At 43.6% G+C, this 114,344-nt stretch overlaps 5 protein-coding genes and 1 pseudogene across 8 annotated transcripts in view; 2 read left to right on the top strand and 4 right to left on the bottom strand.

Moving 5' to 3' along the window:
* Window positions 1-10,405: 10,405 nt before the first annotated feature.
* Window positions 10,406-27,967, bottom strand: LOC139422833 (tricarboxylate transport protein B, mitochondrial). Of its 3 annotated transcripts, XM_071174229.1 has the most exons (10): window positions 21,438-21,460; window positions 20,606-20,712; window positions 15,469-15,576; window positions 14,336-14,435; window positions 14,101-14,239; window positions 13,894-13,978; window positions 12,966-13,070; window positions 12,729-12,844; window positions 12,542-12,615; window positions 10,406-12,409 (listed from the first exon to the last, which is right to left on the bottom strand). In XM_071174229.1, exons 5-10 carry the CDS (start codon window positions 14,230-14,232, stop codon window positions 12,295-12,297), a joined length of 627 nt encoding a protein of 208 aa, XP_071030330.1. In that variant the 5' UTR covers window positions 14,233-14,239; window positions 14,336-14,435; window positions 15,469-15,576; window positions 20,606-20,712; window positions 21,438-21,460; the 3' UTR covers window positions 10,406-12,294. The 3 variants fall into 3 exon arrangements, with proteins under 3 accessions (XP_071030330.1, XP_071030328.1, XP_071030329.1); XM_071174227.1 differs by lacking the exons at window positions 20,606-20,712; window positions 21,438-21,460 and adding an exon at window positions 27,586-27,967; XM_071174228.1 differs by lacking the exon at window positions 20,606-20,712 and having other exon boundaries at window positions 21,438-21,528.
* Window positions 27,968-29,943: 1,976 nt separating this feature from the next.
* LOC139422832 (voltage-dependent anion-selective channel protein 2-like) lies at window positions 29,944-53,721 on the top strand. The gene is made up of 8 exons (XM_071174226.1): window positions 29,944-30,032; window positions 33,121-33,192; window positions 41,617-41,666; window positions 50,476-50,681; window positions 50,867-51,088; window positions 51,391-51,541; window positions 51,645-51,702; window positions 51,813-53,721. Exons 2-8 carry the CDS (start codon window positions 33,126-33,128, stop codon window positions 51,902-51,904), a joined length of 846 nt encoding a protein of 281 aa, XP_071030327.1. The 5' UTR covers window positions 29,944-30,032; window positions 33,121-33,125; the 3' UTR covers window positions 51,905-53,721.
* Window positions 53,722-53,907: 186 nt separating this feature from the next.
* Window positions 53,908-66,836, bottom strand: LOC139421893 (torsin-4A-like). Of its 2 annotated transcripts, XM_071173027.1 has the most exons (3): window positions 66,602-66,836; window positions 55,422-55,889; window positions 53,908-55,319 (listed from the first exon to the last, which is right to left on the bottom strand). In XM_071173027.1, the coding sequence occupies exons 1-3, from the start codon at window positions 66,719-66,721 to the stop codon at window positions 54,465-54,467; spliced, it is 1,443 nt and encodes a 480-aa protein (XP_071029128.1). In that variant the 5' UTR covers window positions 66,722-66,836; the 3' UTR covers window positions 53,908-54,464. The 2 variants fall into 2 exon arrangements, with proteins under 2 accessions (XP_071029128.1, XP_071029127.1); XM_071173026.1 differs by having other exon boundaries at window positions 54,288-55,889; window positions 66,602-66,747.
* Window positions 66,837-71,342: 4,506 nt separating this feature from the next.
* LOC139422388 (BRCA1-associated protein-like) lies at window positions 71,343-78,609 on the bottom strand (annotated as a pseudogene).
* Window positions 78,610-83,712: 5,103 nt separating this feature from the next.
* Window positions 83,713-107,442, top strand: LOC139422830 (N-alpha-acetyltransferase 25, NatB auxiliary subunit-like). Its single transcript, XM_071174224.1, has 23 exons — window positions 83,713-83,794; window positions 85,502-85,587; window positions 85,761-85,899; window positions 87,019-87,137; window positions 91,478-91,552; window positions 91,645-91,831; window positions 91,962-92,073; window positions 92,250-92,339; window positions 94,615-94,787; window positions 95,605-95,717; window positions 95,843-96,050; window positions 96,213-96,302; window positions 96,493-96,673; window positions 98,677-98,776; window positions 98,880-99,031; window positions 99,125-99,250; window positions 99,322-99,565; window positions 99,735-99,858; window positions 100,041-100,106; window positions 100,272-100,369; window positions 104,552-104,662; window positions 104,767-104,916; window positions 105,041-107,442. Exons 1-23 carry the CDS (start codon window positions 83,737-83,739, stop codon window positions 105,161-105,163), a joined length of 2,925 nt encoding a protein of 974 aa, XP_071030325.1. The 5' UTR covers window positions 83,713-83,736; the 3' UTR covers window positions 105,164-107,442.
* Window positions 107,443-109,641: 2,199 nt separating this feature from the next.
* Window positions 109,642-114,344, bottom strand: part of LOC139422831 (phosphatidylinositol transfer protein, beta) — a 31,549-nt gene continuing 26,846 nt past the window's right edge. Inside the window, exons 7-10 of the mRNA XM_071174225.1 lie at window positions 111,615-111,692; window positions 111,322-111,432; window positions 111,061-111,183; window positions 109,642-109,934 (exon numbers count right to left, since the gene is read on the bottom strand). Coding sequence (XP_071030326.1) covers window positions 109,884-109,934; window positions 111,061-111,183; window positions 111,322-111,432; window positions 111,615-111,692 — 363 coding nt within the window. The 3' untranslated portion in view covers window positions 109,642-109,883. The remainder of the gene's footprint in view (window positions 109,935-111,060; window positions 111,184-111,321; window positions 111,433-111,614; window positions 111,693-114,344) is intronic.

Genomic DNA, 114,344 nt, shown 5'->3' with positions numbered 1-114,344 from the left:
CTAGAATAACAACAAAGTAGCTGCATTTGCATTTACTCAAGCTGTATTCTCGTGACATTTATTTGAATACATCCATAACAATGAGTTAATGATGTGCGATTTCACCTGGCATAGAAAATGTGCTCTCTCATCAGGACACTTGTTCAGAGGAAAGAGCCAACAACACAGCTAACACCATCACTTCAAACTGAAGCTGGAAAGACTGCAAACTATCTGCCCTTCGTTTTGTTTTACCTGTTTGCTATTGATATTTCTTCATATAGAAATACAACTTATGCTGATTCATGATTTTGACTGGCTGAGAAAAGCTGCCTGCCTGTCTGTCTCATCCCGACTCCCGGCATGTTCATTGCTAGGTGACATCTGGAGATCGAATTTGAATATTGAAACAATGTTGGAGAGACAGACAGCAAGGTTTATACAAATCTCCGCTGTTGAAAACTAAATGTTAGTCTAAAAGAAATGTGAGATAATGTCTAGATGCTTTTTATAGTGGAGAACAAGTTTATAAATTGCCTGGCTGGGCTGATGAGACAGGGGATTGCGGTGGTAATTTGTGGATTAGACACCGGCTGGAATGCATCAGCATCAAGGATTAGACCTACCCGTTGTATAATCAATAATAAATAATTCATTCTAAAATGAATGCATTTTTATGTTAAAATAAATTATAACAGACCTCCCCGGTGGCGCAGTGGTCTAAGGCACTAGCAGCTAGCTGTGCCACCAGAGATTCTGGGTTCGAGCCCAGGCTCTGTCGCAGCCGGCCGCGACCGGGAGGCCCATGGGGCTCCTGTGGCGGACAGGGCGCAGTGCACGCTGACCGGGTCGCTAGGTGTACGGTGTTTCCTCCGACACATTTGTGTGACTGGCTTCCGGGTTGGATGTGTGTTGTGTCAAGAAGCAGTGCGGCTTGTGTTTCGGAGGACGCATGGCTCTCGACCTTCGCCTCTCCCGAGTCCGTACGGGAGTTGCAGTGATGAGACAAGACAGTAACTACTACCAATTGGATACCATGAAAAAGGGGGTAAAATAATAATTAAAAATATATGTAATTTTAAAAAATCATAAACTTCAGGACACCAAATGTAAATTGTCATCATTCAGAAAATGTATTGATTGATCTGGAATTGTTCTCCTAGAATAATGCAGCACAACCCATTCCTCACTGAGTATGGCTATATGGGCTGCAATGCAGGTAGGGAATAGCCTTTCAATTTTTTTTGGGGGGGTTATATTATTCTAACAATTGGTAGTAGTTACTGTCTTGTCTCATCGCTGCAACTCCCGTATGTGTTTACTGTGGTAGGGCAGGGGATATATGTGTTTGATGTCTTCTATATGAACATGTTGATTTCATTGGCATGGAGCAGCAAATAGCCTGGCTAAGCAGCACATATGCTATCATGTTCTTTTGAAATACATTTTCTTAATATAATACTGTTTTTATGACACTCCTAAACAAAATATGAATGTATTTCTTTGGGACTACATACAAAACAAGATTAAATTAGCCTACCTGAATACATTTTTATTTCATGTATTTTATTTAACCTTTATGCTATGTTATGAACAAATTCTTATTTACAATGACGGCCTACCAAAAGGCAAAAGGCCTCTGCAGGGACGGGGGCTGGGATTAAAAAAATAAAAATGAAATGTAAATATAGGACAAAACACACATCACGGCAAGAGAGATAACACTACATAAAGATAGACCTAAGACAACAACATAGCAAGGCAGCAACACATGACAACACAGCATGGTAGCAACACAACATGACAATAACATGGTAGCAACACAACATGGTAGTAGCACAAAACACGGTACAAACATTATTGGGCACAGACAACAGCACAAAGGCGAGGAGGTAGAGACAACAATACATCACGCAAATCAGAAATCAGACAGCTGTCAGTAAGAGTGTCCATGACTGAGTCTTTGAATGAAAAGATTGAGATAAAACTGTCCAGTTTGAGTGTTTGTTGCAGCTCGTTCCAGTCGTTAGCGGCAGCGAACTGAAAAGACGAGCGACCCAGGGATGTGTGCGCTTTTGGGACATTTAACAGAATGTGGCTGGCAGAACGGGTGTTGTATGTGGAAGATGAGGGCTTCAATAGATATCTCAGATAGGGGGGAGTGAGGCCTAAGAGGGTTTTATAAATAAGCATCAACCAGTGGGTCTTGCGACGGGTATACAGATATAGAGTGCAGTGATGTGTCCTATAAGGAGCATTGGTGGCAAATCTGATGGCCGAGTGGTAAGGAACATCTAGCTGCTCGAGAGCATCCTTACCTGCCGATCTATAAATTATGTTTCCGTAATCTAGCATGGGTAGGATGGTCATCTGAATTAGGGTTAGTTTGGCAGCTGGGGTGAAAGAGGAGCGATTACGATAGAGGCAACCATGTCTAGATTTAACTTTAGCCTGCAGCTTTGATATTTTTATTTATTTAACCAGGTAGGCCAGTTGAGAACAAGTTCTCATTTACAACTGTGACTTGGCCAAGACAGAGTAAAGCAGTGCGACACAAACAACAGAGTTACAGAAGGGATAAAAAAAACATACAGTCAAAGACACAATAGAAAAGTCTATATACAGTGTGTGCAAACATAGTAAGATTAGGGAGATAAGGCAAAAAATAGGCCATAGTGGCAAAATAATTACAATTTAGCAATTAAACACTGGAGTGATATATGTGCAAGTAGAGGTACTGGGGTGCAAAGGAGCAAAAAAATAAATAACAATATGGGTATGAGGTAGTTGGGTGGACTATTTACAGATGTGCTATGTTCAGGTGCAATGATTGGTGAGCTGCTCTGACAGCTGATGCTTAAAGTTAGTGAGGGAGATATAAGTCTCCAGCTTCAGTGATTTGTGCAATTCGTTCCAGTCATTGGCAGCAGAGAACTGGAAGGAAAAGCGGACAAAGGAGGAGTTGGCTTTGGGGGTGACCAGTGAAATATACCTGCTGGAGAGCGTGCTATGGGTGGGTGCTGCTATGGTGACCAGTGAGCTGAGATAATGCAGGGCTTTACCTAGCAAAGACTTATAGATGACCTGGAGCCAGTGGGTTTGGCGACGAATATGAAGCGAGGGCCAGCTGTCACGGTTGGTCTAAGAACGCGACCATGGCGGAGCGGAGGTTGAGTTCCACATATTTATTTCAAAAGTGAAACTTAAAGCAAAAACAATAAATCAATAAACGAACAACGAAACGTGACTACGTGGTGCACAGGCACAAACACAAAATAATATCCCACAAACACAGGTGGGAGAAATATCTACTTAAATATGATCCCCAATTAGAGACAATGATTACCAGCTGCCTCTAATTGGGAATCATACAAAACACCAACATAGAAAATAATATACTAGAATACCCCTAGTCACGCCCTGACACCATAGAGAAACAAGGGCTCTCTATGGTCAAGGGCGTGACAGTACCCCCCTGTTGAAGGATTTTTATAAATAATGACTAAATGATGTATACATTTAACATAGAATTATAACTAATAGAATTCTATCCTCTCTGATGAAGAATATTTGTACATAGGCCAAGAGGAAGGGTTAACAGACAACTTGTGATCACAGTGAAACTAACAACAGGAAGGATGTCTGGTCCCCAACCAGGGACGGGAGAAACCGTTGGGCTTGCAGTAGATTGTGTAACATGTGGTAGCATATGATAAGCAATATGTATGTGTTGGAATGGAATTGAAAAGCAGCTTTGCTATTGTCTTAGAGGAGGAGGGACATTTATGACGAAATGAGAGGTATATAAACCAATGTACATGAAATGATGGGTAGAGCTCTCGAGAATAAACGCTATTGGCTAATTTTGATGGCTGGTCTCTGTCCATTTTATGCAAATATTAACCTTACAAATTCTTAGAGATGGACAGTGTTTTAATCAAATTGGTTAATGAACACATAAGAACTAAATTGATCTAACACCCCCCCCCCCCCCCCCCCCCCCCAAAGGTGCAGACTCCGGCCGCAAAACCTGAAATCAAATGGGGGGGTTGGGGGGGTGACTAGTGTCGGTGGTGGCTGGGCACCGGTGCAGAGGAAGGCTCCTGCCATGGAGCGGAACTGGGCGCCGTGCCTGGACTGGGCACCGGCGCAGAGGAAGGCTCCGGCCATAGAGCGGAACTGGACACCGTCGCTGGACTCTCTGGACCGTTGACCCTCGCTGGAGGTTCCGGACCGTTGACCGTTGCAGGAGGTTCCGGACTGTGGACCGTCGCAGGAGGTTCCGGACTGTGGACCGTCGCAGGAGGTTCCGGACTGTGGACCGTCGCAGGAGGTTCCGGACTGTGAAACGTCACTGGAAGCTCTGGACTGTGAACCGTCGGCGGAAGCTCTGGACTGTGAATGCGCACTGGAGGCCTACTGCGTGGAGCCGGTACAGGTGGCACCGGACTGGTGACATGCACATCAGGGCGGTTCCGAGGAGGAGGCAAAGGACGTACCCGGACTGGGGAGGCCTGATGCGTGGAGCCGGCACAGTTGGCACCGGACACCATAGAGAAACAAGGACTCTCTATGGTCAGGGCGTGACACCAGCCAATGAGAGCATACAGTTCGCAGTGGTGGGTAGTATATGGGGCTTTGATGACAAAAAGGATGGCATTGTGATAGACTACATCCAATTAGCTGAGTAGAGTGTTGGAGGCTATTTTGTAAATTACATCGCCGAAGTCAAGGATCGGTAGGATAGTCAGTTTTACGAGGGTATGTTTGGCAGCATGAGTGAAGTAGGCTTTGTTGCGAAATAGGAAGCCGATTCTAGATTTAATTTTGGATTGGAGATGCTTAATGTGAGTCTGGAAGAAGAGTTTACAGTTGAACCAGACACCTAGGTATTTGTAGTTGTCCACATATTCTAAGTCAGAACTGTCCAGAGTAGTGATGCTAGACGGGCGGGTGTGTGCAGGCAGCGATGGGTTGAAGAGCATGTATTTAGTTTTGCTTGCATTTAAGAGCAGTTGGAGGCCACGGAAGGAGAGTTGTATGGCATTTAAGCTTGTCTGGACTCTTGTTAACACAGTGTCCAAAGAAGGGTCAGAAGTATACAGAATGGTGTCATCTGGGTAGAGGTGGATCAGAGAATCACCAGCAGCAAGAGCAACATCATTGATGTATACAGAGAAAAGAATCGGCCCGTGAATTGAACCCTGTGGTACCCCAATAGACTGCCAGAGGTCCGGACAACAGGCCTTCCGATTTGACACACTAACCTCTATCTGAGAAGTAGTTGATGAACCAGGCGAGGCAATCATTTAAGAAACCAAGGCTGTTGAGTCTGCTGATAAGAATGCGGTGATTGACCTAGTCGAAAGCCTTGGACAGGTCGATGAAGACGACTGCACAGTATTGTCTTTTATCGATGGCGGCTATGATATAATTTAGGACCTTGAGCGTAGCTGAGGTGCACTCATGACCAGCTCGGAAACCAGATTGCATAGCGGAGAAGGTACGGTGGGATTCGAAATGGTCGGTGATCTGTTTGTTAACTTGGCTTTCAAAGACTTTAGAAAGGCAGGGTAGAATAGATATAGGTCTGTAACAGTTTTGGTCTAGATATTTAAAAAAAAATGTATGACCCTCCTAAACAAAATAATAATGGATTTATTTGGAATTGTGTACTGTATATTAAGCTACATGGCTTTACAGACAGACGGCTGCTGCAAATCAATACGGTCTATTCCACTGTTAAATATGCATACGGTGACCGTCATGACGGTCAAAGTAGTGCTAGACTGTAAAATACATATATGTAGCAAAAGTCAAGGACAGGTGGGTTCAAGGCAATATGATGAAACTTCCACCTAGCGATCAGAGTTCAAAACTGAGCTATTATGTGTGTTGAGTCACTAGGGGCAGGGAGGAGACATCCACCCTAGAGAGCCTGTTATGCTGCATGCAAGTAAAGTGAGCTCTGAAATAATGAGTGTAATACTATCAGATAGGCCTATGTGGAGGCTGTGCTATTGCTGTGTTAATTAATTCATATGGTTATGTTGTTACTTGTGTTTGTTTTCTGTTATTGTTACGTTCCTCTAAAACTGCTAGTGAAATGATTACATAAAAATGCAGGTTGAAATGTACATTGGTCTGTTTAATATATTTTTCTTCCTCCCACAAAGAAACACTTTATTGACAATACATTCTTAGATTAAAAAAAATATTCAGCTAACATTAGCTAGCATTTACATCTGCCAAAAACGTAACGTTACATGCATGGCTACCTGTTGGTAGACTTTTTTTTTGCATAACTGAAATTCCTTTCTGTCATCTCTGCAGACCATGACTAACGTCCGATAATTCAAACGACGTCTTGAGTGGCACCTTTCGAAACCCCCACTTCTTCTTATATGGTAATTTCCAAAAAACCCACTTATCCTTATATGGTTCCTTTCGAAACCCCTACTTTTCCTGAGAGATGTAATTTGTGCAACCCATATGTGTCAGCATAGAAAACCCGAGGGATGCCTGCTCTGAAAGAAGATGGAGCCCTCTCCCCATTTCTACAGTTTATCTTCTTAAAATCTGATTTTAAATATTATCCTAGTCTTAACTCTGCTAACCTTAAATTAAGATTAAGATTTAATAATTGTTTGTCTTTGTGGCTGTGGTAATTAGTGACGACCCTAGCAGACACCAACATCTACAGCGAGCACGTGAGTTCAAGGTCAACATAAAAATGTGTTGGAAATGGTATGTCAACATTGTAAAGGTTTTGACTTCAAACAATTTGAGAACTCAACTGAATGGCAGATCATGTCTGTTCAGAACCAGAAGTTTTAAAATGTAGGAATCACTTAAAAAAAAGATTGTTTGTTGACCATGAATATTTTTCAGTTTGTTGACGATGAGGGATTATTATAAGCTTTTAGCAAAGCTAGTATTTACACACTAGCATTGCTTGGAATTAGCTGGCAAAAAAAACCAGAATAGTTTGCTGAAGCTAGATCCTTGTGCAGCAGAGAATTTGAGAAAACATCTAATGGAATGTATAATTAAACAGATTTTCCAAACGTGGGTCTGTTGTAGACCCATGCTATCAGAACTCAGGATAAGACCCAGGGGCAGGCAAAAGACAGGTCAAAGGCAGGCTGAGGTCTGTAATCCAGGGCAGAGTCAATAAGGTACAGAACAGTAGGCAGGCTCGGGGCGCCTACACTGGGGATAATTGGGAAGATAGGCAGCAGCAGGATGGGGGTGGAGACAAGCACAAAGACAGGTGAAACAGATCAGGGTGTGACACATGCAGTTTCTCAGTGAGGTCAGTTCCTCTCTGCTTACCTTATGTGAAAATATCAATATCAAATCAAATGGCAACCCGGACTATTTGCATTGCATTGCCCCCACCCCCCTCCCCCTGCTGCTACTACTCTGTTATTATCTATGCATAGTCACTTTAATAACTCTACCTACATGTACATATTACCTCAATTACCTCGACACCAGTACCCCGTGTATATAGCCCCGCTATTGTTATTTACTGCTGCTCTTTAATTATTTGTTATTCTTATCTCATACTTTTTTTTGTTGGTATTTAAAACTGCATTGCTGGTTAAGGGCTTATAAGTAAGCATTTTACTGTAAGGTCTACCTACACCTGTTGTATTCGGCACAAAATGTGATTTGATTTGAGTGACTGTCAGTGACTGACATAAGAGATAAATTGCTGATGTACAACCAAACTTAGAATAGTAGAATACAGTAGGTGTAAGTCTAACTCAACAGTAAATTGAGACCTCGACTGAGTAAAAAAAACTTTTAAAAAACATGGTGCAGTTTGAAAGTTTTCAGTTCTACATATTTTGCCATAGAGCGGAGAGAAAATGTTACAATTTCATAAAACATTTCATGCAATTCTACTCATTTTGCAATGGGACAGAGAGAAATAAATTGCAATTTCACAGCAAATTTCCAGCAATTCTACCAATTTTGCCATGGGGTGGAGAATTTTTTTTTGACAGATTAAAGCAAATTTACTTTAATTCTACAGGGGGAGGAGGGTGGCCTGGAGGTCAGGGACCCTGGGTAGGGTCGGTATTCGGACATGATTATTAAAAGTTCAGATAGCTGGTTAGACTAATTTACCAACCTGACAATTGTTATCTGACATGGCTAATTGAGTGACTGTCATCAACCATGTTTCAATCCACAGTTTTCAAGCGAGTAAAGTCTTATCATATAAAAAATTTACACGACAGCTGGAAACGGGAAGTGTCGGTGTAATTTTATAAATGCCGACACATAATTTGTTCGTTCGACATAGTGGGATCTTTTTGTGTCTGTAAAATGTATTCTACTCGAAATGTCAATGGAACGCCTTCATGCCCAAATATTGATATAATAACCATCATATCGAAGTAAATTTAGAGTCACGCTCCCACTATGACTCGGGAAACTATGCAGTTTATTAGGCTACAGATGACATTAGTCAAGATGAACTTCACAGGGTGGTGAAAGTGCAAGGTGATGAGCTTGTTGCTCCTTTCCATTAAATGTCGAGGGTCTAATTCTGGTGATACGATGATCGATGCTTGACTGCCGTTTGACAAATACAAATATTCTCGCTCTTATCCATAATAATCTCATCATGTAGACTATACTAGATATATACACTGCTCAAAAAAATAAAGGGAACACTTAAACAACACAATGTAACTCCAAGTCAATCACACTTCTGTGAAATCAAACTGTCCACTTAGGAAGCAACACTGATTGACAATACATTTCACATGCTGTTGTGCAAATGGAATAGACAACAGGTGGAAATTATTGGCAATTAGCAAGACACCCCCAATAAAGGAGTGGTTCTGCAGGTGGTGACCACAGACCACTTCTCAGTTCCTATGCTTCCTGGCTGATGTTTTGGTCACTTTTGAATGCTGGCGGTGCTTTCACTCTAGTAGTAGCATGAGACGGAGTCTACAACCCACACAAGTGGCTCAGGTAGTGCAGCTTATCCAGGGTGGCACATCAATGCGAGCTGTGGCAAGAAGGTTTGCTGTCTGTCAGCGTAGTGTCCAGAGCATGGAGGCGCTACCAGGAGTCAGGCCGGTACATCAGGAGACGTGGAGGAGGCCGTAGGAGGGCAACAACCCAGCAGCAGGACCGCTACCTCCGCCTTTGTGCAATGAGGAGCAGGAGGAGCACTGCCAGAGCCCTGCAAAATGACCTCCAGCAGGCCACAAATGTGCATGTGTCTGCTCAAACGGTCAGAAACAGACTCCATGAGGGTGGTATGAGGGCCTGATGTCCACAGGTGGGGGTTGTGCTTACAGCCCAACACCGTGCAGGACGTTTGGCATTTGCCAGAAAACACAGAGATTGGCAAATTCGTCACTGGCGCCCTGTGCTCTTCACAGATGAAAGCAGGTTCACACTGAGCACATTTGACAGACATGACAGAGTCTGGAGACGCCGTGGAGAATGTTCTGCTGCCTGCAACATCCTCCAGCATGACCGGTTTGGCGGTGGGTCAGTCATGGTGTGGGGTGGCATTTCTTTGGGGGGCCGCACAGCCCTCCATGTGCTCGCCAGAGGTAGCCTGACTGCCATTAGGTACCGAGATGAGATCCTCAGACCCCTTGCGAGACCATATGCTGGTGCGGTTGGCCCTGGGTTCCTACTAATGCAAGACAATGCTAGACCTCATGTGGCTGGAGTGTGTCAGCAGTTCCTGCAAGAGGAAGGCATTGATGCTATGGACTGGCCCGCCCGTTCTCCAGACCTGAATCCAATTGAGCACATCTGGGACATCATGTCTCGCTCCATCCACCAACGCCACGTTGCACCACAGACTGTCCAGGAGTTGGCGGATGCTTTAGTCCAGGTCTGGGAGGAGATCACTCAGGAGACCATCCACCACCTCATCAGGAGCATGCCCAGGCGTTGTAGGGAGGCCATACACATACACAGATACACACCTCATTTTGACTTGTTTTAAGGACATTACATCAAAGTTGGATCAGCCTGTAGTGTGGTTTTCCACTTTAATTTTGAGTGTCACTCCAAATCCAGACCTCCATGGGTTGATACATTTGATTTCCATTGAAAATTTGTGTGTGATTTTGTTGTCAGCACATTCAACTATGTAAAGAAAAAAGTATTTAATAAGAATATTTAATTCATTCAGATCTAGGATGTGTTATTTTAGTGTTCCCTTTATTTTTATGAGCAGTGTAATATATATAGAGTATACAACAGAAATACTATCTTATTACATTAAATTAAAACTAAATATCTCGTTGTTTTTGTCTATTACTGTTCTGTCGCATTTGTACGTTTTATGTGGATCCCAGGAAGAGTAGCTGCGAGCTGGCACATTCGCTATTTAATGCAACAGTTTTTGTGATAAACCTATCGGTAGAGTTATAAATGCTATGGAAACAAAACGTTTTATTCGGTACACGAAAACTTAAGTGAAAAGGTACATTGTGTGCACTACGTCCAAAATGACCATATTTTATTTATGCAGATTCTAGAATATTCACATGAAAATCTGTCGCCAATTGGATGGAAACATAGCTAGTGACTGACATAATAGAAAAATTGTTGATGCACAAGCAAATTTGGAACTTGCAAATTGACAGCTGGACTGAGTTTATGCTGCTTGTGCCTGGAGCCGCCCTGAAGATAAATCTAGTCATTTTAAATAAAAATCAGTGTCCCCACCCCCTCCACACTACCAAGGAAATTTGTAATCATAAATTGTAAATCAAAGACATTTATACATACTCTATAACTGACAGGGAACATTACGAGACAACATCTCATCACATTGAATTACTCAAGGCTGCATTATGATAGTGTCTGGTGAGCTATACTGTCAACCAGTACCAGTAGATCTAATCATATTTGCCAATAAAAACATCTCAGCAAGGCCTCATTGCACTGTGTTACTGTCTATATTAAATAAAAACAAATCAGTTATTGTATCATATGACAGTAATGAAGAACTGACCCAGATAAGACATTCAACTATAGACATTAGTAACACTAGACATCTTATACCAGATTTCTAAAACAATCATGAGATACACTTGCAGGCACTTCCCCCCCCCCCCCCCCCCCCCAATAAACAATCATTATGTAAATATATTTCTGATGTTTCACATTTGCAATTGCAAAGTTCATCACCCTCACCAGCATCATCTCAATCTTGGTCATTGTTTTTATGGAATTAACTTTAAAAAGTGTTGGTGCATTCTGCAGAATGTCTGAGTATACTGTATGACATGTACATCTCTGTATTTGACTGACACCAAAAACAGGCTATTCACCACTACAGAATTAGTAGAATGAATAGCAATTAAACACAGAGTTCTAATTCTATGGTCACCACAATTATGGTTACTACATATAGGGTGCGTTTGTAAATTCACTGACTGTCTACTCCGATTTCAGAGCACTCTGGTCTGAATGTGCCACAGAACAGAATAACTGACACATTTACGAACGCACCCATAATAGCATTCTACCATAAAGATATCTCTGAATATAACAATCTATAAGGCATTGTGATGTAATAGCACTCAGGTATGTTAAGCAGATAAAACATTTCAGACCTGCATTAAACCTGGACAATAAGACTCATATGACCCGTGAACAAACAGACATGTCTGTTATACTGCTATTAGGGGAAAACGATGGTCTCTACCAGACCCATTTCACCGGGTAATACCATTTCCTGTTAAATGTTAAATGCCCTTGGAGTTAAAAGCCTCTGAGATCCTCCTCTGTCATTTCAAGTGTTTTCTGTTGATCTACATCACATTATTTGGGGTTTTATAAGTATCATTTCATTTTTGATTAAGTCAAGTATGTTAACGTATAACATAAGATGATAACAATAGCCATTAGTGAACTGAAGCACTGTCCGTCTACTACACTTCTCTGGAATGACAGTGTTCCCATATTTCAGTCACATAGGCCCAATCCCTCACCCTACCCCCTGTGACCTTGCTAAATCCCCCCCTAAATCCCCCTACAGTAGGTATAACCAATATGATAGTAGTGTCCCTGATAGGATCCTATAGCACCCTAGGTGAAGTGCACTCAACCATCAAAGTAAACAAGGGTAGGGGACAGAGAACAACTTTCTGGAATGAAATACAGAGAGTCGTGTCAGATCTGTGAGGAGGTTGCTAGTCATGGTAAACCTAAGGAAAGGGCAAAGGGATTGGGTTTGGAATCAGGCCATAGTTATGATGTCAACAGGCCTTCCCGGCCGTTCCCTGCTCCGCAGGTCGTCACAGAAATGTGGTCTTAGTCCGTCTTCCAGACTTTGTTGAGGACTTTCACCACCTCCTCATAGATGATGAAGACGATAGCTACGTCCATACACACCCTACCCAGCCTGGGGACTGTACCCTTATAGAACCTGGGGAGAAAGGGAGGAAATAATGAAGGAAGGAAGGAGGCGAAGGGCAGAGTCAATACCATTATCAGTCTGATAAAAATAGATGAAAATGAGACAGGAGGTCACAAAGTTAGTGTGTACAGAGATACTTACGCTTTAGGTCCCTCATGCTTCATGATCTTGACGGCACAGTCCAGGGTACTTTTGTACTTGTGAGCCTCCAGACCCTGTTAGAGGAGAGACTGACGCGGTTCACTTAACAATATGATGCAATACATGTATAGAGAAATATCTACAATTCACTGCATGTGACCAGGTCATTAATCATGGAAGTGTCTACCTGCATCCTGGTTTTGATGACATCAAGAGGAGTGTTTCCAAACACACTGACAGCTCCAGCGAAGGCTCCGAATGCTCCCGTGACCAGAGGGTTAATGGCCTTGTTAGGGTCATCACCTAGGAAACGGACACGGAGAGACAGAGCAGTAAGACTCTCTGGATACACACACACACAGGTAAACAACACACACATACACACAGGAGACAAGGATTCAAACTAAGTCGGTCACACACACACCTTTGTACCAGTTCCTTAGAGAGGTCATAACGTAGAAGCGGATGGCCTGGTTGGATCCCTGTTTCAGTACCGTAGCTGTCAGACCCTGGTACGTCCCCCTCAGGCCTGGAAGAGATATTGACAGCACAACACCATAACACATCAACACACAGCCAATAACCATCCCACAATCTTCCGTCCAATTACCATAAAATAACCATCCAACGGCCATTTCAGTTATGGTGAGACCAGAACAAATAACTGTCCAGCAGATGGCAGTAACTACTCCCTCTTCCGTTCACTAGTCTCTTTCAACCAGTGGAGAATGACTCCCCTTGAAGCCACGGAAGTTCAAGGCCAAACTCAGTACCACAGATAGAACAATGAGTCATATTTCACCTGATGTATAAGTGTGAAGCATCCGCTTGGTGTTTCCACTCATTACCAAATATGGTGATGAGAGGAAGGCCAGTGGCCGGCAGTGGGAGAAGACATAGCGAGATGGATTTTGGCTGACATAAAATGTTTCCTCAATGAGAAAATTAGCATTATCTCAATACAGTTTTTCGTTCCCTAAACCAGAATCTGTTACGAAAAGACTGGACAAAGTTGTGTAGATTTTACCATTTGCCAAAGGAAAAAAATGCAGTTGTTTAGAAAGAGTGCAAGGGCTAATTGAGTTACTGCACATGCACATCAGAGTAGACGTTCCTTGATGGAAATATGCAAATACATGCTAGAACGCGCCAATAGGATCTCGCTAGCTCGTTCTTGGCTCTGCACCCCTCCTTGCTTGCTCTGCCCACTATGACTAATTTGTTCCCATTGGAAACGACAGGCTGTGGTGTATCTTGGATTAGTTATAAAAATTGGTGGTACTGCAGGCATTGTTAGCAGAAAACAGGATCCCCCTATTAGGTGAATGGAAAAATGTCAATCATCCTGTTACCTTCGGTTCTGATGATCTCCCCGACTCCATGGAAAAATCCCCGGTACTTTGGGTTGGCTGATGACTGGTCATGGATGAACTTTACCTGAAATGACACAAGTGGACGACACGGATTCAAATTATATGCAGATCTTTATTGATATCGACACCAACACACATGCAAATAACGGTTTTAAGATTTCCTAAAACATTTTAAGACACACATACCTTGACCGTCTCCATGGGGCAGACCACCACCACAGCCTCAGCCATTCCTGCCCCCAGACCACAGAAAAGACCCCGGGTACTGTCCAGCTTCCCATTCTCATCACGCATCTTATTACTGAGGAACTCAAACATACCAAACCTGATAGAGAGAGCGGTTGTCAGGGACATAGAAAAGATATACAGAGACAAATAAACAGTGTGTGGTGTAGTGTGGTTGTATGTCTGTGTGTAGTACCTGACAGCTGCTTTGGGTATGGAGCCATAGAGCAGTGAGCTGAGCCCTCTGTACAGACCCCTCACCCCATGACCATCTACCGTCTGCTTCACACAGTCAACTACAGGGAGGGAAAGAAAAAGGGACAGAGAGAATCAGGCTGAGAAATGACAAACATACACAGTCAACTGCAGATATTTCAACTCGGCTTAAGGTATTTTGTGCATAGTGTTTTGTGCACGTTACATGTGGAACATTCAATAGTATCACCAAAAAGTAATGCATGGATATAGAAAAGTGTTAGTGACAGTCCTGGTGCTTGCATCTATGTAGGTTGGCATTTGTTGTCATGACTCATGTCCTGGAGGCAGCTCTGCAGAGTGGTCACTACCTGGCACAGCCACAAAGTCAGCAGCTCTGATGTTATCCCGAGTGGCACAGAGGTCTAAGACAATATATCTCAGTGCTAGACGCGTCACTACAGAACCTGGTTCGATTCCAGGCTGAGTCCGCATAGGGCGACGCACAATTGGATCAGCTTCGTCCGGGTTAGGGGTTGACCGGGGTAGTCATTGTAAATAAGAATTTGTTCTTAACTGACTTGCCTAACTAAATAAAAGGTTCAATAAAATACATTTTAAAAAAATGGTTTTGCCACACTGCTAACCTAACTTTAAATTAAGACAGAACTTTAGTCTTCATAAATGTTTACAATTTAAACAATTTTGACTTTGAAGCCGGCCCATCTAGCAGAGGTCGATGAGTTTTACCCTGAAGGCAGAACTGATGACAAACATCAACTTGCAGCTTCTACAGTTAACAGTTCATGAGTATGAACTCAGAACTGACTGACAAACATGTTGCTCAGGAGCGACTCCAACCAAAGTCCACTGACTCTAAACACACAGATAACACAGCTAGGCACACACACACACACCCCTCAGGAAAGTGTAGACCCATTTAGTACAGATCCCTGGTTCAAGGCTTTTCATTAATCTGCCATGTAAGGTCTACTGCAAACAGCTATCTCTGTTTCAATGTGTGCCAATGATGGACTGTTACTGCTATTACTGGTAACAATATAGGAAATCATGTAAAAGTAACAAAATAATTCCCTTTCCTGTTTGGGAGAAACTGTTGGAACAGATACCCACCAATGCCTTTATATCTGGGAGGGTTGGCCTTCTCATCCAGCTGCAGCTGAGTCTTCACATACTCTGTAGGGAATGTAATACAGATCTCTATTCCTCCAGCAATACCACCTAGAGAGAGCGAGAGACAGAGAAAGTGTTAAAGTTGGGCTGATCACTATACCCCCTGGACAATCTGAAACAGTCACAAGTTCTCAGTTAAAGGTACAGTGCCTCCCAAAAAGTATTCATATCCTTTGACTTATTCCACATTTTGTGTTACAGCCTGAATTCAAAATTGATTAAATAAAATAAAAGTCTCACCCATCTACAAACACTCCATAATGACAAAGTGAAAACATGTTTTTAGACATTTTTGCAAATGTTTTGAAAATGAAATACAGAAATATTTAATTTACATAAGTATTCACACCCCCAAGTCAATACTTTGTAGAAGCACCTTTGGCAGCGATTACAGCGGTTTTCCTGGGTAAGTCTCGAAGAGCTTTCCACACCTGGATTGTGCAACATTTGCCCATTATTCTTTTCAAAATTCTACAAGCTCTGTCAAACTGGTTGTTGATCATTGCAAGACAACAATTTTCAGGTCTTGCCATAGTTTTACTTAAATCTACTTGAAAATCTAACTAGACCACTCAGGAACATTCACTATCTTCTTGGTAAGAAAATCCAGTGTAGATTTGGCCTTGTGTTTTAGGTTATTGTCCTGCTGAAAAGGTGAAGTCAACTCAGTGTCCGGTGGAAAGCAGACTGAACCAGCTTTTCCTCTAGGATTATGCCTGGGCTTTGCTCCATTCAGTTTATTTTTTATCCTGAAAAACTCCTCCGTCCTTAACGATTACAAGCATACCCAGATCACGATGCAGCCACCACTATGCTTGAAAATATTGAGAGTAGTATTCAGTAATTTGTTGTATTGGATTTAACGCTTTGTATTCAGGGTAAACGTGAATTGCTTTGCCTCATTTACAGTTTTACTTCAGTGCCTTGTTGCAAACAGGATACATGTTTTTGAATATTTTTTATTCTGTACAGGCTTCACCTCTTTTCACTCTGTCAATTAGGTTAGTATTGTAGAGTAAGTATCATGTTGTTGAACCATCCTCAGTTCTCTCCTATCACAGCCATTAAACTCTAACTATTTTAAAGTCACCATTGGCCTCATAGTGAAATCCCTGAGCAGTTTTCCTTCCTCTCCGGCAACTGAGTCAGGAAGAACGCCTGTATCTTTGTAGTGACTGGGTGTATTGATACACCATCCAAAGTGTAATTAATAACTTCACCATACTAAAAAGGGTATTCAATGTTTTTTTTTTAGGTACCCTTCTTTGCAAGGCATTGCAAAACTTCCTTGGTCTTTGTGGTTGAATCTGTGTTTGAAATCCCCTGCTCGACTGAGGGACCTTACAGATAGATAATTATATGTGTGGGGTACAGAGATGAGGTAGTCAATCAAAAATCATGTTAAACACCATTATTGCGCACAGAGTGAGTCCATGCAACTTATTATGTAACTTGTTAAGACATCCCCCCCCCCCACGAACTTAAGGCTTGACACAACAAAGGGGTTGAATACTTATTGACTCTAGACATTCCAGCTTTACATTATTCTACTTCGACATTATTGGGTATTGTGTGTAGGGCAGACACAAACAAATCTATATTTAATCTATTTTAAATTCAGGCTGTAACAACAAAACATGGAAAAAGTCAAGGGGTGTGAATACTTTCTGAAGGCACTGTAGATGGGTCTTCTCTGCTAGCTGAATGATGTCATCCTTTTATGTATAGCATGTGTTATTACCGCATTCACAAATAAAATATGTAATAATATTATAAAGAATCAAAGTGTTTCAATAACTTAACAATTCAAAAATATCAACGGTGTAGGACTTTTCTCTGTAACTGTAGTTTTATTGGTAACCTCATAGTTCCACCTTAACAGCAGTAGCTCCACACATCTGCAGTTGAACAGCAAACAGAAAGAAGGTCTCTGATTGGTTCAACTGGGATTCTGCCCACAGGATACTCCTCTCTGTGCTGTTCCTGATCAGTGGAGGTGTGACTAGTCGTCTCTAGTTACCACAGCCACAGTCATATACCTGCCTATTTCTACAATGCATCTTCTTTAAATGTAATTTTAAACCTAACAATAACCTTAACCACACTGCTAACCTTATGTCGAAGCCTAACCTTAAATTAAGACCAAAAATCTTACGATAAATCCAATTTTGACTTTGTGGCTGTGGTAACCGGTGTTTTCCACTGGAACAGAGAAAGTAGTACACACATTGGGTGCGTTCCTCTGCCTGGGCATTAGTGACGCATGCCAGATCTTACAATGCCGGATAGGTATTTTACATATCAGCTAACCACATCATGATGTATGTTATAGCAATCTGGCGCCCGCGGCACAGGCAATGATGTGGCACACAACCAGCAACAGAGCTTCATCAACCTCAGGAGGCTGAAGAAATTCGTCTTTGCCCCCGAGCCACAGCCTGTTCCCCCGCTATCATCTAGAAGGCGGAGACAGTACAAATGCATCAAAGCTGGGACCGAGAGACAGCTCCTATCTCCAGGCCATCAGACTGTTAAATAGTCACTACTAGCCAGCTTCCACCCAGTACACTGACCTGAACTTTAGTCACTGTTACTAGCCAGCTACCACCCAGTACTCTACCCTGCACCTTAGAGATGCCTGCTCTGTGTATATAGTCCTTGAACTGCATTCTAGTCAAGGCTTATCCTGTATAACTACTGCTGTAAACAACTTTTCTATTCATATACTGTCTATACAAACCATCATATACATAATACAGTTGAAGTTTACAAGCCAAATACATTTAAACTCAGTTTCACAATTCCTGACATTTAATCCTAGTAAAAATTCCCAGTCTTAGGTCAGTTAGGATCACCACTTTATTTTAAGAATGTGAAATGTCAGAGTAATAGTGGAGTGATTTATTTCAGCTTTTATTTATTTCATCACATTCCCAGTGGGTCAGAAGTTTACATACACTCAATTAGTATTTGGTAGCATTGCCTTTAAATTGTTTAACTTGGGTCAAACGTTTTGGGTAGGCTTCCCACAATAAGTTGGGTGAATTTTGGCCCATTCCTCCTGACAGAGCTGGTGTAACTGAGTCAGGTTTGTAGGCTTCTTTGCTCACACACGCTTTTTCTGTTCTGCCCACAAATTTTCTATAGGTTTGAGGTCAGGGCTTTGTGATGGCCACTCCAATACCTTGACTTAGTTGTCTTTTAGCCATTTTTCCACAACTTTGGAAGTATGCTTGGGGTCATTGTCCATTTGTGACCAAGCTTTAACTTCCTGACTGATGTCTTGAGATGTTACTTCAATATATCCACATAATTTTCCTTCCTCATGACGGCATCTATTTTGCGAAATGCACCAGTCCCTCTTGCAGCAAAGCACCCCCACAACATGATGCTGCCACCCCCGTGCTTCACGTTTGGGATGGTGTTCTTCGGCTTGCAAGCCTCCCCCTTTTTCCTCCAAACATAACGATGATCATTATGGCCAAACAGTTCTATTTTTGTTTTATCATCCCAGAGGACATTTCTCCAAAAAGTACGATCTTTGTCCCCATATGCAGTTGGAGCAGTGGCTTCTTCCTTGCTGAGCGGCCTTTCAGGTTATGTCGATATAGGACTCGTTTTACTGTGGATATAGATACTTTTGTACCGGTTTCCTCCAGCATCTTCACAAGGTCCTTTGCTGTTGTTCTGGGATTGATTTGCACTTTTCGCACCAAAGTACGTTCATCTCAAGGAGACAGAACGCGTCTCCTTCCTGAGCGGTATTACAGCTGCGTGGTGTTTATACTTGGGTACTATTGTTTGTACAGATGAACGTGGTACCTTCTGGCATTTGGAAATTGCTCCCAAGGATGAACCAGACTTGTGGAGGTCTACAATTTTTTCTCTGAGGTCTTGGCTGATTTCTATTGATTTTCCCCATGATGTCAAGCAAAGAGGCACTGAGTTTGAAGGTAGGCCTTGAAATACAGCAACAGGTACACCTTCAATTGACTCAAATGATGTCAATTAGCCTATCAGAAGCTTCTTAAGCCATGACATTTTCTGGAAAATTACCAAGCTGTTTAAAGTCAACTTAGTGAATGTAAACTTCTGACCCACTGGAATTGTGATACAGTGAATTATAAGTGAAATAATATGTCTAAACAATTGTTGGAAAAATTACTGGTGTCATGCACAAAGTTGATGTCCTAAACGACTTGCCAAAACTGTAGTTTAACAATGAATTTGTGGAGTGGTTGAAAAACAAGTGACTCCAACCTAAGTGTATGTAAACTTCCGACTTCAACTGTACATGTATATATTTTTATTCCGGACTCTGACATTGCTCTTTCTAATAATTTGACATTTCTTTATTCTTTTTGGGGGGGGGGGTTGCTTATATCGTCAGGCATTTTCTTTTAAATAGCCTAGTTGTTAGAGCGTTGGGCCAGTAACCGAAAGGTTGCTGAATCGAATCCCCAAACTGACAAGATAGAAATCTGTTGTTCTGCCCCTGAAGAAGGCGGTTATCCCAAGGTTCCCCAGTAGGCCCTCATTGTAAATAAGAATTTGTTATTAACTGTCTTGCCTAGTTAAATAAAAGGTTAAATGTATTACATTTATTAAACCTTTATTTAACTAGGAAAGTCAGTTAAGAACAAATTCTTATTTACAATGACGGCTTACCCTGGCCAAACCCGGACGATGCTGAGCCAATTGTGCGCCGTCCTATGGGACTCCCAATCACGGCCAGATGTGATACAGCCTGGATTCGAACCAGGGACTGTAGTGATGCCTTAGACCACTGCGCCACTCGGCAGCCCAGTGGCACTGCACTGTTGGGCTAGGAACATAAGCATTTCGCTACACCTGCGATAAAATCTGCTAAATATGTGTACGCGACCAATAGAATTTGATTTGATGCATGCAACGTCTTAGCAGGGGACTGCGAGCTAGAGCTACACACACACTCAGTGACACAGAGTCATCACAGACATATAGAGTTTGTTGCCGGTAGCAACCTAAAAGTTATTTGATAATTTAGCATTCTCAACCACTGATCTCTAACCAGTTGTAACTAGGCTAAAACACTCACCATGGAAAAAATCTGTTCGATTTGGAGTTGGGAAAGCTGACCCTAAACCTGTGTGTGTTTGGGAAACGTCCTGGTTGAACCTCAACTGCAACCCAATGCTGCGGCTTCTGAAAGAGACATTTGTTGAGGCTCTGAACTCCAAGCATGCATTTCACCTGAACACACAGACATGCTGGTCTGTCAGTCCCACACAGGAATGGACATGCAACAATCTCCACAAACGCTCACGCAAATGATCTTGTTATTACACAGTAGGCTCTAAATTCTGCCCAGTGCCCAGCGCCTTCCGTCATAAAGTTAGATATTTATAATTAGACATGTCTAACGGTTTCCTCATAACAGGACAGGAGAAAGACAACCAGTTTGTCAGGTCTGACTACTGAGATTGCAATCGTCTCTGGGCTAATAGACAGCTTTTCTGACTGGTCTCTGGTGGGAGGGAAACATTCAAGCACACACACACTTATTTTCTTGCAAAGGAAAGTGTGCAAGCAAAACACGCTGAAATAAGTGATCGTGCAACAATGATACTTCAATATGAGTTGACTTTTTAACTGACCTACTTCAACTCTCTATGTTGAGAAAGAAAGGCTCAGATTTAAAGATGAGGAGCAAGCCAAAATACTGCATAGCCAGATATAACGTAATCTGTGTAGATGAGGGTGTTGAAGACCATAGTTTATGCTCAACAACATTACCAATTAATTGATTTACATTTTACTGGGTCTCAGAGTACTTGCATTCTATGGGGGTAATCTAGTACAAAAATTGCACTAAAAAGTGAACAGTGAAGAAAGAAAATAAAAAATAAAAAATGAAAGGACAACCCTACCTTCTGCATGCGTCCCCTGGCCCTGGTCTGAGCTGGTCAGGTGAAAGGATGTTGTAATCCAGCTGCACGTGTGCATGTGTGTGTGTGTGTGCTCTCTGAACTGCAGAAGTGTGTGGATTTATGCTGTGTCATCATGGTTCATGGATTCAGTAACACAGCACTGCACCGCAGGCCCCAGCCCCCTGCCAAGCACTCACATTATTGGGTGAATCTCACTGTATTCCTTTCATCTCCTTTCCATTTCGGTTTGACTGTGAAAGCACTATCATATTGCTCTCATCTATTCTGTGAGTTAAAATGAGTGGGCCCCTATAACTCCCGTATCACTCCAGGTGAAAGCATAGTAGTTGACTAACACCGATAGACATAAAAAAATAAAAAATAAATAGTCCTGAAAAATGTGCCAGAGATCTGAGAGACAGACAAATTATTTCAAATCACCTAAAGTAGATAGTGATATTTCCAGTCAATCAGTGATATTTCCAGTCAATCAGTGATATTTCCAGTCAATCAGTGATATTTCCAGTCAATCAGGGCATTGGAATGGGTCTGTGTTCACTTGTTCTGAAATAGCTTCTGTAGTTAGAAACATAAGCATTCCGGAAACATTATTTTGTTGAAATATAATTTGATCTCTGAGAAATTAAGTTCCTTGATTGCACCCAAATTGGACATATTTAAAAGATTTACAGATGAAGTCAGAAGATTACCTTAGCCAAATACATTTAAACTCAGTTTTTGACAATTCCTAGCATTTTATCCTAGTAAAAATTCCCTGTCTTAGGTCAGTGAGGTTCATCACTTTATTTTAAGAATGTGAAATGTCAGAATAATTGTAGAGAGAATTATTTACTTCAGCTTTTACTTTCATCACAGTCACAGTGGGTCAGAAGTTTACATACACTCAATTAGTATTTGGTAGCGTTGACTTTTAATTGTTTAACTTGGGTCAAACGTTTTGGGTAGGCTTCCACAAGTTTCCCACAATAAGTTGGGTGAATTTTGGCCCATTCCTCCTGACAGAGCTGGTGTAACTGAGTCAGATTTGTGGGCCTCCTTGCTCGCACACGCCTTTTCAGTTCTGCCCACAAATGTTCTATAGGATTGAAGTCAGGGCTTTGTGATGGCCACTCCAATACCTTCACTTTGTTGTCCTTAAGCCATTTTGCCACAACTTTGGAAGTATGCTTGGGGTCATTGTCCATTTGGAAGACCCATTTGTGACCAAGCTTTAACTTCCTGACTGATGTCTTCAGATGTTGCTTCAATTTATCTAAATAATTTCCCTTCCTTATGAAGCCATCTATTTTGTGAAGTGCACCAGTCCCTCCTGCAGCAAAGCACCCCCACAACATGATGCTGCCACCCCCGTGCTTCACAGTTCGGATGGTCTTCTTCAGCTTGCAAGCCTCCCCCTTTTTCCTCCAAACATAACGATGATCATTATGGCCAAACAGTTCTATTTTTGTTTCATCAGACCAGAGGACATTTCTCCAAAAAGTACGATCTTTGTCCACATGTGCAGTTACAAACCGTAAACGGGTTTTTTTATGGCGGTTTTGGATCAGTGGCTTCTTCTTGCTTAGCGGCCTTTCAGGTTATGTCGATACAGTACTCCTTTTACTGTGGATATAGATACTTCTGTGGTGTTTATATTTGCGTACCATTGTTTGTACAGATGAAATTGGTACCTTCAGGCATTTGGAAATTGCTCCCAAGGATGTACCAGACTTGTGGAGGTCTACAATTTATTCTCTGAGGTCTTGGCTGATTTATTTTGATTTTCCCATGATGTCAAGCAAAGAGGCACTGAGTTTGAAGGTAGGCCTTGAAATACATCCACAGGTACATCTCCAATTGACTCAAATGATGACAATTAGCCTATCAGAAGCTTCTAAAGCCATGACATCATTTTATGGAATTTTCCAAGCTGTTTAAAAAGGCACAGTCAACTTAGTGTATGTAAACTTCTGACCCACTGGAACTGTAATACAGTGAATTATAAGTGAAATAATCTGTCTGTAAACAATTGTTGGAAAAATGACTTGTGTCATGCACAAAGTAGGATGTCCTTACCGACTTACCAAAACCATAGTTTGTTAACGAGAAATTTGTGGAGTGGTTGAAAAACGAGTTTTAATGACTCCAACCTAAGTGTATGTTAACTTCAACTGTATATAATTTTCAAGAATTATAGTACCTAACATCCAATTTGGACCAAATGTTTTGCTAACAATGAGTAAGACATGAGGAGTCCAAAGAAGTGGTCAAAAGCCCTACACCCCAAGCCAATCCCACCCCAACAATGAGTATATAGTATCATTACTTATCTTTGACAAGTAGTATGGAGCTGCGGTTTGGAGTATTGTTTCTTTATCCTATGTACTGTATTCTCAGCAACAACAACAAAAAATATGTTTTATTCATGTTTAGAGAAATTAGCCATTGAAGTTGTTGGGTTTATGTCCCAAATTACATATTGGTTTTCTTACAGGGTAAGTCTCTGAACCAGCTATGACAGCAACCCATTGTTTGGTTTTGTTTACCTGGCCACTGCTTCAAATGCTAACTTTAAATAATTTGTGGCACAAATCCAATGCAAGTCAATGGTACCTATGTTAGCATTTTTGCGCTTTATATCCAAATCATCTATAAGTTACACAATACATTTTTAGATAAGTTAGGTAGATTTGGACATGAAGCATCAACAACATAAATTATTTCACAATAATCTGAGATGGTGGGTGTCAAAATGTATATTTTTGGTGCTTTTTGAGGTTGAACAACACTCTTGCAAAAAGCAAGATACAGAAGCAATATAGGCAGTTAGGCACAAATGTATGCCCTCAGCTATCACCCATGTATGCCCTCAGCTATCACCCATGAATGCTCTTAGTTATTATGTAAAAGAGACAAAACAAGCAGTAGAACTGCATTCAAGGGTTCCTTGATTTTTTTTATCTGTTGCATGTGCTGCAATGTTTCCATCCAAGGACCTTCCTCCTCAGGCTGCATAAGAATACATAAGTATTTTGCTGCACCTGCAATTACACCTGCAAAATTATGTGTACAACCAATAAACTTTGACTTGATTTACATGTAAACTTAGATAAGCCTTACTATGACTACAAATATCTACACAGCCATGCAACACAAGGCAATAGCCAGGTTCAGCGTATACAGTCATGGCCAAAGGTTGAGGATGACACAAATATTAATTTCCAAAGTTTGCTGCTTCAGTGTCTTTAGATATTGTTGTCAGATGTTACTATGGAATACTGAAGTATAATTACAAGGATTTCATAAGTGTTTTAGGCTTTTATTGACAATTACATGAAGTTGATGCAAAGAGTCAATATTTGCAGTGTTGACCCTTCTTTTTCAAGACCTCTGCAATCCGCCCTGGCATGCTGTCAATTAACTTCTGGGCCACATTCTTACTGATGGCAGCCCATTCTTGCATAATCGATGCTTGGAGTTTGTCAGAATTTGTGGGTTTTTGTTTGTCCACCCGCCTCTTGAGGATTGACCACAAATTCTCAATGGGATTAAGGTCTGGGGAGTTTCCTGGCCATGGACCCAAAATATCGATGTTTTGTTTCCCAAACACTTAGTTATCACTTTTTCCTTATGACAAGGTGTTCCATCATGGTGGAAAAGGCATTGTTCATCACCAAACTGTTCCTGAATGGTTGGGAGACGTTGCTCTCGGAGGATGTGTTGGTACCATTCTTTATTCATGGCTGTGTTCGTAGGCAAAATTGTGAGTGAGCCCACTCCCTTGGCTGAGAAGCAACCCACACACATGAATGGGCTCAGGATACTTTACTGTTGGCATGACACAGGACTGATGGTAGCGCTCACCTTGTCTTCCCCGGACAAGCTTTTTTCCGGATGCCCCAAACAATCGGAAAAGGGATTCATCAGAGAAAATGACTTTACCCCAGTTCTCAGCAGTCCAATCCCTGTACTTTTTTGCAGAATATCAGTCTGTCCCTGATGTTTTTCCTGGAGAGAAGTGGCTTCTTTGCTGCTCTTCTTGACACCAAGCCATCATCCAAAAGTCTTCACCTCACTGTGAGTGCAGATGCACTCACACCTGCCTGCTGCAATTCCTGAGCAAGCTATATACTGGTGGTGCCCCGATCCTGCAGCTGAATCAACTTTAGGAGACGGTCCTGGCGCTTGCTGAATTTTTTTGGGTGCCCTGAAGCCTTCTTCACAACAATTGAACCGCTCTCCTTGAAGTTCTTGATGATCCGATAAATGGTTGGTTTAGGTGCAATCTTACTGCGAGCAATGTCCGTGCCTGTGAAGCCCTTTTTGTGCAAAGCAATGATGACGGCACGTGCTTCCTTGCAGGTAACCATGGATGACAGAGGAAGAACAATGATTCTAAGCACCACCCTCCTTTTGAAGCTTCCAGTCTGTTATTCGAAATCGATCGGCATGACAGAGTGATCTCCAGCCTTGTCCTCGTCAACACTCACACCTGTGTTAACAAGAGAATCACTGACATGATGTCAGCTGGTCCTTTTGTGGCAGGGCTGAAATGCAGTGGAAATGTTTTTTTGTGATTCAGTTCATTTGCATGGCAAAGAGGGATTTTGCAATTAATTGCTGATCACTCTTCATAACATTCTGGAGTATATGCAAATTGCCATCATACAAACTGAGGCAGCAGACGTCGAAAATTAATATTTGTGTCATTCTTGTGTCCCACCCACCCACCACCCGCCAACCCTTCTTTTACGCTACTGCTACTCTGTTCATCATATATGCATAGTCACTTTAACCATATCTACATGTACATACTACCTCAATCAGCCTGACTAACTGGTGTCTGTATGTAGCCTCGCTACATTTATAGTATCGCTACTGTATATAGCCTGTCTTTTTACTGTTGTTTTATTTCTTTACGTACCTATTGTTCACCTAATACCTTTTTTGTACTATTGGTTAGAGCCTGTAAGTAAGCATTTCACTCTAAGGTTGTATTCAGTGTATTCGGCGCACGTGACAAATAAACTTTGATTTGATGTGATTCTCAAAACTTTTGGCCACAACTGTACTCCGAGAAAGGGATAGAACAGCCAACCATTATCTGTGATGGCACCAAGTGTTCTATAAAATCCAAACAAACTCTTTCCTAGATTGGAACTTTGTAAATGTTTTGTGTCTGAAAGCAAGTTTGCCAGATTCTGTAACTTTAGTGTTACGGCACACTCCACTCAGCCCCCATTCCTGTGAGAGGAAAGCCTGCCTAACTTCCATTCATAAGCCATGTTAACCAAGCTCTGCTGGACTGAGGAGAGGGGGATTCAGTAGGATCATGGGGTCAGTAATTATCAGAGAAAAAGGACCACCACATGCATCTAATTAACTTTATACACCCTGGAACTTTCAGCCAGAGCATGTCCTTGATTAGAACAGACACACCACTCGCTCACACACACACACACACACATTGAAGTAAAGGCTCAAAGGGCAAATTGATAGTAGTAGTTCAACAGATGGAGACAGAACCATAGTCAAAGTGAGTAGGATTTTGCTGAACACTTCGAGGTTACTACAGTTTAAAGACAACCCAGGCTTAGACATGGTGGACTCTTATTTTAGGTTTAATTTCCAAACAATTCAATACGGTCTTGTATTCCTTAAGTCTCATATGCGTTCAATAATTATCATATTGCAGCACCCTGTCAAGAACAGCACATGATGTGGGTTGCTATATTGTAATCAAAGTCTGACTCTCGAAGATGCCGTCATGAACTGACGCTAAAGGTGGTTAGCGTCTATGAATGGGCTACTTACTCCCTAGCAACTGAATGACATGTAGTTCATGACTAAATTAAGAAAAAAATGACTGAATGGATTAGTACTCTCAAATAACTCACTACACTAACAAAGCTCACCTCATCACTCCCATAGCAAGCACTATAGGCAGGCAATCGTGTTTAAATATAGTGCAATTACAATATAACACTCGACAAAAGTAAAAAGAAACCCATGTAGAATACCCTGCATTGTCACTGTGACAATTACTTGCAGTGTTAGAGTGTAGCAAGGCGCTGGAATGAACACTGTATGAAAATGTGATACAAAGTCAGCAGCTTACACAAGGAAAGATGAATGACTTCATCCTTACCTGCTAGAATGGCTTTGCCCGGGTGGGTGAGTTTGGCTTTCCCTGCTGGCGCGGCTGCGGCCAAACAGCGGGGTCTGTGGAAGGGACTCACAAATGTGGGATTCCCGGACATATTGGCAACAATCGCGCCCCAAAAAACAAGCTAGAACTTGTTCTATTCTACGACGACACTCGTTCTCTCTCCCGATCGTCAGCCTCCGTGCACTCTACTGCCCTGTGCACGAATTGCTGTGCGATCTTTTACAAAGGCGGTGTTGATCATTGGACTTGGCACAGTACAAAAGATAATGTTGAATCTGCACTTTTGACAGGCGAAGTTTCCTCACTCCTCCATTGCCAGTAGGCTAGTGTATCGGCCCATCGTGGTCAGTGTTTTTAGGGCGGGGCGCGGTGTTTTCACCCTCATAAAAGCGCCATATTTTTCACAAACGCAAATCCGATTTAAGGTAGAACGGGACTTGGTTTTATATTCAGACATTCAACAGACATTCAACAGACATTCAACAGACATTCAACAGACATTCGCCAAAAGCCGAAAGCCATTTAAAAATGTACAAATCTATAACTAATTCACCGTTTGTCACAGAATCGTCAAACTAGATATGATTTATTCTATAAATGTCTAGCATACTTTTACAACCTTTGTTTTGAGTAGAAATTCCAGTTTTGACTTGATAGAAATACATAAAATATATAAATGGCATTTAAAGCAGTATAAATCAATAACTAATTCACTGCTTGTCACAGAATCGTCAAACTATGTATAATGTATTCTATAAATGTCTAGCATACTTTTACAACTTTTGTTTTGAGTAAAAAAATCCAGTTTTGATTTGATAAGAGGGCATGTAGTCCGTCTAAAGGGCGTGTGGTCAAAGTTCTAACCAGTCTGTTATACCCTATTAGAAGCGGCCTGGCATAAACTTCTGCATCTTCAGTCATATTAAAATAGATAACTGGAATAAACTACGGGATGAAGGGGTCAGGCCTGACTAACAAAGACAGGTGGATGGACCAAGAGGATCAACATGGACATTCCACAGGGCCACAGAAGGTACAGAAGGTCACAGTGGAGATAAGGAAAACTAAGATTGAACCATAACATACACTACCGTGCAAAAGTTTGGGGCCAATTAGAAATGTCCTTGTTTTTGAAAGAAAATACTATTTTTTGTCCATTAAAATAACATCAAATTGATCAGAAATACATTGTAGATATTGTTAATGTTGTAAATGACTATTGTAGCCGGAAACGGCTAATGGAATATCAACATAGATGTACAGAGGCCCATTATCAGCAACCATCACTCCTGTGTTCCAATGGCACGTTGTGTTAGCTAATCCAAGTTTATCATTTTAAAAGGCTAATTGATCATTAGAAAACCCTTTTGTAATTATGTTAGCACCGCTGAAAATTGTTGTTCTGATTAAAGAAGAAATAAAACTGGCCTTTAGACTAGTTGAGTATCTGAAACATCAGTATTTATGGGTTCGATTACAGGCTCAAAATGGCCAGAAATTAATTAAGGACTTACTTATGAAACTCGCCAGTCTTTTCTGGTTCTGAGAAATGAAGGCTATTTCACGTGTGAAATTGCCAAGAAACTGAAGATCTCGTGCAACTCCCTTCGTGTACTACTCCCTTCACAGAACAGCGCAAACTGGCCCTAACCAGAATAGAAAGAGGAGTGGGAGGCCCCGGTGCACAACTGAGCAAGAGAACAAGTACATTAGAGTGTCTGGTTTGAGAAACAGACACCTCACAAGTTCTCCCAACCACACTGTAAAAATAGCTCCCAATGCTGCCTCTCCAAATATCCTGCTGTAAACCTTATCAGGGTGGCCACTGGCCTAAAGTGCAGGTGTAAATGACAACAGCAATTGTGTTTTTCACCACTGTGGCCCTCACACAAATTATACTTTTGACCCTAACACAGCCATTGGGCCCTTTGTAAGCATTACATTCCCCATTTCCTATCCCAGTGAGCACAATACTATTTTCAACGTTTTTTCAACGTATTTTCGACGTATTTTGCTCATAGGGGGGCTACAGTGATGATGATTTATCTTTCTCATCTTATTATTTGGCACAAAAAAAATCAATTTTCGTCCGAATATAATGATGTTTCAAACTGTAAGCAGTAAAAAAGGCTGTAAATTGCTGACATTTCAGATGCACTTCGACTAATATAAATACAATAATTGAAACTACTACTGTTTTAGAAAATGCTGGAATTAATTGAAGAAATGTGGATTATGTACCGGCAGGTAAATTGCATATTTCTGCAGTCGTTCAAACAGTCGCCCCTGTGAATTGCGCATGCTCCCTGTGTATCCTTCACTGTGCCCTATCTTTGCCAGGCCGGCAGATGCTAGCTTTGACAGGGTGAAAAAGGACCAGACGCTTTGCAGATATCCATCTCTCCTTGCTTCACATCATAAAATCGGTAGCTATGAACATTTAACTGTTGATGTAGCTAATATAAAACATTAATGTTTTTTGATTTTTTTTTTAATAATGCCATTCATCGCATGAATGAATCATTGACAGTAAATGTCACTACACTAGTTAGCGCGGTTGTCCAAGGTTAGCCACTGCACCAACTGAGCAACTAGCTAATGTTAGGTAGCTAGCTACAAGGGCCTATTCTAATGTCCATCTGTTTTAGCTAATGTGGTTAACATGCTAACCTTTTAGCTAGAAAATATTACATAATGTTGTGCTGTATAATCCCAGGTAGAGTTGTGTTGCAATTAACGAGATGAAACTATTTAACGTTATTTTAACGTTTTAAAGGATTAACAGTTGGTTTTTTTAAAGAAATAAGGGGCGTGTACCTTGATTTTTCCACTATTAGCTACTGTTAGTTAACTAGCTAACGAGGCTAACTAGTTGCAATATTTATCAAATTAAGGACTTAACTTTTTATATATGATATTTTTTGTCGTTGTTGGCATATTTACTCTTACTGATTCCAGTCATCCCCAATGCACCATGCAGCTGTAACGTTATCTACGCTAGCCAACATTTCAGCTGGCTAATGTTAACCAGTTTGACTAGCCTGGCTAACCACCACAACTGACTCTCTTAAACGGTCCCATCTACAGTCCTTTGTCAGAAATAGACAGTGCACAAAATATGTTCGCCCGCCACTCGTCTTGCAAACAATAGAAAAATGAAAATGTAGCTGTGGAAATATATAAACTAGCGAGCCATCTAGGTACTTTCATTTGTGCTGGTGGCGTTCATTTACAGGAGGACCGTCACCTTGGTAACTGATAGCTATGACCCTCACCTTCAAGATGAACACACATTTTTCTGGTTGAGTCTATCTTGCTAAACTAAGTTGCGTAGCTGTCGTTGCGTGCTGAAATTAGAAGATAATCAGCCAAGTGAATTAACCAGTGCCTTACTGTTAGCTGGTTGGAAGGATGACATAACATTAAACTTTAAAAAAAAAATGTATTCATTATTAGATGCATCTAGCTAGTTATCTACAATTGGCTCATTCATCCCCCCCACCCTGTGTGTTCTGTCAATTTACCTGGTTAAATAAAAACAATATTTAAAAAATTACTAACCTGACATATATTTTGGCTTTGTGACAGATCAAGGTAACTCAAAATCCACCTGAAAATAAAATTCTAAGTAAAAATCAACTATCTATATGTTTGGTATTGTGATAACTGCAAATATTGTTACAATATGTGCCTATGCCCAGTCCTGTCAAAGCACAAGGGCCTAGATTTGTAAATACTGCAGCCTGTTCTGCAAGCTCCTGTTGTCCCCAGTCAAGAATATACATGCCACCTCTGACTTCAGTTTATCCTTGAGATGATAGGTTTGGAAACTTGCCTAGAATGGCATGTAAAAGCATCTCATTACGGTTATGTAGGTCAATCAAAGCTATAGGCTAATCCAGTGCTGTGTGTGTGGCCTGGGTGTGATGCTGGTGTCGGCCTAGCTAGCTTCCTGCCAGAAGAAACAATCTGTTCTCCAGCTGAGCTCACTCACTGGGAAACCAGTCACATGACCTAGGTACCCAGCCTCCCAGCACTCTGGTTGCCAAGGATATGTGACAGGGCATCTATACTACACTGATGATTCACTAGGAAAAAAATGTCTGCTGCAGGAAAGTCATGCTGCAGAATAGTCACTGGCACACTGCAGTCCTTCTGGACTGCTTTGCAAAATGGAGAGTCCTGAGATTTCTAGTGACAACTTCCAAATCAGTCCTGAAGGTATCATGTCAGCTGTATGCAACGTTCTAGAACATCACACACTGAGTCAAGTATTGCAGTGGGACATAGTTATGGCCAAATATATTGGCAGCCTTGCACTTTTCTTAAACATCTCTTATTGATCCATTCCAGGGTGCTTTTTGATTTGTGTTTGGTGTTGCTGTCCAGCTGGAAGAAGACCCACAACATTCAATGAAGACCCCGTTTTTGGACACTGGGTCGGTCCAACATTGGACTACAAAACACATAATAATCTTCTGATTTCATGATGCCTTTTGCACGTTCAAGGCAGTACCAGAGGCAGCAAGGAAACCCCACAGCATTATCAATCCTCCCCGTCTTTGATTGTTGGAGGGTGTCCTTTTCATTGACTGCTTAATTTGGTTGTCAGTAAACACAGTGCTGATCTGTATTGCCAAAGAGCATTGGTCCACAGAACATTTCCCCAGGATTTAGGCTTGTTTAGGGGAGTTTTTGAGAAGTTCAATTAGGCTTTCTTGTGTCTCCTTCGGCAGTGGGGTCTCATGTTTACCAACGACTAAATAAAGCATTCAAAGAAAAGAACACCCTCCCTAAAATCAAATGTGGGGCGGTTTGGTAATGCTGTTGGGTTGCTTTGCTGCCTCTGATACTGGGGGCATTGAATGTGTGCAAGACATAAAAATCAGCAGATTATCATTGTGTTTTGGAGTGTAATGTTCAACCCAGTGTCCAAAAACAGTGTCTCTGTTGATGGTTGTGGGTCTTCCAGCAAGTCAACAACCCCAAAAATACAGCAAAAGCACCCTGAAATGGTTCAAGAAGTATCACTAGACTGTTCTGGAGCGGCCAGCGATGATCTAGATCTGAATCACACCCATAACCTATGACGAGAGCTGAAAACAGCACTTGGAGGGCTCCCCTCAAACATAGAAGAATTAGAGCAGTTTGCTGCTAAAAAGTGGGACAAATTGCCAGTAGAAAAGTGCAGCAAGGTCATTGATGGCTACAATAAACATTTGTTGGCAGTTCTTTTGGCCAATGGCTGTGCAACCAAGTACCAGCTATGGGTTGCCAATAACTTTGTCCATGCCATTTGTCTTTATTTTCGAAAATCTAATTGTTAACTTAAGTTTACAAAAATAAAAATGGTTCTGCAATGTTAAATCGATTAGCAAGGTAAGGAGGCCATTTTCCCCCCCAACTTATTTTAGAAGAAATGGGGAATATATTGGCATGGGAGCCAATATATTTGGCCGCATCTGTATATGGCTTGCATGGGTTGACCTTCCTGACTTGTCTCCTCCTCTCCAGGTACAATGGCTGTTCCTCCTTCATACTCAGACCTGGGCAAGGCTGCCAAGGACATCTTCAGCAAGGGCTATGGTGAGTTACTAACTATCTTCAGCAAGGGCTATGGTGAGTTACTAACTATCTTCAGCAAGGGCTATGGTGAGTTACTAACTATCTTCAGCAAGGGCTATGGTGAGTTACTAACTATCTTCAGCAAGGGCTATGGTGAGTTACTAACTATCTTCAGCAAGGGCTATGGTAGGTCACTAAATAGTAAAACCATTTGCACACCTGAACAGTTAGCTTACCAAGGAGAAGCCACAATTCCACACATGACAATGAATGACAGTCAGAGGAGTTAGCTGAAGCATGAAATAACAGATAAAGTTACTGTTTATAGTCTGGTCGTGCTAGAATTTGATACACCAAAGTCACCTGGGAATCAGCCAATGTGATACATAAAAATTTTAAGTTGCACTTGGCTGGCGAGGTTATGGACTGTTAGAAAGCAAAGCAGATGTAAGGATTCACCAATATGCCTTGATCCCTGTTTTAAAATGTTTGATGCAGCTGCATTGGTCAGAAAATATATTCAAACGTTATGAATCACTAATTCACTCTTTGTGCTTACTTTCTACCTTCTGAAAATATATATTTTTTTGTAACACCTGATGCGTCTTCTCCTTCAGTGTGGAACTAAGCATGTAACTGCGTTGACAGTCATTGCTCTTCAAGTCCTTTTACCTGCTGAACGATCCCAGGGACTATCAGTAGCCTAGTCAAACTAGATACGGTGTCCGGCACCTTCAGCAGAATTATATCCCCAAATGACTAGCGCAATATAAGGTTTTATTAGTTAACTGACAACCAATGTAATTTTCTAGGTTATTATCTATGCATTGTTGACAAATGTATTTTACCAGACAAAAAGTAAGCTGCTGGAGACAACTCTCATCTGGCTATAGGCTCTACCTGCTACAATAGATTTTATTTTGATTATTCAGGTTCACCAACAGCAATAATTTTGTTAGTTTTGCAATTAGTGTAATAGTGTAATATGGTATTTTTTTTTATATACAGAGCAGTGGCGATATTAGCATGTAAATCTTGGTGGGACAAACTCAAAACATTTTAGATGCATGCCAGCAAAGCCACAACACGAAACAATACATTCATTGCACTATAACACTGACAAACGGTGGCCATAAACTGTTAGGTACTACAGTACATAAAACTGTGCCAACAGCAGAGCTTTCCTTTCAGCTTAATCGGAATGGCCGATTAATTAGGGCCGATTTCAAGTTTTCATAACAATCAGAAATCTGCATTTTTTTTTTTTTTTTTTACACCTTTATTTAACTAGGCAAGTCAGTTAAGAACACATTCTTATTTTCAATGACGGCCTAGGTACAGTGGGTTAACTGCCTTGTTCAGGGGCAGAATGACAGATGTTTACCTTGTCAGCTCGGGGATTCAATCTTGCAACCTTACAGTAGTCTAATGCTCTAACCACCTGCCTCACGAGGAGCCTGCCTGTTACGCGAATGCAGTAAGATTCCAAAGTAAGTTGCTAGCTAGCATTAAACTTATCTTATAAAAAACAATCAATCAATCATAATCACTAGTTATAACTACACATGGTTGATGATATTACTAGTTTATCTAGCGTGTCCTGCGTTGCATATAATCAATGCGGTGCGCATTCGCGAAAAAGGACTGTCGTTGCTCCAACGTGTACTTAACCATAAACATAACATTGAAGCCTTTCTTAAAATCAATACACAGAAGTATATATTTTTAAACCTGCATATTTAGCTAAAATAAATCCAGGTTAGCAGGCAATATTAACCAGGTGAAATTGTGTCACTTCTCTTGCGTTCATTGCACGCAGAGTCAGGGTATATGCAACAGTTTGGCCCGCCTGGCTCGTTGCGAACTAATTTGCCAGAATTTTACGTAATTATGACAACATTTAAGGTTGTGCAATGTAAAAGGAATATTTAGACTTAGGGATGCCACCCGTTAGATAAAATACTGAACGGTTCCGTTTTTCACTGAAAGAATAAACGGTTTGTTTTCTAGATGATAGTTTCTGGATTCGACTATATTAATGACCTAAGGCTCGTATTTCTGTGTGTTATTATGTTATAATTAAGTCTATGATTTGATAGAGCAGTCTGACTGAGCGATGGTAGGCACCAGCAGGCTTGTAAGCATTAATTCAATCAGCACTTTCATGCGTTTTGCCAGCAGCTTTTTGCTGTGCTTCAAGCATTGCGCTGTTTATGACTTCAAGCCTATCAACTCTCGAGATTGGTGTAACCAATGTGAAATGGCTAGCTAGTTAGCGGGGTGCGCGCTAATAGCATTTCAAACGGCACTCGCTCTGAGACTTGGAGTGGTTGTTCCCCTTGCTCTGCATGGGTAACGCTGCTTCGAGGGTGACTGTTGTCGATGTGTTCCTGGTACGAGCCCAGGTAGGAGAGAGGTAACATTATATAGTATCTGCTCCTCGTCAAGAAAAGCACACAAGCTAATTATAATACACAAAGTAAGCAAAACAGTTAAATCATTCCAACATTGCCTAACATTTGAATAAGATAATGAGATGGACCTACACTACATTCGGAAAGTATTCAGACCCCTTGACTTTTTCCACATTTTGTTACGTTACAGCCTTGTACTAAAATTGATTAAATTAGTTATTTTCTTCATCAATCTACACACAATACTGTTCCTAGGCCGTCATTGTAAATAAGAATTTATTCTTAACTGACTTGCCTAGTTAAATTTAAAAAATGTAGTGCCCCATAATGACAAAACAAAAACAGGTTTTTAGAAATGTTTGCAAATGTATAAAAAATAAAAACAGAGACCTTATTTAAATAAGTATTCAGACCCTTTGCAATGAGACTCGAAATTGAGCTCAGGTGCATCCTGTTTCCATTGATCATCCTTGATGTTTCTACAACTTGATTGGAGTTCACCTGTGGTAAATTCAATTGATTGGACATAATTTGGAAAGGCACACACCTGTCTATATAATGTCCCACAGTTGACAGTGCATGTCAGAGGAAAAACCAAGCAATGAGGTCGAATTAATTGTCCGTAGCGCACCAAGACAGGATTGTGTCTCGGCACAGATCTGGGGAAGGGTACGAATTTTTTTTTAAGGTCCCCAAGAACACAGTGGCCTCCATCATTCTTAAATGGAAGAAGTTTGGAACCACTAAGACTTTTCCTAGAGCTGGCCGCCCGGTCAAACTGAGCAATCGGGGGAGAAGGGCTTTGGTCAGGGAGGTGACCAAGAACCCAATGGTCACTCTGATAGAGCTCCATAGTTCCTCTGTGGAGATGGTAGTCCTTCTGGAAGGTCCTCCCGTCTCTGCAGTACTCCACCAATCAGGCCTTTATGGTAGAGTGGCTAGATGGAAGCCACTCCTCAGTAAAAGGCACATGACAGTCCGCTTGGAGTTTGCCAAAAGGCACCTAAAGGACTTGTGAGAAACAAGATTCTCTTGTCTGATGAAACCAATATTGAACTATTTGGCCTGAAAGCAAAGCATCACATCTGGATGAAACCTGGCACCATCCCTACAGTGAAGCATGGTGGTGGCAGCATCATGCTGTGGGAATGTTTTTCAGCGACAGGGACTGGGAGACTAGTCAGGATCGAGGGAAAGCTGAATGGAGCAAAGAACAGAGAGATCCATGATTAAAACCTGCTCTGGAGCAAAGGTTTACCTTCCAACAGGACAACGTCCCTAAGCACACAGCCAAGACAACGCAGGAGTGGCTTCGGGACAAGTCTCTGAATGTCATTGAGTGGCCCAGCCAGAGCCTGGACTTGAACCCGATCGAACATCTCTGGAGAGACCTGAAAATACCTGTGCAGCGACGCTCCCCTTCCAACCTGACAGAGTTTGAGGATCTGCAGAGAAGTATGGGAGAAACTCCCCAAATCCAGGTGTTCCAAACTTGTAGGGTCATAACCAAGGAGACTCGAGGCTGTAATCGCTGCCAAAGATGCTTCAACAAATACGGACTAAAAGGTCTGAATACTTAAGTAAATGTGATATTTCCGGTTTAAAAATAAATAAATTAGGAAAAATGTCTAAAAGGCACTGTACTTCATAGACATACCTTCATAGACATACCTTCATAGACCGACTTCATAGACATACCTTCATAGACCGACTTCATAGACATACCTTCATAGACCGACTTCATAGACATACCTTCATAGACCGACTTCATAGACATACCTTCATAGACCGACTTCATAGACACCTTCATAGACCGACTTCATAGACATACCTTCATAGACCGACTTCATAGACATACCTTCATAGACATACCTTCATAGACATACCTTCATAGACATACCTTCATAGACATACCTTCATAGACATACCTTCATAGACATACCTTCATAGACATACCTTCATAGACATACCTTCATAGACATACCTTCATAGACATGACTTCATAGACATGACTTCATAGACATACCTTCATAGACCGACTTCATAGACATACCTTCATAGACCGACTTCATAGACCGACTTCATATACATACCTTCATAGACCGACTTCATAGACATACCTTCATAGACAAGCATCATTTACACATACCCACAGAAGTTAGCTCAGACAGATTGCGCTCAGGGGTCTTATGAGCTCCATCAGCAGCAGATTATAATTTAGAATGGGTGAACACTATTTGAATGGTCCATAATGAACCATTTATAATGTATTTACAATCCAGTTGCTCTCAATTTATTTATTACTCACACATTTGTCAATGTTAGTAAGCTAGTTATTTACACATGTGTATGTGTGTATATGTATGTATATACACACACACACACACACAGTTGAAGTAGGAAGTTTACATACACTTAGGTTGGAGTCATTAAAACTACTCCACAAATTCTTGTTAACAAACTATAGTTTTGGCATGTCGGTTAGGACATCTACTTTGTGCATGACAAGTCATTTTTCCAACAGTTGTTTACAGACAGATTATTTCACTTATAATTCACTGTATCCAGTGGGTAAGAAGTTTACATACAGTAAGTTGGCTGTGCCTTTAAACAGTTTGGAAAGTTCCAGAAATTATGTCATGGCTTTAGAAGCTTCTGATAGACTAAATTACATAATTTGAGTCAATTGAAGGTGTACCTGTGGATGTATTTCAAGGCCTACCTTCAAACTCAGTGCCTCTTTGCTTGACATCATGGGAAAATCAAAAGAAATCAGCCAAGACCTCAGAAAAAAATATTGTAGACCTCCACATGTCTGGTTCATCCTTGGGAGCAATTTCCAAATGCCTGAAGATACCACTTTCATATGTACAAACAATAGTACGCAAGTATAAACACCATGGGACCACGCAGCCACCATACCGCTCAGGAAGGAGACGAGTTCTGTCTCCTAGAGATGAACGTACTTTGGTGCGAAAAGTGCAAATCAATCCCAGAACAACAGCAATGGACCTTGTGAAGATTCTGGAGGAAACGGGTACAAAAGTATCTATATCCACAGTAAAACAAGTCCTATATCGACATAACCTGAAAGGCCGCTCAGCAAGGAAGAAACCACTGCTCCAAAACCGCTATAAAAAAGCCAGGCTACGGTTTGCAACTGCACATGTGGACAAATATCGTACTTTTTGGAGAAATGTCCTCTGGTCTGATGAAACAAAAATAGAACTGTTTGGCCATAATGACCATCGTTATGTTTGGAGGAAAAGGGGGGATGCTTGCAGGCCGAAGAACACCATCCCAACCGTGAAGCAAGGGGGGTGGCAGCATCATGTTGTGGGGGGTGGCAGCATCATGTTGTGGGGGTGCTTTGCTGCAGGAGGGACTGGTGCACTTCACAAAATAGATGCCATCATGAGGCTGGAAAATGATGTGGATATATTGAAGCAACATTTGAAGACATCATTCAGGAAGTTAAAGCTTGGTCACAAATGGGCTTTCCAAATGGACAATGACCCCAAGCATACAAAATGGCTTAAGGACAACAAAGTGAAGGTATTGGAGTGGCCATCACAAAGCCCTGACCTCAATCCTATTAAACATTTGTGGGCAGAACTGAAAAAGTGTGTGCGAGCAAGGAGGCCTACAAACCTGACTCGGTTACATCAGCTCTGTCAGGAGGAATGGGCCAAAATTCACTTGTGGAAGGCTACCCGAAATGTTTAACCCAAGTTAAACAATTTGAAGGCAATGCTACCAAATACTAATTGAGTGTATGTAAACTTCTGACCCACTGGGAATGTGATGAAAGAAATAAAAGCTCTCTACTATTATTCTGACATGTCACATTTTTAAAATAACGTGGTGATCCTAAGACTTAAATGTCTGACCTAAGGGATTAAATGTCAGGAATTGTGAAAAACTGAGTTTAAATGTATTTGGCTAAGGTGTTTGTAAACTTCTGACTTCAACTGTGTGTGTGTGTGTGTGTGTGTGTACACAGTTGAAGTTTACATACGCCTTAGCCAAATGCATTTACGGTGAACTCAGTTTTTATATATATAGCAAAAAAAGAAACGTCCTCTCACTGTCAACTGCGTTTGTTTTCAGCAAACTTAACGTGTTAATATGTGTATGAACATAAGATTCAACAACCGAGACATAAACTGAACAAGTTCCACAGACATGTGACGAACAGAAATTGAATAATGTGTCCCTGAACAAAGGGGGGGTCAAAATCAAATGCAACAATCAGTATCTGGTGTGGACACCAGCTGCATTAAGTACAGCAGTCTCCTCATGGACTGCACCAGATTTGCCAGTTCCTGCTGTGAGATGTTACCCCACTCTTCCACCAAGGCACTTGCAAGTTCCCAGACATTTCTGGGGGGAATGGCCCTAGCCCTCACCCTCCGATCCAACAGGTCCTAGAGGTGCTCAATGGGATTGAGAACTGGGCTCTTCGCTGGCCATGGCAGAACACTGACATTCCTGTCTTGCAGGAAATCACGCACTGAACGAGCAGTATGGCTGGTGGCATTGTCATGCTGGAGGGTCATGTCAGGATGAGCCTGCAGGAAGGGTACCACATGAGGGAGGAGGATGTCTTCCCTGTAACGCACAGCGTTGAGATTGCCTGCAATAACAAGCTCAGTCTGATGATGCTGTGACACGCCTCCCAGTCCTTGACGGACCTCCACCTCCAAATCGATCCCGCTCCAGAGTACAGGCCTCGGTGTAACGCTAATTCCTTCGACGATAAACGCGAATCCGACCATCACCCCTGGTGAGATAAAACCATGACTCGTCAGTGAAGAGTACTTTTTGCCAGTCCTGTCTGGTCCAGCGACGGTGGGTTTGTGCCCATAGGTGACGTTTTTGCCGCTGATGTCTGGTGAGGACCTGCTTTACAGACAGACCTACAAGCCCTCAGTCCAGCCTGACTCAGCCTATTGCAGACAGTCTGAGCATTGATGGAGGGATTGTGCGTTCCTGGTGTAATTCGGGCAGTTGTTGTTGCCATCCTGTACCTGTCCCACTGGTGTGATGTACCGATCCCGTGCAAGTGTTGCTACACGGGGTCTGCCACTGCGAGGACGATCAGCTGTCCGTCCTGTCTCCCTGTAGCGCTGTCTTAGACGTCTCATAGTACGGACATAGCTATTTATTGCCCTGGCCACATCTGCAGGGATCCTGGGCATCTTTCTTTTGGTGTTTTTCAGAGTCAGTAGAAAGGCCTCTTTTAGTGTCCTAAGTTTTCATAACTGTGACCTTAATTGTCTACCGTCTGTACGCTGTTAGTGTCTTAGCGACCGTTCCGCAGGTACATGTTCATTAATTGTTTATGGGTCATTGAACAAGCATTGGAAACAGAGTCTAAACCCTTTACAATGAAGATTTGTGAAGTTAATTCGTAAAAATCCAAATATCTTTGAAAGACAGGGTCCTGAAAAAGGGACGTTTCTTTTTTTGCTGAGTTTACTTAAACATCCTGTGTTGTATAATTGTTCTTTTACCAGGTACAGCAAGAATGTCTACAATTGGCATGCCCATCTTTTTGTGAGAAGTTATACTGGTCACTCAAAACTTAGTAGTTTAAATTGCACTCACTCTAGATTAGGGACTGCAAAAATGCTTTACTATTGGTTAGTAAATGGTTTATTATTGTTTGAGTAGCGAGTTAATACATGGGGAATACCCAATGTATAAATGCCTTATATAATTGGTTTATTATGGACCCTTAAAGTAATGTTACCAATGTGAGGTAACTGGGTTTATGCAGCATATGTTAGTGCATCGAATCGCATGGAGCTGAAATGGCACCGAATCGATTCAAACTGAAGCATATCGTTCCTGTATCGTGTTGGAGCCCATGTATCTGGATACGAATCGAAACGTCTTGAAAGGGAAAGATGCACATCCCTAAATGCAAACCATGATGTAACTCAACACATCATAAACAAATTGTCATTGTTCTTCAAGTCTGCTCAAGTATACACTTAGCTCGTCAACCTCTTATTTAACCCTCAAGGCTTCGGCATCGTGAAGCTGGACTTGAAGACCAAGTCTCAGAGTGGAGTGGTGAGTCTTCTGTTTCTGTCCTCACTTTTCCACTTCTCTCTCTCTCCCCCCTCCACTGTACCAGCTGCGCTTCCTCGGCTGCTCTTTCTCTCTCTCCCCCCTCCACTGTACCAGCTGCGCTTCCTCGGCTGCTCTTTCTCTCTCTCCCCTCCACTGTACCACCTGCGCTTCCTCGGCTGCTCTTTCTCTCTCTCCCCCCTCCACTGTACCACCTGCGCTTCCTCGGCTGCTCTTTCTCTCTCTCCCCCCTCCACTGTACCAGCTGCGCTTCCTCGGCTGCTCTTTCTCTCTCTCCCCCCTCCACTGTACCACCTGCGCTTCCTCGGCTGCTCTTTCTCTCTCCCCCCTCCACTGTACCAGCTGCGCTTCCTCGGCTGCTCTTTCTCTCTCTCCCCCCTCCACTGTACCAGCTGCGCTTCCTCGGCTGCTCTTTCTCTCTCCCCCCTCCACTGTACCACCTGCGCTTCCTCGGCTGCTCTTTCTCTCTCCCCCCTCCACTGTACCAGCTGCGCTTCCTCGGCTGCTCTTTCTCTCTCTCCCCCCTCCACTGTACCACCTGCGCTTCCTCGGCTGCTCTTTCTCTCTCTCCCCTCCACTGTACCAGCTGCGCTTCCTCGGCTGCTCTTTCTCTCTCTCCCCCCTCCACTGTACCAGCTGCGCTTCCTCGGCTGCTCTTTCTCTCTCTCCCCTCCACTGTACCAGCTGCGCTTCCTCGGCTGCTCTTTCTCTCTCTCCCCTCCACTGTACCAGCTGCGCTTCCTCGGCTGCTCTTTCTCTCTCCCCCCTCCACTGTACCAGCTGCGCTTCCTCGGCTGCTCTTTCTCTCTCTCTCCCCTCCACTGTACCAGCTGCGCTTCCTCGGCTGCTCTTTCTCTCTCTCCCCCCTCCACTGTACCAGCTGCGCTTCCTCGGCTGCTCTTTCTCTCTCTCTCCCCTCCACTGTACCAGCTGCGCTTCCTCGGCTGCTCTTTCTCTCTCTCCCCCCTCCACTGTACCAGCTGCGCTTCCTCGGCTGCTCTTTCTCTCTCTCCCCCCTCCACTGTACCACCTGCGCTTCCTCGGCTGCTCTTTCTCTCTCTCCCCTCCACTGTACCACCTGCGCTTCCTCGGCTGCTCTTTCTCTCTCTCCCCTCCACTGTACCACCTGCGCTTCCTCGGCTGCTCTTTCTCTCTCTCCCCTCCACTGTACCACCTGCGCTTCCTCGGCTGCTCTTTCTCTCTCTCCCCCCTCCACTGTACCACCTGCGCTTCCTCGGCTGCTCTTTCTCTCTCTCCCCTCCACTGTACCAGCTGCGCTTCCTCGGCTGCTCTTTCTCTCTCCCCCCTCCACTGTACCACCTGCGCTTCCTCGGCTGCTCTTTCTCTCTCTCCCCCCTCCACTGTACCACCTGCGCTTCCTCGGCTGCTCTTTCTCTCTCTCCCCTCCACTGTACCAGCTGCGCTTCCTCGGCTGCTCTTTCTCTCTCTCCCCCCTCCACTGTACCAGCTGCGCTTCCTCGGCTGCTCTTTCTCTCTCTCCCCTCCACTGTACCACCTGCGCTTCCTCGGCTGCTCTTTCTCTCTCCCCCCTCCACTGTACCAGCTGCGCTTCCTCGGCTGCTCTTTCTCTCTCTCTCCCCTCCACTGTACCAGCTGCGCTTCCTCGGCTGCTCTTTCTCTCTCCCCCCTCCACTGTACCAGCTGCGCTTCCTCGGCTGCTCTTTCTCTCTCCCCCCTCCACTGTACCACCTGCGCTTCCTCGGCTGCTCTTTCTCTCTCCCCCCTCCACTGTACCACCTGCGCTTCCTCGGCTGCTCTTTCTCTCTCTCCCCCCTCCACTGTACCAGCTGCGCTTCCTCGGCTGCTCTTTCTCTCTCTCCCCTCCACTGTACCAGCTGCGCTTCCTCGGCTGCTCTTTCTCTCTCTCCCCCCTCCACTGTACCAGCTGCGCTTCCTCGGCTGCTCTTTCTCTCTCTCCCCTCCACTGTACCAGCTGCGCTTCCTCGGCTGCTCTTTCTCTCTCTCCCCTCCACTGTACCAGCTGCGCTTCCTCGGCTGCTCTTTCTCTCTCCCCCCTCCACTGTACCAGCTGCGCTTCCTCGGCTGCTCTTTCTCTCTCTCTCCCCTCCACTGTACCAGCTGCGCTTCCTCGGCTGCTCTTTCTCTCTCTCCCCCCTCCACTGTACCAGCTGCGCTTCCTCGGCTGCTCTTTCTCTCTCTCTCCCCTCCACTGTACCAGCTGCGCTTCCTCGGCTGCTCTTTCTCTCTCTCCCCCCTCCACTGTACCAGCTGCGCTTCCTCGGCTGCTCTTTCTCTCTCTCCCCCCTCCACTGTACCACCTGCGCTTCCTCGGCTGCTCTTTCTCTCTCTCCCCTCCACTGTACCACCTGCGCTTCCTCGGCTGCTCTTTCTCTCTCTCCCCTCCACTGTACCACCTGTACCAGCTGCGCTTCCTCGGCTGCTCTTTCTCTCTCTCCCCCCTCCACTGTACCACCTGCGCTTCCTCGGCTGCTCTTTCTCTCTCTCCCCTCCACTGTACCAGCTGCGCTTCCTCGGCTGCTCTCTCTCTCTCCCCCCTCCACTGTACCACCTGCGCTTCCTCGGCTGCTCTTTCTCTCTCTCCCCTCCACTGTACCAGCTGCGCTTCCTCGGCTGCTCTTTCTCTCTCCCCCCTCCACTGTACCACCTGCGCTTCCTCGGCTGCTCTTTCTCTCTCTCCCCCCGCCACTGTACCACCGGCGCTTCCTCGGCTGCTCTTTCTCTCTCTCCCCTCCACTGTACCAGCTGCGCTTCCTCGGCTGCTCTTTCTCTCTCTCCCCCCTCCACTGTACCACCTGCGCTTCCTCGGCTGCTCTTTCTCTCTCTCCCCTCCACTGTACCACCTGCGCTTCCTCGGCTGCTCTTTCTCTCTCCCCCCTCCACTGTACCTGCGCTTCCTGCGCTTCCTCGGCTGCGCTTCCTCGGCTGCTCTCTCTCCCCCCTCCACTGTACCAGCTGCGCTTCCTCGGCTGCTCTTTCTCTCTCCCCCCTCCACTGTACCAGCTGCGCTTCCTGCGCTTCCTCGGCTGCTCTTGCTCTCTCTCCCCCCTCCACTGTACCACCTGCGCTTCCTCGGCTGCTCTTTCTCTCTCTCCCCCCTCCACTGTACCAGCTGCGCTTCCTCGGCTGCTCTTTCTCTCTCTCCCCCCTCCACTGTACCAGCTGCGCTTCCTCGGCTGCTCTTTCTCTCTCCCCCCTCCACTGTACCAGCTGCGCTTCCTCGGCTGCTCTTTCTCTCTCCCCCCTCCACTGTACCACCTGCGCTTCCTCGGCTGCTCTTTCTCTCTCCCCCCTCCACTGTACCAGCTGCGCTTCCTCGGCTGCTCTTTCTCTCTCCCCCCTCCACTGTACCAGCTGCGCTTCCTCGGCTGCTCTTTCTCTCTCCCCCCTCCACTGTACCACCTGCGCTTCCTCGGCTGCGCTTCCTCTGGCTGCGCTTCCTCGGCTGCTCTCTCTCTCTCCCCCCTCCACTGTACCAGCTGCGCTTCCTCGGCTGCTCTTTCTCTCTCCCCCCTCCACTGTACCAGCTGCGCTTCCTCGGCTGCTCTTTCTCTCTCCCCCCTCCACTGTACCACCTGCGCTTCCTCGGCTGCTCTCGGCTGCTCTCTCTCTCCCCCCTCCACTGTACCACCTGCGCTTCCTCGGCTGCTCTTTCTCTCTCCCCCCTCCACTGTACCAGCTGCGCTTCCTCGGCTGCTCTCGGCTTTCTCTCTCCCCCCTCCACTGTACCACCTGCGCTTCCTCGGCTGCTCTTTTCTCTCTCCCCCCTCCACTGTACCACCTGCGCTTCCTCGGCTGCTCTTTCTCTCTCCCCCCTCCACTGTACCAGCTGCGCTTCCTCGGCTGCTTCCACTGTCTGCGCTTCCTGCTGCTTTCTCTCTCTCCCCCCTCCACTGTACCACCTGCGCTTCCTCGGCTGCTCTTTCTCTCTCTCCCCTCCACTGTACCAGCTGCGCTTCCTCGGCTGCTCTTTCTCTCTCTCCCCCCTCCACTGTACCAGCTGCGCTTCCTCGGCTGCTCTTTCTCTCTCTCCCCCCTCCACTGTACCACCTGCGCTTCCTCGGCTGCTCTTTCTCTCTCTCCCCCCTCCACTGTACCACCTGCGCTTCCTCGGCTGCTCTTTCTCTCTCTCCCCCTCCACTGTACCAGCTGCGCTTCCTCGGCTGCTCTTTCTCTCTCTCCCCCCTCCACTGTACCAGCTGCGCTTCCTCGGCTGCTCTTTCTCTCTCTCCCCCCTCCACTGTACCAGCTGCGCTTCCTCGGCTGCTCTTTTCTCTCTCCCCCCTCCACTGTACCAGCTGCGCTTCCTCGGCTGCTCTCGGCTGCTCTTTCTCTCTCCCCCCTCCACTGTACCAGCTGCGCTTCCTCGGCTGCTCTTTCTCTCTCTCCCCCCTCCACTGTACCACCTGCGCTTCCTCGGCTGCTCTTTCGGCTCTCTCTCTCCCCCCTCCACTGTACCACCTGCGCTTCCTCGGCTGCTCTTTCTCTCTCCCCCCTCCACTGTACCAGCTGCGCTTCCTCGGCTGCTCTTTCTCTCTCTCCCCCCTCCACTGTACCAGCTGCGCTTCCTCGGCTGCTCTTTCTCTCTCTCCCCCCTCCACTGTACCAGCTGCGCTTCCTCGGCTGCTCTTTCTCTCTCTCCCCCCTCCACTGTACCACCTGCGCTTCCTCGGCTGCTCTTTCTCTCTCTCTCCCCCCTCCACTGTACCAGCTGCGCTTCCTCGGCTGCTCTTTCTCTCTCTCTCCCCTCCACTGTACCACCTGCGCTTCCTCGGCTGCTCTTTCTCTCTCTCCCCCCTCCACTGTACCAGCTGCGCTTCCTCGGCTGCTCTTTCTCTCTCTCTCCCCCCTCCACTGTACCAGCTGCGCTTCCTCGGCTGCTCTTTCTCTCTCTGTTAATGTTAATCAGTCATTAACATTCCTTCTTGCTTAGTAGAACATCTTAGTAGAACATTTTTCTTTCTTTGAGGAAAAAGTAGATTGTGATTCTGTGACTGTAATTTTATAAATAACCCTTGTCTCTCTATGGTACTGTAATAACGACCCTTCTAACGGTTTGTAATTCTGTGCTCTAAGGTTCACAGGTTGCTAGGTGATGTTGCTGGCTCTGCTTGGCTTTATGCTTCAGGATAAAGAGATATGACAGGCCTTTGTGTGTGAGAGGCAGCTTGTGTTTAAGATTGTGTGTGGGGCCTGTTTGACTCCATCTGCTTATCCTAACCCCTGCTCTGTCCCCCTGCTTCCCCCTGCCTCCTGGACTGCGCTCTATTTTAGATGGTAAGACTCTCTCCCACAGTGTGCTGATGTCTCTATGTATGTACAACATGATACGTGCTGGAAGATGCATCGACAGACTGTCTGATTTCACTGTTAAGTCTTGTTTTAGCATCCTTGTGTCCAGCAGATGGTACTGTTAGTCTGTTTGCATCTACATCACTGTCCAGTGACTATTTTAATTCTGTCCAACTAATTTACATGTATTTCACATCCATTTCTTTGTCCATCTGGATTGACTGGTGTCAAGGTTTTAATTCTTGTCTCTTCAACTAATTTCATTTTGTCATCCATTTCTTTGTCCAGCTTCAACCACTGACTGCCATTCACTGCTTTGCTGCACCTACACTACATGAACAAAAGTATGTGGACACCTGCTTGTCGAACATCTCATTCCAAAATCATGGGCATTAATATGGAGTTGGTCCCCCCTTTGCTGCCTCCACTCTTCTGGGAAGGCTTTCCACTAGATGTTGGAACATTGCTGCGGGGACTTGCTTCCATTCAGCTACGAGCATTAGTGAGGTCGGGCACTGATGTTGGGTGATTAGGCCTGGCTCGCAGACGGCGTTCCAATTCATCCCAAAGGTGTTTGATGGGGTTGAGGTGAGGGCTCTGCAGGCCAGTCAAGTTTTTCTACACTGGTCTCGACAAATTATTTCTTTATGGACCTCACTTTGTGCACGGGAGCATTGTCATGCTGAAACAGGGAAGGGCCTTCCCCAAACTGTTGCCAAAAAGTTGGAAGCACAGAATATTCTAGAATGTCATTGTATGCTGTAGTGTTAAGGTTTCCCTTCACTGGAACTAAGGGGCCTAGCCCGAACCATGAAAAAACAGCCCCAGACCATTATTCCTCCTCCACCACCAAATTTTACAGTTGGGACTATGCATTGGGGCAGGTAGCGTTCTCCTGGCATCTGCCAAACACAGATTTGTCCGTTGGACTGCCAGATGGTGAAGCATGAGTCATCACTCCAGAGAATGCATTTCCACTGTTCCAGAGTCCAATGGTGGCGAGCCTTTGGTTCACTCCAGACCTGACTGCCCTTGACCAGCACGAAAACATCCTGTGGCGGACTGCAATAGCATCGAACAGTCCCCGCAAAATGCAACTGTTCAGCGACGATAAATCCATGATAATGGAAAATTTCAATAAGCATATATCTACGGCTGGCCATGCTTTCCTCCTGACTAGCCAAACCCCAGCCAACAGCTCCGCACCCCCCGCAGCTACTTGCCTGAGCCTCCCCAGCTTCTCCTTCACCCAAATCCAGATCGCAGATGTTCTGAAAGAGCTGCAAAACCTGGACCCGAACAAAACAGCTGGGCTAGACAATCTGGACCCTCTCTTTCTAAAATGATCCGCCGCCATTGTTGCAACCCCTATTGCCAGTCTGTTCAACCTCTTTCGTATCGTCCGAGATCCCTAAAGATTGGAAAGCTGCCGCGGTCATCCCCCTCTTCAAAGGGGGTGACACTGTAGACCCAAACTGTTATAGACCTGTATCCATCCTGCCTGCCTGCCTGCCTATCTAAAGTCTTCGAATTCCAAGTTAATAAACATATCACTGACCATTTCGAATCCCACCATACCTTCTCCGCTGTGCAATCCGGTTTCCGAACTGGTCATGGGTGCACCTCAGCCACACTCAAGGTAGTAAACAATATCATAACCGCCATCGATAGAAAACAGTACTGTGCAGCCGTCTTCATCGACCTGGCCGAGGCCTTCGACTCTGTCAATCACCATATTCTTATCGGCATACTCGATAGCCTTGGTTTCTCAAATGACTGCCTTGCCTGGTTCACCAACTACTTCGCATACAGAGTTCAGTGTGTCAAATCGGAGGGCCTGTTGTCCGGACCTCTGGCAGTCTCTATGGGAGTGCCACAGGGTTCAATTCTCGGGCCAACTATTTTCTCTGTATATATCAACGATGTCGCTCTTGCTGATTGTGATTCCCTGATCCACCTCTACACAGACGACACCATTCTGTATACTTCTGGCCCTTCTTTGGACACTGTGTTAACTAACCTCCAAACAAGCTTCAATGCCATACAACACTCCTTCCGTGGCCTCCAACTGCTCTTAAACGCTAGCAAAACCAAATGCATGCTTTTCATCCGTTCGCTGCCCGCACGACTAGCATCACTACTCTGGACGGTTCTGACCTAGAATACGTGGACAACTCCAAATACCTAGGTGTCTGGCTAGACTGTAAACTCTCCTTCCAGACTCATATCAAACATCTCCATTCCAAAATCAAATCTAGAATCGGCGTTCTATTTCGCAACAAACGCCGCCAAACTTACCCTAGTAAATCCTCGACTTCGTCGACGTCATCTACAAATAACTTCCAATACTCTACTCAGCAAACTGGATGTAGTCTATCAGTGCCATCCGTTTTGTTCCCGACGTGCCTTATACCACCCACCACTGCAACCTGCATGCTCTAGTCGGCTGGTCCTTGCTACATATTCGTCGCCAGACCCACTGGCTCCAGGTCATCTACAAGTCTATGCTAGGTAAAGCCCCGCCTTATCTCAGCTTACTGGTCACGATAACAACACCCACCCGTAGCACGTGCTCCAGCAGGTATATCTCACTGGTCATCCCCAAAGCCAACACCCCCTTTGGCCGCCTTTCCTTCCAGTTCTCTGCTGCCAGTGACTGGGGGGGCGAGAGACTCCAGACGATGCTTGTCATTGGGCATGGTGATCTTAGGCTTGTGTGCGGCTGCTCGGCCATGGAAACCCGTTTCATGATGCTCTCGACGAACAGTTATTGTGCTACTGTTGCTTCCAGAGGCAGTTTGGAACTCTGTAGTGAGTGTTGCAACCGAGGACACACTATTTTTGCATCCTACGCTCTTCAGCACTCTGCGGTCCTGTTCTGTGAGCTTGTGTGGCCTACCACTTCGCGGCTGAGCTGTTGTTGCGCATAGATGTTTCCACCTCACATTAACAGCACTTATTTGACCGGGGCAGCTCTATTAGGGCAGTAATCTGACAAACTGGCTTGTTGGAAAGGTGGCATCCTATGATGATGACATGTTGAAAGTAACTGAGCTCTTCAGTAAGGTAATTCTCTTGACAATTTTTGTCTATGGAGATTGCATGTCTGTGTGCTCGAAGTGAGGGATGCAACTGGTGTGTCTGAAATGGCCGAATCCACTAATTTGAAAGGGTATCCACATACTTTTGTGTATATATAGTGTTTCTGTCTATACTTCCTCCCACCCACCTATCCACCCTCCTTACCTTGCATCCCTCACTTTCTTGACCTTTATTTTCCTGGTGAACCTTTTCATGCTCTATTACCTGTAATCTGTTTTCTGTGTTTCTCCTTACATAGTTCATTAATCATACAGGGTGTCCTCTTTTGCTGTAAGCAAAACACTTCCCTTTTCAAAAATCTGCTTTTCTAGATCTCACTCACTCACTTTAAACTATTTGACCAACTCTCTCTCTACCATCTCTTGCCTCATACATTTTCCTCTTCTCTCCCCCTCAGGAGTTCAACACATCAGGTTCCAGTAACACAGACACAGGGAAGGCAGCTGGTAACCTGGAGACAAAGTACAAGATGAAGGAGCTGGGCCTGAGCTTTAACCAGAAGTGGAACACCGACAACACTCTGGCTACAGAGGTCACTGTGGAGGACCAGCTGGCTCAAGGTCTCAAGCTGGCTCTGGACACATCCTTCGTACCAAACACTGGGTGAGAGAGGGACATCAAACTGTTAATGACATACCACGTTATTCCTTTTGACAAAAAAATATGAAATGATTTAGGATTTATTAATGAAATATGTTATCGCCTTTCTTTTTTTGGAGTGTGAAGGGTCAGATATGAAAGGTTATTTGTTGGGTGTCTAATTTTGTCTCCTCTCCATCTGTCCTCAGTAAGAAGAGTGGCAAGCTGAAGACTGGCTACAAGCGTGACTTCCTTAATGTGGGCTGTGACGTCGACTTCGAGGGTCCCATCATCCACGCAGCCGCAGTGGTGGGCTATGAGGGCTGGCTGGCCGGGTACCAGATGGCCTTTGACACGGCCAAGTCCAAACTGGCCCAGAACAACTTCGCCCTGGGATACAAGGCTGGAGACTTCCAGCTCCACACCAACGTGTGAGTATCTCAATACAGTGGATCTTGCCTAGAAACACTGGTTTTGTTTTTGAGTGAGTCATCAGAAATGTGGAATGTGTTAGATGGTAAAGTTTTGGGAACCGTGGCTGCAGTTGCCCCGTGTCTTTCAGCAGTAATGGTATGGAGGTTAGAGTAGGAAGGAGTTTCTGTGTTACCTTCCCTCTCTTTCAGTAATGACGGAACAGAATTAAGAGGGTTCCACCCACCAAAAGGTGTCTAGGAGTATGACCTTGGGGTTGAGTTGGGCATGTCTGTTAACTGCTCTCTCTCTCCTCTCTCAGTAACGATGGGACTGAATTTGGGGGTTCTATCTACCAGAAGGTGGATGACCAGCTGGAGACGGCAGTCACTCTGGCCTGGACGGCCGGCAGCAACAACACACGCTTCGGCATCGCAGCCAAATACGCTCTAGACAAAGATGCTTCCCTGTCTGTGAGTAACACACACTTCCATTTACACGCTTTACCCTGGCGGGACTTCAGCCAGCTTTACAGACTAACACACATTCTCTGGCTGTCTCTGTCTCCCCCTGCAGGCCAAAGTGAATAACGCCAGCCTGATTGGAGTCGGTTACACCCAGAGCCTCAGGCCAGGTGAGTAACAATCACAACAGAGAAGGTTATGATCTAAGCACCACTGTCATGTTAGGTCTAGCTGTAGTGTTTAACACCTCCAGTAATATTATTCTCCTCTGTGCGTGTAGGTGTGAAGGTGACTCTGTCAGCCCTGATCGATGGGAAGAACTTCAACACCGGCGGTCACAAGGTTGGCCTGGGCTTCGAGTTGGAGGCATAAAGCAGGAACAAAACCCACCAACCAAGAGAAGAGCTCAGAACCAATCACACATCCATTCCCAACCACATGCAAACCCTACCACAGCCCTTATCCAAAACCATCTTCATGTAGCCTCTCCATTCCTACACCTCTGTCTCTCACACACACACACATTAAGTGTTTAGGCAGGAATAGTCAAACCCGTGGCAGCCATGTCCGTCATGACTGAAGTAGCTAAATAACCTGAATGAATACTGAGAGACATTCTGTAATGTCATGGCCATTATATATTCTAGTCCTTTGGTTTAGATAGTTAGCTACCACTACCGTTCATCTTGTTTTAAAGAAAGTGTTTCAGTCTTAGAGGGGAAAGGCAGGCACATAAGATGGATACCTCCCCTTTAACTGACGTTGTGCAGAAACGCAGGGGAGTTTTGTCATCTGACTGGTAACTGAAGAGTCACCTCTCAGTAGGGGTTTGGGGGAGTAGTCCTTGGGAAACTTGTAGCTCATGTATGCTTATGTACGTGTATATATTCCCCTTCGTCTTTCATTGTAAACATGTCTGAATGAATATCTGGAGTAGAACGGAAGGCTTGGTAAGAATGGAAGCCTCATGCATTTGAAGTCTAGTGTTCCCTTGGTAAAAAAAAGTGCTCCGTCTGTCTGTTTCTTTTGTATTGGTTTGAGTATCAAATGTTGTATTTTGGTTGTGCTGTTGTCAGTCGTGGACCATGGTATCAGTTAAACTAGGTGTGATCATAGGATGTTTTAGTGATGTTGGACATTATGTACGACTCAATTGTATGTTTTCATATCACGGATGTAAACCGTTGGTTTTGGTCGGGTTGGGTGGAAAGAGACCGGTTAAAGCCAGAAGAAACAGGGTTGGCGTAAGAACTATCTAATTTCAGACAATTTATGTTTTAATTCCTCATTTGACTGAAGTGAGATTTTAATTGAGTCCAACCTTGAGAATGAATCCACCATTTGACCACTGCTACCATCTGCTGTTACTGTAACCACTGAACAATAGGGGCGTCTGCAGGAGAGTTTCAGTAAGATTTTAGCGAAGGACCTGTCAGGAGTATCGTCCGCTGAATGCAGTTCTACATGTGTCCCGAAACACTCAAATATTTTCCTCTCCTTTGAAACACTCAAATATTTTCCTCTCCTTTGAAACACTCAAATATTTTCCTCTCCTTTGAAACACTCAAATATTTTCCTCTCCTTTGTTCAGTTGCCACACTTCTGTATATACCAGCTGGTAGGTGAAAATAATATGGTGGAATCTTCCAGTAGGTTAGAATAGGTGGCATTTCTACAGTGTTGCTTTCATCTATCTAGTTAAGATCTGTGGTCACGTGAAGAGGGACGTGGACATGGAGCTATTTGAGAGTATTTTGAGCGACTCATGAGTTAGAATTTCTGTTCAGGGATTTATTTAGTCTGTTCTAAAATGAGTGTCTTGGTGCCATTCTAGAATGTTGTTGTTGCTCATGCTACTTTGGACCGACACCCCTTCCTGGCTGCCATCGGTCCCATTGGGAGCCAGTCAACACTCCCTGTCATTCCCACTCTCTGTACATAGTATACATATACTCCTCTTAGTTTCACCACTCCTACAGTCAGAAAACACTTGAAGGGATCATGTCACAGGCTGTTGTGTGGAACTCAACTGTTTCCTTCACCAAGTCATAAACCAGTTATCCATTTATCTTTGTTTTCTTTCCATTTGTTGACATAATTGTGAATCACTTTGATTTTGTGTGTTTAGACACAGTACCACATTTTTTCCAACTTCAAGTAATGGAATTCTAATAAACACATTGACTTGATCATGTCTTTTGTTTCTCATTGTCCGTTAATGCTGAAGTGAGAATAGTAGTGATAATTTCAGTATTTGGTTCGGTTGTGATAGTTTCCATATGTATTTTGAATTTCTAATTGTGGGGGTTCCAGAGAAAGCTGCTTCTGCAGTCTGTCCCAAACCCTTGGTCACTGTTGACCAGACAGACTAATCATTTAGACAGATAGTTTAATCAATACATTATTTTTGTTAACAAAATGCATCAAATACTGCATCACATTTTCCTGATCTGCTGTTGTCAATGCCACAGCCAGACTCATTTGGTCCAATCACTTCTCTCGTCCTCTATCAGGAGTGGGTCTGTCTATTACCGTCAGTATTTTGACTAACAGCATCGTGGGAGAAGGGCACAGCCGTGTCTCACCATAACATCTGATTGTGACTTCACTCTGGATATTATCCCAACCTCACCTCTCTCTTTTCCCTCTCATACCAAAATGGTAATGATCTATTCGTCCAGTAATCAAGGGTCTTGTTTGGGAGGTTGTTACAGAACGTAGAAAACATGATTAGCCGTCATGGAGATACTCCTCATTCTCAGACACATACCTTTTTATTTAAAAATGTTTTTCAAGGATGGGTTCTGGCTTGTAACGTTGGTAATGTTTGCTTGGTGGATCATAAGAAACACCAAAAGGATATGGACCAGAACTGTCTTTTCTCAGTAGACATCTCATCTAATCACAACATTTCCCTGCAGTTCTAAGTCTCTCATAGCAGGTTGACCCTAGCAACCACCTGTTTACAACCTGTCCGGGCATACACGTGGCCCCCTACCACAGGGTAGTACTCTATCTCCCCCGCCAGCCTCTCAACGTTGGTACGGTCCGGGTAGAACCCCTCCCTTGTCATCTCATCCAGGAAGCACTCCATCACGTGACCTTTCTCCAGCAGGGTCATTGGTAAGAGTTCAGCTTCTGCCCACAGTGGGTGGAGCTTCACCAGAGTGTTGCGCAACAACGGATTCAGCTCCTTGACGAGTTTGCCGTGGTGTCCAGATGCGGTCATCATGGAGTCGCTGGAGGAGTTGTACAGCAGGTGCATGGTGATGTGGGTGTGTCCTTGGTTGCTCAGGAACAGGTAGACTGCGTTCAGGTATTCGTTGGAGCGGTTTGAGCGGACCAAGTCACTCAATGCATCAAGAAGCTCTGGGTAAAGGTGCTCTGCTTCGTCAAAGATGAAAAGAGGAATTTTCTCCTCCTCCTCTGCTCTCAGCACTGTCTCTGACACTAAGATCGACAGGGCTCGGGCGCAGCGCCAGGCTTCGTCCTCCAGGGGGCAGTGGTGCAACACAAAGTACTGTAGAACCAGGGGCGCGCCTACCACCGAGCGGAAGTGGCCAGCCAGGAGTCGCCCTACGTGGCTCTTCCCCACGCCACTGGGTCCGTGTAAGGAGAGGACCAGGGGTTTACTGTGGACGTAGGTAGAGAGGTAGTCTCTGAGCTGGGCTAACAGAGCATCCATCGCTCCCTGCTGACCAAACACCTCCCTACACAGAGTCTTCTCTAATCCCCCCAGGTCATACTTCAGGACGTGGTCATCAAGGTTCTCTATGGCATTATACACCTGGAGTGAAGGAGGGATGGAGGATAGAAAGTACAGAATGAGACAAACACAGGCAAAGAGGATGACGAAGATGAACCACACACACACACATTCACTCATTACCTGGAAGAAGAGGATGGTGCAGAGGAGGAAGAGGCAGATCTTTGCCCGGCTGTGTTCCTGTACGACGGGGGCCTTGCGCCCCCCTCCACTGGGGAACATGACCCGCCGCGACTTCTTCTTCTTCTTCATGTTTAGGAAGAGCGACGATAAGGCAGAGGGGGAGCTGGAGGGGGTCTCGAAGGTGAAGATTTTGGGGCTGCTGCGAACAGGGGCACCAGTGTGGAGACCAGCCCCTAACACTAGCCCTCCTCCCCCCAGCCCGGCCAACTCCAGACGTCGTTTCTTCATGGCCTGGTACTTCTGTTTGATGCGAACCACAGTACGCAGAGAGGACGAGAACTGGCAGAAACTCTGAGCGCCTTTCCCCGACCCCCTCGTTTCACTTTCTCCTTCTTCATCTTTCTCTTCGTCCATCTCTCCGTCTATCTGGGACCCAAACATTCTGTCATAAACATCCTGGTCGCCCATCTGAAGGAGGAAAAGAGAGGTCGAGAGAGGAGTAGAGGGGTTATTTATTGAATTACAGTCAGGATCACAATCTGTTGTTTTTTTTCCTCAAGAGAAAGAAAAATATGTTCTACTAAGCAAGAATGAATGTTAATGATTGATTATCTTCTCTTAGATGCATAGGTTATAATATGATTTATTATTATTATTCATATATTATTATTAAACATGCTATATGTGAATGCTAATGTTTAGCCGAGGTTATGATTTACTGTGGTGGTAAAGTTTAAATGGAAACCCAGAGGGTAACAGCTTGTCTGCTGCAACTTCCTTCTTAAACTCGACTTGCTAAACTAACTGCCTGTCACTGAACAGATAGACAGGTGGGAAATATCCAATAATACACAATGTTAGTCAAATATGTCAGCATCGCATAGTACCTGATAACGTGACCTGGGAATGTAATTGTGTAAATATCTTTGACAAATATCCTTTTCAGTTCAAGTTGTGACATTGCACTTAGTTGCGTAATCCTTTCATTGCTGCTCAAACAGTCATTATATGTAATCAGACTTGGTGTGTGTGTGGTTAATACTACCCTCAGCCATTTCCCCTAGTCAGATAAAGGGTCAGATACTGAGACATACCAGACTGTGAGAACTCAGTTCATGTAACGTTTGACTCAATACATTTCAATTGACCTACAAAGGTATCAGAGCATCTTCTCCCCTGATTGACAGATAATGATTACAGGAATACAAGTGAAGCTGTTGATCATGCCTTGTGGTTGCGACAAGAGTTCTGTGTGGTATGAAATTAATTAACACAGTTATTTCAGCACAGTTTTTAAACACAAAACACTACGTCACGGGAGACGATGCTTGGCCTGTGTCACGGGAGACGATGCTTGGTCTGTCACGGGAGACGATGCTTGGCCTGTGTCACGGGAGACGATGCTTGGCCTGTGTCACGGGAGACGATGCTTGGCCTGTGTCACGGGAGACGATGCTTGGCCTGTGTTACGGGAGACGATGCTTGGCCTGTGTCACGGGAGACGATGCTTGGCCTGTGCCACGGGAGACGATGCTTGGCCTGTGTCACGGGAGACAATGCTTGGCCTGTGTTACGGGAGACGATGCTTGGCCTGTGTCACGGGAGACGATGCTTGGCCTGTGTCACGGGAGACGATGCTTGGCCTGTGTCACGGGAGACGATGCTTGGCCTGTGTCACGGGAGACGATGCTTGGCCTGTGTTACGGGAGACGATGCTTGGCCTGTGTCGCGGAAGACGATGCTTGGGGGCCTATGGAGGTTCACTACCAGGTGTGCATCACTGTGGCTGATGAAGTCCATTCTTTGCCGCAATGACACAAAATAGTACTAGCCTGTACCGGTATGTTATCATTATAGTGCATTTATTTACAAAGTCTGATCAAGGTCTTACAGCTAATTACAGGAACGAACCCAATTACAACCCAAATAACACTATCAGTAATACAAATGCAATCTATGCGTATTGTTAGGTTCTAATTTTTCAGAGTAAATAACTCACGGACACTAGAGAAGCTTTAACCAAGTTGAATTCTTCCCAAAGGATCGACACAGCTGTAATTCAGACACAGACATGGCTTCCCTTGTGGTGGTATTCATACCCCACTTTGGGTGGAGTCTCCTCATCTCTAAACGTTGCATCCTTCCTGCTAAGCAGGGAACTAAGTGATATGAGCCTTCAACAGTTTCTCCCCTTATCAGTACTGTCACAAATGATTGTTTTCCCTGCACTCAGCCCCTCATTATGGCACCCCTCATGTCTCTTGTGTAACTAATGTTCCTATTCTCTGAGTATAACAATGTTCAAAGTTCACCCCAGAATCCAACAGTATACACAACAAAAATATATAGTAAAAAGTAGTTGGCAGTAGATATATTACAATGAGCGATGTCAAGAATCCAGTATATGAATACACAGTGTGAAAAGCAGTATAAAAGAAACAGGAAGTGTCCAGTGTTTAATGTCTCTATATACATGGGACAGCAGCGTTGTCTGTGTGTGTATGTGTTTTGTGTGAGTGAGTCTTACTACTGGAGATGGGGTGATGGCTGGAGATAGAGGCTGTTTTTCAGTCTCTCGGTCCCCGCTTTGATGCACCTGTACCGTCTCTGTCTGCTGGATGGTAGCAGAGTGAACAAACCATGGCTCAGGTGGCTGAGGTCCTTGATGATCTTCCTGGCCCTCTTTTGACACTGAGTGCTGTAAATGTCCTGGATGGCAGGCAGCGTTCCCCTGGTGATGCGTTGGGTTGACCGCACCACCCTCTGTAGAACCATTCGGTTGAGGGCGGTGCAGTTGCTAGACAGCATGTTCTCAATGGTGCATCTGTAGAAGTTAGTGAGGGTCTTAGGGGCCATGCCGTATTTCTTCACCCGCCTGATGTTGTAAAGATGCTGTTGTGCCTTCTTCACCACGGTGTCGGTGTGGAGGGACCATTTTAGGTCCTCAGTGATGTGCACGCCAAGGAACTTGAAGCTTTTGACCCTCTCCGCTGCAGCCCCGTCGATGTGGATGGGGGCTTGCTCCTTCTTCTGTCTCATGTAGTCTACGATAAACTCCTTAGTTTTTTTTTAAGTTGAGGGAGAGATTATTTTTCTGGCACCACTCTGCCAGGGTCCTCACCTCCTCCCTGTCGGCTATGACATCATTGTTGGTAAACAGGCTGTCGTGTCGTCAGCTATCTTGATGAATGAGTTGGAGTCATACATAGCCAAGCAGTCATAGGTGAACATGGAGTACAGGAGGGGGCTGAGCACACACCCCTTGGGGGCCCCCGTGTTAGAGTCCTGCACAGGAATGAATTTTAAACCCAAGCCCAACACATGCCCACGACGTTAGTAAATCCATTAGCTGCTCCTCTCTGTCTGTCATTCAATCCCTGCGCACATCTCGCTCTGCATGCACTCTGCTCATGGCAGCTTTGAGTCTGTGAGTATCCATAGCAACTGCTCTGCTTGGGCTGCTCTGCTCAATGAAGAGAAATTAAAGAGCAGTTAGCTGTTAGCTACTTTGTCACTGAAAACTGACAAAACTCAAGGAACATTATTACTGTTTTCTGTGAAATAATCTATCCTGTTTTAAATGACGAAGTTGAAGCACTTCTGACACCATGTTATAATCTTAGTCAGATATGACTGTGTTGTGCAGCAGAGCATGAGCAAATGGCTCAGCTTCAAAATGTTCCTGATCAATTTAGTAACTACCAAAACAAAGAAAGTCGCACACTCCATGTATTAACCCCCAGCAACCTAATGGGTATTTACCAATGTTTGGGCATCACTGTGCCTTCCTCAGGGTAATGTCATGAATACTTGAACCAGGTTATGTAGACAAACAGTGCAATTAGTGCAACCAATGACAATAGTGAGAGGTGTTTCATAATGATTAAGTTCATTAAAATTAATTAGTTAAACTGTTAAATATTATATGGCATATTAAATACATTACACTATTGCTATCATATAGAAATATAATGGAATATTGTACATCATATTAGCATCAACATGCATTATTGTTTCATTCAATTTCACATCATTTCATATTTGTTACATGTAATCTTTTGGTTCAACCTTAATGTATAATGAGCATCATCAACAAGGGGAACATATTAGTTGTACGCTAATAAGCTATAGAAATAATATATACATTTATAAGACTTGTTCATAAAGGAAAAATATGTTCATAAGAAGGGCCTGAGATCAAAGTCAATATTCAGGCAACTAGGGGTCAATGTTTTTAGATAGGATATCCAGTAAGCCTCCCTTTGTAGTAGTAGGATCTCAATGTAACCTCCTCTCCTTGGTAGAGCAACATGCTCAATGCCTGTGTATTTGAGGGAGGGGATTGGATGGTTAGCTTCAACAAAGTGAGCTGCTACTGGATAATCAATGTCGTTACACCTGATTGAGCTGCGGTGTTCAGCTATGCGTTGTTTTAATTGTCTTTTCGTTTGTCCTACGTAGGCTTTTCCACATGAACAGGTGATGAGATAGATTACTCCCTTGGTCTTGCATGAGATGATACCCCTAACAGGGATCTTTCGACCTGTATATGAATGTGTGAAGAAAGATGTTTTTATGGTGCTATTACACTGTGCGCATGAGCCACATTTGTAGTTCCCATTTGGGATAGGTGTCAAGAGTGTCTGAGTGGGCTCAGGGGGCATGTCAGATCTCACCAAACTATCTCCAAGAGTGTCTGAGTGGGCTCAGGGGGCATGTCAGATCTCACCAAACTATCTCCAAGAGTGTCTGAGTGGGCTCAGGGGGCATGTCAGATCTCACCAAACTATCTCCAAGAGTGTCTGAGTGGGCTCAGGGGGCATGTCAGATCTCACCAAACTATCTCCAAGAGTGTCTGAGTGGGCTCAGGGGGCATGTCAGATCTCACCAAACTATCTCCAGTATTGCGACCACGCTTATAGACCACCAGTGGCGGTTCCTTGAAGAGATGTGCATTTTTTGGTTGATTTTTAATTGTACCCATTAGGTCGCTGGGGGTTTATACATGGAGTGTGTGACTTTCTTTGTTTTGGTAGTTTGTTCGCCGTTGGTCAGCACCTCCACACAGGCTAGTTTTTCTGGGTGTGCGCCAGCTCATGTTTTTTAATCTACTAGTGATCAATTTAGTGACACCCAAGCCCTGCCTGTACCCTAGTTATTGATGAAAAAACAGTCCTTACCCGGCCCTAAAGGCTCGTCGGGCTCGGGTCGGGTAGCAGAGCTCTACCCCCTGTTGAGGATCAGTGTGGCGGAGGTGTTGTAGCCTACCCTCACCACCTCGGGTCAGCCGATCAGGAAGTCTGAGACCCAGTTGTACAGGGACGGGTTCAGACCCAGGGCCCTAGGCTTAGTGATGAGCCTGGAGGGCATTATTGTGTTGAAAGCAGAGCTGTAGTCAAAGAACAACACTCTCACATAAGTTGTCCTCTTCTTCAGGTTTTTCCACAGTGGATCACACAACGCACAATAAGGGAAGTGTGTCAGAGGAAGGCCCAAAAATGCTCAAAGACGCCAGTCACCCAAGTCATAGACTATTCTCTCTGCTACCGCACAGCAAGTGTTACCGGAGCGCCAAGTCTAGGTCCAAAAGGCTCCTTAACAGCTTCTACCCCCGAGCCACTGCTGAACAATTAACCAATTATCTGGACTATTTGCATAGATTCTTTTTCACTGCTGTACATACGACCGCAATTACCTTGACTAGCCTGTACCCCCGCACGTTGACTCAGTACAGGTACCCCCTGTATATAGCCTTGTTATTGTTATTTTATTGTGTTACTTTTTTAAAACTTTATTTAGTAAATATTATTTTCTTAACTGCATTGGTGGTTAAGAGCTTGTAAGTAAGCATTTCACGGTAAGGTACACCTGTTATATTCGGCGCATATGACAAATACAATTTGATTTGATGATTTGTATGTCCACTTAGAGTTAGTCATCATTGCTAGTCATCAGAGAGAGGGGAGAGAAAGAGAAAGGGGGGGGGGGGTTACAGTGTGTATAAGCTCTTATACAAAGTGTGGATCTAATGTGAAAGTTGATTGGTTAAAAGCATATTCCAGCCAGTGTCTATTCCCGCAAGTTACCATCAGCTAAATCTATGACCTTAAAATGCCAATTTGCTCTGTTCCACCTGACTGCGCAATCCACTGTCTCATCAGCCCAGCCAGGCAATTTATAAACTCACATTTCTTTTAGACATACAGGTAACGCGTGCAGATATTTTGCTGTCTTTCCATATTCAGTTTGAAGTGATTGTGTTAGTTGTGTTGTTGGCTTGCTCCTCTGAACAACAGTGTCCAGACGAGATAAAACATTTTCTATGCCAGGTGAAATTGTGCTTCATTTGCTCATTGTTGTGGAAGTATCCAAATAAATGTCACTAGAAAACAGCTTAAATTTACGCAATGCAGCTACGTTACTGTTATTCTGACTTTTTGATGTGACTGTAAGTTAGCTGTAGTTGGCTAGCTAGCAAGCAAGGGATAAGAACGTTGCCAGCCAGTAGGGCAAGGGAACATTTAGAACGGACAACTGGGTCGTGTCCATAGATACGGAACAAAAAGACTGAAGGACTGGGTCGCGTCTCTGGCAACCGAACGAATGAGCAACCAACCGGCTTGGGTAGCAACCCTAGATCTTGTGGAAGGATGAAATAGTATGAATAAATTCATCAAAATAAATTCATCAAAATAACTTTTGATCTCCTTTTTCTCCCCAATTTCGCGATTACGATCTTCTCATCGCTGCAACTCCACAACGGGCACGGGAGAGGCGTCCTCCGAAACATGACCAGCCAAGCCGCGCTTCTTAACACCTGCCCACATAACCCAGAAGTGAGCTGCACCAATGTGTGGGAGGAAACACCGTTCAACTGACAATCGTGTCAGCCTGCAGGCACCTGGCCTGACCAAAAGGTGTCGCTAGAGCACGATGAGCCAAACCCTCCCCTAACCCGGATGACACTGGGCCAATTGTGTGCTGCCCTATGGGACTCCCGGTCAAGGCTTGTTGTGACACAGCCTGGGTTCAATCCCTGTAGTGACGCCGCAACACTGCGATACAGTGCCTTAGACCCAAAATAACGTGTTTAATTAAAATATGTAAATCATTATTTGAATATGTTGGTAACTCGTTGTATAAAATTGATAATGCCCTCGATACCGGTGCTTGGAGAATATATTGGCAAGGCTTGCTGGCCCGAGGAGAAACAACACCCGTGCCAATATATCCTCCAAACACAGGCTTCTCGGGCATTATCACTTAAACATGATTCATGACACACCTGTTTGTTCCCAGATTAGAGAGTGTATGATCAAACACCTTTCCCAGGTGGGAGTGAGTGATGGCAGATTACAATTACATCATGGCCTTTCCAAGATATTAACAGCCTCTTATCACCATGTTAGTCATGCTCCACTCCAATATCAAACAGATACTCTAGATAGTGTTAATGACAGGATTTAGTCATGTTCTGAAAGTAGCGCTGACACCTCTGTGTTGCCATTCACACTGTATGTAATGTCACTCAGTTACTACTGATGAAACAGCTATACACATGGCACATTTATGGAAATATTGATTGGTCCTTGTAAAATACATTTTATAAAGCATGTGTGCTGGCACCAACTTCTCCCTATTCCTTGCAGCACTCCAACCCCTCACACAAGACTGCTCATCATAATGATTCACTGTGTAATAAATAAAGGAAACCTTTCCGATCTTTGCGGCCTTCGCTCAAAAACCATTGTGAGAACTACCAAAGTCAAAGACCTCCAATATGCCAAAGACTGTGCCATTGTTACACACTCCAAAGCAGACCTCCAAACTGCTCTCAAAAGCTCCTCTGAAACACACAAGAGCCTGAACATAAATAAACCAAACCACCAAATCCAACAGTGACCTATGATGAATGTGAACCACTTGACAACGTGGAACACTTTGCCTACCTCAGCAGCCATCTCGCCTAATGAGTCACCACTAAGGAAGAAATACAGCACACGATAGGCTGCACAAACACAGCCTTTGGAAAACTAATGGGTATTCAAAAACCACGATCTCAGGACGAGTACAAAGCTGTCATAATCCCAACCCTCTCTATGACTGTAAAACGTGTACAAGGCTGTCATAATCCCAACCCTCTCTATGGCTGTAAAACGTGTACAAGGCTGTCATAATCTCAACCATCTCTACGGCTGTAAAGCGTGTTCAAGGCTGTCATAATCTCAACCATCTCTACGGCTTTAAAGCGTGTACAAGGCTGTCATAATCCCAACCCTCTCTATGGCTGTAAAGCGTGTACAAGGCTGTCATAATCTCAACCATCTCTATGGCTGTAAAGCGTGTACAAGGCTGTCATAATCTCAACCATCTCTACGGCTGTAAAACGTGTACAGGGCTGTCATAATCCCAACCATCTCTACGGCTGTAAAACGTGTACAAGGCTGTCATAATCTCAACCATCTCTATGGCTGTAAAACGTGTACAAAGCTGTCATAATCCCAACCATCTCTACGGCTGTAAAACGTGTAGAGGGCTGTCATAATCTCAACCATCTCGAACGCCTGTAAAACGTGTACAGGGCTGTCATAATCGCAACCATCTCGAACGCCTGTAAAACGTGGACAGGGCTGTCATAATCCCAACCATCTCTATGGCTGTAAAACGTGTACAAAACTGTCATAATCCCAACCATCTCTATGGCTGTAAAACATGTACAAAGCTGTCATAATCTCAACCATCTCTACGGCTGTAAAACGTGTACAAAGCTGTCATAATCCCAACCATCTCTATGGCTGTAAAACGTGTACAAAACTGTCATAATCCCAACCATCTCTACGGCTGTAAAACATGTACAAAACTGTCATAATCCCAACCATCTCTACGGCTGTAAAACGTGTACAAAACTGTCATAATCTCAACCATCTCTACGACTGTAAAACGTGTACAGGGCTGTCATAATCTCAACCATCTCTACGGCTGTAAAACGTGTACATGGCTGTCATAACCCCAACCATCTCTACGGCTGTAAAACGTGTACAAAGCTGTCATAATCCCAACCATCTCTACGGCTGTAAAACATGTACAAAGCTGTCATAATCCCAACCATCTCTCTGGCTGTAAAACGTGTACAAAGCTGTCATAATCCCAACCATCTCTATGGCTGTAAAACGTGTACAAAACTGTCATAATCCCAACCATCTCTACGGCTGTAAAACATGTACAAAACTGTCATAATCCCAACCATCTCTACGGCTGTAAAACGTGTACAAAGCTGTCATAATCTCAACCATCTCTACGGCTGTAAAACGTGTACAGGGCTGTCATAATCCCAACCATCTCTATGGCTGTAAAACGTGTACAAAGCTGTCATAATCTCAACCATCTCTATGGCTGTAAAACGTGTACAAAGCTGTCATAATCTCAACCATCTCTACGGCTGTAAAACGTGTACAGGGCTGTCATAATCCCAACCATCTCTACGGCTGTAAAACGTGTACAAAGCTGTCATAATCTCAACCATCTCTATGGCTGTAAAACGTGTACAGGGCTGTCATAATCCCAACCCTCTCTATGGCTGTAAAACGTGTACAGGGCTGTCATAATCCCAACCCTCTCTATGGCTGTAAAACGTGTACAGGGCTGTCATAATCCCAACCCTCTCTATGGCTGTAAAACGTGTACAGGGCTGTCATAATCCCAACCCTCTCTATGGCTGTAAAACGTGTACAGGGCTGTCATAATCCCAACCCTCTCTATGGCTGTAAAACGTGTACAGGGCTGTCATAATCCCAACCCTCTCTATGGCTGTAAAACGTGTACAGGGCTGTCATAATCCCAACCCTCTCTATGGCTGTAAAACGTGTACAGGGCTGTCATAATCCCAACCATCTATACGGCTGTAAAACGTGTACAAAGCTGTCATAATCCCAACCATCTCTACGGCTGTAAAACGTGTACAGGGCTGTCATAATCCCAACCATCTCTACGGCTGTAAAACGTGTACAAGGCTGTCATAATCTCAACCATCTCTATGGCTGTAAAACGTGTACAAGGCTGTCATAATCCCAACCATCTCTACGGCAGTAAAACGTGTACAAGGCTGTCATAATCCCAACCATCTCTACGGCTGTAAAACGTGTACAGGGCTGTCATAATAAGATACTAAACATCAGGTGTGAGGATCGACGGACCAATGTCAGTGTCCTGACCCATGCCAACATCCCCAGTGTAGGATCCAAAATCATCTGGCACCAACTATGGGAAGCGTAAACCTTATCAGTAAACGTAAACCTTATCAGTAAACAATAGTCAATAAGCTCATTTTTGTGTTTTCACCTCTAATGGTTCAGGTCAGGATTTGGGGAGGGTAAACTGATCATAGATCTGTGCCTACTGCCTAAGGAAAAGAACACACAGCCACATACAGTCCCAGCTAACTATTTCATCTGGTTTCTCCCACGAAAGAGTGTGAAACAAACAAGATAACCCATAAACATATAGCTAACCTACTGTAACACCACTGTAATACCCCAGTATTTACCTTGGCACCAGTCTCACTCACCGGCCGTGTGCAGGCCTGGCACGCAGAGCTAAAAAAACGCACATCAAACATGCCACTGGAGATGAACCGAAGGCTGAATGTTGAGAGTAATTGCTTTCTAGCTAGTCTGGCGAGCTTGTTTACCTTGGCACTAATGTTAGCTCTGCTGCTGGGAAACCTTACTCACTTAGTGTCAGCCATTCTCTGACCAAGTGCAATAGAATTAGACTAACTACACCTTAGTGTGTCCTGCAGCCAGGTGAGTTGATATCATCTTAACCCCCTCCTTCACATGTTGTGTCCTGAGAGGGGCTGGCGGCATTCCACACATTCTACAGCCTTTCCAGGTGTCTTTCCCTGGCTGCATTCTCAAAGTTCTGTATCCCCCTCTCTCTCAGACCTCCACTGCTCTCTGCTGACTACATTTCCTTCCTGGAAGGGTCCTAGCTGCTAGGTACACACGTGAGCTTTTCTAACCCTGAGAGTGAGAGAAAGAGAGGGAGATTGTGTAGGACTAGAGACCCAGCTGCAAATACGTCACCCAAAAAACAGTGTAAGCAAGAAGAGAGAGATAGGAGCGGGGAAAGAATCAAAACAGTATACAGAAAGAGAAATGCAGGGTAATCAGTTGGCTTACCTTAAATGTATAGGTAATATCAAGCCTCCTATAGACTGATAGGTCTTCACTAGGCTCGCACCAAGATTTTTGTTGGGAGAGAACAATAGAGTAAGTCCTTCTCTGAAACTTCATCAGCATATAGTGAGTTGCTAGACTAAGACTGCTATACAACCACTCCTATCATTCTATCTCACCCTCCCCATTCTCGCTTATGTCCTCTGCAGTCTCCTCCTTCCTCTTTCTCTCTCTGTCTGTCCTTCCACCTACCCTCTCCCCTTTCCTGCTCTACATATCCTCCATCAGGGCCGGATCAAGCCTTTTGGGGGCCCTAAGAGAAATGTGCTCGAGGGGCCCCTACGCTCAATCATTGGACTCACTGAAGAGATGAGTCTTAAGTAAATACTTTTACTCCCAGCCTGCAGGCATGCACTCTTATAAAAAATGTTCCAAAAGGGTTATTTGGCTGTCCACATAGGATAACCCCTTTTGGTTCCAGGTAGAACTCTTTTGGGTTCCATGCAGAACCCTTTCCACAAAGACTTCTACCTGGAACCCAAAAGGGTTCTACATGGAACCAAAAACAGCTCTACCTACAACCAAAAAGAGTACTCATATGGGGACAGCCGTAGAACCCTTCTGGTACCAGGTAGAACCCTTTTGGATTTCATGTTGAACACTTTCCACAGAGAGTTCTACATGGAACTAAAAAGGGCTCTACCTAGAACCAAAAAGAGTTCTTCAAAGGGTTCTCCTTCGGAGACAGCTGAAAAGCCCTTTTAGGTTGTAGATAGAACCTTTTTTCTCAGAGTGTGGATAACTTTGTTTAATTAATCCATTTGCTTAGTTAGAGGTCCTCTACTTAGCGGAAAACTAGGCGGTGTGATAAATGTTTGCATATTTAGTGTGTCATTTGCTTCACAGCATATATGAGAAGAGGAAACCCACAGCCAAGCAGTGGGGAAACTGATAAGGCTGGTTTAACATAATATCTATGTACAAATGATGATTGGTAACCAAGAGTTCAAGGGGAGAACTTGTCATATTATCCATCATAACAATAAAGGATTGTTGTTGTGAACAAAGACAACCTTTAATACAATATGGGCTCTCCAATTCAGTTTGTCCTGCTATTGTAAGTATTTTGTGTAAATAAACAATAATGAAACCATCACATGATTACGTTCCCTCGAAATCCTTTTCATACACTAGGTTACATTCTACAAATGTTTGACCTTCTTTGTTCTGTGATTGTAATTACTTTGCACTAGCCCAAGGCAGAATGGCTCTGCGTCAATGTCGCAACATGATGCTCCTGAAGAGAACAATTCACAAAACTGAGTGTTATTAATGGCTGAGAGGGTGTGAGTGTTTTATTTGTGAGTGTGGGTGGTAGGAGAATGTATGCGCGCGCGCGTGCGTGTGGTTGATTTGAAAGAGTAAATATCACACGTCACGGATGAGAGAGAGGAGGCTCATCTCCGTCATGGTTGGGGTCAATTCAGTTTTCAATTCAAACTTGAGATGGTTGTCTCAACATGAACCTAAGTTTAAAAAAAGTTGACATAAAAGTACTGCAGAGCCATGTTAATTATTGCATATCTAAGCATACCTCTTGAGCTTTCTGTATCCTACTGAGTGGTGGTTCTTTTTTTTAAATAAACTGAATATGCTTCTCTGTTTCTCTGCTAAAATCTGGGTATAAGATTGAAAAGAATACATTTAGTTATTGTTTGCTTTTCTAAAGTCTACCAACCTTGCCAGCAGGCGGGCATGCCAGATAAGATAGTTAAACAAGCTAGCTACTCTAACTTAATTGTTACCCTGAAATGGCTTCTTGGTAACTAGTTTTATTAAATGTATTTTTATTACGTTTTATTTATTCAGGGTAGCCCAACTGAGACCAGGGTCTAATTCCCAATGGTGCCCTTTGTATAAAAAAATATTAGAAGATTATGAGGCTGGGAGATTGGTAACCTATCTGGGCTAAAGCCAATTTCATCAAATTGTTAGGTGGCCAGTAGTATTACAGAAAAATGTATATATATGGAAAGTATTCAGACCCCTTGACTTTTTCCACATTTTCTTACGTTACAGCCTTATTCTAAAATGTATTAAATAGTTTTTTCCCCATCAATCTACACACAATACCCCATAATGACAAAGCAAAAAGGTATTTTAGAATTGTTTTGCACATTTATAAAAAAAATATATAACTGAAATATATAATTTACATAACTATTCAGACCCTTTACTCAGTAATTTGTTGAAGCACTTTCGGCAACAATTACAGCCTTGAGTCTTATTGGGTATGATACTACAAGCTTGACACACCTGTATTTGGGGGGTTTCTCCCATTCTTATCTGCAGATCCTCTCAAGCTCTGTCTCCAGAGATGTTTGATCAGGTTCAAGTCCGGGCTCTAGTTGGGCCACTCAAGGACATTTAGAGACTTGTCCCGAAGCCACTCCTGCGTTGTCTTGGCTGTGTGCTTAGGGTTGTTGTCCTGTTGGAATGTGAACCGTCACACCAGTCTGAGGTCGTGAGCGCTCTGGAGAAGGTTTTCCTCAAGGATCTCGCTGTACTTTCTCCGTTTATCTTTCCCTCATTCCCGACTACTCTTCCAGTCCCTGCCGCTGAAAAACATCCCCACAGCATGATGCTGCCACCACCATGCTTCACCGTAGGGATGGTGCCAGGTTTCCTCCAGACCTGACGCTTGGCATTCAGGCCAAAGAGTTCAATCTTGGTTTCATCAGACCAGAGAATCTTGTTTCTCATGGTCTGAGAGTCCTTATCATACCAGAGAATCTTGTTTCTCATGGTCTGAGAGTCCTTTAGCTGCCCTTTGGCAAACTCCAAGCAGGCTTTCATATGCCTTTTACTGAAGAGTGGCTTCCGTCTGGCCACTCTACCATAAAGCCCTGATTGGTGGAGTGCTGCAGAGATGGTTGACTTTCTGGAAGGTTCTCCCGTCTCCACAGAGATCTGTCAGAGTGACTTCTCCCTCGATTGCTCAGTTTGGCCGGGCGAACAGCTTTAGGAAGAGTCTTGGTAGTTCCAAACTTCTTCCATTTAAGAATGATGGAGGCCACTGTGTTCTTGGGGACCTTCAATGCTGCAGAAATGTTTTGGTACAGATCTGTGCCTCGACACAATCCTGTCTCTGAGCTTACGGACAATTCTTTCGACTCATGGCTTGATTTTTTGTCAACTGTGGGACCTTATATAGACAGGTGTGTCCCTTTCCAAATCATGTCCAATCTATTCAATTTACTATAGGTGGACTCCAATCAAGTTGTAGAGACATCTTAAAGATGATCAATGGAAACAGGATGCATCTGAGCTCAATTTAGAGTCTCATAGCAAAGGGTCTGAATACTTATGTAAATTAGCTATTTCTATTTGTTTTGTTGTTATATAAATTTGCTAACATTTCCAAAAACCTGTTTTTGCTTTACCATTACGTGGTATTGTGTGTAGATTGATGAAAATGTACAAAAAATGTAATTCATTTTAGAATAAGGCTGTAATGTAACAAATTGTGGAAAATGTCAAGAGGTCTGAATATATATATATATATTTAAATATCAGAAATGCCCCCTATGGGCATGACGCCTCTGCTTAAGTACATATTTTGTCTTAAATGAATGTTAAGTCTACCTATCTGAAATCTGAATCAGGCTGACATGAATTGTGATATTGAAATATCTTCCTATAAAGTTTACCACACCTTGTTAAATGTGTCCATCAACAATGAAAGAGCCACAGCTTCTGTATTATAGTTCGCTCACCCTCAGCAACCATACTTTTTTCAGAGACTGCATTTAGGGTAAATGCTGCATTTCCGGCTCAACCAAAAATGACCTTTACATTTCCACCGGCCTACAACGCTGATCTTCGGAGCTACGTATTGAATCCAGCCCATAGACAGGGGATTTAGGGGTGCTGAGGGTGATGCTAAAAAATAATATCATTTTTTAAATAAAAATGACATTAAATTAGTAATCTAGGCCTTCATGACTGCTGTATGAGCGAAATACTCGTCAGCAGGGCGCCACGAAAAATCCCCCCCTTGGAGCGGGGAGAAAAATACCCCAGCCCTAACTCTCTCTATGACTCACAGCTTATGGTTTACGCTCTTTAAAGTGACTTATAGTATAGTTTCCCATCTTTAACTTCCCTTTACACAGACATCACACAGAAATGACTGGGCAGCCGGTGTGGGTGGTAACTAAAGTATTATTTAAAAAGAGGCCTTTTCCAGGAAGTCTTCATTTTGACTATCATGAACCTTCATAGAGGAACTTTTCAAACAAAACCATCACCCCCGAGTACAAATGGTAAAAGCAATTTATTGAGCACTTTAACATGTTAACAAAAAACACAGTGAATACTTAAAGTGCTTTAAGTTGACATTCAGGAAGGTAAAATTAAATATGACATGTTCACAATAGGCTAAAGGTGGGATTCTGCTGCTGCTGTGTACTATTCGAACGTCTGCGTTGACCTAGATACAATGCCATGCTATGACAATATTGATGCTATATTATAGTGGAAAGCTGTGACTGAGCAGAAAATACCGGCAGCCTTTCAGCATTTCAACACAAACACACGCATGTACACAGCTTATCAGGATCTGGTCAGTAGTGCAGTGTATAGGCAATATGGTGCCCTTTCAGGCTTGCCACAGATGTGTTGTCAGTGAAGAAAATGGTGGTCACATACACACAGTTAAGTGCAGGGAAACAGGAGTAAAACTGTTGTATGATATTGTATTTGTAGAGTACTTGCCCGAAAATGTAAATTAGCTATTTACACCCAGAAGTGCCATATATTGCCTGTCTTTCACCTACACATAGGGGAGGAACCAGAAATATCACTACTGGAATTCTTTGTATTTTGGTTGTTATTAGCAAGTAGAACAGGCTCAACTTGCCCAACTGCCATACATTGTCTGTCTTTCATTTAAACAATGGGGAGGAACCAGAAAGATCAGCTTTAGGCTACTGGAATTCTTTGCAGTTTGGTTGTTTTGACTTTTTTTTTGTCAAAAATCACCTGCCCAACATGCAACCTTAGGCTTAACTTGCATGACTGCTCAAATGACTTGGCCCAGGCAATAGGGCAACCCTTGACGTCAGGTGCACATCTCAGATTAGTGTAGGAATGCCAAAGCATCAGCCACATATACCTGTGCCCGTCTGTTAAGTCTACAGCTCTGACACAGAGCTAAATTGAGAAATTAAATATTTCAGCACTTGACTTAATCTCTCAGATAAAGTGATGTTCAGTTTGTTTTCTGTCACATATTAAATGATCTAAATGAAAAATAAATAAACATTCTCACGATAGAACTGAGTCATTCCGTTTCCTGAGAACAGATTGGAGTCAGATGTTCGATAAAACAGAGATGACAAACGCTGACAACCAGCTGGTAGTGAACCTCGGAAGCAGACTTTCTAAACCCATTTATAACAACACACATACCTACAAAAACTGACTGGACAGTTAGTTAGAAAAGCCAGCATATTCAAACATGAGGTATTCGTCCACTTCTCACTTCCTTATTCACATGAATCTCTCCTCCTTTCAGGAAGAAAACAAGGTGACTTTTTTTTATAGAAGGATGGAGGGAGAAGTCAAAGTGGGCACCGTGAAGCAGAGATATACACTTAACTTCTGATCCCATCCTCTTAGAGTACTGTCAAAAGTCCATTTGAAAAGCACAAACACACACAATTGCGCGAACACGCACGCACACACGCACACCACACACACTTTAATAAGGTAATTTTGGTGGGGCATTTCAGGCATCTGACATCTCTGGTTTTACCACAGCCACAAAGTCAAAATAGGCTATATCATAGAACATTTATGAAAACAAAAATGTTTGGTTGTCATTTAAGGTTAGGAATAAGGTTAGCAGTGTGGTTAAGGCTAGGTTTAAGGTTCGGTTTAAAATCACATTTTAAGAAAATAAATTGTAGAAATAGGCAGGGTTTATGACTTTGTGGCTGTGGTAATTAGTGAAGGCCGACATCTCTTCTTCTCTCCACTTCCTGGTTGTGCCACTTCCCCAGAATTAGGTTCTAGTCTCTCCCTCCCCCAGAATTAGGATCTAGTCTCTCCCTCCCCTTTTTGGACCGCCCCCTGCGGCCTCAGCCTATGACGGTGGAGGGTCCTGGGGCGGGATTGGCTGCTGCGCCTATGTTGATGTGTCCTTCCTGTATCTCAGTCCTGGTCTCTGGAGGCAGACCTATCTGCTGCTGAGTCTCCAGGTAAAACATGACATCTCTCAGCTGCTCCTGGAGCTCTGCTATCACCCCGTCCTTACGCTCGCCTGGAGGGGGGAAAGAGAGGTTAAAGGCATCAAGGATAAGATAAAATGTTGTCATCCATTTAACTCCTAGATAGAGACTACGTCCACAATGGAGGGTTCCCCCAGAATTAGGTTCTAGTCTCTCCCTCCCCAAGAATTAGGCTCTAGTCTCTCCCTCCCCCAGAATTAGGTTCTAGTCTCTCCCTCCCCCAGAATTAGGCTCTAGTCTCTCCCTCCCCCAGAATTAGGCTCTAGTCTCTCCCTCCCCCAGAATTAGGCTCTAGTCTCTCCCTCCCCCAGAATTAGGCTCTAGTCTCTCACTCCCCCAGAATTAGGCTCTAGTCTCTCACTCCCCCAGACTCACCAGTCTCTCTAGCCTTGTGCTCATCTTCAGCCAACTGGGCCTGGCTCTCAGACAGCGATTAATTTCCTGTTCCTCTTATTAGTGGTGGGAAGGTTTAAATGACATTGGGATCGTTAACATTTAGATTAAATCCCTAAACTAAAAAACATTTATTTTATTTTTTACAAAATGAAAATCACAGTGCAGTTATCGCAAAACTACCACTAACAGGTCCCGATCATCACCATCATAAAGGGAACACTATTAAACAGATACCTAATGCAACAATGCTGTAACGTTAGGGGGAGATATGCATCTTTCAAATGATTTACCACAGAAATAAATCGCTCCGCACGTCGTCATCGTCGTTAACAATTTGTAAAAATGTAAGTGAGTAAGACAGGGAAGGGACAGCAGCGAAGTCCTGTATGGCAATACTGAGAAGGTTACGTGAGGTGGTTGTAGTAACCTGCTATATTTATGTTTACCAATAGATGGCAGTATTGACTCAAGACGGGGGTTTGCTTTCCGCTATCCATAGCCATTTCCAATGTCTACCTATATAACCGTGATTTAAGAAAGCTTCAGGTAGCTTAAGCCAGGTGCATTAGAGAATGTTATTCTAAGTTACAATTAAATACTAAACCCTACTTAAGTGTCATGAGTCATCAATCTAAGAAGCCTCTAAGGATACTACATATTTGGTGACGAGGATGGGATAATATGCCACATTGCGAGGGCGTGCCGCAATAAAAAGAAGCCACGGGCTGCAGAAAAGAGAACGCACAGAAAACAGAATACCCACAGAAGCTCTAGCTACTGCTCTAATCAAGTGATAGAAAGTGAAAGTGAGTGCGCAAACACAGAGCAAGCATTCTCAATGTACACAGTGCAACTAGACACAGGATGTAGTGTCACGCTGATGAACAGGTCCCAATTCTATAGGAGGTGGAAAAAACGTTGAAGTGCACCCCCATTAAACTCAAAACGTACACAGTGGAGAAGATCCCTGTGATTGGAGTTGCTGATGCTCAAGTGGAATATCAAGGACAAAAGAAAAGTCTGCCTCTCTTAGTAGTGGAAGGTACTGCCACCAGCTTACTAGGGAGAGGGTGGTTGGAGGAAATAAAATTGAACTGGGATGAAATCAAACATGTCACCACAGAGACATTGACACTGCATCAGTTGATTTCAAAGCATGAGTGTGTTTTCAAAAAAGAACTAGGGACATTAAAAGGGGTCCAAGCTACCATTCATGTTGCTGCTGATGCTACTCCCAGATTCTATAGGCCAAGCTGAAAGCCTATCTAGGCTTACTGAACTATTATAATCACTTCCTCCCGAACCACTCTACGTTCTTAGCTCCTCTGCATCAACTGTTATGGAAGGATGTGGCCTGGAAATGGTCAGAAAGACAGGAAGAAGCTTTTGCAAAGTAAAGGAGTTACTGCAATCAGCTGAAGTGCTAGTGCACTACTCAGCAGCCAGAGATCTCATCTTATCGTGTGATGCCTCATCGTATGGTGTGGGGGCTGTGCTATCACACCAGATGAAGATTGGGGCAGAGAAACCTATCGGGTTCATGTCAAGAATGTTGTCGCCAGCGGAGAAAATAATAATTTACGAACCAGGTAGATACCATGGGAATGCTGATGCTCTGAGTAGGCTGCCCGTTCCAGAAATCACCATTAAGGAAGAAGAAAATGACCAGGTTTTGGAGGGAAAACATTAGCCAGGGGGAGGAGCGTAGGAGGGAAAACATTAGCCAGGGGGAGGGGCGTAAGGAGGGAAAACATTAGCAACTGTAAAACAACAAGAGTACCTGTAGATGTATGCAAATGTATGTAGTGTTGATTTTAGTGTGTAAATAATGTTTACCTCCTGAACTCCACATTCAAAGCACTTGTTCTCCTGTACAGGCTCTGGGGTCTGACAATACCGACACACAGGACACCTGGAACAGAACAGTCAATACACCCCAGTCAACACCTTTACACACATAAAAACACCAAATGCACAGTAGCTACCACTTCTATTGTCCCCATGCTAAAACACAATGCCATATTGCTCACATGTTGTGCCACAAAAGGACTAAAACTGCAGCACATGACAGTCATCCACTGACCAGAGAGAGGGAGGATGGAGAAATGAACTCAGGGTAATGCTGTGAGTCGTGTGTGTGCTGGTATATACTCACGAGGCATCCTCCCAGCGTTGCAGACACAGGTTGTGGAAGCTGTGGTTACAGAGTGTAGTGAGTACCCCATTCACTGACTCATCCATCCTCTCCAGACACACGGTACACTTAGGAAGCTCTGCCAGCTCAATCACTGGAAGACTGGCGCCCTGGAGGTGAGAGGGTGAGAGAGAGAGACGGAGAGAGAGAGAAATGATTCAAATCTATGTCCTCAGGTGCACTGCTCAGACAGTCATTAGAGGTACTGGTGTACATACTGTACCTGCTCAGACTTGATGACCTCTCTCCACATAGACCAGCTGGCAGACTGCATCCTCTATGGAGTTGAACGTACGGCCATTACACGCTGTGTAGAAACTATCGGCATCAGCCTGGAGAGAGAAAGGGGGAGACAGAGAGAGACGGACGGAGTAATAATGTGAATAATTCTAAAAACAGTTTCTAAGCAGACTTTCAGATACAACAACAACAGTGTTCTATGATCTTACTCATTTCACCTGGCTACTAAACTTGATCAGCACCATGTACTGGTTAGGGGTGGAGTCTCGTATGATCTTCATGTGCTCCATGACATCATAAAATGGTGCCACAAACTTCATGAGGTCGTGGCTTGTCATGGTGGAGGGTACGGTCAGGATACACAGCATGGCACTGCGACGCATGTCCTCCGTCAGTGATGTCATCTTGCTGCGACGGGACAGTCAGGAGAAACTAAATCGTCTCATATTGCCAGTGAGAAATCTTTTCAATAAACAATATCTTTGGTATATTGTAGTCGCTCCGGATATAGTACAGAATGTCTACTGCATGGTAGGCTTGGGTGATATAATGTATACCGGGGATATTTGGAAATAGCCAGATGCTTTTTCAACCATAGTTACAGTATGCAATTTACAACTAAACTAAATATTGTAACTATTAAGTTAACTGTTTAAAATGTGCTAAATGCTCTGCAATTGTGCAATTCGTTTGCCAATTTAGTAGTTATCTAGCTGGTTAGCTTCTTGCCAAATGAAGCTTCTCCTGATAACAGCAGAGAATCCCCTCCTGGAGAGCCTTGCTTTCTAATATTTATTTGAGTGTGCAGCAAACTGACTAGCATTTTGTAGTTACTTGTAAAACTCTATGGGATTTATATGTACTTTTAGTATTGCTAACCTTCGGATTAGAGGCTATCTGGGGTTTGAAAGTAGCACCCCTCGTGTTCAGCGCCGATATTACCGAATATCCCAATCTGGACACCGCCCAAGCCTACTGAATGGAAATATAAAGTCAATGGGTTCAGACTCAATGAGCACTGTTAGTTTCTGAACAGAGTAACAACTCAAAACGGACGACTAGAATGTTGTTTTCGCAGTAGAGTGCTCTGGTAGCAGTTCCTCTCTACCGGGTCTCCATGATGTTTACAAGTGATCTTCTGTTCACCTTCCTCAATAGACCTTGGCCAGACACTCTGTTCCCCTTTTCTCTCACAGTAACATGCTGACCACACCACTTGCGTTGTGTACACACACATATTATTCAATAATTTCATCCAAACTGCTAGTGCGCGTCAACGAGTGTCTGCATAGCCAGGCGCTAAAATAGAACTTGGTTTTACTTGACGCATGACATGCTGCAAGTCCCTCCTCTCCCATCTCCTCATAGTCTTTTAGGAGCATATACGCACATGGGTGATTGAAAAATTAACTGAGGTTCACACTCCAGTCCAGTTGATGGTGGTAATGCACATTCAAGTTAGTTGCCAACTGCCATATAAAGTCCACAAAAGAAGACAGAAGGTGGAGAGATTACTAGAAACTAACTAGATTTTCCCTTTTATCTGTGGATTAATTGTTTGAGTAGAGAACATACGATTTTGTGTGACTCAAAATGGGTAAAAATTCTACAAAGATCCAGAAAAAAGGAACTTGTGCATTCCAGGTAAAATAACAACCCAATGTTTATATCCCAGGACAAATTAGCTAGCAACAGCAAGCTAGCTAGCTAAATGGCCATTAATGTTTTCTTGTTTCGAACTGTCCCCAAATTAATAGTTGGTTCAGAGTTCGTTTTGATATTTCAACCTGTGTTTACATCCTAATAATAAGAAAGATTGCTCAGAAAACCAGTGTTTTAATCGGCGTATGCTTTCTTAGATTTTGACTTCATGCCGATTAAGATAAGCATAATAAGGTGTTTACATGTCTAAAGCCATACTCGGCCTTCTGCCATAATTAGTTTAATATCGAATTATTAGTCTGCATGTAAACACACTCAGTGTTGTGTATAGCAACAGAGACTCACTTGGTCTTGTAGAGGTGCATGATGCCGTGGACTATCTCCACTGAGGGGTTTCCACTGAAGAAGGAGATCTGGTCTGGAAGCTGCTTGGAGGGCGAGTCTGGAGCCACCTCTGTGCCCTCGGCACTGACCTCTGTAGGGCCCTCAGTAGGACCCCTCCCGTCTGGTTGATCCTCTAGGGGTTGGGCTCCTCCACCCTCCTCTCCCTCTGCCCCAGTCTGCTCACCAAGGGGAGAAATGTAGGTTTCTAGTAGTTTCTATTCCTATGAAGTCTGACAGACTGATAACCACAGCTGTATTTTCTTTAGTCAGTCATTCTGAAATCTCAGAATATGTTTTAACACACCCCATCTCCCTATACACACACACCACATGTATTAGTATTATTACACACCAACATATAATAATGCATTGGTTTGTGTACAGCATCATATTCATTAAATATGTCATCCATATTGCTATATACCCTGATTCTTACCAGGATTGGGTGGGAAGGTCTCGATGACCATGTCTCCCATGGTTCTGCTGCCGATGTGATGATGTAAGACGGCTGCTCTCTCCAACTATGTCTTCCCCCTCAGAGAGAGCCTGGCTGAGCTCAGTGCTTTCTCCTGCAAATCCTCCTCTGACACATCCTCAACTACAGGGCCAGAGAGCAAAAGGGGGAGAGGGAGAGAAAAAGGGAGAATAGGCAAACACAAAGCATCAACTTCTGGATCAATACCTATTGCCATCATTGCTGAATTACTTATTACAAATGTGTTCCAGAAACAGTAACCTGAGCAGGTCTCTGATGGTAAGAGGGAGTGACTTGCTCTGATGCTGTTGCCGGACTCCTCAAACGTAATTATTCTGCTGTTCTATGTTCTACTGCTGTGAAGCTGGCAAAAATAACTATGTACTTCTGGGTCACAGATTTTTTTTTTTATCCTTCAGAATAAGAGTAAAGTCCTGTATACTTTTGAAAATGTTGGATTTAAGCTGATCGGTTCTTAAAGAGTGGCCACAAAATGAGCAGCAACGCTCCTCTGGGTGTAAACTCTGTGGATTTGGAAACTACAAGTGCTCCTGAGTAGAATGGCCCCTTTTACTGGACACAATGTACAGAAAATTGTGTATGGTCCAATAAATGATAGCAGTACACATACAAAAAACATTGTTGACCATTCAGACTTTAAAAAATAAACATATCAATCGCATATCTTAAAAAAATAATTGTAACTATTCTTTGTATGCTAGTATAAATCGATATCAATAATTGTGCACATTTTACGTCACTTTCACCATAATTAATCATTTACAACGGATACAAGACGGAACTCTTATTCTGAAGGATTCCAAAAATCCGTGACTCGGAAGTACTTAATTATTCTTGCCTGCTTCACAGAATATTTCATGTATTAGCTGTCTATAAAAATCATTCTCCTGTGAGGAAGAGTGCAAAAACAAACACCATACGTCACTGTGTGCTAGTTACATTAAATAAATAACTTATATCTAGCAAGATGGTGACGTCAATATTAAAACTGAAATAATTAAACTCCCCAGCGGTCTATTGGAAATCCTGTGGAGAAAGAGACTGGTCTGCGAGCTCCAGGCGGATAACTACCAGTGACACACATGTGTTATGGAAGAATGACGATTCTTCTCGACGAAAAAACAAAACAAAGACTGGATGACAGCAAAGCTAGCTAGCAAGTTAACCTAGCTAATGTTAGCAAGCCAAAAGGCTGGCTAAAGAGGGACAAATGACGTTTAACGAAACACTAGCTAGCTAAGGACTTTCTGACGAGCCCACATACCACCGTCTTACCTCAAAATACGATATTGCCACATTAATATCAATTATTTATTTTCCAGTTCACCAATTTACTTACGAAATTCGATCTGACCCCGTGACATACCTCTTCCGGGTTACTAAATTGACATCGTGATGAGAAAAATACATAATTGTCCAGGTCAGCATGTCAGCCCTTACCTGGGGGCAAGATACCACATAGTGCCAAGCCCTGGAAGTGACTGTACAAATAAAATACAACAATACAACAATACAATGGATATTGACTAGAACTTTTGAATAATAAAATGTATCAATGTATTTTGCTGAAATTATGCCCTTTATTTGCATGAGGGCTTTTCATGGGCATTTCATGTGATGGTAGTGGTGCTTGACTTGGACTGAAACAGATGCCAGTACTCATTTTGGGTGCCGGTACTGTTTATATTTACAGTTGAAGTCGGAAGTTTACATACACCTTAGCCAAATAAACTGAGTTGAAATATTTCACAATTCCTGACATTTAATCCCAGTAAAAATTCCCTGTCTTAGGTCAGTTATGATCACCCCTTTATTTTAAGAATGTGAAATGTCAGAATAATAGTAGAGAGAATGATTTATTTCAGCTGTTATTTCTTTCATCAAAGTCCCAGTGGGTCAGAAGTTACACTCAATTAGTATTTGGTAGCATTGCCTTTAAAATGGTTGAACTTGGGTCAAATGTTTCGGGTAGCCTTCCACAAGCTTCCCACAATAAGTGGCCCATTCCTCCTGACAGATCTGGAGTAACTGAGTCAGGTTTGTAGGCCTCCTTGCTCGCACATGCTTTTTCAGTTCTGCCCACAAATGTTCTATAGGATTGAGGTCAGGGCTTTGTGATGGCCACTCCAATACCTTGACTTTGTTGTCCTTAAGCCATTTTGCCACAACTTTGGAAGTATGTTTGGGTTCATTGTCCATTTGGAAGGCCCATTTGCGACCAAGCTTAACTTCATGACTGATGTCTTGAGATGTTGCTTCAATATATCCACAATTTTCCTGCCTCATGACGCCATCTATTTTGTGAAGTGCACCAGTCCCTCCTGCAGAAAAGCACCCCCACAACATGATGCTGCCACCCCCATGCTTCACAGTTGGGTTGGTGTTCTTCAACTTGCAAGCCTCCCCCTTTTTCCTCCAAACATAATGATGGTCATTATGGCCAAACAGTTATATTTTTCTTTCATCAGACCAGAGGACAGTTCTCCAAAAAGTACGATCTTTGTCCCCATGTGCAGTTGCAAACCATAGTCTGGCTTTTTTATGGTGGTTTTGGAGCAGTGGCTTCTTCCTTTCTGAGCAGCCTTTCAGGTTATGTCGATATAGGACTCGTTTTACTGTGGATATAGATACTTTTGTACCCGTTTCCTCCAGCATCTTCACAAGGTCCTTTGCTGTTGTTCTGGGACTGATTTGCACTTTTCACACCAAAGTAAGTTCATCTCTAGGAGACAGAAAGCGTCCCCTACCTGAGCGGTATGACAGCTGCAATGTTCCAGTGTGTTTATACTTGCGTACTATTGTTTGTACAGATGAACGTGGTACCTTCAGGCGTTTGGAAATTGCTCCCAAGGATGAACCGGACTTGTGGATGTCTACAATTTTTTTCTGAGGTCTTGGCTGATTTCTTTTGATTTTCCCATGACGTCAAGCAAAGAGGCACTGAGTTTGAAGGTAGGCCTAGAAATTCATCCACAGGTACACCTCCAATTGACTCAAATTATGTCAATTAGCCTATCAGTAGCTTCTAAAGGCATGTCATAATTTTCTGGAATTTTCCAAGCTGTTTAAAGACACAGTCAACTTAGTGTATGTAAACTTCTGACCCACTGGAATTGTGACACAGTGAATTAAAGGGAAATAATCTGTCTGCAAACAACTGTTGGAAAAATGACCTTTGTCATGCACAAAGTAGTTGTCCTAACCGACTTGCCAAAAGTATAGTTTATTAACAAGAAATTTGTGGAGTGGTTGAAAAACTAGTTTTAATGACTACAACCTGACTCCAACCTTAATGACTCCATGACACAACTGTAGTTGCAGGAGCTCCACAATAGTTTTAAGATAATATTCTATATTTACACTCTGTCCATTCACTTTGTTATTCTCACCTAGAGTTGGTTTGATGTCTCAATCAACGCTCACCTCTCCAGAGGTAGACAGAAGAAGACTTATAGAATATCTAGTTTCAGTAGACCATATATTTTTAGGGCCATGTAGTGGTGAAGAAAGTACAGTACATTATCTGGGGAAGGACTGGCGTGGGGACCATTTCAAGGTATCTGCAGTTGTTTCGTTAAGACATCATTCTGATATGCAGATCAGTATATCACTCACATACATAGGGAATTATTATTTTATGATCAATTCAATTTTAATGGAGACATTTTAAATTAAAATGAGAAAATTAGAGCTGAACAATATTTTTTAAAGGTCAGAGTTTGACCAGAGTTTGACAGACCAAAAGGGACCACTAGTGGCACAGCTAAGCACAACAGTCATGTGTCATTGTGAACTGCATGTAAGAAACTACAGTCTTTTCAAATAATGAAATATCAGTATGGGTAAATGGCAGTTGGAAACGGGGGATACCGTTGTACAACTGAACGCATCCAACTGAAATGTGTCTTCCACATTTAACCCAACCCCTCAAATCAGAGAGGTGCGGGGGGCCACCTTATCATTGACAACCACATCATCGGCGCTCGGAGAGCAGTTGTTGGGGGTTAACTGCCTTGCTCCAGGGCTGAACGGCATATTTTTTACCTTGTCGGCTTTTACTTGGGTATTTGGTTTTAAATATACTTAAGTATCAAAAGTCATTGTAATTGCTTAAATATACTTAAGTATCAAAAGTCATTGTAATTGCTTAAATATACTTAAGTATCAAAAGTCATTGTAATTGCTTAAATATACTTAAGTATCAAAAGTAAAAGTATAAATCATTTCAAATTCCATATATTAAGCAAAATAGACTGTACAATTTTCGCATTTATTTAAACATTTTTTACGGACAGCCAGGGACACACCCCAATACTCAAACATTGTTTACAAATGAAGTATTTGTGTTTAGTGAATTTGCCAGATCAGAGGCAGTAGAGATGACCAGGGATGTTATCTTGATAACTGTGTGAATTGTACCATTTCCCTGTCCTACTAAGCATTCAAAATGTAACGAGTAGTTTTGGGTGTCAGGGAAAATGTTTGGAGTAAAAAGTACATTATTTACTTTAGGAATGTACTGAAGTAAAAGTAAAAGTTGTTAAACATATAAAAAGTAAAGTACAGATACCCCAAAAACTACTTAAGTAGTATTTTAAAGTATTTTTTACTTAAGTACTTTATACCACTGCAGTTGACATACTGAGACTGCATTTTAACATTTATTTGGCATTTGCTGTATTGAGTAGATTCAATTCAGATAAATCCTACTGAAATGGCCCTCGCTTCATATTCGTCGTCAAACCCACTGGCTCCAGGTCATCTATAAGTCATTGATAGGTAAAGCCCCACCTTATCTCAGCTCACTGGTCACCATAGCAGCACCCACCCATAGCACACCCTCCAGCAGGTATATTTCACTGGTCATCCCCAAAGCCAATTCCTCTTTGGCCACCTTTCCTTCCAGTTCTCCGCTGCCAATGACTGGAACAAACTGCAAAAATCACTGAAGCTGGAGACTTACATCTCCTTCACTAACTTTAAGCACCAGCTGTCGGAGCAGCTCACAGATCCCTGCACCTGTACATAGCCCATATGTAAATAGCCCGTCCAAATACCTCATCCCCATACTGTTATTTTTTATTTTGCTCCTTTGCACCCCAGTATCTCTACTTGCTCACTCATCTTCTGCACATCTATCACTCCAGTGTTTAATTGATATATTGTAATTATTTCGCCACTATGGCCTATTTATTGCCTTAACTCCCTTATCCTACCTCATTTGCACACACTGTATATAGACTTCTTCTATTGTATTATTGACTGTATGCTTGTTTATTCCATGTGTAACTCTGTGTTGTTGTTTGTGTCGCATTGCTTTGCTTTATCTTGGCCAGGTCGCAGTTCTAAATGAGAGCCTGACAGCTCTCCTACCGGGTTAAATAAAGGTGAATAAAAATATGTACTGCCCCTTTTAATTCCTGCCGGTTTGATGCGACCGCGCATGCTCAGACATATACTGGCAACCTCCAACATGGCGGCTAGAGGCCATGTGCAAGACCCTAACGACCGGAGACTTAGACCTATTTACGGTAACAATTCGCAAGAAGGAAACAGCACATTTGTGTCTGGTGTGTTGTGTTGTCATTGTTTATCGATTTACCGGAGCAGTCATCTGATCAGTAGCTTGTGTCTGGGACTCGCTGGGCAGCACCAGGGGCCCCCGAAGTCCCATCCCCGGACTCAATTCGCCTGCAGCGCCGAATGACCGTGCACCTTGGCTTGAGTGGATGTCAGCACAATTCTGACAGCGCACAACTGCAGATATTTTGCCCACCGTTATTCAATGCACGACGAAACAGCTTTGCTTTGAACTACACCCTAAAATAGTCAGCGATTAGTCTCTCCCACTTGCTAAATCCAGGTCTCTTTGATTTGACAGCTAATTCACTAAGGCTTAGCTATGTTAGCATGTAGAAACAGTGATGGATCTGAGTCTTAACGTTATTACAAATAGTTTTGCATGCCACAGAAATATCAGCAACTATGTTTAAGCTAACTAGTTAGTTGGTCAGATACACCGGGGTGTATTACACACATTGGTCGGATGCGTTTTACCGTCAGTTAACTCGGTAGCTAGCTAAGTTACCATTAGATGCTAATTTAGCTCTCTAGAACGGGATGCCATGGTTTGGCTATTAACGTTACAAGGCAGTAGTTGTGATCCTACCTAAATAGCTGGATAGATGGGTTTTTATTAGCGGGTGTTGTTGATTTCGTGTCTCTGATGCTGATGCCAACTCTGTTAACTCATTTGTTATCTAGCTACAAAGTATGAAGGCTATAACTACAGATCAATGATCATGGTTAGCTAGCTGTCATGTGTCAGATGGGTTTAAGAGGGTTAAGGTTGGCTAGCTTGATATGCATGGTTGTGTTGTAGCCTTTGATTTGGGCCATTGTTGATTTGGGCCATTCGATGACATTCTAGTGTCGTATTATATCATACAGCTAGATCCAGTTAGATTTATTTTCAAACTGCTCTAATTACATGCACCGTTGAGACTTCTGTTTGGTCTCTCAGCTTTCTCTCTGTTTCCCATTCCTCAAAAGCTCTGCTGAAATCATGTGGAGTTGATTATCATCAGTTGACAGAAGCTTATGGTACGCCCAGTTGACATTTCAGAGATCCGCTTGTGTTTTTGAAGATTTCTCACAAAAACAACAGAAATTTTTCATGAAATATAAAAAGGCGTATACTAAAACAAAGAAATACTACATGTCATGTCTCAAAATCAATATCTATCTTACCTGCTTATTCGAGAAGAATGATGACGAGTTCAACGGGAAGGTGAGCCTGTCAGGTAGTCTTTATTCTCGCACAGCATCCAGCCTAGTTTACGCTATGCTGTGCAACTGTCCTTATTTTTTATCACTTTTCGATTTTGGTCATCCTACAAGGGTAAAAACTTCAATAATGTTTGAAAGGTTATTATGTTAGAAACATGAGGTTTGGACCATTGGTTCAAAATATGCGTTTTTGATTGAACATTCCACATTTTAGAAACTACTTCCAGAGCCTGATAATGGCTTTGGTTAAATGATTTAAATCAGTGTGCAAGTTTATATTAAAATTTGGTTGCTGACAGGTCTTAGTACTCCATGAATGGTTTGTAGAGAAATACAAGGAATATCTCCCTTTCTCCTTGGGTGGGACTGGGCTGGGGTGGGTGGGTGTGTATGTGTTATAGTACTGTATGGAGTAGGTTAACTGATTCTGTAATGTCATCTCCCTTAAGACTACCTGGACAATGGCAACAACAAGATGGCGATCCAGCAGGCTGACAAACTGCTGAAGAAACACAAGGACCTGCACTGTGCCAAGGTGGGTGGGACTCTGGGCTGTATTTAGGGCCCAAGATGGAGCCCAGAGCTTTTCCTGGTCTGGTCAAAAACTCCATACCTGACCCCCTAGGCCTTACCTAAAACCCTGCCCCTAACCTCTACCCCCTACGATGATGATGGTGGCATGTTACTCAGGCAGATCCCTCTCGCCAGGTGTTGAAAGCCATCGGTCTGCAGCGAACAGGAAAGCAGGATGAAGCATTTAGCCTGGCCCAGGAGGTGGCGACACTCGAACCCACCGACGATAACTCATTACAGGCTCTGACTATACTGTACAGAGAGATGCACCGCCGTGAGTACACACATACACACACATACACATTTGTTGTACTATCCTTCTGGGGACCAAACAATTGATTCCCATTCAAAATCCTATTTTCCGTAACCCTAAACCTAACACTTACACTAACCCCTAAACCTAACACTAACCCCTGAGCCTAAAATAGGCTTTTTCCTTTAGGGGAACAGGAAAATGTCCCCAACTTTCCAGATTTTTCTTGTTTTACTATCCTTTTGAGTACTTTTGTTCTCCACAAAGGCAGTAAAACCAAACACGCACACATCCACACAACTCTCTGAATTATCTTTAAAGCGCCCCCATAGACTGTAAGATTTTAGCCGTCTTATTCTATGATTTCTCTGTCCCAGACAACATTTCCACTTTGTTGGCAAATTGGTAGGTCGTAAACGACTGTCGGACGTCTTGGCTCGTTCAGTGTGACAGGGTCGGTGTCTGACGACTTTTATGTACCACTGTGTGCGGTCGTAGGCTCCGACAAAGTTCTGGCGGTGTCAGAATTGTTTCGCATTTATCGTATAGTGTGGCTGGTGTTACGAGCCGATCCTGGTGACTGACCAATAGGAACATGGCCGGCACTAAGTATGCACATTATTGTGAATAGTCAGATTAATACAATAGTTCGATTTAAACATTTACATGCTGTGCAATAAGAATGGTTTCCCTAATAATCTGAAATCAGGCTACCCGATGGGATTTTGATAAATGCACAAAATCACCAATCAAATTAAGCGTTCTACCGCAGCGACCATGCTATTTTGGGGGAGCCTATTTTGAGTTCGGACATGTACAGTTATATGAAAACTCTACACACTTTCATTTTTTTCCAAACTTGCGCATAAGCATGAAGAGTGGCTTGCTCTGTTGGTGCTGGCAGATGCGCAGATCAAATACACTGCTGCAGTTGACATAGCCTACGTAGACTCTCAAGCCAATCGCAGAATTTGATGACAGAACTGAAGCAAATTGTGCAGTCTGGCCAGGTTATCAATATTTTCATTTGATTACATCGCACAGTGTAATGTGATGATTGTAAAAGACTGAAGCTGCCATACAGTCGGCAAAGGCCTTAGATGTTGTGATGTTGACTCTCCCCATCCCCTCTGTCTGTAGCTGAGTTGGTGACTAAGCTGTATGAAGCTGCGGTGAAGAAGGTTCCTCTCAGCGAGGAGTATCACTCTCACCTGTTCATGGCCTATGCCCGTGTTGGAGAGTACAAGAAGATGCAGCAGGTCAGAAAATGCAAACACACACAGACACACAGACAGAGTCCAGTGGTTAGAGTATTGGACTAGTAACCGAAAGGTTGCTGGATCTAATCCCTGAACTGACAAGGTAAAAATCTGTCGTTCTGCCCCTGAGCAAGACAATTAACTCACTGTTCCCCGGGTGCCGAAGACGTTGATGTTGATTTAAGGAAGCCCCCCACACCTCTCTGATTCAGAGGGGTTGGGTTAAATGCGGAAGACACTTCAGTTGAAGGCATTCAATTGTACAACTGACTAGATATCCCCCTTTCCCACACACACACACACACACACACACACACACACACTTCCCCAGCTTTTCCACAAGCATTAAATACAACTGCTTTAACCTTTTCACGCATAAGTTCCAAATATCTCTAACGGTTTCCCCAGTGTGAGGTTTTTTTATGTGCGTGATGTCAGAATGCACTCACTGTTGCAAAATGTGATTGTTACCCAACAAGACAGGCTGCCCTCAAACCAAGCCACACTGCCTGCCAATTATCTATGTTTCAACTTGTCAATTTCTAATTATTTTCTAACTAGTTTTCTAACAGTTTGATTTGAGGTGTGTCCCGCCTCATTAATTCACATAAGAAGTAGCCCATTTCACTGTTGCAGATCATTTATATTTGAGGCTTTACTGAGTCGGACAAACTTCTCTCAACAAACTTCTCTCCTCAACGAGAGCCCAAGCACTTCCCCAGTGTTTCCCCAGATCAAGTATGAAGACATTCTGCATCTCTAGTCAGAACAGGATTGCACCAACTTTTCCCCCGGCACATTATCTGGCCGGCGCCCGCATTACCTTCATTGTAGTTTCCTTACAAATTAGACTTTGGACATGTGTGCGTTCCTACCAAAGTAAGGGCTTTATTTTACTGTATATTATGTTGTCGTTTCTACTGTAGCATACCAAATGTACAGTGCCTTCAGGAAGTGTTCAGACCCCTTGACTTTTTCCACATTTTGTTAGGTTACAGCCTTATTCAAAAATTAAATTAAATTGTTTTTTTCCCCCTCAATCTACACACAATACCCCATAATGACAAAGCAAAAAGCAGCGATTACAGCCTTGAGTCTTCTTGGGTATGACGCTGCAAGCTTGGCACACCTGTATTTTGGGAGTTTCTCCCATTCTTCTCTGCATATCCTCTCAAGCTCTGTCAGTTTGGATGGGGAGCGTTGCTGCACAGCTATTTTCAGGTCTCCAGAGATGTTCGATCAGGTTTAAGTCCTGGCTGGGGCACTTAAGAACATTCAGAGACTTGTCCCGAAGCTACTCCTGCGTTGTCTTGGCTGTGTGCTTATGGCCATTGTCTTTTTGGAAGGTGAACCTTCACCCCAGTCTGAGAGGTCCTGAGAGCTCTGGAGCAGGTTTTCATCAAGGATCTCTGTACTTGGTTCTGTTCATCGTTGCCTTGATCCTGACTAGTCTCCCATTTCCTGCCGCTGAAAAACATCCCCACAGCATGATTCTGCCACCACCATGCTTCACCGTAGGGATGGTGCCAGGTTTCTTCCAGATGGGACGCTTGGCATTCAGGGCAAAGAGTTCAATCTTGGTTTCATCAGACCAGAGAATCTTATCATTGTCAGAGTCCTTTAGGTGCTTTTTTGGCAAACTCCAAGCGGGCTGTCATGTGCCTTTTACTAAGGTGCGGCGTCCGTCTGGCCACTATACCATAAAGGCTTGATTGATGGAGTGTTGCAGTGTCCACATAGGAACTCAGGAGCTCTGTCAGCGTGACCATCCGGTTCTTGGTCACGTCCTTGACCAAGGCCGTTCTCCCCCGATTGCTCAGTTTGGCCGGGTGGCCAGCTCTAGGAAGAGTCTTGCTGGTTCCAAACTTCTTCTGTTTAAGAATGATGGCCACTGTGTTCTTGAGGACCTTCAATGCTGCATAAATGTTCTGTGCCTCGATATAATCCTGTCTCGGGGCTCTACGGACAATTCCTTTGACCTCATGGCTTGGTTTTTGCTCTGACATGCACTGTCAACTGTGGGACCTTATAGACAGGTGTGTGTCTTTCCAAATCATGTCCAGTCAATTGAATTTACCACAGGTGTGGACTTTAATCAAGTTGTAGAAACGTCAAGGATCATCAATGGAAACAGGATGCACCTGAGCTTAATTTCAAGTCTCATAGCAAAGGGTCTGAATACTTATGTAAATAAGGTATTTATGTTTTACTTTTAATACATTTGCTAAACTCCAAGCGGGCTGTCATGTGACTAGTCTCCCAGTGCTGTAATGCAACAACCCCCCCCCCCAACCCCTCTTTTTACGCTGCTGCTACTCTGTTTATCATATCTGCATAGTCACTTTAACTATACATTCATGTACATACTACCTCAGTTGGGCCAACCAACCAGTGCTCCCTCACATTGGCTAACCGGGCTATCTGCATTTTGTCCCACCCACCACCTGCAAAATCCTCTCTTACGCTACTCCTACTCTCTGTTCATCATATATGCATAGTCACTAACTTCTTAGGGCTGCAATCCTGTCAACGGGATGATATGACAACAGCCAGTGAAAGTGCAGGACGCCAAATTCAAAACAACAGAAATCTCATAATTAAAATTCCTCAAACATACATGTATGTATGTATCTTATACCGTTTTAAATGTAATATTGTTGTTAATCCCACCACAGTGTCCGATTTCAAATATGCTTTACAGCGAAAGCACCACAAACGATTGTTAGGTCTCCGCCAAGCCACAGAAAAACACAGCCATTTTTCCAGCCAAAGAGAGTCACAAAAAGCACAAATAGAGATAAAATGAATCACTAACCTTTGATGATCTTCATCAGATGACACTCATAGGACTTCATGTTACACAATACATGTATGTTTTGTTTGAAAGTTTATATAAAAAAATCAGTGTACATTGGCACGTTACGTTCACTAGTTCCAAAAACATCCAGTGATTTTTGCATAGCCGCATCGATTCAACAGAAATACTCATCATAAATGTAGATGATAATACAAGTTATACACATGGAATTATAGATATACCTCTCCTTAATGCAACGGCTGTGTCAGATTTCAACAAAACTTTACGGAAAAAGCAAACCATGCAATAATCTGAGACGGCGCTCAGAAAATTAAAGGAAATTAGCCGCCATGTTGGATTCAACAGAAACCAGAATTTACATGATAAAAATTCCTTTACCTTTGATGATCTTCATCAGAATGCACTCCCAGGATTCGCAGTTCCACAATAAATGCTTGATTTGTTCGATAATGCCGTTATTTATGTCCAAGTAGCTACTTTTGTTAGCGTTAGGTACAAAACTTTGGACAAAAACTTCAAAGTTATATTACAGGTCGAAGAAACATTTCAAACTAAGTATAGAATCAATCATTAGGAGGTTTTTATCATAAATCTTCAATAAAGTTCCAACCGGAGAATTCCTTTGTGTCTACAGGAGCAACAGAACGCAAGTCGATTCCATGTGGAATGCGCGTGACCAGGAAATGGCTCTCTGCCAGTAACCTGACTCATTCAGCTCTTATTCAGTCCCACAACACAGTAGAAGCCTCATTCAAGTTTTTAAAGATGGATGACATCTAGTGGAAGCCCTAGGAAGTGCAACTTCATTCATATCCCAATCTGAATTCAATAGGGCCCGAGTTGAAAATCGACCAACCTCAGATTTCTCACTTCCTGTTTGGATTTCTTCTCAGGTTTTTGCCTGCCATATGAGTTCTGTTATACTCACAGACATCATTCAAATTGTTTTAGAAACTTCAGTGTTTTCTATCCAATACTAATAATAATATGCATATATTAGCAACTGAGACTGAGGAGCAGGCTGTTTACTCTGGGCACCTTTCATCCAAGCTACTGCCCCTGCAGCCATAAGAAGTTAACCATATCTGCATGTACATACTACCTCAATCAGCCTGACTAACCGGTGTCTGTATGTTGCCTCGCTACTTTTATAGCCTCGCTACTGTATATAGCCTGTCTTTTTACTGTTGTTTTATTTCTTTACTTACCTATTGTTCACCTAATACCTTTTTTGCACTATTGGTTAGAGCCTGTAAGTAAGCATTTCACTGTAAGGTCTACACCTGTTGTATTCGGCACACGTGACAAACTTTGATTTGAAATGTGGAAAAAGTCATGTGGTCTGAATGCACTGTATTTGTGATGGTACGCTGCAGGGACCAGCCAACAATGATTGCGAATATGTGATTGTACGTGTCAAAGGGTTTGAGTACCCCTAACTAGTGTCTTCAATATTCCCATGATGTCAACAAATACTAAGTCATGTGTTCTTTTGTATTGTTCTGTTTGTCTGGCTCGCTAGGCGGGGATGGCCTTGTATAAGACCGTTCCTAAGAACCCCTACTACTTCTGGTCTGTCATGAGTCTGGTCATGCAGGTAGGCATGCTCTCTCACTAAATATATAGCTTGAGTGACTGTGTGAGTCTGTCTGTGTGACTGTGTGTGTTTACTTTCTGTGTGTGTTTCAGGCCATCTCTGCGCAGGATGAGAAGTTGGCCCAGACCATGTTCCTGCCCCTGGCTGAACGCATGGTGGAGAAGATGGTGAAGGAGGAGAAGATCGAGGCTGAGGCTGAGGTTCAACTGTACTTTATGATCCTGGAGCGGCTGGGGAAGTATGTGGAGGCTCTGGACATGGTCCGCGGTCCACTGGGAGGTAAGAATGGACAGAGATTCTGTGTGCGTGTGTGAGAGACTCAGAGACGATTTGTACAGCTTCTGGGTTGTTCGCTGTGTGACTTGTTCATGTCTTTCTACTTACTCTGTGTATGTTTGCCGTCTCATAGAGAAGTTGACCAGTGAGTTGCAGAGCAGGGAGAATAAGTGTATGATGATGTACCAACGACTGCAGCTCTGGCCTGAATGCAACGCTCTGTCCTACAAGCTACTGCTCAAAAAGTGAGTACACACATTTATATCAAACTCACATTTATGCACACACTTCAGCATTGCTCTTACAAAGTTGGTCTTTATTTCTCTCCCCTCTCTCTTCCCCCCCCCCCCCCCCCCCCCCCTCTCTCCCCCTTTCTCTTGCTCTCTTTCCCCCTCTCTCCTCTTTCTCAATCTCTCTACAGTCCTGATGAATGGCAGTTCTATCTCTCCTACTTTGACTCTCTTTTCCATCTCATGGACAAGTCCTGGAGCCCACCTAATGAGGAAGAGCAGTGAGTACAATGTGTGTCAGGGTTTTGGTTAGGAAAATGTGGCACCGGACAACGTGACCGGGAAGATTTCAATTTACCGGCCATTTGAGAAATTTACCGGACCCATTACGGCATCCACCCACTGTGCTCAAAATGACAGAAATCACATTTAGATTATGGTAATGCAACTTCACAGAACATTCAACTCCTGTAACGAAGCAGAAAATAAAATTTAATTTTCAAACATTTGCCAAAATGCAATTCACGGGAAAACTCCATTCTAAACGGCACACCTGATGAGAGCGGTTCTATATGTGACATTGTTGAAAATCTGCATTAGAAACTTAGAAAGAGGGGGAGATCTAAAGATGCAACAACTAAGGATGGGTTGCTAATATGACTAGGATTGTGCCTTTGGCTTCAGGACAATGAAGGATAGTTGATATGAAAGCCAATGGAACAGGAGAGCAATGGCACATGAGGAAGTCTTTCATAGGAGGTGCGTCGAGTAGCCTAGGGAAGTAAATATGAATACATTTGCCAAAATTATATCATTACTCCTGTCTATACATAAATAAAATCATTCAAAATACTTCACCAGAAAGCATGACTTATCCACAGTAGAATCAAGGATCATTAGATTAAAAAAATATATATTTAAAAAATAGCTGTGGTTTCTTAGAAATCAAAAGCTTGTAAGGCCTATTGGCAAAGCCCACAATTTGGGCAGAACGCATGCCAATAACGCCTAGCTGATTGTTGAGTTGTGGCTGTCAGTGAAAAGCATCTAAAATATGTGTATAGATTATCTTTAGTATAACAACAAATGTTGAGACAAGGAGGGGAGGGGGATGTGGCTAAGATATAGCCGAGTCTCACCAGAATGGCTCAAAGTCTCCTGCCAATTCTTACACATTCGTTGTTTCATTGTGTGAATTGTTTGCCCTTTTGATTGTTTTTATCAATTCCCATTACATATGTCACCAGTAGTAAATGTAATGGGAAATTTATAAAAAGAGTAGCTCAAGTCAAGACATTTAGAAAGGGATGCAGGCAGACTGAGAAATAAGTGCAATTGAAAACCTGAATTGATCATTTTCGGCTTAATGCATTTGATTTTAGTTGACGATGGAAGTTATAGGCCTACTGCTGCATTGGCCTATAGGCTATCAGTTCTATGCGCTCAGTTCTTTAGCGGCCAATAGATCACAGTGTATCAATGTGTCCATATAGCAGAGGGTAGTGCTCTCGCCATAGTTGAATTTTGTATCATTTTAATTCAGATTTTCATGATTAACCACGTGACAATGATTTTGAGAAACAAAAACATTATTATTGAAATTAAACTGTTCCACAAAAATGCACAAATGAAAATCATAACTGGCACGCAGATCGGTAGAAATGGTACGAGGATAAATTGTAAGCTTCCCCAAACTTGAAATTTACGCGCCGCCTATGAAGTCTTAATAAAATAATTGCCTCCACGTTTCCATGGTGGGATTTGCCTATAGGCTACTTTGAAGCAAGGTAAGACATGCCTCATAACATAAAGTTAAACATTCAAGTTTCAAACAATCAAGGAGGCCTATGTTTTCAAAAGGCATAGGCCCTAATGGAGGTGACACGCTGCGCTTGAATTAGGCGGTAATAAAGTTGAGTTTTTAATTGTGCACATAAACAGTTAAAACGTGATTGCATTTAGAATTGTTATGCAATGAATGGGCTTATATGGGCTTATAAAGCACATGCAGCAGCAACCAGCTGAGCTGCAGGAGAAATCCTGTTCACAATAGTTGTGTTGGATAAATAAGATGGGCTAAGCGATGACTAACAAATACACATATACCAATTTTTATTTAGCTAGACAAGTCAGTTAAGAACAAATTCTTGTTTACAATGACGGCCAACCAGGGAACAGTGGGTTAACTGCCTTGTTCAGGGGCAGAACAACAGATTTTTACCTTGTCAGCTCGGGGATTCGATCTAGCAACCTTTCAGTTACTGGCCCAACGCTCTAACCACTAGGCTACATGCCGCCCCAAAATATTGAAAAGCTTTTTTTTTCTCTCAATCATTTTGGCCGGTAAAAGTTATTTATCGGCTTTTCATTTTTTTTTGCGACTAAAAGCCGGCAAACAGAAACCCTGTTGTGTGAGTGAGAAAATATTATATAATAGAGGACTATTAGAAGAGGCCATTGCTTGTTAGAGATTCTGCTCCTGGTGGAAGTTTTACCTCGTGGAAGAGATGGGCTGATCAAACAAACTATCTTCTTTGCCTCCCCTTCTCTCTCTAGCTGTGTGGAGGGTCCAGTGCAGACCACTGTGGCGGAGGCAGTGAAGTTTGTGGTGGACAGGATGGAGGAGGAGGACAAGAAGGATTCTCGTCCTCTCAGAGGTCCCTACATGGCCTGCCTGGAACTCATACACAGACTGAGACAGAGGGGCTGTCCTGATGAGGAAGAGCTAGGTACACACACACAAACACACACTAGTGCTGCTGTTATTTTTGGAACTCAGTTCAATTATTTGAATTGCATTTGTTTCTCTAGAGATCAGATCGAACTGTGCAATGTAGTAGGGATTTGTAGTTTCCTAAAGGCTAATATTCTACATAGTTTAGCGCAGAAAATGTGGTAATTAACGACAAGGACCATAATCCGTTGCGCGTCCGCCTACTTGTCCGATCTGTATGGAGCTTATTATACCTCAGTGGTATGGAGCACTCACGGAGACAGAGAGAACACGATATCAAGAGAGAAAGAGAGGGGCAGAAAGCAGTTGCTTTGGATTTTTTCTACCTGAAAATACTGCACATGATCTAAGTGATTGATAGTTGGTATTCAGCAGTCAGAAAAGTATGCCTGATTTACTTTCGAAGAACTACTAAAATAGTGATTTTGTCTGACAACATAGGCAGCAGCTCTATAGAGATGAGATGACTTGGAATTAAATAAAGTCATCAAATAAAACAAATGTAATGTACACAAACTGAAATATTTAATTAAGGTAAATGAATGATAGTTAATAAGGAATAAGCCGTAATGGGCAGTCACTACCATCGTAGGACTTTTATTCAACTTAATAGTTGTATTTTGTGCTATATCATTTAACCCACATAATGCATTTGTCTAAAAATGATGATTGAAACCGATATTGAAAACCGTGATGATTTTTTAATTGATGACCCGAGACCGAACCAACCTCAAAAAGCACTAACACACACCCTACAGATTCCTTGGCTGTTGACAGTTTATTTGTGTTGTGTTTTTATTGGTTGTCTACAGGAGATCCGTTGGAGTTGATGCTTCAGTTCTTTGGGAAGTTTGGAGACAAACCCTGCTGTATTACAGACCTGAAGATATATTTACACCTACTTCCCCCTGAGCAACACACACAGGTACACACACACCTGCAGAACACCACCAGTAGTGGGAATCTATCACCAAGCCCCTGATGAGTTGGACAATTCTGCTCCTCTCCTTCCCTCTCCTATTCTCTCTCTTCCTCTCCTCCTCCCTGTAGTTTAGAAACCGTCTGGGGGAGTTGGTTCCGTTGGGGGAGGTGGGTGAGGATGGCTTTGGGTTTCCAGGGGATACGAAGGCGTTGCAGAGACACCTGTGTGTGTGTCAGCTGAGCCGGGTGCTGGGACTGCAACACACTCTGGACACAGAGGGCAAACTATGCCTCATCACAGAACTCAAAGCCCACTACCACTATGGACTACAGTTTGGTAAGGACAGCCATTCTATCGGTCCCTATCTTTATCTATCCCTTTCCGTCTAGCCATCCAAAATGTGATGCATCTAGCTTAAAAACTGCTGAAGAGATGCAATGGCAATTTTGTGAAGAACCAGAAAATAGTTTCTGACAATAGTGTGTGTGTGTAAAACAGGGAAGTCGTGTCTGAAGACAGAGCTCCAGTTCTCTGATACGTACTGTCTCATGGTCGCTCACGTCTACATCAACCTCTGGACAGAAACTGGTGAGTCATCGTCTTAATTTCTCTCTCTTTCTCTCATCTACCTGCCTTCTCTCTCTGCCTCTCTCTTTGCCTCTCTCTGCCTCTTTCTCTCTGTCTCCCTACCTTTCACTCTCTGCCTCTCTTTCCCTCTCTCGCTCTTGGTTTCTCTGTTTGTTAACATTCTGTGTGTGTGTGTCTCTGTGCGTGTTAGGCGATGAGAACATGCTGTGGCAGTGTCTAGGAGTATTAGAGGAGGGTTTGTCCTACAGTCCCTCCAACGCTCAGTTCAAACTACTGCTGCTGCTTCTTTTCTGTCGCCTCGGAGCCTTCCAGCCCGTAGTGGACCTCTACTCCAGCCTGGATGCCAAGCACGTACAGCACGACACCATAGGGTGGGTCTCTAGTACACACACACACTCACAAGTTTTACTATCCTTGTGAGCTAAAATAGATTTCCATTCAAAATCCTATTTTTCTTAACTCCTTACAATAAACCTAACACCTAATTGTAAAGCCAACCCCTAAGTCCAATTCTAACCCTAAACCTAACCCCTGAGCCTAAAATAGTCTTTGTCCTCATGGGGGACCTGGGAAATGTCCCCACGAGGGAGGATTTTCCTCGTTTTACTATCCATGTGGGGACTTCCGGTACCCATTAGGATAGTAATACACACACCCCAGGGTTTCCGTTAACTAGTAATGGCCGGCTTTTGGCCCCCCCAAAAAATGAACAATTCGATTTTAAATAAAATGATAAAATCCCATTGAGAAATAATGCATTTTATCCTATATATTGATTTGAAAAGCCAAGCTGTTTTTAATTGTGCACAAAATGAATTGTGCACACTGTTTAAGACGTGATTGTAATGAGCTGGAGGCAGTATGCATTTTGAAAACGTATTTTTTATTTATTTTACCTTTATTTTATTGGCAAGTCAGTTAAGAACAAATACTTATTTTCAATGACAGCCTAGGAACAGTGGGTTCACTGCCTGTTCAGGGGCAGAACGACAGATTTGTACCTTGTCAGCTCGGGGATTCGAATTTACTAGTCCAACGCTCTAACCACTAGGCTACCCTGCCGCCCCATACTTAATTGTTTGAAACCTGAACCTTTTACTACATATTATGAGTAAAAATGGGCCCAAATCCCCATCATTTGCATGAAGAAAAGACGGAGAAAAAAGGGACGGAGGTCGGGCTGCTCAATACGGAAGTGGTCAGATGATGCGGATGCTAAGCTACAGGATTGCAAAGCGTCAATACAGGATTAAGATTAAATCCTACTACACCGGCTCTGACGCTCGTCGGATGTGGCAAGCCTTAAACTATTATGGACTGCAAAGGGAAGCGCAGCCGTGAGCTGCCCAGTGACACAAGCCTACAAGATGAGCTAAATGCCTTTTATGTTCGCTTGGAGCAATCAATACAGAAGCATGCATGAGAGCACCAGCTGTTCTGGACGTTCTGATCTGTTGCATCAGACTCATTGCTTTAAAAAAAAACTATTTTTATGTAGCCTAGGCCTACAGGTTGTATGAATTTCGTGTCTATCTTCCCACAACTGTCCCAGAGTCTGTTTGGAATAGGTTATTTCTTTCTCGCACAGAATGACAAGCTGGCCAATAGAATAGGTCAACTTTTCTACCATGGGGGATAGTAGATTGACTTAGACTAGTGATTTTGCTGTTTGTCTCACACATTGTTGGCTGAGGAAAAGTACACATGGGCAGTTCTAACATACTAACTTGGGTTTCAAGTTTGGGAAAGCTAAGTTTCTCCATAAAAATGCACCTTTTATAATAAAGCATTCCATGCATTCTCACATTTGCAAACTTATGTAAGATAGCCTCCTATTCCTAATGTGTTGATTAGATTGGATAGTCATAATAATATAACTCGATCACTGTTTGCAAAAAAGACTGTTCAATGCAGCGAGTAGTGACTTCGAGAAGGCCTAGGCTATATCAGAGCCTATATTTCTTTCTTTGCACAGGAAAATGTTGGCTTTTTCTGAACAAATTTCAAGCAATTCTACTATACTTTATATGACTGGAGACCTTTATTAACCTTTATTTAACTAGGCAAGTCAGTTAAGAACTTTAAATACAAAATTGACAATACAACTTTCATAAGTTACATACCAATAAAACATAAAAAATAAAAAATAAAGACTAGCCTGCTGGCCTTACTGAGTCGATAGGAACATTGGCCCGAGCTATTTAGGAGGGATATCACACCTGGAACAAATTATTGTCTCGTTCTGTTTGTCCTGATGAGGGGTGCCCTATACCTGCGCCCAGAGGGGAGTAGTTCAAAGTCTGGGTACAGGGGGTGGCTTGGGTCTAGAATGATTTTGTGAGCCTTGCTCCTTATATTCTCTCCTCTCTCCCAGGTATCTGTTAACTCGTTATGCAGGGTCGTTGGGTCAGTTTGCTGCAGCCTCCCAGTCCTATAACTTCTCCCTCAGGTTTTTCCACTCCAACCAGAAAGATGTGAGTCCCTGTCTCATCTAAGTATGTCCTAAATATGTCATATATTCAGATGAGTTGTATTTTCTCACCTCTTCCTTGTTTCCTCTTTTCTGTCCTCCACCAGACCTCAGAGTACATAATCCAGGCCTATAAGTATGGAGCGTTTGAGAAAATCCCAGAATTCATAGCATTTAGAACCCGGCTCAACCAATCTCTGCACTTCGCTCAGGTCCGCACCGAGAGGATGTTACTGGACTTGTACACCGAGGCTGACATGTGAGAGTACACACACACACACACACACATACACACACACACACACACACACACACACCTACCTACCTATAACACATTCCTGTGTTGCTCTAGCACATCAAGTCTGGAGGAGAGTGTGAAGGCGATGGGTCTGTGTCCTGAGGAGGATGACATTCCCTGGGACAACATGAGGGACAACCGAGACCTGACGGTCCTCTTCAGCTGGGACCCCAAGGACCGGTACATACACACTTGTCACAAGTTCACAACATATTTACCCATGCCAGTCTGTAAAAATGTGTGTGTTCCAGGGAGCTGACTGAGGAGCATCGTCGTCTGTCTCTAGAGGAGGAGTCGGTCTGGTTAAAGGTTCGCTCTCTCACGCTCCGCCTCCTCGCCTCATTGGCTCTGCTCAGACACGCCCCCTCATCACGGAACTCTGATAAGACCAATGAGAATGGTGTATCGGCCAAAAGCTCCACCCTCCAGACCCTCCTCTCCCAGCTAGACCTGACGCTACAGACCGCAGCCCAGATCACAGAGAAACAGACACAGGTACACACGCTTCACTAATAACTGTGTAATGTAATATGGTAGTTGGTTTATCTAAAGCAACTTACATCAGTGAGTGCATTCTGGATGGCCCCAGCATGAACTGAACCCACCACCATACTCTTACCAACTGAGCCACACAGGACCACTAACTGTTGTTGTGTTGTTCTAGTACCCGTTTCTGGGCCCTCCCTCCTCCCGCCTGGCCTCTGCTCTGTCTAGTGGCAGCTGTCACTGTCAGGCCTCTGCTCTGCAACTATCACTGACTCTTCAGGAACTAGAGACCACTGGACTGGGTAAGATGAGGGATGTAGACTTCCGTACCACTGGCCTCCAACTGTCTGTCCATCTACAGAAGTAGCAGGACTGGGAAGGAGAGCGATGGAGGAAGAGATGGATGTGGGGTGGGGAAGTGGGAGGAGTCTAGAGAGAGGAGCGGGAGAAATGATGTCATGTTCTTTATAATTTCTCTTTCCAGACGACTCGTCAGAACTCCAAACCCAGATCTGTAACTCCTTCAAATCATTAATAGTACAACTCCAAGGTAAGACATCAGAGCTCTTTAAAGATTTACAACAGGTCCATGGTAATAATGACTGTGTAGTCAGCCACAGGAGATATCATGGCTTCAGGTTGCTAGTCGAGGTATCACTGGTGTAGTAGTTCCTTCTTATTCCCCCATGCTGATCTGTGCCCCTCCTCCCTCCAGAGCTGTTATCCAGATGTAAAGGAGAAGTGTTGGCGATGAAAAACAGCAGATTGATGACCCAGCCCTCCCTGTTAGAAACACTGGTCTTCTTCGTCGAGGTCAGTGTAGTCACTCTAAATATATATCACTAAAACATTGCTCAAATGGAAATGTATTATAATAAGAAATATTGCAGATGCACAGCAACTGTGTGTGTAATACATGGTGATGTCTCCTGGTCAGACTGTGTGTGTGTGTGTAATACATGGTGATGTCTCCTGGTCAGACTGTGTGTGTGTGTGTAATACATGGTGATGTCTCCTGGTCAGACTGTGTGTGTGTGTGTGTGTGTGTGTGTTATACATGGTGATGTCTCCTGGTCAGACTGTGTGTGTGTGTGTGTGTAATACATGGTGATGTCTCCTGGTCAGACTGTGTGTGTGTAATACATGGTGATGTTTCCTGGTCAGACTGTGTGTGTGTGTAATACATGGTGATGTCTCCTGGTCAGACTGTGTGTGTGTGTGTGTAATACATGGTGATGTCTCCTGGTCAGACTGTGTGTGTGTGTGTGTGTGTAATACATGGTGATGTCTCCTGGTCAGACTGTGTGTGTGTGTGTAATACATGGTGATGTCTCCTGGTCAGACTGTGTGTGTGTAATACATGGTGATGTCTCCTGGTCAGACTGTGTGTGTGTGTAATACATGGTGGTGTCTCTTGGTCAGACTGTGTGTGTAATGCTGTGTAACACTGTCTCCTGGTCAGACTGTGTGTGTGTGTGTGTGTGTGTGTGTGTGTGTAATACATGGTGATGTCTCCTGGTCAGACTGTGTGTGTGTGTGTGTAATACATGGTGATGTCTCCTGGTCAGACTGTGTGTGTGTGTGTGTGTAATACATGGTGATGTCTCCTGGTCAGACTGTGTGTGTGTGTGTGTAATACATGGTGATGTTTCCTGGTCAGACTGTGTGTGTGTGTGTGTGTAATACATGGTGATGTTTCCTGGTCAGACTGTGTGTGTGTAATACATGGTGATGTCTCCTGGTCAGACTGTGTGTGTGTGTGTGTAATACATGGTGATGTCTCCTGGTCAGACTGTGTGTGTGTAATACATGGTGATGTCTCCTGGTCAGACTGTGTGTGTGTAATACATGGTGATGTCTCCTGGTCAGACTGTGTGTGTGTGTGTGTGATACATGGTGATGTCTCCTGGTCAGACTGTGTGTGTGTGTGTGTGTGTGTGTGTGTGTGTGTGTGTGTGTAATGCTGTGTAACACTGTCTCCTGGTCAGACTGTGTGTGTGTGTGTGTGTGTAATACATGGTGATGTCTCCTGGTCAGACTGTGTGTGTGTGTAATGCTGTGTAACACTGTCTCCTGGTCAGACTGTGTGTGTGTGTGTGTAATACATGGTGATGTCTCCTGGTCAGACTGTGTGTGTAATACATGGTGATGTCTCCTGGTCAGATTGTGTGTGTGTAATACATGGTGATGTCTCCTGGTCAGATTGTGTGTATGTGTAATACATGGTGATGTCTCCTGGTCAGACTGTGTGTGTGTGTGTGTGTAATACATGGTGATGTCTCCTGGTCAGACTGTGTGTGTGTGTGTAATACATGGTGATGTCTCCTGGTCAGACTGTGTGTGTGTAATACATGGTGATGTCTCCTGGTCAAATCAATCAAATCAAATTTTATTTGTCACATACACATGGTTAGCAGATGTTAATGCGAGTGCAGCGAAATGCTTGTGCTTCTAGTTCCGACAATGCAGTAATAACCAACAAGTAATCTAGCTAACAATTCCAAAACTACTACCTTATAGACACAAGTGTAAAGGGTTAAAGAATATGTACATAAAGATATATGAATGAGTGATGGTACAGAACGGCATAGGCAAGATGCAGTAGATGGTATTGAGTACAGTATATACATATGAGATGAGTATGTAAACAAAGTGGCATAGTTTAAAGTGACTAGTGATACATGTATTACATAAAAATGCAGTAGATGATATAGAGTACAGTATATACGTATACATATGAGATGAGTAATGTAGGGTATGTAAACATTATATTAAGTAGCATTGTTTAAAGTGGCTAGTGATATATTTCCCATCAATTCCCATTATTAAAGTGGCTGGAGTTGAGTCAGTGTCAGTGTGTTGGCAGCAGCCACTCAATGTTAGTGGTGGCTGTTTAACAGTCTGATGGCCTTGAGATAGAAGCTGTTTTTCAGTCTCTCGGTCCCAGCTTTGATACACCTGTACTGACCTCGCCTTCTGGATGATAGCGGGGTGAACAGGCAGTGGCTCGGGTGGTTGTTGTCCTTGATGATCTTTATGGCCTTCCTGTGACATTGGGTGGTGTAGGTGTCCTGGAGGGCAGGTAGTTTGCCCCCGGTGATGCGTTGTGCAGACCTCACTACCCTCTAGAAAGCCTTACGGTTGTGGGCGGAGCAGTTGCCGTACCAGACTGTGTGTGTGTAATACATTGTGATGTCTCTTGTTCAGACTGTGTGTGTGTGTAATACATGGTGGTGTCCCTGGTCATACAGTGTGTGTGTAATACATGGTGATGTCTCCTGGTCAGACTGTGTGTGTGTGTGTGTGTAATACATGGTGGTGTCTCTTGGTCAGACTGTGTGTGTGTGTAATGCTGTGTAACACTGTCTCCTGGTCAGACTGTGTGTGTGTGTGTAATACATGGTGATGTCTCCTGGTCAGGCTGTGTGTGTGTAATACATGGTGATGTCAGATTGTGTGTGTGATACATGGTGATGTCTCCTGGTCAGACTGTGTGTGTGTGTGTGTGTGTGATACATGATGTCTCCTGGTCAGACTGTGTGTGTGTAATACATGGGGATGTCAGACTGTGTGTGTGTGTGATACATGGTGATGTCTCCTGGTCAGACTGTGTGTGTGTAATACATGGTGATGTCAGACTGTGTGTGTGTGTGTGATACATGGTGATGTCTCCTGGTCAGACTGTGTGTGTGTGTGTGTGATACATGGTGATGTCTCCTGGTCAGACTGTGTGTGTGTGTAATGCTGTGTAACACTGTCTCCTGGTCAGACTGTGTGTGTGTAATACATGGTGATGTCAGATTGTGTGTGTGTAATACATGGTGATGTCAGACTGTGTGTGTGTGTGATACATGGTGATGTCTCCTGGTCAGACTGTGTGTGTGTAATGCATGGTGATGTCTCCTGGTCAGACTATGTGTGTGTGTAATACATGGTGATGTCAGACTGTGTGTGTGTAATACATGGTGATGTCTCCTGGTCAGACTGTGTGTGTGTGTGTAATACATGGTGATGTCAGACTGTGTGTGTGTGTGTGATACATGGTGATGTCTCCTGGTCAGACTGTGTGTGTGTAATACATGGTGATGTCTCCTGGTCAGACTGTGTGTGTGTGTAATACATGGTGATGTCTCCTGGTCAGACTGTGTGTGTGTGTAATACATGGTGATGTCTCCTGGTCAGACTGTGTGTGTGTGTAATACATGGTGGTGTCTCCTGGTCAGACTGTGTGTGTGTGTGTGTGTGTGTGTAATACATGATGATGTCTCCTGGTCAGACTGTGTGTGTGTAATACATGGTGGTGTCTCCTGGTCAGACTGTGTGTGTGTGTAATACATGATGATGTCTCCTGGTCAGACTGTGTGTGTGTAATACATGGTGGTGTCTCCTGGTCAGACTGTGTGTGTGTGTGTGTAATACATGGTGATGTCTCCTGGTCAGACTGTGTGTGTGTAATACATGGTGGTGTCTCCTGGTCAGACTGTGTGTGTGTGTAATACATGATGATGTTTCCTGGTCAGACTGTGTGTGTGTAATACATGGTGGTGTCTCCTGGTCAGACTGTGTGTGTGTAATACATGGTGGTGTCTCCTGGTCAGACTGTGTGTGTGTAATACATGATGATGTCTCCTGGTCAGACTGTGTGTGTGTAATACATGGTGATGTCTCCTGGTCAGACTGTGTGTGTGTGTGTGTAATATATGGTGATGTTTCCTGGTCAGACTGTGTGTGTGTGTGTGTGTGTGATACATGGTGATGTCTCCTGGTCAGACTGTGTGTGTGTGTGTGTGATACATGGTGATGTCTCCTGGTCAGACTGTGTGTGTGTGTGTGTAATATATGGTGATGTCTCCTGGTCAGACTGTGTGTGTGTGTGTGTAATACATGGTGATGTCTCCTGGTCAGACTGTGTGTGTGTGTGTGTGTAATACATGGTGATGTCTCCTGGTCAGACTGTGTGTGTGTGTGTAATACATGGTGATGTCTCCTGGTCAGACTGTGTGTGTGGTGCTGTGGGTGGCCAGTTACTCTGCCAGTGTCCTGCGACCGCTCCAGTCCAGCCTACAGAAGAAGAAGAAGAAGACAAAGGACAGCAGCACAGCCATGGTACACACTCACTACCGTCTCATCCTCCCCTTGTCCGCGTACAACCCTTCTGACACCATCCCATTCGCCAAATAACTATCTGCCCCCTTCCTCTGTCCCTATAGCCAGTGGTGCTGAGTGGCTTCCAGGAGTGGACAGGCAGCCTACAGGGCATTGTGACCCAGGCTTTGGATCACGTGAAGGGGCAGGAGGCCAGCCTGACAGCCCTCAAACTAGCAGCACTCACCTTGGGGGTGGGACACGCACAGACACAGGTTGGTAGGTCTGGGTGGGTAGCTGTGTGTATGATTACTGATTTTTGTTTCTTTAATTCAAAGCATGGTTCTTACTCTCCCCTTTGCCTTACATATTTGTCTGTCTCTACCCTCTCTCTCCCAGGAGGAGTGTGGATTCACCAGAGCAGCCATGGACAAGGTTCAGACTAGTTATCTTGGCTCGCTGCAGGAGCTGGGAGATCTACTGAGGAAGAGAGCTGATTCGCTGAAGAGCCTCAAGTTCTGACCAGCAATCACCATCACCCTTCAATCAATATTGTCATACCTAATTATCACTATTATACTGGATCACCTCATCTAACTGCCCCCCTGCTCCTCTCAAAGGAGGTGTTGCCTGCTACCAACAGTCTTTCACTTCATCGCCTTCCTTTTCCACATCTCCCTCACTCTGGGTGTCACTTTATATAACACAGGACTCCCACCATCACTGCTCTCTCTCAGCAAGGAACCACAGATATTTCTGCTTTATTATGTGATAATGTCACAGAGAAGCTCCTCAAACATACTACATAAGCCATTTTAGATCTACTCTAATAAATTATTGTACATAGTCCGCAGATGACAGATCAACTACCACAGCAACAACTCCTTGACTGAACGTAAATGAAATAAGAACTAAGCAACATTTTCCCCGTAGTTGTTTTTTCCCGGCCTCTGTTGCTTCCATGGTGACCGATGAGAAGATCTGCTCCTGTTTTTCATGTTGGACTCCTCACTTCCCGAGCCTGACCTGGCAGCCCACTGTTGTCAGTGACACTCTTCTGCTCATAAGAACAAATGGGGCAGAGATGGTGCTTAGCTTACTGTATGAAAACGAGGACAGCTGAACAAAGAAGGTTCTTGGCGTATTGTACAAGCAAGGAAAGCTGAACGCGGCCCCAACTCTGAAAAGCTTCTGAATTTTTGGTTTCAGAAGTGCACAACTCCAGTGCTGATTTTAGGCCTTGACTTTTAGCCAGCAACCTGGGAAACGAGTTGTCTGCACTCCTCTCCGGGCAACCAGTGACTTAATAGGTCAGTTTAGAGCAGATGAGTATACTACAAGGTAGGATCAAAGAGTTAGCCAGCTAACTTGCCTAAATATATATATATTTTTTTTAAGATGAGCTTAGTCTAATTGACTCAACCACAGATGTTTAGCTTTCTTAATGAACCTGGTTATCAAAGTTAGTTGGCTAACTCATTGCACCTCTGGTTGGTTTCCTCACCCTGTTCCCCACCAGTTCATGCCTTTCAATCCCAAACTCCCCCTTTGTTTTCTTTGTTTGAAACCCTCTGTAGTTATTGGAATACCTGAATCTGAAAAGTAATGTATTTGCATTCTATGTCGGTGGAAAGTATATGTAGCTTGCCTGGTTTAGTTAAAAATTGACAGTCAGTGGATGGTTTGTTTTAACACTGTAGGAGAGAAACCAGGCAGTTATACAACCTGTTTATTCAGAGGTGCTAGTGTTTTTAAATGCTGTGGAAACAGTTCTCTGACAATGGCTGAAACCCAAAGTTAAGATATCTAAATGTGAAGGAGACAACCAACGTGTCCGATTTGCAATGAAGATGGGAAATGTTTTTGAAATAGTCCTTCATTGTCTCTTCAGGGTGCATCTCGCTGCAATGATCTCCCACAATTCATTTCACTAACCAAAACTGTCAATGGCCGTGTGCGAGAGCATCAAGTATGACTCATTATTAGATCGGTCACAATTTACCAATGATATATTGCGGTTTTGATCTTCTCTAACATGGCCGTTGTCATTTCACCTGCTAGCTACCGATATACATTAGGGTCACGTTCAGTAACATTGTGGAACGCTCTAAAATGTGCTCTAATCAATGCATTTCTAACTGGAGGCAAACTAAGGGCTCTATTCAGTCTCACCGAAGTTCAGCGTAATTGACATTTTTAAAGGCAATGTTCGAGTTAGTGCATTTCCACATATCGTTGGGGCGAGGGAGCGTGGACATGGTTGGATCAAATTTGGGGAAAGCTGAATTTTAACCAATTAAAGCTCACTATAGCTTCCAGCCCCCATTGGATTGGCAGTTGATACCTAGCCTGCTTGCTAGCAACCACATGGGGGCAAAGCTAGAATGCTATCCAAATTATCCCGTTATGTGGAAATCTTTTAGGGGAGAATGCAAAACAAAACGCATGTCGGCTCAATCTGTAACGCTACAGCGATAGTGAATAGAGACCTAAACTAGTAGACTTGTTTACAGCCGGGGGCACTGAGACTGACTAATATTGATCTCTATATGCTTTGGTTTATTTTATCCTTTTTAAACAAGACGTGGACGAGAGGGCAGGGACGTTGAACAGTTTGATCGTCCCACAGTGACCCCTCAAACCCCCGGACCCTCTCTAGAGGCTGTCAGTGGACTCATTGAGGTGCTGAGAATGAAGTGGTCGACAATCTGGAGTGCCATCAATTTATACACATCCTGTCTCTTTTGCTAGAAAATTGAAAACAAAAACACTGGAATGTCATATATAAAATGAACAAATCAGTTTGTCTTGAATCAATGTGTGTCTCTGAAAATACAGAGTAGGCTATTTATTCAGTAGTAGATGAACCACAATCGTGATGTCAAATCAATAGCACAGCGCTGGGTGGAGTTGTGTTAAATTTTAATAGATATTCTGTTATTGTCTAGACCTTGCCACAGCTCAGAAGCTGTGAAACAAAAATATTAACATTTTACATTCACTACATGATCAGAAAATATACATTTATTTTGCAAGTGCTTAGGCATGATGACCATACAGATACAATGGACTGATGACCAGTGTTTCTCAATCCATTCCTGGGGGGGTACACACAGTTTTTCTCCAGCTCATCACTAACACACCTGATTAAAGTAATCAGTGGCTTGGTGAAAACTAGTTCATTCAGTTTTAGTGTTGGGCTGGAATGAAAAAGGGGCACCTCTGGGGACCCCCAGGACTGAGTTAAGTGATACTCCATTAGGCCTTTCTAACCCTGGCTCACATCACTGGTACTTCTATAAAGACTAATTCAAATCATCACCTGTCACAGTTATGAGTCACACAGGCAGCCCAATTCTCATCTTTTGACCAGCCAGATGAGCTGATGGGATGTGGAGGGAAAAATGTATCAGAACTGGGCTGCCTGTGTAGATGCAGCCATGCGACCCAACAGGAACGGCTAAAATCAACAAAAAAAAACATCCCAAAAAATAGGAGAAACACAATGGACAAAAGAATACAACAGTGTCTCTCTCACTCCAAGGCTTCATGATCCTGGAGATCAAAATGTAAAACAAGATAACGGGAATAAACTATCAATTTTCAGTTAAAGTAGATACTTCATCAAATATCCTTATCTGTTAATGCTGCAGCAGGTAGCTACATGGTTGCGCTGATGGAGAATGTGTGATTATCCACACAAAAATATTTTCTTTGCATACTAAGACATGCATTATCCCATAGACACACTACATTCACAGGGGTAATAACTACAGTATGGCTGAAAGCGGAACATTTTACCTAAATTATAGCTCTAGGAACATTACTTTCTCCAATCCTAACCTGTCAGAGCAGTGTCTGGACTGCCCACTGATCTGACAAACTTTCCAAGAGTAATACAACCTATTCTAAACCTCAACACCCTATCTACTATATGTGCACTACATATAGGGAACAGGGTGCCATTTGAGCCAGCTCCCTACTATATATAATTACAGTACTGGAGATAGAGGTCATCTAGAACAGGGTTTTCCCCAAACACAGTCCTGCCCCCCATCAGGGGGCCCCAGGAAAGAGTTTGGGAAACAGACCATGTTTTATAACTGTGAATATGAAATAAGAGGACAGTCAACACAGTGGTAGAAATAAACTGGTATTCCCACAGGACAGCTAGAGACATCAGTCACAAGGGCAATGTATTTCTGTCCCTCCTAACGGTGCAGCAGACCTGGGTATCTATCAAATACTTAAGTATTTCAACGCCACCAAATTCTAGCCCCGAAGTCATTAGCGACGTGACTACAGGTAAGCAGAAGGGGCAGGAGGGTTTAATTCCATCTGTTCTCCATCATCCGAGTAGAATGACCCCTGAACTACAGGTACAAGTGACAGCTGATCTAGCAGCTCTGAAATGTATGAACTCAGCGAACACTCACTTGGGGCAAACAATGGACGAAATGTTTAAAACCTTAACACATTAAAAAGGAAAACACATCGGATCAAAGGACAGCAATGCAACAACATCGGTCAGAGGGCAGGAATCGTATACATGCATGTCAAACCACTCAACCATGTTCTACAAGAGATAGCAACAGGCCTGGACAGGGTCAAATCAAAAAAACATCCTCCAGCCACCTGTCAGACAGGGGTTGAGGTGCTAAATCGACTTCCCAAATGGCACCCTATTCAGACCCGGCCCTCTGGCCAGAAGTAGTGCACTATATGGAATATGGTGCCATTTTGGACTTATTTCAAGTCTGCAGATCCCTACACCTCGGATAAGGGTTTATGCAGATCTTAGTCTCGAGGGAGGAGACCGAAACAAGGATGAAGCCAACTAGAGCCATGACAGATACAGTATCCAACAGGGAACAAAATATATAAAACAAATTGGTCCAATAAGTGATCCGATTCCAATAACATATACTGAGGACTGTAAAATAACATTCTAGTCTGATTAAAAGGATTGGCTTTGAGTGTCTTGGATACAAATGAAGCCTGTCTCATAATTAACTAACAATTATAGTTACAGGCAATTTAAATTTACTTTCTGTGCAAATCGTTTTTTAAATGTGAATAGGAGGCGTGTGATTGGGGGTCGGTACACTACTATTGACCAATCAGGACAAACCCCTATATGAATCATGGGAGACAGGAAGTAGAGCAGCTGACTTCCTCTTCTTTGTGAGCTTGGTGACATCATCATCATGTAGTCATCATGGAAGGGTTTGGTTGGTCGACCTCACTGCTCGTGAGCAGCACTCATGCCTCGAACCTGACCTGAACTACGCAGCTGGCGGAGGAAGTAAACAGATTATAGTCATGCATGTGTCACACAGTGAAGGACAAAAATGTGTGTCTGTAGGAGAGACTGAGGTGATGGAGTGAACATATTCTCTCTTTCCATCATATATATATATATATATATATATATATATATATATATATATATATATATAATGTAGCAACAGCTAAACGTACTACATTGTGAACTAATGGCCAATGTTTAGTTCATGAAATAGAGAATAATGTTTCCTCTTTACTAGCAGTCACATCACTTCAACCCTTCTCCATCATAGTGAAAACTCTCCTCTTTCCATCTGTAGGCAACATGATACATGCAGAAAGATGGCAGAGAGCAACAGGGTAGGAGCGCTGCCCCAACACCTGGAACCACACACATACAGACCACACCATGTTAATAAGACAGCAAGGGGACAAAAGGTTTCAAAGAGGTAAGGAGGAGAAGAAGTCATGCAGTGGGAGCTGAGGAGCAGAACTGCAGAGAGACAGGATGCAGACACCATGGAAAAAAAGAGAAACGGAATGAGAGCCCCACATGCAGATAGAGCTCCAAAACCACCACAGACTGAACCAAAAGCAGATTGTTTCATTAGACAGGCAACATGCAGCTGGAAAAAGGGAGAAAAACGTGATGAGCAACAAATTAATGGGGGGGATCGAGAGAGATGAGAGCAGGTACAGGATGAGTGGATCGAGAGAGATGAGAGCAGGTACAGGATGAGTCTCCAACACCACGATGATGTAATTTCTTGTGTCCTGTTGGGGAACTTACTCAGCCTGTCTCTGACCTATAGGGGCGGGGTTACTCTTCCGTTGCCGAGGTTCCTCTAACGGTGCCCTTCTCACGCATCTAAAGGCAGCAGAGTAGAACTGTCAGCTGGACCAATCAGAGAGCTTCATAGGAGGGTCAAAGGTTAAGGCCATAGGGGTTAGTGAGGGTCACGGTCAGTCCTAGATAGGTGATTTGTTGTTTATTGTGGTCCTTGATCCCTCAATGCCTCTGGAATCATGTGTTCGTGACCTTTTCATCATCTGTCCCTATCTATGCACCACAAAAAACAACAAGGCACAAGTCTAAAACCTATGAAAAAAATGGCAGACAGTGTGTGTGTTACCTCTTCCAGCTCTTTCTTGGTCTCTTCCTCCATTCGTCGGATGTCTGCCATGGTCAGCTCCACCCAGTTGTCAATCCAACAGAACAACTGGCGATGGAAGTTAGTGAAAATACGCTTCTCTTGCTTAAGGAGGGAAGATGGGGGAGGAGAGAGGGGGAGAGGGAATGAAAGGAGAGACCAGAGAACAACAATATTAGGTATCAGTCTGTTTTCTCATTGGAGGCCCTAAATGTGAAAAGGAGAAAGAGAAAAGTATTGTACCTTCTGGATAAAGTTCTCTACTTTGGTCTGCAGGCCCCACCACTTGAATTTGACAGTGACCAGTTTGTAGGCACACATCTTAGGACAGTCTGTTTTGTTCATCAGATCGTTCTGTCATAGGAGAAACACAGGAGGGATGAGGCCAAATGTATTTTTATTTTCTACAATGTTGATTTTGGGGCATTAACCTCCAGCACCACAAACGAGAGAAGCATGTTAGTGTGTGTGTGTCAATATGACTAACTATCACAGACAAGACGGGATATATGTTGACAGTAGGTAAAATCCTGTACCTTCCATTCAGGTGAGAGCGGTCCTCTGCCGGTCTTTGTAGATTTGAACAGAGCAGGATCCTCCTCTGCTTTATAATCCTGTAGTAAATAACAAAAAACATACCTTACACAACGACAATCTGCTCTGTACATGACAGACTGACCAGGTGAAAGCCATGACCCCTTATTGGCGTCACCGGTTAAATCCACTTCAATCAGTGTAGATGAAGAGGAGGAGGTTTAAGAATGATTGTGTATGTGTGCCACTCAAGAGGGTGAATGGGCAAGACAAAAGATTTAAGCCTCTTTAAAACAGTGTATGGTAGCAGGTGCCAGGCGCACTGGTTTGTGTCAAGAACTGTAATGCTGCTGGGTTTTTCACGCTCAACAGTTTACCGTGTGTATCAAGGATGGGTGGTGGACCAAAGAACATCCAGCCAACTTGACACAACTGTTGGAAGCATTGCAGTCAATATAGGGCAGCGTCCCTGTGGAATGTTTTTGACACCTTGTATGCTCTCCCCTGACAAATTGAGGCTGTTCTGAGGGCAAAGGAGGTGTTACAACTCCATTTTTGGAAGGCATTTTTAATGTTTTGTACACTCAGTGTATATACACATTACAACCCATTATAGTCATGTAGGACAGAAAATGCATTACACATGCATACTGACCAGAGTTTCCGTTAGCCGGTAATTTCCAGATTTTGGTAGATAAAATAAATGAAAATTGTCCGGGGCTGCCGTTCTGCTGAGGAGAGAGCGAAAGAGAGAGACTTGGCCTGGCTATTATTGATTGTGAAGATGAAGGCCTTTTTCATTGAAGTAAAACGAAAGTTGGAGTGTATGCCTACAGTGAAACGCCTACAAGGCAGGGCTCAAAACTACAACTAGATTGCAGCCTGCACCGATGCGACCACTCATTCACCTCATTAAAAACATCCTCTTTTTCAGGAGGCTAAAACCATGATTTGGTCAAACAGTAAAGTACATTATCCTCATGAATCCTGTACTGAAAGTGTTTGACTGCCTGCCCGTTTCTCTGGGGCCTGCAGCTGTGTCGAGCGAGCCACTCTCTCCCTCTCCCCTTTTCTGGGGGGGAAGAAAATGCTCCGCCAGAAAGAAAACAGTTTTCCGATTGTATAACATTTTAAAATACAATTGCTTGGAAAACAGCTATCCTGTTGTCACAGATGGAGAGATGATGTGCTCAGCTTTCACACTCTCCACATACGCTGCTGCTACTCTCGCATATAAATAGATAAATCTTTCTGTCTGTCAATCAATCAGTCTCAATGTCAACAGTGAAGAGGCGACTCTGGGATGCTGGCCTTCTATGCAGAGTTGCAAAGAAAAAGCCATATCTCAGACTGGCCAATAAAAAGAAAAGATTAAGATGGGCAAAAAGAACAGACACTGGACAGAGGAACTCTGTCTAGAAGGCCAGCATCCCAGAGTTGCCTCTTCACTGTTGACGTTGAGACTGGTGTTTTGCAGGTACTGTTTAATGAAGTTGCCAGTTGAGGACTTGTGAGGCATCTGTTTCTCAAACTAGACACTAATGTACTTGTCCTCTTGCTCAGTCCTGCACCGGGGCCTCCTACTCCTCTTTCTATTCTGGTTAGAGCCAGTTTGCGCTGTTCTGTGAATGGAGTAGTACACAGCATTGTACGAGATCTTCAGTGTCTTGGCAATTTCTCACATGGAATAGCCTTCATTTCTCAGAACAAGAATAGACTGATGAATTTCATAACAAAGTTATTTGTTTCTGGCCAATTTAAGCCAGTAATCGATCCCCCAAATGCTGATGCTCCAGATAATCAACTAGACTAAAGAAGGCCAGTTTCATTGCTTCTTTAGTCAGCACACACTTTTAAGCTGTGCTAACATAATTGTAAAACAGTTTTCTAATGATCAATTGGCCTTTTAAAATGATAACTTGGATTAGCTAACACAACGTGTTGTTGGAACACAGGGGTGATGGTTGCTGATCATGGGCCTCTGTATGCCTATGTAGATATTACATTAAAAAAGCTGCCGTTTCCAGCTACAATAGTCATTTACAACATCAACAATGTCTACAATGTATTTCTGATCAATTTGATGTTATTTTAAATGGACAAAAAATGTGATTTTCTTTCAAAAACAAGGACATTTGTAAGTGACTCCAAACCTTTGAACGGTCGTCTATGTATGTGTATATGTGCATATATATATATATATATATATATATATATATATATATATATATATATATATACACACACCCATACATACACACAAAAGTACGTGGACACCCCTTCAAATTAGTGGATTTGGCTATTTCAGCCACACCAGTTGCTGACTGGTGTATAAAATCGAGCACACAGCCATGCGATCTCCATTGACAAACAATGTCAGTAGAATGGCTTTACTGAAGTGCTCGGTGACTTTCAAAGTGGCACCGTCATAGGATTCCACCTTTCCAACAAGTCAGTACTTCAAATTTCTGCCCTGCTAGGGCTGCCCCGGTCAACTGTAAGTGCTGTTATTGTGAAGTGAAAATGTCTAGGAGCAACAGCAGCTTAGCTGCGAAGTGATAGGCTACACAAACTCACCAAACGGGATCGCCGAGTACTGAAGAGCATAGCTAGTAAAAATCGTCTGTCCTCGGTTGGAACACTCAGTACCGAGTTCCAAACTGTCTCTGGAAGCAACGTCAGCACAAGAACTGTTCGTTGGGAGCTTCATGAAATGTGTTTCCATGGCCGAG

This window comes from Oncorhynchus clarkii, chromosome 12 (genome assembly GCF_045791955.1).
Source record: "Oncorhynchus clarkii lewisi isolate Uvic-CL-2024 chromosome 12, UVic_Ocla_1.0, whole genome shotgun sequence".
NCBI classification, from domain to species: Eukaryota; Metazoa; Chordata; class Actinopteri; order Salmoniformes; family Salmonidae; genus Oncorhynchus; species Oncorhynchus clarkii.
The sequence above is the reverse complement of the archived record's forward strand: the minus strand, read 5'-3'. Positions and strand labels throughout refer to the sequence as shown.

What these genes read in the sequence shown, in the direction of transcription:
- LOC139422833 (XM_071174227.1), bottom strand. Translation starts at nt 27,697, where the DNA reads ATGTCCGGGAATCCCACATTTGTGAGTCCCTTCCACAGACCCCGCTGT. An exon ending in GGGCAAAGCCATTCTAGCAG is followed by an intron (nt 15,577 to 27,585) that starts GTAAGGATGAAG and finishes CGCTCTCTCTAG; the next exon opens with GTGGTATTGCTGGAGGAATA. An exon ending in GCCCCATGGAGACGGTCAAG is followed by an intron (nt 13,979 to 14,100) that starts GTATGTGTGTCT and finishes GTGTCATTTCAG; the next exon opens with GTAAAGTTCATCCATGACCA.
- LOC139422832 (XM_071174226.1), top strand. Translation starts at nt 33,126, where the DNA reads ATGGCTGTTCCTCCTTCATACTCAGACCTGGGCAAGGCTGCCAAGGAC. An exon ending in TCCTTCGTACCAAACACTGG is followed by an intron (nt 50,682 to 50,866) that starts GTGAGAGAGGGA and finishes ATCTGTCCTCAG; the next exon opens with TAAGAAGAGTGGCAAGCTGA. An exon ending in CACCCAGAGCCTCAGGCCAG is followed by an intron (nt 51,703 to 51,812) that starts GTGAGTAACAAT and finishes CTGTGCGTGTAG; the next exon opens with GTGTGAAGGTGACTCTGTCA.
- LOC139421893 (XM_071173026.1), bottom strand. Translation starts at nt 66,721, where the DNA reads ATGCTGATGAAGTTTCAGAGAAGGACTTACTCTATTGTTCTCTCCCAA. An exon ending in ATATTACCTATACATTTAAG is followed by an intron (nt 55,890 to 66,601) that starts GTAAGCCAACTG and finishes TTCCTCCTTCAG; the next exon opens with ATGGGCGACCAGGATGTTTA.
- LOC139422830 (XM_071174224.1), top strand. Translation starts at nt 83,737, where the DNA reads ATGGCGGCTAGAGGCCATGTGCAAGACCCTAACGACCGGAGACTTAGA. An exon ending in TCCACTCCAACCAGAAAGAT is followed by an intron (nt 98,777 to 98,879) that starts GTGAGTCCCTGT and finishes GTCCTCCACCAG; the next exon opens with ACCTCAGAGTACATAATCCA. An exon ending in CACTGGTCTTCTTCGTCGAG is followed by an intron (nt 100,370 to 104,551) that starts GTCAGTGTAGTC and finishes TCTCCTGGTCAG; the next exon opens with ACTGTGTGTGTGGTGCTGTG.